Here is a 144,179-nt window from a genome sequence, read left to right as displayed (position 1 = left end):
AATACTGTATCAACTGAAATGCCAAGCACAAAAACTTGATCCAAAAGTAATCACATGTATCCATAGTAGTCAAAATATCCATACCTGAAATAGCACCCACAACAAGTGCCAAACCCATCCAACTATCCATACCTCCAAAGGTATACCAAGTGAATCTCACATCATCAACATATCCAATTTGTAACCTACAATCACAAGCCTCAAGAACAATACCTACCACATTTATACCAAGAAGTTTCTATTGCAAAAGATAATGTCAAATCTATAACCAATCCACTCACAACATCTCAAAGAAGTGAATCCATGTAGTGTTAAGGACATCCATGGAACATAAAATTGATAGCCTACAAGAACAACTCTCATAACAAGTCTCCAATGCTCTCCCAAGTTCTCCACAACCAATAGAGGAAAGAGACAAAGGAATAACCATGTCATCACTCACATGACATACATGAACATAAACCAGTCATCACAATCCCTAACCGATCTCAAATCCAATATAAGAAAAACTGAACATCTAGGAAGATAACCAAGACCAAAGAAAAACCATGCAAATCATAACCTGTATCATGTCCTTCTACACACACCTCTAGATGTAAACTGTGAAACTATAATCTCCTCCATAAAAACCCCAACAAGAAGCCTCAACAACACCTAAACCATACCATATAACTAATCATGGATGCAAGCCTCTCACAAGAAGATCAAACTCATAAACCATTCCTAATCCAAGGAATATGCCCAATATAAAACCATCTCCAAAACTCAACCAACATAACAACATATGCAAATGGAGATAACCAATGCTAAACCATCTCTCAAATGAACCCTCCAAAACTAACTCATATACCATAGCTCAAGATCCATATCCATGAAAGATATGCATAAACATAATGCACCTGAGAAAAATCAATGGGCTATACCTTTCATGTAGCAAATCGCTAAGTAGACCAAGAGTGGGAAATTAGAATGTTCATCAAGATATCCAAGTCTCCAACCAAGACTCATCTAAGAAAAATCTCCTCTCAAGTCCATATCACGTGACTGAAACCATCAACTATCCCAACAAATACTTCTCTAATCCAAGAGAAATCAACATCACCATTGTCTCTAAGTATCCATGAGCACCTATAACCAATCAATCCATGCCAACTCCAAATGCAACATAACAATATCATGAAGTATCCAATTTATGATCAATGTACTCAATACCAAGAAACTAAACCAAGATCAATGTCAAAGTTCCAACCATGGCCTCAGGAACATAAATGTGACAACATGATCTAACCATCTCAACTAAAGAGATAACATGTCACAATTGTAAACACATATCAAGAGTATACCATGACACAAAAATGAAACCGTCCTAACACCAAGGATAACATGTCAAATGAAGGTATAAACCACATCTTTATCAAGAACCTCATTAGTCCTCAAGATGCAACCATCTCCACACACCATGAAGAAAACCATCTTCACATACCATGAAGATAACCAAGAACGAGGCCATGAGTTCTCAAGATCTAACTATCTTCACACACCATGAACATAACAAGTGCACCATGCAAATGTCAAAGACACTTCTACATCAACAAGATCTAAGAGAAACCTCTAGCATCTGCAAACACTCAATATGTATATCAATTCCAAAAAAATCTCACTCAACTGTGGTACCAAGTCACCTATGGCATCATAAAATCCATCTCCTACATGAAGATCCTCCAGATCTACACTCACACAACCAAAGTGTCAATACCAAGTGAAACCAAGAAGATACAAACCAAACCAAAAACTAATCCTGTACTATCACCTCATCATTTTCACAAGCTCCCATTAAATCATGTATCCAAGCTATCCATGACATCATGATGAAAAACCTTCCTCTAACCATGAGATTCAACCAAGGCATCACACCATCAAAGAAATCAAAGTGCACATCACGAGATCCTCAAAAGAAACCAAATAACCATGATCCTCAACCAAGATATACCACCATAACCAAATCAAAAATCCAAGCTAATGAACATCAAGGATGTATTTGTATATCCAATCATGTCATGCCAAAACCCATGACACCGTGATTACATCCATGAACTAAGCATTTGACTCTCAATGTGTCCAACGAGTCGACATAATATAGTCAACCACAATCCTCCACCATGACTATACTCAGTAACAACATCTCATCCCTTCTACATGAATAAAAAATTAGCAAATCATGTGACTTAGGGCATAGACAACCAAAATCCAAGCCACCAATCTAAATATGCATCAATAATGAAAGATCAATGGGCAAAGACAACCCATAACCAAGCTATAAATGCAACTTGCAAGTATAAATTGCTTACAACACTGCACAATTTGTAGATCTAACAAGTCATCATACATATCCAAACCAAACACTGATAACCATATCATGAGACCAATTTGAAATATGAACTGAGTATACAATGACATCAAATCTTAAATCTCCAAACATATAATATCATAAACTCATAATGCTATCATACTCAATATATATCATAAGCTATTCAGATCAATATATCACCAAATAAACTATGAAAAACCTACACCAAATCTAAACCAATGTATAGAGCTCTCTAAGAGCTTTCCGTTGACTACTCAAAGTCCAAAATTTGACTTTGTATGCCCAAGTTATGCCCTAATTTGTGCTCAAAATAAATAACATCTGGCTTTCAGGATCTTAAACCTAACAAAATTTCAAAATCATAGAATCAAACCTGCACCAAGGTGTAGTTCTCTGAATTAGCTTTCCAATGTCTATACAAATTCTAAAATCTGATATCTTTAGAGAAAGTTATGGCCATTTTATTAAGACTATCTTTTACCATTTTCACTGCAATTTTTTTGTTTTTTGTGACAAAAATTTTGATGGGATTAAATTTGATGGCCATCATGGGCTAAAACAAAAAAAAAACTCTTTCATTTCCTCTGAACACGACCAAACTAGGGCATATTATATGTGAAAATTTATGAAAATAGTGACCCGGATCCAATGGTGAGGTATGTTTTTACCAGGAGGTCATTTCTACAAGCTCCCCCCAAAAACCCTCATTTAAATGAAACATCTGAAAAACTCTTTTGTCCAACGATTTCACATGCCCAATATATACCAATATCTCATCATAATAGAAAACCCAAAACCCTCAGATTTGCAATAAACAACTCATATATCTTTCCCTTTCTTTTATCCTCTCATGCATTCCCATGGATTCAATCTAGGGTTACAATAATAAAACCATAGCTCTGATACCTCTTGTAAGAAAATTTGCAAGAAAGAATATAACCATTTCCACATAACCCATAATAGATCTGAAATAAATATACAATTGAAATCCACATGCAAGAGAATAGACAATGTACACACAAAAATGTGACATAGGATATACCCTGGGAAACCCTCATTGAGGGAAAAACCCAGCCTCCAAAAGCATCCATCACCATGTATTATTCAACAAAAATACCATTGCAATACAACCATGGAAGCCTTTAAAGCCATAGCCACAATTGAGCAATCTATGTGAACAAGCATGAATTCACACATCTTATGCCATGCTTCCAACCTTCGCAAATACTCCCTTGGCTAAACCGTCAAGCCTTGTCCTGCTTGACTCTTGCCTTTTTCCTTCTATCTTCTCACTCTACAACAACTACCCTTATGGCTTCTTATATAGTAGCAAGTCCCACAAAACCACCAAGTGGTATTACATAAACCATGTGCTAAAAAACTATGTGCTACATAACCCCTTGACCCCACATTTAATATTGGAAATTTAATTATTTTCCCTAATATTAAATAATTACATGAAATATTATCACAATGTTATAATATGACTCATCAAGTATATCTCATGGAAATCTTTCCATGTTGCGCATCCATCTAGGTGCTCTTAGATACAACATTACATAATAAAATAAAACAATTCAATATAACAATATTATGCAATGTGTGCAACACCCATTATCTCAACACTTCAATGCTAACATCAATTGTAAAACCAATTGTATTGGCTCCCTCTATCATATCTCTTCTTGTGATTCAAATTCTTCTTCTGTCATGTACAAATATTGAATGGTAATTGCATATATTCTCTCTCACTCATTCTGATATAGGATAGTAACTATACATATTCTCCCTCTTTGATAAGAATACCAAAGGCATTATCCATTCACATACACAACATCCTTTGTATGTCACTGTCTGACTAATATTTCAAAATCACTTTCTCCTTCATGTTTACCTTGACTCTATGCAATCTCATCTACTCATACCCAGTCCATCATTTTACAATCTTTAGGAAGCTCCTAAAGTGTGACCTCCTACATCAATGTGTAGGATATTCATATCATAGCATTTGATGCAATTATTCATCTTTTCTTTGCTTTCTTTAGATAGGGAAATGACCCCTAACTTACCTCTTAGACACTCAAAATCATCCTTAGGTAATGCATAAATGAATATGTCAGCTATTTTCTCCTTTGTGTTCACATACTCCAATCTCACTTCTTTGTCTTGTACCAACTCTTCCAAGTAACAATACTGGATAGCAATGTGTTTGGTCTTTGTGTACATCACAAGATTCTTTGATATATTTATAGCACTTGCGTTAACACAATATATCACAATAGGTTCAATAATATCTTCCTTCACACCTTTCAATAATTATTCAATCCACATAATGTTAGAACAATTAATTATTACAACAATATACTTAGCCTTTGTTGTGGATTGAGAAATACATATATCACAAGAAAAAAGAAAGATTTTATATAATCAATAAATTAGAGATTAATGGTGGTGTATTTATAGATGATCCCATTGAAATCAAAGATATAATTATGGCCTTCTATTATGAGCTTCTAAACCTCAAGTGGGCCCAAACATTTTGAATCAGAACAAGCTTCTTCATAATAATCCAAAAGTCATAAATGAAAATCAAATTAATTTTCTTAACGAAATATTATCTATGTCTGAAGTTAAGTTGACTTTGAGTCAATTACATCTAAACAAGGATCCAATCTAGATGACTTCCTAACTACCTTATTAAGAAAAAAATCAAAGATTGTTGAGGTTGAACTTGTTGATACCATGGAAGTTATCAATAGGTTAGGGAGGCCATAAAAGTTGTCAGTAGGTTAGGGAGGTTTCTTTTAGAAGTAAATGTACCATCCTAAAAAGTAAGCATCCTTATTAGGTGCTCATTTTTAGCCCCATTTTACTATGTATGGGTTCACACAATTATTTCATGGTCTTCTAGCACTTATGTATCCTTCAAATTAACATTATTTGTTTAAAACTGCAGTTTAGCTCTACCTTCTATGCATATTTCTCATTATTCATCCAATTAAATGATTCATTATCCACCTAGGACCTATGTATTCTTTTTCATTATTTAGATTGGTCATAAACTCCTAGAAAGTTGTAAGTTTTACCACCACTTCTTGTCACACTCCTTGAAATCCAACAAATTTTGAGGCAAATTCAACTAGACTAGGTCGACCATGATGACCTTTTCTTGGGCTAGGTCGACCATGACAACCTTTTACAAGGACAAGGTTTTCCAGTTCAACTTTGTCTGACGTTTTTTAGCTCAAACTTGGCCTGGAATGCAATGGTGAGATTTTCTTTCAAGGTGCAAAATTAGAGTTGGTCTTGACAAATTTTGAACCCCAAAATGTGTATAAATGGCATATAATCATCTCATTTTTCATATATACATATACATATACATATATGTATACATATACATATACATATACATATACATATACATATACATACATACATACATATATATTATATACCCATCATATGTATATACATACATGGATACATACATTTTGTACATATGTGTGTGTATGTATTGTTGATATACAATTATTTTTGAAGTGAAGAACCTATAATGGAACAATCATTATTTTGTCAATGATATCAAACCTGCTACCTGCTGGTGAGACAATTGCTTTTTGGTATGAAAGCTATCATTTAGTTGATTGATGAAGAGGATTTGAAAAGAGGAGATAACAATAGCACCTAGAGAAAGGTTGAGTTATTTGGTATGTAAAAGAAGCACTAAGATCAAGTAAGACATTGATACTATAGTGTATTGTTTATCTATATAAAGTTTGAAATGAAAGATTACTCAAGTTAAGATTGGAAGAAGATCAAGTAAGAAAAGTGTATGCCAAGCTTTGATGAGTAGTTAGTGTAGACACCTAAAAATCCTTTAGAAAATAATATTTTCATTTTTTGAAAAAAAGTTCTTGATGACATCATCATTAATTAATTAATTAATTTTTATGTCATTAAATCCCTTTTATCTTAATTAAAAATATTTAATTAAGGAATCCCTCCCAAAAATGTTTAAATCTTATTTAAACATTATTTTCTTATTTATTAATTATTTAATTAATAAATTGACCAAAAAACCCAAAATAAATAAAAAAATTATTTTTTGCCCAAAACTTGGCCAATTCCCTTAAGATCACTAACCTCTTCCAAAATCTTCTAATCCTTCTTTAATTTTGATTAAAGGCTAATCCCATCATTTTCTACCCCTAATCCCAACTCAAAATATTTAATTAAGATTAAATATTAATCCTCATGTTTATTAAAAAAGTTTTAATAAATATCTCCTCAACCCAAACCTTTGAAATAAATAAAACTTTATTTATTTCCTAAAAATTTAATTTATCCTCATCCTAAGAAGTTCTAGACTCTTCTAGAAAGTCTTCATCCTCATCCTAGGAAGTTCTAGACTATTCTAGAAAGTCTTTATCCTCATCCAAAGTCTACTCTTCTAGAAGATGTCTTTAAACCTAATCCTAATCCCCTCCTCACCTTGTCATATTCTTTAAAACATGGGTTAAGACTTACTAACCCAAGCCAAAGTTAACAAATATCTCCTCCTTCACCCACCCTCATTAAATGCCATCCATTTGCCTATCCCTAAGCTAATCCTAAACCATCCTAATCCATCCTCTAATCATTTTCACAATCCTAAGCAAGCTTAAAACCCTCCTAATCAAGCCCAAGTCGAAATTTCTCTCATCTCCCTCAAAATATCTCAACCATAAAATTTTATGAAGCCCACTAGGCCATAAATGACTCTTCCAAGCCCTTTTATTGCTCTTACAAGCCATTATGAGGGTCTTTATGAAGATTTTATCCCATTGAGCCTCCTTTGTTGACTCATCCTTCCCCTTTCCTCCATCCTCTCACCCTGTGACATGTGTCACTCCCTAATTGGCTATAAGGAAGCACAATCCATGTGCTCTTCTCTCATGCAATCTGAGCCCTCCATGAGCTTTTTCCCATCCTTGCATCTTAGCCCTCAATCCCTCAAGCCTCTTGCCTATGAATTGGATCCTTCCCCTTTGCAAAATAGCACAATCCATGAAGCAAAGTCATAATGCCATTTTAAGAAGCCATTTTACATCAAAACCATACACTCACACCCAAATTCCAACTCCATTTGAAGCCCTTTTTGAAGCATAAGCTTGAGCATACATCCTATCTATTTAGACAAAGCCACTCAACAAGAGAGCTTCTTATTGAGAGAGCCCATTAATGGCTCATATTTTTAATTGAGAGCTCATCTTAGTCTATCTTGAAGTTTATGAATTTTGTTTAGTTTGTAGAAGCTTTATTTAAATTTGGTTTCTATTAGCATACTAACATTGCTCATATACAATTAGTGCAAGCTGAGAAAAGATCAATAGAAGTCAAGTGAAAAACAAGAGGTGTCGAGCAATGTATATGCTGAGTAAAGTTTAGTTGGTGTCGAGCATCAATAAACTTTAGTTTTTGTTGAGTGAACTAGTATAGATGTCGAGTGACAACAAACAATGTTAAATCAAAGATTTGACGAATCTAAGCTGACTATTTTATTTTCTTGAACTATGTGAAGTGTGTGGAAGATAACTATGATGAGTTAGTGCAACAAAATCCAAAGAAAACCATATTGAGGTGAATACAAGGAAGATTATAGAGGAAGTTTCTAGTAGAACAAAATGGAAAAGTGGGTAGATTCATTGAATCCTACCTAATCCTAGCTAACCCTAAAATGGATGATTATGGTTAAGCAACAAAATATCTAAATTCTCTATTTATAGAGATATTTGGTCAAAAGAAAAGTTTGTCACGTGTGAGAACCTAAGGAAGACAAGGAGTCTAGGGTATTGCTTCATTTAGTGGCCGAATAGAGGTGGCTATAGTTGGCATCCAAAGCATGAATGTAGTGCCTTGCCTGAAGATCCTTGGAACAAGGATGAATAAAAGCAAAGATAATTTTTTTCTAAACAAGTATGGATGCACACAACAATAAAAATATAAGTATCACAAAGATCACAATAGAAGACTGAAAAAAATCCAACACCAATGATCTCCAAGTTCCATTGCTGACCAAAATGACAAATCTACAAAGGTTAAAGAATGCATTCAAATTCGAAACACACCAGACTTGAAAGGTCAAACACTAGGGTTCAAGAACTCTATACGGGGTATCAAAATCAACTCTCAAATTTTTTTGATCAAATGAAAAAGTTCTTGTTGGTTTCTCGAGCAGGTTTTCTCAAGGACCCATGTGATTTCTTAATTAAGCTAGGCAATACTTCTCATAATAGCCAGATGATACTTTCAGATAGCCATGTGATGAATCACTAGTATTGTATGATATTTCTCACAAGTCATGCGAAACTTTCAGAAGTCATATGATAGAGTTGTCTATAGTTGTACAATACTCTTCTAGTATCGTACAGTGGAATTTCTTAAGGCATGCTTAAAGTATCGTACAATAGATCTCTTTAAGGTGTGTGATACTTCAAAAATATTGCCTAATGCTGAAGCATTTCCACCCATGGATGCAAGCAAACATTCTAACAAACAATCAAAGGGAAAGAGTAAAGTTAAAACCTCCACACCGGGGAGTACCAGATCCATAAGTTGAGGCTTGGATAGTTAAACACAAGAATAGCATGAAAGAAACACAACTAACAATCTAAACCAAAGTAGTAAATGAAAAACTTGTGGAAAGCAACATCACAATGTACAACACAACTAAATATCATGCACAATTCCTCCCAACTATAATAGCATCATAAGACCTCAAAGACCCTAGCCATTCCCCACATGTAACATCCCAAACTACCAACTAGATAATCAGAGTTATCTTATGAGGTCATCACTACTACAACATAACATCATCATAAGAACAAGAAGATCTAACATGCTAATCCAATAAAGCAATAGTTACTCCAACTAAATGAATCACACCATCTAACCATATGCTAAACATCATAATAAAGGAATGTGTCAAATGAAACTAACATCATCTAAACAGGATATCCAAGCATTCCAATTAAAGTATAAACCACAAGGAAACATACTCTAGAAACTCAAAACACCAAGTGAAATGTCAAGCACCGATCACACTGGAATAATAGACCATCTCTATACATCAGTCCTTAGTAGTGGTGTAGGTAGTTATGCCTCCTAACCATGTGGAATCTATAGGTCCACTCTCACCATATTGATGGAGATAATGATCCAACCACAAACACACATAAAGCAAACTTCCATGGCTAACAATCACACCAGACAGTGAAGAGGACAACAATCGAGATCATGAGACAATGCAAGTGGAATAGGTCCTGGTCAGACACTCTATGGGTCAACTATGTATGGACTCTAGTGGAGTGTAAGTTGCTTGGCATCAGAAAGCCCAAGCTAAAATTGGTGTAGAACAAATCCCTTAGGAAACCATCACACTAGTGTGGAACAAATCCCTTAGGAAACCATCACGCCATGCTTTTGGAGACAATGTACATGCATTCACTTATCTGAGTTAAGTTTTACCACCCATTTATTAATTTAGTTATCACTTGTTAGAACTTCCTTATGTTACCTTGTCAAAAAATAATTGGAGTAATGAGAGAAGCCACGCCACATGTCTACCGTACATACCCATGCTCATATCACAATGAGTGCCCAAAGGCAATACAAGTTCCCAACCAAATCCCAAATGAAACAATCCCTCAACTAGCTTATATTTAGGAGTTTAGGTCTTGTAAGATCCCATCAAACACACACATACATGCTCATGTGTGGGCATTACCAACTACATGAAATAATCAAAGACTAAATAAAGGTTAGATGAGAATAAAACACACAAGTAAATAAATCACTCAACCAAATACAAGATTAGGAGTACATACGTGACACACATCTCAATATAATAGTGGTCAGATTGGCATCTTATGGATAATCTACAACCATAACCAACTCGATGCCAAGAAATCTGGATGACATGCAAATTGGGGCAAAAATCTCAAAAACCAATGTTGACAAAAGTCAACAAAAATAAACCCCATTCACCCCAAGGATGAATAAGCCACAAAAATATAATAACAATTGGGTTCAAACATCATACAAAAAAATGACTAGCATAACGGTGTGAAACCCCAAACCCTCATCTTGAAAATCAAGGAAATATTCATACTCGACCAACCGTGTAGAACTAGCAATTAGAAATGGAGGGGAACACTAGTTCTCAACCTCCTAACATACAACTACTAGAAATAGAAGCAAAAAAAAAGATGAAACATAAAAATGGGAGAGCCCTACCTAACAACCAAAAGGGAAAAAATAAGAATCTGAATAATAAAATAAATATCCCACATAAGCTGTCAAAAATTATGACAATCTAAGTTCTCCCCGACTTGGATCCAACAAAATCGATCTCGCGATGATCCCACTGTCGTAGCTCCTATAAAAAATAGAAACGCAATCTTGCTAAAAAGGATTTGGAAATTTGCTCTCAAATTCTATTTTTCCAAAATTGAGAAGTGCAGAATAAAATTCTTTTTTGGATACTTATTCACTCTTCGGGTGAATAATCAATTAGGGCAAATAACCAAGTCACATACTTAAACCCTAGTTCAACCCAAACAAAAAAAGGTTATTCCAAGTAATTGGAATTCAACTACGACAAAGCTGTCAAGAATTACAATTAATTAAAATAAAGCCCAAAAATCCCTTAAACCAAAATCACAAAATTTCCTTAATAACTTTCATGACAAATGTGAACCTCTAAATGCACAAACACGCCCACAGGTCTAATCAAATAATGAAATGAGTCTCAAAATTATTAAATCACTGGAGGGTTTATTTTAAATAATTAAATAGGATACGTCGATCATACACTACTACATTTGGGCCTTGAATTTTGATGGAAGGCCATCACAATTACGATGGTAACGCGTTGCTCAATTGACATCAGTCAAGATTGGCTCCTGTCAGACAAGTGTTAGACTTTTTCTATTGCAAGTTGTGATGGAAAGGATTACTATTGCAATTGTAATGACCACATGTATCATAAATTGGGCTACCATTCTAAAAAACCATTCATTTTCACTGTAATAATTGCAACAAAAATCTGTTGATGACACTATTGCAATTGTGACATCTATGTGAAAGAAATGCTATGGGCCCCACAATAAGCCATCAGAATTGTCCATCACAATTAGGATAAGCATGTGGCAAGAATGCTACAAGATTGATGACCAGTTGTTGCAATTGTGACAAAGTGCTAAATTAAAAAAAAAATTGGAGGCAAACATTGAATAGCTACAATGTAGTCATAGGTTAATATTGAGCTTCACTTGGTTTTGAGAATAGTTTAATATTCTCTACTAATCAGGGCCCTAACCATGTGAAGGTGGAATCTCATTTAGAACCCATGCCACCCCACCACCCCCCCTGCCCCTAGCCCCCAACCCCCCCCCCCCCCCAAAAAAAATTCTAAATTCCTTGTTAACATCTAAAATATTAAAAAAATGATCAATGTTTAAAGTACAAAAAAAGGGTCCAGACCTACAAAAGTGACATCATTTTCCTATCTTCTAGTGCATGTCATTTTTTTGTTGCATCCAAAATAAGATTCTGCCACTCTGAATCAAGAATGCATGTGCAACTATGTTATGTATGCATGGACAATAGAAGGAGCTGAAAAAACCTAGCACATTTATATTTATTTAATAGGTCTATGCAAACCTCTAACAAAAATGCAAACTTGTTGGCTTTTTTTCAGCTCCACATGATATCATATGTATATGAATTAAGATTGCATATTGAACTATGACATCCTTCTACATTGCGTAAAACCAATAGATTCACACAGTTAGTTGTCATACAATCATAGGTTAATGTTGAACTTCACTTGGTTTCAATAATAGTTTAATATTCTCTACTAAGAAGGGCCAACCATATGAAGGTGGAAGCTCATTTGAGCTCCCCCCCACCCCCCAACATCTAAATTCCCCATTAACATCTAAAATATTTAAGAAAGGATCAATCTTTAAAGTACAAAAAATGGTTCCAGGCCTGCAAAAGTATCTTTAAAGTGCATACCATTTTTTCATCACATCCAAAATAAGATTCTACCACTCTAAATCGAGAATGCACGTGAAACTGCATTAAAATGAATGGACAGAAAGCAAAGCTAATAAAACACAACAAAATTACATTTATTTAATAGGTCTATTAAGTATTTAAAATTATAGACCATCATCACGAACAATGTTTGTGATGGTCTATAACTTAAAATACCTAATTCAAGACCTCTAATAAAAATACAAACCTTTTGTGTTTTTTAGCTTTGCTTGATGTTGTATGCAAATGAATTGACATTGCTTATTGAACTATGGAATCTTTTTGCATTGCCTGAACCAAGAAATTCACACAATTAGTTTTCATACAATTATAGGCTATTATTGAGCTTCATTTGGTTTAGAGAATAGTTTAATATTCTCTACTAATCAGGGCCAACCACGTGAAGGTGGAAACTCGTTTATGCCCTACCTAACATCTAAATTCCCCATTAACATCTAAAATCTTTAAGAAATGATCAATATTTAAAGTATCTGGAATGTCCTTATCACCTCTTACTACTCTCAGGGGAAGTCCATCTTCATTGCTCATGAGAAATTCATCATACGAGTACATCCAAAAATGTCCTCATTGCCCTCGCATAAAATGAATCCAATATTAGAAAATGCCCCCTAAGAAATAATAGTTCAAGCGAAATAAACACATGAAAAATTAGAAAGAAAAAGAGGAACCTACTTACAAATAGGCATTGCCATCGCATCTATGGCCATGCTACTTGTTGAATGAGTTTTATTATTTTTCTATTGTGCCAATATCTCTCTGTTTATATAAATACATACATATACACATGTATTAATATATACATATAAATATGTATATATGTATTTATATATACATATCTATATATATACATATGTACATATATTCATATACATGTACATATGTATATATATGTACATACATACATACATACATACATACATATATATACAAAGATCACAAAGGCACGACAACGAAATACAATGATCACAAGGGCACATACATGTATGTATGTATGCATATACATACATATTTACAAATATTTTTTAAGGTGCTAAGTGTCTTACCTCAAGATCCTCCATAAAAATAATGCAGACTAGGAAAAATGGGCAAAGTTCACAAGAAATTTTACAAAAACATATTGTAGCAGATATTTTTAGAAAGAAATAAGACATAACCCAGTTAAATGGGTCTAGTTGCTAATTAGCTGGGTTTATATATACATATATTTAACTGGGTTATGGCTTTTGCAAGGGAATGAGCCTCGTGATTATGGCATTTACACAAAAGCAAAACTTGCTTCTTCAACTCCTTACACTCAACTGTTCACTAAAGTTATTCTTCCAATAGTGAGAATAGCTGCTACAAATTCCTGGGAGCCAAGGGACCCTGAAACTATGCTACATTTTCCAGAGACATGGGAGAAGTTACTACCAGCTTCAATACTTCATAACATTCTGGATCATATAGTGATGTCCAAATTAACAACAATAGTAGATACTTGGGATGCAGAGATCACAAGGGCACAACAAAAAATTCCTATAGAACTATCATCATATTAGGTATGATAAAACAAACGAGATGTAGATATTAGAAGGGCATGACAATGAGATGTAGAGATCACAAGGGCACGACAATGAAATCCTAGATCGTCACATGATACATACATGCATACATAATACATACATACATATGCATATACATACATACATGCATGCATGCATGTATACATGGATACATGTATACATGCATGCATGCATACATGCATACATGCATACATATACAGACATACATACATACATATACATGCATACATACATATATATACATACATACATACATACATACATACATACATACATACATGTATGTCTATATGTATACATAGATTTTTTTAAGGTGTAGGATAAATGTTGATTGTTCCTTTTATTGTACCTAATCTAATGACAATTCTACAGGAATTTGTAATCAACCCAAGTAATCAACAACTAGATCCATTTAACTAGGTTATGGCTTGTATATATACATATATTTAACTAGGTTATGGCTTCTGCAAGGGAATGGGCCTCATGATTATTGCATTTATGTACACAAAAGCAAAACTTGCTTCTTCAACTCCTTACATTCAACTCTTAATTGAAGTTGTTTTTCTAGTAGTGAGAATAGTTGCTACAAATTCCTAGGAGCCTACGGACCCTAAACCTATGTTATGTTTTCTGGAGACATGGGAGAAGTTACTACCGACTTTAGTACTTCATTACATTTTGGATCATATAGTGATGCCCAAATTAACAATGACAGTAGACACTTGGGATCCTCGTAGGGAGAGCATGCCAATACATGCATGGTTACATCCTTGGCTTCCATTGTTGGGCCAGTGTATGGAGCCTTTATATCCAACCATTTGTTATAAATCTGGGAATGCACTTCATGACTGACATTCAAGTGATGCATCTACATATGCAATTTTATCACCTTGAAAAACTGTATTTGATCCTTCTAGCTGGGAACAATTGATTGTTCATTTTATTGTACCCAATCTAATGACAGTTCTACAAAAATTTGTAATCAACCCAACTAATCAACAACTAGACCAAATTAACAACAATAGTAGATACTTGGGATCCTCGCAGGGAGGGTGTGCTAATATGGGCATGGTTACATCCTTGGCTTCCATTGTTGGGCTAACATATGGAGCCTTTATATCCAACCATTCGTTATAAATTGGGGAATGCACTTCATGCCTGGCATTCAAGTGTTGCATCTGCATATGCAATATTATCACCTTGGAAAGCTATATTTGATCATGTTAGCTAGGAACAACAAATTGTTCATTTTATTGTCCTTAATCTGATGATAGTTCTACAAGAATTTGTAATCAACCCAGCTAATCAACAACTAGACCAATTTAACTAGGTTATGGCTCAAGCATGTGCTATTCCCATTTATCATATGGTTGCAATGTTGGAAGCAACATTTTTTATTTGTGCATGATATGGAGGAAGAGTAGTGATGTTGGCAAACATTAAAATTTAATAATACGAAGTCACCTTGAGGAACTTGTGTATGCTTTTGGCAAACATGTCATCAAAAATGTTCATCATGGCCTTTTTTGCTTCTACATTTTTTTGCATGGAGCCTTCACACACCTAGTGCTCACAAATGTCTACTTAAGAATATATGTGAACCTACAATGCATTGCTATATGGTGAAATATGTAGAAAATCATATAATCCTTCATCACACAAGGTCTTTCGCTTGGTGTGCTCATTCATTAAGTCAAGCACCCAATTTTGCATTTCAAATAATGATTTATCTATTTTGGACTTGAGAATTGGTACAACAGCCTAGAAAGAGTACCTAAGAATAGATGGATCTCATATTCATTCATTAATAAAATATAGAATTCATTCATTATCACATGAAGTAAAAAACAATTATGAGCATCCATAAAATAATCTCAAAATGTCCAAAGCTAACATCTAACATTAGTTCATCCTTTAACATTCATTAACAGTAGAACACAAAGACATAACATTCAATAACATGTGAAATAAGGTATTTAAACATGCCTCAACCAATTATGATTTAATTTTGTATCACCTACTTGATTAGTTTGGAATTTTGTTCTAACCAAAAACCATAAAATGTAAGAACAACTATGCCAAAAAGAGCATAAAAATATTATTGTCATGCACCAATCATGTTTTATAGCTCCTTTGGCACAATCGTTCTTACAATTTTTTGGCTCAATCTTCAACTTGTCAGTATGTGTTTTGAAAAATTATTGTTGGACTATGAGTAAGGAAAAAGAGAAATATCAAACTTGAAAAAGATGTACATAAATGTAATTAATTTTTAAACTTCAATTTTATAAACTTATGTAGAGAACCATAGAATTATAAGAAACTATTGTGGTTTGTACTATTTGAAAATTATAGTTACAAGTAATAAAGCTATATACCTTCAATTCAGAGAGCACAAATAGTGGAAATGAAGTATTGTAGAAGGTGCAAGCTCAACTGCCTCCCCCATGTGGATGACACTGTTAAGTACATAATAGTTACATCCATACACACATACACACACACATACATCCATGCATGCATGCATACATGGTTAAGTGTTACCTAACTATGTCCAAGGCATCTTCACACTGGAGGCATCCTCCACTTACCAGTTTGTCTACATACCCATATCCACAAGATCAAGACCCTTGAACTACTCACTCTAATGAATATGTAGTTTTGGTTTCTAATTTTTTGGATATAGTTGTATTCCTATAATCATTGGTGAGATTTACTCACCTAATACAACTCTTTGCCATCATAGACCCACTTTGGAAAATTACGCCATTTTCTATAATTATAATACTGTAATACCCTGGTGCAACCTTTGTGTTGTAGTTTATAGTTAATGTAAGGTTAACCTATATACGTCCCAACTCACTCCTTATATAGTTATGTTTAAAAGCTTGTGACAATAATCAATGGGTCTAAATAGATCAGTCAAGTTAATGATGAAACACAAAGTTTAGCCTTCTATTTTCAAAAGCCAAGTACACTAGGTACATGTAATGTCTTAAAATATAAGCCTTGTGAGTTAAAATATAATGTCTTAAAATGGTTAAGTGCTACCTAACTATGTTCAAGGCATCTAAACACTAGAGGCATACTTTGCCTACTAGGCTACCTACATACGCATATCCACAAGATCAAGACCCTTAAACTACTCACTCTAATGAATATGCAGTTTTGATTTCTAATTGTTTTGATGTAGCTATATTCCTATAACCACTGGTGAGCTTTACTCACCTAGTACAACTCTTCACCATCATACAACCACTTGGGTGAATCAGGTAGTTTTCTATAATTACAATACTGTAATACCCTGGTGCAACCTTTTGTAGTTTACAGTTAATGTAAGGTTAACCTATATACATCCTAACTCACTCCTTATACAGTTATGTTTACAAGCTTATGACAATACCCGTGGCCATGCTACCTACTGAGTGAATTTTATTATTTTTCTATTATGCCAAGATCTCTCTATTTATATACATATATACATACATACATACATAAATAGAGATCACAAGGGCATGACAACAAAATGTAGTGATCACAAGGGCATGACAATGAAATCCTAAATCTCCACTGATCTCCACAATCCACAAGATCTCTCTATATATACATAATACATATACATACATACATATATAAATACATACATATATACATACATACATACACATACACACATATACACACACACACACAAATACATACATACATACATACATACATACATTTGCATATGCAATTTGATCACTTTGGAAAATTGTATTTGATCTTGCTAGCTAGGAACAACTGATTATTTGTTTTATTGTACCTAATCTAATGACAATTCTATAAGAATTTGTAATCAACCCAACTAATCAACAACTAGACCAATTTAACTAGGTTATAGATTGTTTCTTTCTACAAATATCTACTATGATATATTTTTCTAAAATTTCTTGCCCATTTTTCCTCGTCTACATTATTTTTGTTTAGGATCATGAGCTAAGTCAGTTATCATGGGTTGAGTGAGTTTTATTGTTTTATTATTTGGATTTTGGAATATGGGCTTTGTTTTACCATTGGCTTTGTTCAAGTCTTGATTTTAATGAAGTAACAAAGTGGTTTTTAGGGTGGAAAGGACTATATAATGAAGAGGAAACTTGAAAACTTTAATGCTAAAATGTTGAACTAAAAGCTATCAAGGATCAAACACCCATGTTAGAGTTACAACACAATGTGAAGTTGATTTTAGATATATATAAAAAATACGACATAAATCATTCCCCATTTGTTTTGATTATGGAGAGTTGTGTGTGAAAGAGGGTGGAGAGCTCTGAACAAGGGTGGAGAGGTTAGAACATTGGTGGAGATTGCACTGCCATGCCCTTGTGATCATTACATTTCATTGCCATGCCCTTATGACCTTTGCATTTTATTGTCATGCCCTTGATGGAGATCATTGGAGATCTAGGATTTCGTTACCATGTCCTTGCGGTCTCTGCATTTGGTTGACATACCCTTGTGATCTCTGTGCCCTTTGCAACACTACAACATTTGGGGTAAAATTGTGACAATAATGTAATTTGTGATGTTTAGGCCCAAATGTAGTAGTGCTTTCTCTGTGATTTTCTTCAAGGGGAGAAAAGGTACCTATGTAAATGTTCTTTTCTTTTCCTTCTAAACATGTATCTCTTTATATTTCCCTCAACAAGTGATTAGAGAAGCTTCTCTTTATGTATATACACACACATGTGTGTATGTATATATATACACATATATATACATATACACATATAAATACATATACACATATATATATGTATACATATGTATATATATGTATATACATACATGCAAACATACATATACAAAGATTACAAGGGCATGAGAATGAGATGCATAGATACATTTATACATACATACATACATACATGAAAATAACAATGCACTTTCTAAGAGTTTACAATTGTTCAACAAAATTAATGTTTTACAATAAAATGCATCTAAAGAACTATTAGCTCAGAAGAAAAAACATGGTGTTGAAACAATACAAAAAGTGCTTGACATGAGAGGTCCGCAAGTGAGGGTGTTGACCAATCTTGAAAACTTGAATGCTGAAATGAAAGCTATCAATGATCAAACACCTATGCCAGAGTTACAACACACTGTGAAGTTGATTTTAGATAAGGTAGAGGTAGATATTTAGAATTTTGATAGTTAAAATTTAAGGCATGAGAGTGAAGGAGAAGGAGTGGCTTTAGAAAGATATTGCATAACAAAAATAATAGCTAAACAACATAGAGGATATTATGAGAGCCACTAGACAAAATCTAGGAAACTGTTGTGGTAGGTACTATGACATTGGAATCACTTGTAAGTGTCTTTGAGAATTTACAATCCAAATATCAAATGCTTATAAGAGTGTTTCAAGTATAGGCATAGTCTCCTTGTGATAATCCCAAGTATCGAATGCTTATAAGAGTATGTCAAGGTTGGGAACCACTTCAACATCCTTTGCATGGTTTAGAGGTAATGTCATTGTGGAAAAGGCTTCTACAAGGGAATGAGCCTTGTGATTATGGCATTTACACAGGAGCAGAACTTGCTTCTTCAACTCATTACCTCAACTCTTCACTAAAGTTATTCTTCAATTCCTTGCATATGCAATTTTATCACCTTGGAAAATTGTATTTGATCCTGCTAGCTAAGGAACAACTAATTATTCATTTTATTGTACCTAATCTGATGACAGTTCTATAAGAATTTGTAATCAACCTAGCTAATCAACAACTAGATCCATTTAACTAGTTATGGCTAGTTACTTTCTAAAAATATATGTTATGATATGTTTTTGTACAATTTCTTGCAAACTCTGCCCATTTTTCCTAACCTACATTATTTTTGTGGAGGATCTTGAGGTAATTCACTTAGCTCACGTTGAGTGAGTTTTATTTTATTATTATTTGGATTCTAGAGTATGTATGCAACTAGATCAATTTTTATGTTGTGTAGCTAAGATGTAATAAGCACCTCTAAAAAGATCTCTAAATATACATGTTTAAAAGGAGATATAAAGAGATACCAGTTTAGAAGGAAAAGAAACCAACATTTACATACCCTTGAAGAAAATTGCAGAGCTAGGGCATGGCAATGAAATCATAGAGCAAGGGCACAACACAAAAATGAAATCATAGAGCAAGGGCATGACAATGAAACACAAAGACCACAAGGGCATGACAAGCAAATTGCAGAGCAAAATCATAGAGCAAGGGCACAACAACGAAATGCAAAGATATATCATAGGAACAAAATGCACCAATCACATATGCATAATCATGAGGCTTATTCCCTTGTAGAAGCCATAACCCAGCTAAATATATGTATATATTAACCCAACTAACCAACAACTAGATCCATTTAACTAGTTATGGCTTGTCATGTGATAATCAATCTTGCTCGCAAAGTGCAAACTCTTTAGGGTCTTCACTAGATCATTCACTTGACCAAATAGGGCTTCTAACCACCCTATTGCCTTCAAGGATCCTAGCTAGTAGATCCTACTCATTCAACTAGTGCACATCAATTGTATAGTACAAGCTTACTCACAACTTCCATCAACACTTAGTTAGCCCCAATGCTGATTGGATCTCTCATATGATGAAATGAACGCCTAAGTATGCCTTAGGTTACCCTTCAATATTCCAAACCCAAAAGAAGGTCACAACCCTAATTGAGTTGCAATCTATAAGTTAAAAAGCACTCAAATGGTTGGGAAAATGCTACAAGGATTAGCCCTCCAAATGCATTAAAAACTTAATATCTTGAAAAACCTCTTAATAATGACCAAAACAAGCAATCAATCTAGATACCCTTTTTAGAGTTCTTGGAGATTGTAAAGGTCTAGGGCTTCCATAGTGTTTGTATAGTACGGGCACAAATTTAGTCTTGAATTAAGGGTTTTAAGGGTTTAAGTGTTTTTTGATGCAAAATCTTGATTTATGCACCTTGGGACTCTCACTAGAGTTTCTCCTCAAGATTGGGGCTAGTTAATAACACCTTCTAACTCTCCACATGCTTGGATTGAAGAATCATACCTTTTAATCCCCTCCATAGCTCCTTATCTGCTCTGTGATCCCTAACCAAGTTGGTTTTACTTGCCTAGGGCATCACCTTATAACCCATAGTTGTGCTTCCCATGGGATCTCCACTTTTTCACATAGAGTACATGGAGGCTATTTCCAATTATCAAGAGACCGTACAATGCCTATGGTGGGAAGTGGCCCTAGAACCCCATTTTGTATACACCCCTCTATTCAGATCAACAAACTAGTAAACACCAAGATCAGTATTTTAAGCACTCCAAACTCTTTAAACACTAAAAAAACTATATACAAAATTGAAAAAAAAATCTCCACCATCACTTCCAAGAAAATATTAAACCTAATCCACACACATGCCAAGAACAAAAAAAAACACTAAAGTGTTATATCAAATGCTATTGCACAACCCATACAAAAAATCCACTTTCTCCAACCCTTGGAATAGGTTGGATTTGGTCTTATATAGACTTTCCAAGAGCACTCCCAACTGAATTAGGTGGTTGAAGAGCTCTCACGAAGAAATTGTTCATTTTACAAGAAAATTGCAAAAGTTGTCAATGACAACTTTGCAAGAATGAGCACTTTTTGCAATTTGCATATCTACTTCTCAAACTTGCTCTATTTGTTACCAAACTATGCAAAAGGCTTTAGATGGATATTAGATACCTAATAATGTCCTAAAAACGCCTAATTGAAATATTTAGCCTTTAAACCCCAAAATACTCTATTAAGCCAAATGAGCAATTTTTGAGAAACTATGGCAACTTCACCATTTTGGGCTCTTCTAACCTACCCATCCACACCTTAGGACCAAGTTAGTCCCCATATTGATCTAGTGATCACTACAAGTAAAAAAATCTAAGAAGACCTAGGTTTACCATTAGCCCATATAGGTGCTCCTGCACCATACTCCCCCCCTAAAAAAAACTAAGTTATACCTAATGGCAGCATGTCCAGGGGAATGCCAACCTTCTTGAACTCCATCTCAGTAACCCAAGTATCCTCTAAAGTTGGTTTTCCCTTCCATTCGATAAGGTGCTCCATGTATACCTTGTGCCTTGTAGACTTCTTCACTCTTGAATCCAACACATGCTCTGCCTCCAACTTGCTAATACTAGGTGCTACAACAAGTTCAATGTCATCTTGAACATTTGGACTAGTCTGAGGTAATGTACCTTTGAATGCCACCAAGTCTTGGACATTGAAAATAGGGGATATGCCTAACTCTAATGGTAAATCTATCTTATAGGCATTTGGTCTATACTTTGCCAATATTTTTCAAGGCCATACCCTCTTCATCTGTAGCTTGGTTTAAAGCCTTGATTTATTCAAATGGACCATTACATAGTCACCAACAACAAAATGAACATTTATTCTCCTTTCATCTACTTTGGCCTTTAGTTTTAGAGTGTTACCTTGGATGGTCTTCTTAAATTTCTCTTGAATCCCCTTCATGGTTTGAAAAAAATCTTCAACTTGACCACTTTTCTCAACCATATCTCCAAGATATCTCAATTCACATACACCTCTTGGATGTATTCCATAAACTATCTCAAAAGGGCTCTTGCTAGTAGTCTTATTCTTGCTATCATTATAAGCATATTTTGCCTGTGAAATGATAACATCCCAAGTCTAACCATACTCTTTAGTTAGGCACCTAAGAAGGTTACCTAGGGTCTTATTCACCACTTCAGTTTGACCATTAGTTTGGGGATGGTAAGCTGAATGAAAAGATATGTTTGTACAAAGCTTTCTCCATAAGGTTTTCCAAAAATGGCTCATAAATTTGGCATCCCTATCTGACACAATGCTCAATAGAAGTCCATGAATTCTTATAACCTCCTTGAAAAATAGATAGGCAATATGAATTGCATAATTAGTTGTCCTACATTGAATGAAATAGTGTTGATGTAGCTAAGAGCTTGGTTATCTATAAACACAACAAACTCTTTGGGCAACAAATAGTGTCTCCACTTCCTAATACATTGAAGTAAGGCATGGAGCTCTAAGTGATAGGATGAATACTTATTCTTAGCCTCATTAATCTTCTTACTATATAAGGCTATTATCCTACCTTCTTGACTCAAACCCCCACCTACTGCTAAGCCACTTGCATCACATTCTAGGGTGAACAATTTCTCAAAACTAGGCAATTGTAGGATAGGTTGAGTAGCTACTTGTTTTTTCAACATTTCAAATGACTTCTTAACTTCTAAAGATCACTTAAACTTAGACTTGACTCAACCCTTTATAGTATCAAGAAAAGGTGCACAAATACCATTGAAATTCCTAATGAATTTCCTATAGAATTGAGACAATTCATGGAGACTTCTTACCTTAGTAGATGTGGTAGGTGTTGGCCAATCTAGTATAGAAAAAGCCTTCTCCTTATACACTACAAAGCCTAGTACACAAGTTCTTGTTTGAAGAAATCACACTTCTCAAGATTAATGGCTAGCTTCTCTTCATGAAGTCTTTTCAAAACTACCTCAACATTCTTGATATGCTCTTCTCTAGTCTTGGTAAAGATAAGTATATCATATATACAACTACAAATCTATTGTGAAGTCCTTGAGCACTTCATTCATGAGCCTCATGAATGTGCTAGGAGCATTGGAAAGAACAAATGGCATTATAGGCCATTCATAAAGACCATTAGTAGTCTTAAATGCCATTTTCCATTCATCTCCCCCCTTAATCTTGATTTGGTGATAACCACTCTTCAAATCTAACTCAGTGAAGTCTTTAGCTCCTCCAAGACAATTCATAAGGTCTTCAATCCTAAGTATGAGAAACCTATACTTGATTGTAATCCTATTGATGGCTCTTGAGTTTGTACATAATCTCTATTTTCCCCCTTTCTTAGATGTCAACACAACAAGGACTGCACATGGGCTTATGCTCTTTTGTGTAAGACCTTGATCCATAAACTCTTGTACTTGCCTTGCCACTGCTAAGTTTTGATTTGGAGTGAGCTTGTAGGATGCTTTATTTGGCAAGGCTGCCCTTGGAACATAGTCAATTTGATGACTTATAATCCTCCTAGGAGGTAGGGTAGTTGGAGTACCATCACTCACTATGTCCTTGTATCTTTCAAGAAAAGTTTGGACTTCAACTGGTAAGGGTTCCTTGGCTACATTTTCTTTTGCTTCAAACTTCATCACTACTACATAACTCTGACATTCATCATCTCTGAGGTCTTTAACAAACTCTTTTCCACTACAGAACAATACACTATGTACTTTGGGATGAGATTCCTCCCCTTCTAATAGAGACTAAACTTTAAAGGTCCTACCTTCCTTTTTAGAGGTTATGGCTTTAGCTCTTCCATCATACACAACCTCCATATCAAATTTCCAAGGCCTACCTAGCAAAAGATGGCAAGCATCCATAGGAAATACATCACACAACAATTTGTCCTTGTATCCTGCTATGGAAAAATCCACCCAAGCTTGCTCATTAACCAAGATGCTCTGCCCCTTGTTAAGCCAAGTAACCTTGTAAGGTTTGTCATGAGGTATCTTCTGCAATTTCAATTTAGTAACAACTTCCTCTGATATTACATTATTAGTGGACCCTAAATCCACCACCACTTTGCACACTTTTTCGAGGATTTTGTATTTTATCTTAAACAAGACCCTTCTATGTTTAGGTTCATCAGGGGCTAGTTGTTTGATCAACACTCTCTTAAACATGAGATTCTCACCTTTTTTAGATTCAGTGTGGTCCATATTAGATTCCTTGATGTAGTCCTCTTGCACACATGCCATCCTTTTGTCTTGGTTTGAGGAAGAAGGCTCCTTTAGGCATCTATAGTTGGATAGCCCAACTGACCATAGTTATAACATTTCATACTTGAAAAGTTTGAGTTCGATCTACCTAATCCTCTTTCCCTATTGTACCCCCCTTGATTACCTCTTCCTCTATTATACCCACCTCTTAAGGAGTTGTCACTAGTTTTCTCTGTGAGCTTGCTCTCAACTTGATTCTTCTGATCACTACCTCTACCCCAATGGCCTCCTCATTGTCATCTTTGATTTCTACCCTTTCCTCTACCCATGAAGTTGGAATCCCCTTTCTTTTGTTCTTTTCCTCTACCTTTAGAGCTAGCTCATGATGATGCAGAAAGGGATGAATAACTAGGGCCAAAGGCAGACCTAGCTATCCAAACCACCTTGCAAGAGTTAACACAATGGAAACACAACACATAAAACAACAATTTAAGGAGGAAGAAGAGAAAACACTTATTGATTCATCAAATAATTAGCATACATGCCCAACTTTAAGGCCTTCTAGGTTATGGCTAGATACAAATATATTCAAGATCAAAGATCCAACATCAAATTTGTCACTCTAGATACATTTGAAGAAAACTTTCCAAACTTTCGTGTTCTGCTCTAGAATCCCTCAAAAATACTCTAACTCTAAGCCTAAACACTCTATATATGTTTGTTAAAACAACTTAAAATCATTCTAGAATATTACATAAGAGGAAGGCCGACCCAACAATGGTCTAGATACATCCCAAGAAAAGATCTTAACATAAATGTCACAATCGAAATAAATCTCGCAAGTAAGCTCACACCAAAAATGTAGAAATCACATCCAAATGCTAACACTCGACATAAATAGGAAAACTCAACACATGAAGGGTCACTCAGCATACACTATGTAACTCGGCACATGAAGAGTCACTCGACATACACTGGGTAACTTGACACATGAAGGAACACTTGGTCAACACAAGATTTCTATAGTAACTTGGCATCCATTAGAGGTATAGTAGCTCAACATCCATTAGAGCTATAGTAACTTAGCATCCATTAGAGCTATAGTAACTTGACATCAACATGCAGAATGAACAAAAAAATAAGCAAGATAACAAGGCAACCGAGGGTATTCCTGCATCAGACAATCAGGGTTGAAAGAAATGATTCTCCCAAATCATTGAGATGTCACAATCTGAGTTGAATCCAATTCAGATTGAGAAATTCATGAAGCATCTTCAATAGGCCTATTCTTCCACTTCACCAAATTTCATAGTAATCTTTTCCTCTTGTGCTCTTGCCAACTCTTTGATCCAATATCTGTTCAACTTTTTTAATCTACTTCTTAGGATAATCTTTTGATACAACAACTTCATCATTTGACTCATGATACTTATAAAAATCAGCAATATTGAATATAGGAGATATATCCATGTCATAGAGGTAACTCAATTTCATAAGCATTACCACTGTCAAACTTCTTCAAGATCTTACAAGGTCCAAATTTCTTCATCTTCAGCTTACTGTATGTTCCAACATGAAATCTTACTTTCTTTAAATGAACCATCACCTCATCACCAACTTCAAAGTCATGATGTCTTCTAGACTTATCAACATTCTCCTTATACTTTTGATTACTTTGTTCCAACCACAACTTCACTTCCTTATGCAAGGACTCCATACAATCAAAAAATTCTTCTCCTGTAGTGCTTCTCTTTTCTTCACCAGCAACATCTCTCAAATCTGATATACTTCTAGTCTGCATTCTTGTAACAATCTCAAGAGGTGTTTTGTTATATGCAAACTCAGCTTGTGCCAACACTACTTCCCAATTACTTGGCTTATCTCTAGCTAAACATCTTAGCAAATTACCCAAGCTTCTATTCACAACCTCTATCTATCCATCTATCTGTGGATGGAATGTAGAACTAAACTTCAACTTAGTACCCATCTTCTTCCACAAAGTCTTCCAAAAATAATCAACAAACTTACTGTCTCTATTAGAAATAATACTTCTTGGTAATCCATGCAATCTCACAATCTCTTTAAAGAAAAGTTCAACAACATGCTTAACATCTAATGTCTTCTTACATGGTATGAAATGAGCTACTTTAGAAAATCTATCCACCACAACAAATATAGAATCATACCTCTTCACTATCTTAGGCAGTCCAAGAACAAAATCCATACTAATGTCACTCCAAGGTTTCTCAAGAATAGTAATAGGTGTATACAAACCAGTATTTTGACTTACACCTTTTACAACTTGACAAACTCTGCAACTCGTTACAAATTTTTGAATATCCTTATACATCTATGGCCAATAATACTTCTCTTTCAACAAACTCAATATCTTATCAATTCCAAAATGTCCAGCCAATCCACCACTATGTTTTTCCTTAATTAGATTCAACCTCATAGAGCATCTAGGAATACACAACTAAATACCTTTGAAAAACATACCTTCTTGAATAAAGTATTCATCATACTTACTGATGTGATCTATCAGATTTGGTGCTTTGCACTCTCTCCGTGCCTTAGAAAATTTAGGATCAACATCATACAACTCTTTCATTTAATCAAAATCAAGAATTTCAACCTTCGTCACAGTCAATAAAGAACATCTTCTACTCAATGCATCAACAACTCTATTAGTAACTCCACTCTTATGCTTAATAACAAATGTGAAACTTTGCAAGTACTCAACCCACTTCATATGTCTCTAATTCAATTTATGTTGACTTCCCAAGTATTATAAAGCTTTATGATCAATATACAACACAAACTCCTTAGGAATCAAATAATGTCTCCACTTCTTAAATGCTAAAACAATAGCATAAAACTCTTGATCATACAAAAAATATTTCCTTTTAGCATCATTCAACTTTTCACTAGAGAAAGTAACAGGTTTACCTTCTCGAATTAATACAGCTCCTATTGCACTACCACTTGCATCACATTCAACTTGAAATACCTTATTGAAATTAGGCAAAGCCAATATAGATAACTCAACAACCTTTTATTTCAAAGTCTCAAAACTCTTATTAGCTCCATGTGTCCACTTAAATTCCTTTTTATCTCCTCTCATCGTCTCAGTCATAGCATTATAAACAAAAATAAAATTTCTTGTGAAGTTTCTATAGAAACTAGCCAAACCATGAAATGATCTTACCTCACCCACATTCTAAGGTGTAGGCCATTCCAAAATTGCTTTTACCTTCTCAAGATCCATCTTCAAACCATCAGTTGAAATAACAAATCCCAAATAGACAATCTCTTCTTGCGTAAAAGAACACTTCTTCAAATTAACCATCAACTTCTCCTCTTTCAATCTCTACAATACTTGTCTAACATGCTCAAGATGTTCTTCCTTAGTCTTACTGAATATTAGAATGTTATCCAAATAAACAATCACAAACTTACCCAAAAATATTTTTAGAACTTCATTCATCAATCTCATGAAAGTGCTAGGTGCATTAGTCAAATCAAAAGGCATAACCAACCATTCATACAAACCATCTTTTGTCTTGAAAGTAGTCTTCCATTTACCACTCTTCAAATCAATCTTTGTAAAATAATTTGCTCCACTCAAACAATCCATTATGTCATCCATCCTCGGTATAGGAAACCTATATTTCATTGTGATCTTGTTAATAGCTTTGGAATCAATACACAATCTCCATTCTCCATTCTTTTTAGGTGCTAATTCAATAGGTACAACACATGGACTCAAGCTTTCTCTCATCAAACCTTTTTGCAACAACTCATGAACTTGTTTATTAAGTTCATCATTCTCTATAGGTGTCAATTTATATGGTGCTTTGTTTGGAAAACTAGCTCCAAAAATCAGATCCATACAATGATTTATACTTCTCATTGGCGATAAACCATCAGGAATATCCTCAACAACAATACCCTTATACTCATTCAACAATTCTATAATTTCTATTGGTGCTTGGCTATCAATTTTTGCTATCACTTGGTCATTACTAGCTTTTGTTGCTCGATCATTACTACCAACACTTGGTCCTCTAGGAACTATGGCAAAATAGACTTGATTCTTCTTCACTTCTTTTTCAAATTGTTTCCCATTAACCAAGCAAACTTTTATTGTAGTACAACTAACCTTATCTTGTCTGTCAATTGAAGACAACAATATTTGTTTCTTCCCATTCACCCAAAGGGTATATTGATTCAATCTTTCATCATGTACAACATATCTATCATATTTCCAAGGTCTACCCAACATAATATGACAACAATCCATAGGCATAATATCACACAAAACTTCATCAAAGTAATGGCCAATCTTGAACTTCACAAGGCATTGCTCACTTACCAATATCTTATGCTCATCTTTGATCTATGAAACATGATAGGGTTTAGGATGCTTTAGCCTCTGCAATTACAACTTTGTAACCAACTCTTTTGATACCAAATTTGTAGAACTTCCACTGTCAATGATCACTTTGCAACATTTTCTAGCCATCTTACATCTTGTTTTCAAAAAACTTCTCCTTAAAATAGGTTCCTCATCACTTCCCTTATTACACAAGGTTCTTCTCACCATCAAATTTTTTTCAGCCTCAGGTCCACTTGGTGAACCCTCATCATCTCCTTGAATCACAACATTTATGTTACCTTGACCACTTTTAAAGAATCTACATTCAAAATATCTATGTCCCTCTTTACCACATCTGAAACAATTACCATGAAAACCACCTGTAGAATAAGAATTACCTATTCCTTGGTAAGAATTAGTACCTCCTCGATAAGAATTACCACTTTTCCATTCGGTCTTGCCTTTGTCATCATTCTTCTGCTCAAGTTTTCCTTTATCCTATACAAAATTGTTAGATCTACCACCTTCACCATAAGATTTACCTCTACCTCTCTAGAATCTACCACCTCTACCTTTTTGTCTTTGTTCATGCTTCTTTGTCAAGATCTCCTTAGCCTTCAAGGCATAATGGTATGCTTCTTCCACACTTTCCAACTTCACAAAACATATTTCGTCTTGTATTCCAGATCTCAATCCATTTATGTACCTTGCAATTTTATCAACATCATCATCCACATGTTCAAATCTGATGTCCAATCTATATAATTCCTATGTATACTCTTTCCTAGTCATGTCCTTTTGTCTCAAATTTTGCATCTTTCTCAACAAGCTAACTTGGTAATTAGCAGGAAGGAATTTTTTCCTTACTTTGTTTACCATCTTTAGCCAAGTTTTGATCTTTTCCTTTCCTCCCCTTTGTCTATCAGTTTGTAAATGCTCCCACCATAGTGAGGCCTGACCCTTTAACCTTGTAACAACAATTTTCACCATCCTTTTATTAGGAGTGTTTTCATACTCAAAGAACTTCTCCATATCAGAGATCTAATCCAACACAACATTGGTATCCAATTTTCCATCACAAGGAACAACTTCTACAATAGGCTTTGAATTTTTCCTAGACAATACTCTCAACAACCTTGCTTCATCTTGGTCTTCTTCAAGTTTTGGATTAGGGTTTGGTGCTACTGCTTCATCATCACTTACATAATCTAGATGTACTCCTCTCCTTTGGGATGTTTCTATAGTATCTAATCTAGCTGTAATTTGTCTTAATGCATCAAATATTGCATTATCAATATTTCCCCTACCTCGAACCATCTTTACAAATCAGGGTCCTACAAGATTGTAACCCTCTACAAGTTATAGGTCAAATTCACATATATGTAACCCTACAACCCAATTCACTTAGGGTTCGACACGATCCAATCACCACAAGGATGAACCTCAAGGTTTGATACCACCTGACATAGAGAGGGATGAATAACTAGGGCCAAAGGCACACCCAACTATCCAAACCACCTTGCAAGAGCTAACACAACGAAAACATAACACACAGAACAAAAACCAAAGGAGGAAGAAGAGAAAACACTTATTAATTCATCAAATAATTAGCATACACACCTAGCTGTAAGGCCTTCTGGGTTATGACCCGATACAAAATAGATTTAATATCAAAGATGCAACATCAAATTTGCAGCTCCAGATACATATGTAGCAAATTGTCTAAACTTTCACATTCTACTCCAGAATCCCTCAAAACTACCCTACCTCTAAGCCTAAACACTCTATATATACTTGCCAAAATGGCTTACACATCAATCTAGAACATTACATAAGAGGAAGGCTGACCCAATAATGGTTTGGACACATCCCAAGAAAAGATCTTAACATAAATGCCACGATCGAAATAAATCCCGCAAGTTGGCTCGCACCAAAAATGCAGAAATCACATCCAAATGTTGACACTCAGCATAAACAAGAAAACTTGGCACATAAAGGGTCACTTGGCATACACTAGGTAACTTGGCACATGAACAATCACTTGTCATACATTGGGTAACTTGGCACATGAAGGAACACTTGGTCAACACAAGATTACTATAGTAACTTGGCATCCATTAGAGTGACATTAACTCGGCATCCATTAGAGCTATAGTAACTTGGCATCAACATGTAGAATGAAAAAAAAATAAGCAGGATAACAAGGCAACCCAGGGTACTCCTGCATCAAATGATACCTTTGGACAGTGGTAGGTGCCCACAAACTAAGCTTCTCCTATATATTCCACGTCAAATCACCTAGGTATCTAACCACTTCGATTGGCTCTTCTTCTTGCTTTTTGGATCTCAGACATAGCCTTTGAAATTCCTTAGTATACGAGGTTACATCTAAGTCTTTTTTCTTCAACCCTTTTTTTCATTATTAGAGTTGGATCTCAAAGTCTTCAGGTAGGAAGTTCTCCTTCACTTTAGTGACAATAACATTCCAATTAGCTATAGGAGTCTTACCCATGTTGACTCTCTCATCTTGTACATATTTCCACCATGTTAATGTTGATCCTATGAGCCTTGACTCAGCCACTTTAGCCTTTTGTGCCTCTAATACCCCCTCACACTCAATATTGTTCTCCATTCCATCTATCAAGTCCATGATTGCATCTATGTCCATCTTTCCATTGAAAAGTGGTAGACCTTCCAAAGCTTTTCCTCTTTGGGCTTTGACAGCCTTCAAGAAGGGTTCTTCATTCAAGATAGGGTTAGGTTTAGGGACTACATCTTCCTTTGCTACCTCCTTACCCTTTTCACTGTCTTCTTCTTCCTTCCCCTTTGTTCGGCTACTTCAAGGAGCCTATTCTTCTCCCTTTTCTCATCAACTTCCTTGGCTAGTTCTCCATTAGTCACCATGTTGGTTTCACCTATTGATTCTCCAGTAGCTGTAGACATCCACCACTTCTTCCCAAATCTTTAACTTGCTTTGATACCACTCTAATGTGACAATCAATCTTGCTTTCAAACCCAAAATTATTCAAGGTCCTCACTAGGTCATTCACTTGACCAAATAGGGCTTCTACCCACCCTATTTCCTCCAAGGATCCTAGCCAATAGATCCTACTCCTTCAACTAGTACACATCAATTGGATAGCACAAGCTTACTCACAACTTCCATCAACACTCAATTAGCCCCAATGCTGATTGGATCTCCTATATGTTGAAATGGACACCTAGGTATGCCTTAGGTCACCCTTAAAGATGCCAAACCCAAAATAAGGTCACAACCCTAATCGAGTTGCAATCCACAAGTTAAAAAGCACTCAAATGCTTGCAAAAAAGCTACAAGGATTAACCCTCCAAATGCATTAAAACCTTAATATCTTGAAAAAATTCTTAACAATGGCCAAAACAAGTAATAAATCTAGACACCCCTTTTAGAGTTTTTAGAGATTATGAAGGTCTAGGGCTTCCACACTATCCATATAATACAAGCACACATTTAGCCTTAAATTAAGGGTTTCAAGGGTTTAAGTGTTGTTTGATTCAAAAACTTGATTTATGCACCTTGGGACTCTCACCAGAGCTTCTCCTCAAGATTAGGGCTAGTTCATAACACCTCCTAACTCTCCACATTCTTGGATTAAAGAATCAAATGTTTCAATCCCCTCTATAGCTCCTTTTCTTCTCTGTGATCCCTAACCAAGTTGGTTTTACTTGCCTAGGGCATCCCCTTAAAACCCATAATTGTGCTTCCCATGGGCTCTCCACTATTGTAAATAGAGTACATGGAGTCTATTTCCAAGTGCCAAGAGACCATACAATGCCTACAGTGGGTAGTGGCCCTAGAACCTATTTTGTACACATTCCTCTATTTAGACTAGCAAATTGGTGAACACCAAGATAATTTATTTTGAGCACTCAAAACTCTTTAAAACAATAAAAAAACTATACATAGAATTGAAAAACAATATCCACTATCACTTTCAACACAAAAAAAACTAAACCTAATCCACACACATGCCAAGAACACAAAAAACACTAAAATGTTATATCAAATATTGTTGCATAGGCCGTACAATAACAAATCCACTTTCTCCAACTCTTGGAATAGGTTGAATTCAGTCTTATATAGGCTTTCCAAGAGAAATCTAGCTGAATTAGGTGGTTGAAGAGCTCTCACAAAGAAATTTCTCATTTTGCAAGAAAATTGTAGAAGTTGTCAATGACAACTTTGTAAGAAAGAGCAATTTTTGTAATTTTGCATATCTGCTTCTCAAACTTGCTCTATTTATTACCAAACTATGAAAAAGGCCTTAGATGGATAATAGACACCTAATAAGGTCCTCAAAATACCTAATTGGCCTATTTAGCCTTTAAAACTCAAAAATCCTCTATTAAGCCAATGAGTAATTTTTGAGCAACTATGACAACTTCACCATTTTGGGCTCTTCTAACCTACCCATCAACACCTTAGGACAAATTTAGTCCCCTTATTGATCTATTAATGTGTCTAGCACCACTACAAGCCAAAACATCTAAGAAGCCCTAGGTTTACCATTAGCCTACCTAGGTGCTCATGCACTAGCTTGTCTCTTCCTAAAAATATCTTCGATGATATGTTTTTGTAAATTTTCTTGCAAACTCAATCCATTTCTCATAGTTTGCATTATTTTTGTGCAAGATCTTGAGGTAAGTCACTTAGCACGGGTTGATTGAGTTTTACTATTTGGACTTTGGAATATGTATGTAGCTGGATCATATATGTAATAAGCACCTTGCAAAAGATTTCTCTGAATATATAAAAAGATATGTGTTTAGAAGGAAATATAAAGACATACATGTTTACAAGGAAAAGAAAAAAATATTTACATGTGTACCTCTTCTCGCCCGTGAAAAAAATTATAGAGCAAGGGCACATAGATCACAAGGGCACAACACGATAATAAAATTACAGAGCAAGGGCACCACATGACAATGAAATTGCAGAGAAAGGACACAACAAAAAAATGTAGAGATTACGACGACATGGTAAGAAAATGCACACTGATCACAAGGGCCATGACAACTTTCACAACTCTCTACCTCTTTCGCGCAGCTTTGCAATATCAAAACAAATGGAAAATGATTGTCATGTTTTTTTTGTTTAATGCTCGTGAGGGCATCACAATCATGATGTAGAAGTCCATATTGTGATGAAATCAAGGACAATTGCAAAAAAAAAAATGAAAATGACCACAAATTACACCACCATCACAAATTGTCATCACAATTTGACCCCAAATGTTGTAGTGATATAGGGGTGACATTAGTTAAATAAAAACAACTAAATATCTAACTCCATGTGCCACTACCAAGGACATAAATCCTACACACTAAACAAAACAATCAAGTGCAATTTCATATAATAATATAGCTGAAATGATAAATGCATAAAATGACCTAATTTAATAATTTATTTAATTATACTAAAATAATCCATTTACATCACTCACTTTTGCATATAGCATCACAAAGCAAGAATGAAGTAAATAACAATAGAATCAAATCCAACATATAAATGTAATAAGAGGATATGTCCAAATACTAGATAACCAGATATCATCATAAAATATACTGTCATCTCAAAAAGGCATCATCATGTGCATATGATTGTAAGGAAACTTAGGTGCGGAAATAGCTTCCTACACTAATCTCATAAGGAAAGTATGATGCAAATCCTATTAAAATCTTCTACACTTACAGATTCAATATCATGTAAACAACAATATTGCAGCCAACCATGCATACAGAAAATAGACAGAGAAAGGAACACATAACACAAGGATTTGCCGGTGGGGAAAAACATTTTGGTAAAACAACCCCACCCCTTCAGAACCTGCACAATGTATTATCTTCAACATGAGGTTACAATACACTTGCAATGCAAGTTCAACATCAACAACCGAAGACTCTAGTAGCTACTCGCAGTACCAACAATACACTTTTTTTGCATCACATCTCTTCGCAACCCTAAAAATGCTTATAACATGCACTTCACTTTAGGGCTTATAACAGTACTCAAATATCTTAGTTGCCATATGTCTTCACCTATCATTGAATCTTCCTAACATAGCTCTTACGTGTCATAGGAATCCGTCATAACCATTTTAGTCATGATCTCCTTACACACAATTCAAGATGTCGACACATCAACATTATTTTCTAGAAATACATTTTACAAAACAAATAATAAGAATAGGAATTATACAAGGTTGAGACACCTTATTCCTAACAATGATCAACTGAACAACATAGTAATCTAACATCTATGATATTGGAAATCAAAGTATAACATCAGACCAATGGGTTATCTCAAATGTAAAATAACATGAGTATCAAAGTATCTCGCAAACCAAAATAGATCAAGGTACACAATGCAAACACAAATGACACTACATCCTCCCCCACCAGGTATGGGCTTACTCCTAAAAGCTTGCAATCCAAGAATAGAAACCAAACATGCCAAGTGCACAAACACAATTCCAACCAATCAAAAAACTTCATCTAGCCACAACTCAACACCATAAGGCAAGATAACTACTCAAAATCCCATTCACCAAAGAATGCAACAATAAAATGTTCATAACCATAAGAGAGGAGGAATGCTGACACACACCATACTTTCAGATCAACAAGTAAAGCATATTCTCAAATCATAAGCTTCTCATTTATCATAGACAACATTAGATCACTCTTCTTACAAGCAGTTAAGAACAATTGAAACCAAAGAGTTCAACAACTATCAGTAAGAATAAATAACCATTTAACAATTATACACCTTTTATCAACTTTCTTTCTCTTTCATAGAAATATTACATTTAATCTACAATGAACCAACAACCTTTTCATTACACTTTATATCTATTAACACACACACACACACACACACATCAGTATGTTCTCTTCAATTTCATCCCTCATACATACTATCAATGGCCCAAGATGGACATGATAGAGTCACAACACACAACTGGGCAGTAGTAAAATACATTTAGAATAGTCATAAATAAATAAAAGGAAAGCCCAAATAGGGGAATTATCAATTCCAACAGTAGATCTCAAAAAGTGCACATTTCAACAATAAGTCAAATGTGACAAGTGTCAGAAAGAGAGTGATAAAGAAATTTTGATGTCTAGTCCAAGAGAGGAAAATACTGAAAACTAATGCTAGCCCAACAACATGAGGAAATTACCTCCAACCAAATAAAACAAGGCATCAACTAAATCAAATAAGATAGGATGACTAAGAATAGTCACCCACGAGGAATATATCACCATGCAATGCTAAGGAATACATAATCCTAGTAGTTAGACAACACATTCACACACATTAAGTAGTTTACCAGTAATAACCTCATGCACATGTAGACTACAATAGTTTCTTTAATTATTTTTCATGCGATGCAACATTTAGATATCTATCGATTTTAATACAATTTCCATAAGCTTAAGATGCAATCAGTTTGGGGACTTAAGTCATTAACCCAAAGGATCTTAATACAATACCTACTTGTTTGCAATGATTCACAATAGACATTCATTTCTTTCAATAAAAAGAAAAAAATTGATATCATCATGAAGTGACAATAGATTACAATTACATTTCATATCTTAACATTCAACAGGAGATCACAAGGAATACAACAAACCTTACTCCACAAGGATAACAAAAGAGATGCACAAAACCAACACATAGACACCAATCAATAACCCTGTCTAAGAGGATCACACATGCAACCAGCCATGCTAAGGCACATCAATTTTGTCTACATAACAAGGAAAGAAAGAATTCCTTCCCTTACCTTACTTGAGTCACATCTACTGGATAAGAAAGTTCATCCTAAGTAGGTACCCAACCAACAAGAAATTACGAGCTCTCAAAGAGACCCTCACATCACACAATCATAACCACAACATGGGCAACATATACCTAGAGATCACAATGTTTGAACATGGGCTTTGATACCAGATGTAGTACCCCACCTAGAGATCCTTGGAACAAGGATAAATAAAAGCCAAGATAAATATTTAAAAAAAAAAAAAGTATGGATGCACATGACAATCAACACACAAGGATCACAAAAAAATTACAACAAAAGACTAAACAACAATCCAACACCAACGATCTCCATGTGCTCATGTGTGGGCACAACCAACAAAATAATCAAAGACTAAACAAGGGTTGAATGAGGATAAATGTGATATCACCTATTTTGTATCCTAATCATTTAAATAAATTAAATAACACATAATAATAAATCTTACTATAGAAGAAATATATAAAAATAATAATAAAGAAAACAAAAAATAAAATAAAATAAAAGAATAACATATCACTAATAAATTATACAATAATGGCATATCATAAAGAAGAATTAATAAAGTAAATAATAGTATAATTATAAAGAGGGTGAACATATAAATAATAATATCATCATTAATAGAAATTATAATATATTAATATAATATTAATAAGAAGTATATTTAATACTTGATCAATATCTCATAATCTAAAATCAATAAACATAAAAGTGAATATTTATATATAAAATGATGGACTAAAGTGTAGTAATTACTTTCTAAATACAAATCTCACATTTACTAATATAATTATTAAGTTGAAATATAACAAAAAAATAAATATATTAATTAACATAAATTTTATACTTTTAACAAAAAGACATGTCTAAAAGTCACAATTTTTGGGCTGATATTTAGATGGAATCGCTGAACTAGAAAAAGATATTATTAGGTTTTGACTAGAAGAATAGGAAGAAAATAATGACTAAATCAGGGTCATTACAATAAAAGAAACAAGTAAATAAATCATTCAATTGAATATAAGATCGGGGGTATGGATGCGGCATGCATCCCAATGCAATATAAAAATATAATAGTGGTCGAATTGACATCTTACGGATAATCTGCACCACGACCAACACCATGCCAAGAAAACTCGAGAAAATTGAGAAACATGCAAATTGAGGCGAAAACCTTAAAAAACCAACATTGATAAAAGTCAACCAAAATAAAACCCATTCACCCCAAGGATGAATAAGCCACAAAAATCCAATAAAAATTGGGTTCGAACACCGTACGCAAAAATGACCAGCATAATGGTGCGAAACCCCAAACCCTCATCCCAAAAATCAAAGAAATATTCATACCTAACCAACTGGGCAGAACTAGCAATAAAAAATGTAGGGGAACACTAGTTCTCAACCTCGCAACAGACAACTACCAAAAATAGAAGCATAAACATAGTAGAAACATAAAAATGAGAGAGCCCTAACTGACAACCAAAGGGGCAAAAATGAGAATCTGCACGATAAAATAAATATCTTGTGGAAGCTATTGAAATTCATGATAATCCAAGGTCTCCCCGAGCTGGATCTAATGAGACTGATCTTGCCATGATCCCATGCCCATAGCTCCTACTTCAAACATAAACGTAATCATACTGAAGAGGATTTGGAAATTTGCTCTCAAAATCTATTTTCCCAAAAGCGAGAAGTGAGGAATAAAATTCCTTTTTGGATACTTATTCACTTTTCGAGTGAATAATTAATTAGGAAAAATAATCAGGTCACCTAGTTAAACCCTAATTCAACCCAAAGGAAAAAAAAGGCTATTCTAAGTAATTGGAATTCAACTACGATAAAGCTGTAAGAAATTAAAATTAATTAAAATAAAGCTCAAAAATCCCTTAAACCAAAATCACAGAATTTCCTTAATAACTTTTACAATAAATACGAACCTCTAAATGCACAGGCATGCTCACGGGCCTTATCGCATAATGAAAATGAGTCCAGATTTATAAAATCACCAAAGGGTTTAATTTAAAAAATTAAATAGGATATGTCGACCATACAGGGGCAACATTGGTTAAATATGAACAATTGAATCACTAACTCCATGTGCCACTGCCAAGGACATAAATCCTGCACACTAAACAACATGGTCAAGTGCAATTGCATATAATAATATAGTCGAAGTGATAAATGTATTAAATGACCTAAGTTAACCATTTATTTAATTATACTGAAATAATCCATTTACATCACTCACTTTTGCATATAACACCACAAAGAAAGAATGAAATAAATAACCAGAGCATCAAATCCAACATATAAATGTAATAAGAGGATATGTCCACATACCAGATAACTAGATATCATCATAAAATATACTGTCATCTCAAAAATACATCATAATGTAGATATGATCAACTGAACCACATAGTAATCTAACATCTATGATACTAAAAATCAAAGTATAACATCAGACCAACAAGTCATCTCAAATGTAAAATAACATGAGTATCAAATATTTCGCAAACCAAAGTAGATCAAGGTACAAAATGTAAACACGAGAGGAACTACAAAGAAGCCTTAAGAGTATGAATGCTTGAAGGGTGAACAAGCTATCAGAGATGAAGAGTATGAATGCCAAGCAAAATGGAAAGATCTATAATTTGCAATTGAGTTGTAAGTTTTTATCAGATCAAGTCCTATTGTTATTTTCTAATATTTGTACTAGTTTGGATAAAATATTTTGGATCAATGTTGATCTAATAGTCATTTGTAAATCCTTTAACTAAGTGACATTCTAATGGAATGGTCTAAAGTCATCTAACAAGGTTCACTCCTAATAGGGTGATTGAAATCCTTTAACTGGGTCACATTTAACAGTGTGTATTGTAACTTTTAATAAGGTTGGCCTTTCACAGGACATCACTTCAGAAGAGTGAGAATTAGTAGCATGTTACTAGTGGTTTTTCCCAAATTGGGTTTCCACATAAAATCCTTGTGTTAGATTGTGTGAATATTCTTATGGTGATTCATGTTTACATTTCTACAAGGTTATTTTGACCTAGGACAGTAACCTACAAAGTTTAAGTATTGTATGATCTAACAGATGCATGCATGTTGAAGTTTTATGAATATGGGTCTACTAAGCATTGTAAAGTTTTATTTGTACATCTAGACCTTGGATAACTAATTCACCGCACCTCTTAGTTATTCTAAAGAATTTCAACAATTGGTATTAGAGCCATAGTGCTTGAGAGGATTAGTTTGAAAGTACTGCAAGTAAAAGATTAGAGATGTCTAAAAAAGAGGTACCCAAGCTTAATAAGGAAAAATTTCCTGCATGAAAAAGTCTGATGAAGCTTTACCTAGGAGGCCTTGGAGACCATGCACAATCTACCATCACCACTAAGCATGTTGATCCCAGTGGATCTCTCACTGCCAATGATTTGAAAAAGAAGAAAGAACACAATCAGACAATGTTGGAGATTTCCTCTACCCTAAGTTACTTTGAGTTTGATGACATCAAGGATTGTGACAATGCAAAGAAAATGTGGGATGCTTTACACACAATTTATGGAGGAGATAAAAATGTTTTGAAATCCAAATCTAAAAGTCTAAGAGGGAAGTTTGATGACATGAGAATGCAAGAAGGTGAGAACATTATCCAATATTGGTCTAGAATAAAAGATGTTGTTAATGCTATTAGAGGAGCTAATGGTATCATTGATGATGATACTATAATGAGAAAAGTACTCTCTAAGAGGGGTGGGGGTGAATCAAAACTTCAAAACTTTAACCATAAACATTCACCACACATCCATCTCATAATTTAGCTTGTAAATTGAAATAGCTTACTACACATGTTCATCCATAGCATGAAACAAATAACACATAACACAATAAGTTTGTTACCCAGAAACCCTCCAATGAGAAGGTAAAATTGAAGTGGGGATGACACCCACAAATCTTCACTACCGTAGTTGTAAAGTGTATCCAATTAAGGTTACAATTGTTTGATCATAAGCTATGATCTACCCTATGAGAGGTATACCTTGTTAAAGGCTTACAAAGAATGTTAAATCTTACCCTATTAAAGGATTTCAACACCTTGCTAAAAGTGTGCCTTGTTAGAGGACTTAAATTTGCAATAAAAAAAGTACTCGATTAAGATATTTACACGATCTTGTTGAAACTACTCTGTTAAGAGATTTCCTCTGCATCACTTGTTAAAATGATTCGGCACCATGATCTTTTGGTTAGCACTTTGCTGCTAGATATCAGATCTTCTCTTTTTGAGTATATCCTTGATCCTCCTCATTAGATTTGTCTCCCCTATCCTTTACTACTATGCTCTATTCTCTCTAATTGATTCTGCAATTCATATCACTTCCATAAACTCCATAGTAACCATAAATACTCTCTCTCTGCACTTAGAATTCGTTCTTTTCCTCTCATACACACATGCAAGCTCTTTAGGGTTTTCCCTCCATAAGAGGACTTGGGTGAGCTAGGGTTAGGTAGGGATCAACAATTGTGATTCATCCATTTTTTCACTTAATACATCCTTTTTTCTGATTGGTTGCATGTACTGGATAGGGATTCTCAATATACCTTCATATATATATATATATCCTTAAGTCAACCCAAAAATGGTTTACATAGGAGTTTGTGTCATTACAAACAATTATGCCAAAAATTATTTACTCGACACTTGAAAGCTCTAATGCTCGACATTCACTAAATCCTTAATGTTGTTACTCGGCTCCTGAATGACTCAACATCCATTGTTTTACTTCGCATTTGAATCAATCATCATATATGACTTGCTTGATATTTGAGTGACTCGGCACATATCATTTGCTCAACACATACTAGTGCTCGACATACACTATGTATATGGCTCGACATATACTACTTACTTGGCATATAATAAGTTCTGTTAAGAAATGATTGTTTTGTCACTACCTCGTCAAAACTAAAATGAGATCAACAATATCCCCTTTTGACATGAGTGGCAAAAACACTTTGTCATGTATATACAACCTAACTTATGTGCATAACTCAAATAATCTGTATACATTACTTGGCTCTCATACAAAATTACAAAATTTGTAAAATTGATGACATAATTGTCATACCTTATTGCACCAAAATTTCATAACTCCCCTTGAGTTGATATTTCCTTTCTGTAGCTAAATTTTGTACTCATGTTGAGTAAGTGTGTGATCTTTTGTTATTCCCTATTTTTGCATGAGTGCTCCCCCTGACTCAAAACTATACTATGCATTTGTCAATTTGCTTTCTCATTTTGTTCTCATTCCCCTTTCTTCAAAAAATTTATAATCCCCCTTTTTTGACACTTATGTAATTTGGGTGGTACACTGATAGTGTGTTTGTCCAAAAAAGTTTTGTCGACCTCCATGATTATTTTCAATGCTGCATCACATTAATTGCATGTTACCTCTAGAGAGTGGTATTGAACATCTAGCTGGGCAACAAGGTCAACTAGGCCATCATGTGTTGATTATCTTTCTTCAACAATGTTTCAACGAAGGCTAGTTCCTTATGCAAAACTTCCATTTATGGGGTCAACATGGATTGGATACTAATCAAGGTAGCCCCTATGTTTGCATCTTGTATTTGTAGCATGATTAGCTTACCTTGAGTAGATAGTAGTCTCTAAAAATGAGTCTATCTTTGACCACGAGATAGTTTCAATGTTGTACCTATGAACTATAAATCTCCTTGCAACTGGTCAATAGCCCTCTCTACTTCTTTTGTGAATAAATTCACATCACAAAGCTTTGCGTATAGAGAAAAGATATTCTCCAACACCTTTTTCACATCCTCCATTTTGATTGGTAAGTCAACCTATCTTAGTGCAATAGCACTAGAAATATTTTCAAGAAATTTAGAGTGAATCTTGTTTTCAGACCATTCCAGAAGTTTAACATTGTAATCTAGGTCTTCATCCCTGATATTGTCAACTATGTTGACTAGTTTATCAATGATTGGTTTCTCCTCACTCAACTCTGGTAGACTGAATGCATCAAGAAATATATCTTTGATATCATGAAGTACTTGCTTTTGCTTATGCTCTCGTCTAAGCAACTCTTATTGTTTCTTCCTTTCAAGAACTTCCTGTAGAATACTCATTTGTTCTATGGTGATTTTCGCAAGATCAAACTTTGGTAGTTCAATCACCTCATTTAAGTTTACATCTCCATAAAATGTACCTTCATCATACTTAGATGTACCAGGACTAAGCCTTGATATTTGTAGAGGTGTAGGTTTTGTACTCGACCGTTGAAGAGTTTGACTAGTATGAGGTGATACGAAAACTGCTAGGGTAACCAAGGTCTATATAGCAATTTGTTCCCCTGTCTTAGTAGTCAAAATTGATTGTTCAATCCTATCCTTCTCCTTCACTTCGTTGTCTTCTTGACCTATGTGGATTTCTGTCCCATCCTTCTCAATAGTTAATATTGCTTGTATTGAAGGATTTGGCACTAATATTGTGATATCTAGTGTCACTTCATCCTTCACATGATATACCACAACGGACAATGCAATTTGTGTATCAATTGTGACACTTTCTTGTTCTTTGTCTTCTGTAGATTGAGGGGGCACTTTGGATGTTTCTTGTTATTTCTCCCTTGCAGATGCCGATTCTTCCTTCTCCATCTCATCTACTCTCACCAATATAGGATGACTGCATAATTTAGCTACAATGGTGCAGTCATTCAAAAGATTCTTCATGTCTACATTTGTCAAGGGATTTGATGTTCTGAGCAGAGTTGTTAGGAACATGTTTAATTTTCATTGAGTCCTAGCGACTCACTTGGTCTACATGTGAGGGACTAACACTTGACACTTGTACCTCTAGTACATTCTGATCATCCTATTGCTCATCATCAGCTATGGCCTCTGCTGCTACTGCTATTTTAGTTCCTCCCACATGACCATCCTTGACTTGAACTTCTTGTCCTTTTTCATCTTTCTTATCTCCAACTTCCCCAGGAACTTGATCACTTGACTTTTTAATTGTCAACCTACAGATGACTTTCCATATCTGGGTGCTCTATTTGACAACCTCTTCACTTTTATTTTGCAAAATGTTAAAAGCTCTATATTTAGGGGCAAGTCTCCCCTTGAATTTAATCATAGCTTTTGTCATCATTGCCTTATCCAAAGCAGGCATAACTCTAGCAAGTGTAGTCTCCCTAATCTATCTTTCTGTTGTTCGACTATACTGTCACTTCTGCTCAACTCGGTCATAAAGAATTTTTGGTAGTGAGTTGACAATCTCTATAGGTGTGGTCTTAAGTGTAGCCATCATTTCATATATTGCTTCTTCCACCTTATTCTAATCAATCTTTCCTAACTTATCAAATACAACATGTGCAAAACTAGACAAATCTGCATTATTCTTAACATTTCACACAGTTGTCTATATTTGATGAGGGATTGTGGCTTACCACCTTAAATTGACTGATGCCATCTGATGTTGTGCTCTCCTCATCTGACTCAGCTATTGGAGTGTATTTTCTCCTTGCATATGTCTATTTTGTAGGCTGGCTCGGCTCTATTGAGGCAATAGTCCTCTTTCCTTTTGGTTTATCTGCCTCCTTTACTTGCTTTGTGGCTTCCCTTGTGCTAGACATGGTAGCAGGTACTGCTGGCTTCTATTGTGAAAGTTTCACAAGCTTCTTCTTGGGTTTCTCCACTTTGGGTTCCTTTTCTTTCCTCTTCATCTTTTCAGATGGCTTAGATGCTTTCTCGACTTCTTCTTCCTTGACACGTTCTACATTCTCTTCTTGATCTTCTCCTTGGCATAGAGTGAGTGTCAATGGGGCTTCAACTTGATGTTCTTCTTCATCATTTTCATCATCATCTTCTTCTTCCTCTCCCCCTATTAGTGTTTCAAATCTACCAGGTTGCACAAACCCAATACCAGGATACAAAAGATACAACATGTTGGATACAATTGATAAATTGTGTATTGTCTTTGATATTACACAAATGTCATACCATTATCAGTTAGTGTATGTCTAGCTCACTCAAATAGTGAAGATAGTTTTTTGTGTCTACCAAGCATTCTTATGTTTGCCTAGTTCAGAAGACAGTGTCCACCAAGTTCACTTGTGCATCGAAGGAAAGTCTGCAAAAGATGAGTGTAATTGAACTCACTCAATTAATGAAGAAAATATTGGATGGAACCAGTGTTAACTAAGCTCACTCGGTTATCAAAGGAATTTTCCAATTCGCAGTGTTAACCGAGCTTCACTTGGTCAAAATAGGGAAATCATTTCTGAGTTAGTGTCTACTGAGCTGGGTTGGCTAACGAAGGATTTTCTTATTTTGGCATATTAAGATTAAAGTATTTATCTATTGATTCTAGCCAACTGAGATGATGAATTTTAATTATTCTAAGTTGTTTCTAGCCAACTTGACAATATAAATGATATAAGTAGAAGGTCAAGTTGTGGGATAGAGTGTGCGAAAAAGGAATGAATGTGAATCAATTAAAGATTTGATAAATGCTTAGAAGAAGCGAATCTAGATATAAGAAGAATGTGTTTGAGGAGCTGAAAAGATACATTCGATCAGGAAAGATCATGTACAAGCCAGAATAGAGATATGTAATCAGCAATTCAGTTGCATCTAAATCAGGTCATTTCATAATTACTCTCTAACCATTGTAGCAGTGATCTAAATCTCTTCACAAAGTTGGCTTAATAGCTATTTATAAATCCTTTAACAAGGTGGCAATTCTATTGAATTGTCTAAAGACCTGTAACAAGGCCACTCTTAATAGGGTGATTAAATCCTCTAACAAGTTCACACCTAACAGTGTGTTTTGTAACCTTTAACAGGGTTGGCTCCTAACATGGCTCACTTCAGAAGAGTGAAAATCAGTAACTAGTTGCAATTGGTGGTTTTTCCCAAATTGGGTTTCCACGTTAAATCTTGGAGTCAAATATGTTCTTGCTATTTCTTTTATGCTTACAATTAAGTTAAGGTAATGATAATCACTAATAACATCTTAAGATCTGTAAAAGCTAATTCATTACTGAGTATATTCAGTATTTACTTAATTACACCATTTTATGTGTGTTTGTTGAGCATTAGCAATATTAAGCTTTTAGAGTTTATTTTGTACTGACATCTAAGGGATTTAAGATTTATTTTTGTAGTAACTGATTCACCCCTTCCCTCTCAGTTACTCCTCTTATATTTCCAACACAGCAAGGTCTAAGGATTAGCTAATTCCCATATTCAACCAAATTCAGCACAAAGACTATCTACACTTTAGGTTCTGCAGGGCCAAGGCAGGAGTACTTATAGGTTCTATTATGTGACTAGTTCCCAAAACCATAAATCTAAATCTATATTTAGCAGATGAAAACCCCTAAATCTTTTATGCTTATGCAAACAACATGGACATGAAATAGCTAATAAGATGACTCATGAACTTGATAAACTAAGTGAGGGAAAATCCTTTCAGCTCTTCAACATAAAAGGGAAAAGATATTGATTATAAGATTGATTTTAGCATAACCAAGACATGAACAACAAAACATATAGATCCTATAGCTGATCAATGTCTTATCTATTGTGCAATTCCACAAATTACTAACATGCATTTTTGGATATCAATGATACATCTCATGTATCAAGACTCTAGATCTATCCTATCACTTTGTGAATCATACATCTGCATCAAGATTGAACCTCATACTCAACCTATCCTTTCATGAAATCTGCAACCCCATTATGGTAAATCAAGCATTTACATGACTCTTGAATCATAAACAAAACATACCAAAACATACAACCTAAAATAAATTGCAATTGGATATGTGCTTTTTGTTCACAAATCACAAAAGAGTACAAACATCATAAACAAGAGACAAGAATTAGACTGAAGATAGACTTATTGCTGCATTTTATTCAATTCCTTGAAATAAATACATAAAAAGATGTACAAAAATGATTTATAAAACAACTGAATAGACTACGACTATATCTGTAATATCATTAAATGTTGTTCATACAAGAGAAATATTGGGCATGAATGGGGTGATCATAGCTAGAGCTCTGCTCAATAGTCTGGAAACAACCAACCATCAACAACCCTAGAGAAAGAGGAGAAGAAATTATAAAGAATGGAAGAAATCTTGGATTTGCTATGCTGATGCCATTTGTCCACCTCCATCTACTGATGAAAAACTTCTCTCTACTGTTTTCCTGTAACTAAAAATCAAATCCTATCATTCTGTTTAAAAAATATATTCAAGAATGTTATCAAAATGATCGAATCATATAACTTGATTTGCAAGGGGAAACAAAACAGCTGGTAAAAATCATGCCATATGGTTTTGAAGGCAAAATAATACTTTTAGGAGCATTTCCCCCAAATCTAGAGCCAACAAAATTCTCTATTTTCTTCTCAACTGATTCTAATGCTTAATGATGAAAAACACCTATTTTGCTGAGAATACCCCATAATTTACAACATTGAAGACCTGCACAAATTGTGACTTAGATTCGAAAAGTTCGTTTTCTCCCCTTTCTAATGGTATATTGCACTCCATATTTTAAATAAAAATGGTCCCTCTGGTGTGCATTTGAAAATTCCACGCCTGTGGCGATGAAAAAGACTTTTTAAATGTTGAAAATTTAAGAAATTTGATATAGTCAAAACTATACAACCTTTCAAATTCATTTTAAATTTTCAACTTCTTAAGAATGAGTGCTCAAAGATATTTCATTTTATCTTTTTAGACTTTTTCATTTCTACTTATTCCTCCAGTCCCTAGATGCCACATGTCAAATTCTCATTTGCCATCTCACACCTGGGCAAGACCCACATCTCCTTGGTGTAATTTCAAGAATATTTGAAATCTTTGACCTCCACTCTTTCCAACCAACATTTCCAGCGAGTAAGGAGGGAATGTTGGGGCCTCAGGCGCTCTTCTTCCACCAAGGCAACTACGACAAACACCTTAGACACCTTGTCAAACTCTCCTTCCTTCCCGACGCCATTCGCTAGATTGTTTCTGCCATTGAAGCTCATGCTCTCATTGCAACAAATAAAATCAAACATATGTATCACAACACCTGCAACTAAACATTAGTATGACCAAGCCGGCAAAATTTGCAGGTATGAGCTGAAATAGATTGACATTTAAGGCGGTGAAGGTCTCCTTCATGTATTTGACAAGTCATTTGCAAGTCGTGAACAGAGATATTCTGCAGTTTGGAAGGTTGTCTGCAGGTCATGAACAACTCATGGACAACTCGTGGATAGTGGGTGTCTACAGCTCGTGGATAGAGGGCGTTTGCAGCTCGTGAACAAAGGAGGTATTCAGCTGGACATGCGAGTTCATTCAATTTTGGAGGGACAAATGGTAATTTACCCACAAACACTTTGAGCTTCTCACAACCTAGTGGACCACCCACAGGAGGAAACTACACCTATGTGAATGCCAAGCAATATAAAAGAATAATTAGGCGGAGAAAGATATGAAAGTTTAAAAATGCAAAAAGAGGGAAGTTAGCAGCTTTACTTCCGAAGTCGATTCCACATACCTCAGACAACGCAAGGGAGGGAGAAATTGTTACTGTAGTTTTTTATTTTTCCTATTTTGCTAGGTTTTTCCTACACTTTTAATAATCTCGCTTAGGTTAATAAAGCATGTCTTATTAGGTGAATGGTTGCGAGGTGTCACCTTCCTACATGTGAGCATCCATTAGCTATCTTGGGAAGATATTTTGCTATCTTTAGTCTAATAGATGGTTGCTCCTCATTGGTTGGTGTTGCCACCTCCTCCCTCTTCCTAGCCTATATAAGCATGCTACCTGGCTTGTATTTGCATCTCTTATTTTTGCATCCTCTTAATGCTATTTTGCTTCCAGCATTTGCATTACTCTCTTGGAGACTAACTCTATGATGCTATTTTGATTTTGTATCATTTGCATTCATAGTTTAGATATTTACTCTTTGCACTAGTTTTCTGGGTTATTAATCTTTTCAGATTCTAACATGGTATCAGAGCTTTTCTATGTGCAAGAGTAGATTTTAGTTTCCTTATTTGAGAGATTCGGGGGGGGGGGAGGGGGGGGGGGCAAATAAACTTTATTGTAGTTTTTTGAAAAACGAAGTATGCTCTTCTCTTGCATCTTTGGATTCCTGAGAATCAGAAAAGTTTTGACAAAAACGGTTTTTCTCTGGGGTTTCAATCTCAAATCTGACAACCAACTTGCATATTTGGAGTTTTCAATCAGTTTTGCAGGTTCTAGCATACCATTGATGGACTTAGGAAGCTGATCCAACATTTGCATTTCGTATTCTGGTTGCTGGGGTCATTTTTTAATTTTTGGAGCTGTTTTTTACTGTTAAAGGCATCCAATTTACACTACAACAACATCTTCTGTACATCAAAAAGAAAAACTCTTTCTGGATTTTGTTCGCAGCCCCGAAAAACCATCTGGGTATCTTTTAGATTTTGCATGCAAGCTTTATATTTTGCAAAATCGAGCATGCAAAGCTACAACCATACCCCTCTCCATTGGCACTCGCAGATTTGAATGCAGTTTTCAAATGTCTCGTTCTTGCTCATACGGACTCCGATTTTGATGATTCTTGTTATGAACTTGGCTATTTTTTTGTGCTCTATCCACTAGTGGAGTTGTTTTTTGATTTTCATGCATGAATTCTTCAGAAATTGCAGATTCTCAGCCGTGACTGTGCACAGTTCTCGTTTTGGAAATTTCGGAGGATCATAAATTTCTCATATGACCTCGTATCGAGGCGATTCTTTTTTTGAAAGTGCATGATTTTTCGATTAAATTGCAGTGGTGCTATTTGTTTCCTTGATTATTGTGCCCAAGTTTCACTTCTAGCATATGCTCTTCATGAGGGTTTGTAATGCATTAAAATCAAGACCACTAAGTATTTTTTTCTAATGGTAGTTGTAAACGCACTAGAATAAAGTGCCAAATCATATTTCTTTGGAGGGGGGTTCTTTGATTAAGTAAAAAGGGGGTGGGGGGGGGGGGGGGAATTGTCGTGGCTGGGTTGTCTTCTTTCTAGCATTTCTTCTCTGCATTTCTTCATCATGGATCAAACAAATATGCCCATCCTAACTCCATACAATTATTTTGAGTGGAAATCACGCATGACAATTCACTTAAGGAAAGCTAGATTAAATAGGATAACTATGGGACTTGAAACTGAACCTGCTAAAGATGAAGATAAGCCTAAGTAGTTTAACAAATGTGATGAGGCATTTGGAACATTGTGTTTGTCTGTTTCTCTTTACTTGCTATTTCACATTGAGTCTTTGGATACACCAAATGAAGTATGGACAAAGCTAGAAACACTATTTGGCACACAAGATTCAATGAGGGGTCATATGTTGGAAAATGAATTAATAAGTTTGAGTCCAGGCAATTTCAACACAATCCAAGATTTCTTCACCAAATTGAAATCACTAAGGTTGCAGTTAAAACAATGTGGAATTGAAAAGAAAGATGAACAACTAATTCTTAGTATTCTCTCCAAGCTAAGTTCAGAATATTCTATGTTTGTCTCTACCTTCTATGCTACTAAGGGTGCACTTGGTACTCAATTCACCATGCCATCTTTAGATGATTTTGCTGTCAATCTCACTCGAGAACAGAACAAGCTAATCCAGATGGGCATTCTTAAGTGCTCTAAGTCACATGCCTTGGCTGCCAACCAAGACACAAAAGAACAACAAGGACAAAGTAGTAACAACATTAGTAAGGACAAGAAACAAAAGAATAACGAGGAGAAGAAAGATCAGATGCCAGTTTCTTCAAAAACAACTATTGATACACCATCTTCCAAGGGCGATAAGCCTAAGAAAGAAAAGGTCAAATGTGCTTATTGTAAAAGACTTGGTCATGATGAACATAAATGTTTGCAGAAACAACTTGATCACTTGACATACATTCTTGAGAAGAATAATATCAATGTTCCTGAGTCTATCAAACAAAGTTCTAATGAAGGGTCTAACAAGGAAAAAGAAAACAACAAGGGGAAAGGAAAGGGCAAGGCCCTTTTTGCAGTTGCTTCCTCACCATCCACTTGGGTTCTTGATTCGGGTGCTTCACACCAAATGGCTTCATCTAAGGAAGAACTTGCATCCTTGGAGCCGTGTACTATGCCTTCTATTTTGATGGGTGATAACACTCTTGTTGAGGTGTGTGGGAGAGGGTCTGTTAATGTGGGGGATGGTACATTCCATGATGTTCCTTATGTACCCTCATTGTCAACTAATCTCCAATTGGTACACCAGATCACTCACATAGGTTTAGGCAAGTGGGTTGAGTTCACTCTTAGTTCAGTGGAGATATGTGAATTGCACAATGATTCTACAGTTACAGTTGGGAGAGCAGATCATCAGTCACGACTCTATATGTTTTCTCACTTTGTTCCTGATCCTCCTTTGACTGTTTCACTCACTCACTTTAATGATATGAGCAGATTATGGCATGAGCGGTTTGGCCATCTTAACTTCCACTACTTGCATCAGCTTAACCAGCAGAGCATGGTCACAGGGTTGCCTTCTACTTTGACATTGGAGTCACTTGGAATACATGATAGATCTTCTGATGGGTCAGATTCACTTGAGCAGTCTTCTACCTCCACTTTTGATGCAGAGAATGATTTAGAGGACTCACCTCCTTCCTCTCCTAGTCATCATTTACAGGTTGATGATTCTCCTCTAGATTCTCCATCTTCTGGTCCACTTTGGGTTAGATAGACCTTGCAGTTTGCAGGTGATTGGGTTGGGGATCCATCAGACACCAAGCAGACTCGTTCACAATTCAAGGATGCTCTACATATCTTCATTGCTACTGCCTCAAATCCACAATCCTTTCATGAGGTTTCTGGTATTTCTGAGTGGGATATAGCTATGCAGGAAGAGTATAGTTCCTTGATAAGGAACCACACTTGGGATGTTGTCCGTTTTCCTAAGGGAAGAAAACTTGTTCGATGTAAGTGGATCTACCAAACAAAATTTGCAAGCTTTGCTGGGGGTGTGGGATGCTTCATCTTTTGGGGGGGCCTCTTCCTTTCACTTGGAGTCCTAATTTTCTTTGGGGAGTCTCTTTTCTCTCTCTTTTGGGGGAATTTTATGTACATGGGTACCTCATCAGGCTTGACTTGCTGGGACCCATTTCTACATCCACCTAAGCTTCGCTTATGGGGGGGTGTTAGTGTAGTTTTTTATTTTTCCTATTTTGCTAGATTTTTCCTACACTTTTAATAATCTCGCTTAGGTTAATAAAGCATGTCTTATTAGGTGAATGGTTGTGAGGTGTCACCTTCCTACATGTGAGCATCCATTAGCTATCTTGGGAAGATACTTTGCTATCTTTAGTCTGATAGATGGTTGCTCCTCATTGGTTGGTGTTGCCACCTCCTCCCTCTTCCTAGCCTATATAAGCATGCTACCTGGCTTGTATTTGCATCTCTTGTTTTTGCATCCTCTTAATGCTATTTTGCTTCCAGCATTTGCATTACTCTCTTGGAGACTAACTCTATGATGCTATTTTGATTTTGTATCATTTGCATTCATAGTTTAAATATTTACTCTTTGCACTAGTTTTCTGGGTTATTAATCTTTTCAGATTGTAACAGAAATAAATTTGAGGCTGACTGAAATCTCTAAAACAATTAAGCGGTTTGATAATATCAGAGATATTAATGGTAAAGGGAAGAAAGATAATTCTCAGGTGATAGACATAGTGGAAGATGGGCTACCAAATAATTACAACCCCACAAGGACACCTATGACGTGGTATCCAGACATCTTTGTGAACGATTTGGTAGCTATGAAGGAAAGGGTGTGGGCACTTGAAGAGAGGAGCCAAATAGAAAGTATCACAATGAAAAGAGTTACTGAGGATAACTAGAAATTGGCAGCGGAGGTCAAGTCACTTAGAGAACAAATTCAAAAATTGCAATTTAATATGGAAAAAGGAGAGTATGAATTAATATTGTTAAAGAAAGAAGTAGGAGAAAAGAGGATAGCAACAAGTACTACGGGAGGAGGAGAGGCTACAAAAGGAGACAAAAATCCGCAAATGAAAAATATACAAGATGCCATGGCCAATATGGAAATAAAAGAGAATCAACTCAAAGAACAAATCGAAGAAGTTAGATCATGGGCTAACATAGTAAAGGGACTAGCAAACACTCCTATTGACAACATAGAAAAACAAGTTCGGAGACAGATTAGAGAGGAAAAAGAAAGAAATGAGAAAGCAGCAAATATCATCATCAAAGGGTTATGAGACTATGGAGAACAGGAGAAAACAATGAATTTAGTTAAAGAATTCTTTAAAGACCAATTAGACTGGCATGGAACAACCATACAAGCACAAAGAATCAAAAAATGGACTAGAGGAGGCAAAGACAGACATGTTAGAGTGACAATGAGGAATACAAGAGATAAAAACAACATTTTTAGCAAGAGGAAGTTTCTTAGAGGCACACACATATATCTCGATGATGACCTCACCGTAACTCAGCAAGAAGAAAGGAGGAAGGAATGGGAAAAAGTGAAAACAACAAGAGAAAACGGCAAGTGGGCGTTTCTACAAAATGGCAAAGCCCAAATCAGTGACAAAATCACACATAATAAATAGGAACTTGGGCCCACCCAGGAACATTTAACTATAGTTAGCTGGAACTATAGAGGTTATCCTTGGAGAAGAGGACCCGGGTTAGGGCCGATAGCTAAAGATAATGACATCATTATGCTTATCGAGACTCATGAGCATGATGGATGTAGGGTTCCGAATTTTGAAGGGTATAAGAAGGTATCACTGTGGAACGAGAAGATAGATAATGGTAAGGGGCATGGAGGCATCACCGTTCTAATAAAAGAAACTTGGAGCAGATTTGTAAACTTAGAGAAAGAAGATGTAAACAAGCAGTATATTTGGATAAAAATAACAGAGAATCAAATTTCCACAAGGGTGGTTGTTTGTTACTTTGCCCCAAAAGACTAAAAAATGTATAAAAAGCATAGATTGGATCAAGAAGACCCATTCGCTGCACTCAAAAAAGACATAGCAGCCTTTAGCTCTTTAGGGGAAATAATGATAATAGGGGATTTCAATGCTAGAACAACAAACAACCAAACTCTCAATCTTAAGGAGAGTTACAATGAAAGTAGAGACCCAGTTTGGCTTGAAGAAGAAGGGACACAAAAATGGGAAAGATCTTCACAAGATAGCATGGGAAAGATTAATCATTTTGGTGCTGAATTACTAGGCTTATGCTGCCTATATAACATGGTCATATGTAATGGTTGGAAAAGTGGCCTAAATCAGGTGGAATCACATGCAAAAGATACAATGGACAAAGTGTTGTTGATTATGTAATATGCTCGCAAGAATATGTCGCAAAGATAATTAACTTTAAAGATCAACATATTGTCCCAAAAACTTGACAAAAGAGGAAGATGATTCTGATTGGCAAAGTTTTAATGACACAAGAAAACCATGCCACTTTCCAAAACTCTCTTTTGTGGCTGTCTAGGGTTCCGAGAAACCATCCCGAGTCTGATAAACAACATCTCATGGACAAGGATAATCTTGTTCTTACTATCATTAAAGCACTGAAGGAGTGTAAAAGATCTAGGACCACAAGAGAAGCCAAGAACACTTTTTCAGCCAATCCATGATTTGATGAAGAATGCAAAACAACAAAAAGAAATTGGAAAAAGAACATAAATAGAGAAAGTAGAAAGGAGTATGATCAGCTGATTAAAAAGAAGAAAGAAGATTATGTAAACAAGAGAAGAATCGAGTTGATTGATCTTGGTAAAAACAGCCCCAGAAAGTTTTGGAGAGAGCTACAACAGAGAAAAACTCAGATAGAGAACAACATAACAGGAACCAAATGGCTGGAATATGCCAAGACTCTCTAAGAGTGTGATCTAGGAGAACGTAGAACCATGGAAACAGAGACTACAGGGGAGTTATTCAGCGAAAAAGATATTATTCAAGGCATAAGGAGGTTACCTGCTGGTAAAGCGCAAGATATAGATGGGCTTCAAACTAAATATTTAAAATGGGGTGCTGAAACCCTCACACCATACATCACTAAAATTTTCAACAGTGTCAATAGAGAAGGTTTCCCTATAAAATGGACAACAAGTGTGGTGATCCCACTCCACAAAAGTGGAGATATAAACAATCCTTCTAATTATCGAACCATCATGATCAATCCACTATTTGGCAAGTTATTTGGCAGCTTGGTAGAACAAAAAATCAGCAACTGGGCTGAAACAGAAGGCAAACGTGCAAAAGGGCAAGCAGGCTTTAGACCAAAACACTCTACTATAGATAATGACATCACTCTTAGACACTTGATTGAGAAAGTTTGGGACACTCCAGGGAACGAGGCTTTTTGTTGTTTCGTGGACTTTAAAAAAGCATTTGACACAGTGCGACGTAATAAATTATGGGATCGAATGGAAGAGTTGGAAGTTCCTAAAGAACTTAGGTCAGCGGTTTACAGATTATATGAGCAAGTCAAAGCTAAAATCAGAACGATAGAAGGGCTATCAGAAGATTTTGACAGCAACATCGTGGTTAAGCAAGGGTGTCCGCTTTCTCCAACATTATTTGGGCTCTATATTGACAAGTTAGAAGAGTGGATAAACAAGACCAATGGTGAGGGGGTGCAGCTGGCCCACTTTGTGATAAGATTGCTCTTATATGCAGATGATCTCATAATTCTTGCTAAAACAGCTAAAGGTTTGAAAGAGCACTTGACAGCACTAGAAATTTTTTGTCATGAAGTAGGAATGCAAGTTAACACTAGCAAAACCAAAATTATGATCTTCTCACTGAAGAAGAATAGGGGCATACAAGACGAGTTTCTGTTTGAAAATAGCCCACTTGAGATTGTGGAAGAGTACAAATACTTAGGCATCGATTTTCATAACAAACTCAACTGGGATACTTGCAGATCAAAAAGGATCCAAGGGGGCTGGAAGGCGTTATACTTGTTACAAAACAAGTGCAAGAACGTAGAATTATGGGATTGGATGACCATGAAAACTCTTTTTGGTTTGCTGGTCACTCCGGTTATTCTATACAGATGTGAAGTGTGGGGAGGTAGTATGTCCGAACAGAAATGGCGGCAAGTAGAAAGAATTCAAAAACACTTCATCACATGCAATCTTAAAGTCAAGACCACGGTTCCGTATGAGATCCTTTTGGCGGAGGTGGGTTCCTTTCCATTAGAAGCCATTGCTTTGGTCCGGATGATAAGCTATTTAAAGAAAATCCAAGGCCTGGAAACACATCGTTGGCCCAAGTTGATCATAGAGGAAAAACTTGTAAGGCGAAAAAGCACATGGATGAAGCAAAATGACAAATGGATGCGAAAATGGGATATCAACATCCAAACTTGCCCGGATAACATTATAGAAATAAAGAATTTTGTCAATGAAAAATTCTGCAATATACTGTTGACAAGACACATAGGGCGAAAAAAATCTTATTACATTAAAGAATTTAATCCCACTTCTAGTCACGATGAAAAGGCCTATATAAGAGCACCTATTAACTGGAAAGCAAAAATGTTGATGGCACAACTTAGAACTAGTTCACATTAGCTGCGATGTGAAACTGGTCGGTGGCAAGTTCCAAAGGAAGAGTGGGCAGACAGAACATATTTATTTTGTAATATGGGAACAGTCGAGACAGAGCAACACTTTGTCAAGGAGTGCCTGGCTTACAATGACATCGGATCTAATTATACAAAAATACTACAGAACAAAGATTTCAACTATTTATTCGAGGAAGATCAAGTGAAGAGAGCAGCGGATTTGATTACCAAACTTCAGAGAAGGAGAGACAAGTTAACCAAAACTCTACAACTGACTAGTTCTGCTCTTGACTCAGGAGGGTGATTGCATGGGTCCCATAGACTACTTTAGTCTCGTGGACGTTATTAAAATCTATCATATCATATCATATCTTATGAACTCATGATCTTATGAATTCGATCATGGTTTCAACCGTAAGCTTCATTTTCCCTCCTCCCAATCGCACACTGATCGTAGCATCTCAACTCTCCATATTAGCCTTCCTGACTATGCAATTTTTCGTAGGATCGCAACTCCACACACCAAGCCCTTACGAACTTACGACTGGCCTCCATCATGTGCCATGTGTCAGCTTTGTTCCTTTATGATTTGGGTCGAAATTACCCTTGTCGCCTCCAGTTTGCCGGATGGGCCCCTCCACGCGTGACCAAACATTGTGTCTGAAAGCATTGTGTCTTTTAAGAAACTTACCTTTGACGTGCTCGTGCATAAAAACACCACAAGAGAGATCTACATGAGCCATGTGGGGTAAATCCACCTTATTTCTTAGCCCTATACGTTCTAGCTTCCAACCCCACCAATGCATATCATTAGCACACCCACATTGTTCAGGGTGAGAAGAAATACAAGCCATCAGTTTGCATGGATTCCCTTTGTCCTTCACCCCTCTCTATATCAGCAGCTTTGGATTTCTTCTGCAGTCATCTCACGTCTAACCAGACTTTGAACTACCTTCTCCCATATAGCCTTCTTGAGTGTAATCGACAATCCCAAGTTGGATGTTCCCCTTACACGCTCGAGCTTATCCTCAAACAAGTGTTGACTTACATGGCTCTTTGTGTTTGATTTGTACTTCTCCAAAAAGGAAGGAAAATGTTAAGATGCCATATCAATTTTAGAGAGGTCAATGGCCCGTAAGCATGAGGAAGCCAATTTACCATGTTTCCATAGTGGCCTAGCTGAAGTCTGCGCATATTCATGTCAAAAGTTTGAGACTCAAGCCTATATCGTAACTAATACGTGATTCTCATATGCAGGGGAATGCACAAAGTTGAAATTAGTGCAATAATTACTGCATAGAGCTCCACGTAAGATGTTCATTTTCGTCCTTTGTTGTATAGATCTTATGCAAATAGTGGTTTCGATATATTTCCAACCATATCAGAGGTGATCTTATACAATAAGTGTAGAATGCCATTTTATACAACTCGGGCACCGATTTCATGGTAAAGATCACCACTCAGGTGTGGACTCTACACAAATGCTAGCATTTCCAAATTTGAAAATGGCTCCCACTGTCTGTAAACACAACATCATCATGAGTTCAACAATGAACAGGTACACATCCCATTTAATGTATTAACTTCTACCTACACATACGACTTCTGGGAAGATAGATTTAAAAATGAATTCATCTTTATAAATACCAAATAGTAAAAGATTGTTGTAATCACTATTGCAGGCAATTTTGGCAAAGCTAGTACTGTTGCAGGTCTAAGCAACTGATACACCCATCTCAAAATATAAAACCCCCAACTTTAATCAGACATGCACTTCACTTGCCCTTTGTGTTAAATCATACTTCAATGAAATGTCTCTTTCTATCGTCAGCACATCTTCTCTTGAAAGCAAATCACTTTGGCATATTTAACTCCTTTTATCATTTCACAAATTATCTAATCCTACACATTTGTTGGGTCTCAAATGATGATATGCATATGGTGAAACATTGTAACAATTAGAATCATCATAAAACCCCACAAACATCTCAAATACTCATAGCATCCTAGCAATCTGATGAAATCAATTGGGCCCCAAAGTGGGTCCAGCTAAAAAACATTTCGAACTGAAACACCTAATTTCTTAAATTGGTCCACTGAACTCATCATACTGATTTGATTCAAAATCCATCACTGCCTGAAGACTTTAAAGCTCATCTTAATACTTTCAGCAAACTATGATCTTCTGCCCAGAAAGCCTCTGAGCCAGCTTTAAAAAATGACTAAAACTAACTATCTGACCCTGAAAATAAGCACATTGATTTTCCATTCCACATTCTCTTACCCTGTCAGATTTTGTGTCATGATGACATCTAGGTCAAAAGATACCGACCATCAAAATTGCCTTCATGAAATTACCTGCAAACAAATATGTCAAAAAACAATTTTAAACTAGCTTCTACATTATTTTCTCCGAGTTCATTATCTAATTGTTCTAGTCACTTTACATTCCCTAACCTTAGCCTTAAATGTTCCTAGCATGTTTCATAACTTTCATTACCATGACTCTCGTGAAGTGCCATAGTTGTCTTTCTTTACCCTGCAATCTCTGCTTACTATACGTTGCCACACATCTCTACTCACTATCCTTGAGCATAATCAATAATAGTTAAAGCACTAACAAAAGGCACTTCTATCCTTACAAAACAATGGAACGTGAAATTATTAGTTAATCTTTTATGCCCATGTCTTTACACCACACTTTCTCATATACTTATGACTAAATGACTGTTCACCTTTTTTGTTTGGTAGTATTCATTCATAACATTGATTGTCCTCTTATAAACATTCTTCACATTTGTGACTTCCCATGTCATTTATGCCCATTCATGCCCTCTATCCTTGCTCCTTTTCCTTTAGACTGTGCATTCCTTGTGGACTATCCTTTAATGTGGCCTTTTCAAAATTGTTGGAAAATTATCTCTTTTAATTGCTCTTTGCTTTTGTACTGCATACTATGTTGGTGTCTTTGTGGTGCATTGTTAACCTTAATCTACATGCTTGAACTATCATCTGTCCTTTATCCATAACGTCATTTATCTAAGTCTTCTAACATGCTCTTTATGGTTTCATGATACCTGTGACTTTCATACCTTATTGATTGTCTTTGGGATTGATATACATTTCACGACTGTCTTTGTGTTTCACACTCTTCTCTGTTAATGCCTTTTGAGAGACAATTTCCTAAATTGTCCTCACCTCCATCTTCTATCCCTCATTATCTCCATCTTTTTCCATAAACTTTGTCCCATGTCTTACTGTTATTATAAATTTGGATTGCAAAATCATGATCAAACTGTCATATGTCTTTAGGTTGTATTATGCTTGTCCACATATAGTATCTTGACACTTCTCTAGGCATACGAAACTGTCACACTCTCTTAGGTCTGCCTTCCATGAGCATGTGAGGAATTTGTTGACTTCTCACTATCATATACTTGTGGCTTCTAGCATTGTGGCTTCTTTAGGCCATCATCAACACCTCACATTTGCAATCATTGTACACAATCATCTTCTTGTAGAACTACCACATGTCACTAAACTGTGTTGTGTGCATCATGTTCTTTTGATATTTTATATAACTATATATTCTTTTGAAAGGACTTGGCCCTCTCTTGTTGGGCCACTACCTAACATCCCCTGCCAACCCCTCATAGGATTGTCATTTAATGACTTTCATTAATGTCATAAACCCTCAGGTTTATACCTTATGCCCACTTATATCTGCTATGTTGATGGTTGTAACATCACTCCCATAACCACAAAAAATGTCATGTGATAAGGACCTCCAACTCTCAGTCAACTATTCTAAATGACTATACCTTGAGTTTTTCATGAATTTTCATACCCTATAATTTGTCTCATAATCATCCATTATTTGTTAACTAATCCTTCATTTTGTCCTTATCATAATGGACTCCTTGGTTACTGTCACACTTTCTCATATCGTTTCAATGTTGCTTCCTTAATCTTTTTTCATAAACTGTCATGATAAGGTTTGGCTTGTTTGTTAATACAAACGTCATAAGTCCACATGTCACATTTCCTCCTTTTGCACTTAAATAATAATCCGTTAGGATTGCAACAAGAATTGACAAATTGAAAATTTCATAATCTCTAATGCTTCATCTTGGAAGGTAGGCAATACAAACATTTGATTCAACAAACCACATAAAACAGGTAGCACCCTTTTAATGCCACTCATACAGAAAGAAAATTGAACACCTGGAATTGAAGATTGCTTTCTATGGCCTAGCAAGAAATTGATTTAAGAATATAGTGCCTTCATTGTATAGGCACTAGGCATTGACAACCTGAAAAAAATACAGTAACACCTGAAGATAAATATCCAAACTAATCACTGCCCAGGTTGTTGTCAGTGATCACTTTGGATATTTATCGTCACGTATTTTTTTTAAACAAATCATGTTGGTCGAACTTTCGACCAAAGCATCTACCTAGATATTGTTGTGGGTTTGGCATCCTAGTCGATTGAGGGAGCCATTTCGATCACGCTTGGTCAAAAGTTCGACAAACCTTCTTGCAATCAAGGGAGGTCATTTTTGACCAAAGTTTGGTCGAAAGTTTGACTAAGGCTAATCAAGATTGGTCGAACTTTTGACCAAAGCATCGACTAGGATGTTGTCATGGGTTTGGCATCTTGGTTGATCGAGGGAGCCATTTCAATCAATTTGGGTCAAAATTTTGATGGACCTTCTTGTAAACAAGGGAGACTATTTTCTACCAAATTTTGCGTCGATATTTCGACATTAACTTGGATTGATCGAAGTTTCGACGAGGAAAATGATGACAAACCAATTTGTAGATCATTCGACCAACATGAGTAGAAAATTCAACCAATTTTCATCGAAAAATGAGGCCAATTCTACTAGTTCTCCTATCCCTCCCAATCAGGGGTAGTGAGTTGTGCTTCCACCTCCTAAGGTATTTGATTAACAAAAGGTGCATGTGTTGAACTCATCCTTGAGTCTTATAAAAGAAGACTTCCTAACCTTCATTTCTCATGTGCAATTGAAGATTAAAGTTATAATGTTGAATTTTCTCTAGAGATATTGTGCATCATTTTTATTGAGATCATTTCTTTTGCTTAGTTCATATAGATTACTTGCATTATTATTTTCAATCATCTAGATTTATACATTCTACTACATACAAAAGACCCAAAAAAATAGTTTAGATTTGGATTCATACTAAATCCTTCATTTCAATAGTGACTAGTCACTGAAAAAGATTCAAAATCTGAGAGCTACATGCTCATTTTGACGAGAAGGCGACAGGTCACTTTCTCATGATTTCTTTTTGCATATTATTTAATAGCCGATTTTACTAACCATGGATTTAAAGACTTATTAAGGCGTTGTGTTTACAGATACATGAACAATTTCCACACACACAATATGTTCTCTGACTTGGATGAGAACTTCAACACCCTTGTCAATTATTTTGTCAAGGATATGCATTTTGTTGGTACCACTTCACAATTTTTCCAGCAAGAGAACAACAAGGGCTCAAGTGAAGGTGATGATGACAACTCCAAGACTATATAAGTTTCTGGATGATGATTATTTGAGAGAGCTCTCTAAACCTCTATCATCCAAATACAAGGGAAATAAGGCTCAATCCTTTGGCCTTATTATTTTCTATTTTGATAAGTTTGGTCTTATTGTCTTGCATAGCTCTGAAAACTTTATACTCTATGTTAATCATGCCTTTTGATGATATTTAGTATTACAACAAACTATGAGACTCTTTGGTTATACTATAATTTAAGGGTGAACAAAATGTTACATATGTTGTTTATGATTAGTAAGGTAGGCTTTTTTTACATTGAAAAAGGGGATAGATTGATGTGCTAATTTTTATTTTTTATTATTTGTTTGATGACAGAAGCTCTCCCTCTTAATTTTAACATTGGGTCAACCCCTGTGTTTTGTTGCTTTTATATAAATAATAATATATTGAATTATAAAAAAATTAAGCCTAACAATCTTCAAACATTTATATATAATATATTTTCACTTACTCAAAAATTTCATACTTCTTTCACAAAGGATGATAATGAAACACACTTTATAGAGGGTATTTATGTAACATTTTTTTCCTCTTTCAAAAACTATTCCTTAAACACTCATTGCATGCTTTCATACTTCTCAAACAATTTTAGGTTCTCACTAATGGATTTTTTAGTGTTCTTTTTGGTATTCTTAAGATTTAGTTTCATTTCTTAGATTGTTTCTTCCACTTCCATTATTTTGGCATCTTATGATTATTTTTATTTCTCATATTATTTCTTCCAATTTCACCATGTTAATATTGTGATCTTGAGAGGACTCATGCCACATACATTATTTCAAGCATATATAACAATGTGCTCTACTTATTATTATTAGTCCATAATTAGATATTTACATTAATTAAACAAGCAATTTATTATTTAAGTCATAGTTGTGCATTGTTAGTAATTACTATGACATTTGTTGATATGCATGAGAATAATAGTTGTTATTGTGGTTGTTACCCTTGATATATATATATATATATATATATATATATATATATATATATATATATATATAATTGATTGACAATCCACATAAACTAAATGTATTGCATTAAAGCCTGTATCTTCTACATTTGAGCTTATAAATATAACTTACCAAATAGTTGGGATTCTTTGCATAAAAAGTTCCGACCTTGTAAAGTAAAACTCATTCTTCAAGATTTTAGAGGATGCTCCTATATCACAAATTTCCTTAGAATGTCTTTATAACATCTAGATTCCTAGGTAAAGAGACAATGGGAATTTCATCGAGGGAAACCTTTCAATATTTTCACATTCGAATGAAATGGGCAACAGATCATTATCATTGCTTGCAAAAGTGAAGTGAGACGCTATAAGAATCATCTTTCAAGGGACAAATTTCAATTTCAATTCTGAAAGCAAGTACAATGAAGTAAGCATAAAGGTGATACTCCATCTTCATAATGAAATTTCCAACTTGTCTCGTGATTGAAAATTAAATAGCATTGTGCAGTAAGAACAAACAATATGCTGGGTATTGTCGACTCATCACAATACAAAGATAGGACGACAATCATAGGCAACTTGAAATTTTCATGGCGTCGAATAGCAACTAACAAAATTCTGGGCAATGTCAATTCTCTGATGCAATTTTGACTTTACCTGCAAAGTACCAGCGGAAGACAATAATTATAAGAAAGCATCGGCATTAGGTATCTACCAAGATAAAAACTATGTATTCTTGTGATCAATGATAGCCATATTAATGCACAATTTTTTTCTGTTGCTGGTGACAGCGGAATTGCAGTCAAGAAAACTATTTGATTGGAGAAACACACTGAAACCAATGAGCTCATGAAGTGGATACTTGTGTTGGACACTGAACATAAAATCACTGATGAAACTATCCAACAACATAGTGAAAAGTTGTGATCAACTCACATGTACAGAACATCATAGATCTAAGATAAGGGCTTAAAAAAGTAAAGCACAACTATCATTCCATGTGATCATTGTTTTATCACATACCTTTTTTTTCCGTTCAGGAGTACGATCCACTTTATCTACTGGAATATCTGAGCAATTTTGTGATTTCTCTACTGCTGAAGATGACCTTTTGTATATACCATCAATAGAGTCCGGATTGCTTCTACAAGAGGTCACGTCCCTGTTATGACTGTTATTAGTAGTATCAATTGATAAATGACCACCTACTTTAGGATGATATTCATCTAAATCATGCAGCTGTGCATAGCAATTAGCTGCCTTAATCATCTCAGCATTCACATTCATAAGATCCTCTATAACCTGCAAATAATGCATTCAAATAGCACAATAATTGTTCACGATTCTGTCAATAATTCTGAGAAAACTGATTACACAGACAAGAAACTAATCAATGTATCAAAAAGAACTGCATTCTGAATCAGACACTACCAAGTCATTTAAAATAGGATCATTAAATTGATATTCACAGAACCCTAAACCGGATGATCTGGTTTGGAATGCATAAGAACGAAAAAATCAGGAATGTAGGTCCCAAAATGCAATGAGGAAAACGGGAGTCCTGATACTAGAATTGTGCATGACCAGATTAAGGAAGAACTTTCCAAAAGAATTAAAAATACAGGAGGGAATCTTTGAGCTCAACACACACACCTTGCTATGACGTTCCAAATTCATTGTAAGAATTTGATTATCTTCATTTATCATCTTCAGTGATTTGAGTGCCTGATCTTTCTCCTTTGCATTATTCTCGCACTCATCCATCAACTGTGAAATTGCTGCAGCCTGAAAATCATCTATGATCAAATACTCTCAATAGTAGTTCTCTTCCACACACGAAAGAAGAAACTTTTGGGTTTGCATCATCAGTTAAAAGCTCTTCTTTATTCATTGTAGTCCTTAAGAAACATGGTATGAACGTGCAGATACATATTTATGCGTAGCAGGGGCTCTACAAGTGAAGAAAACATAAAAATGGTACTAAGCTATGCCAAATTTCACGGAACATCAATGGACATGTCCAAACCTGGCATTCAAGAATCTGTAAATTCTTTTTACGCTCCTCTGCTAGCCTCTGCTTCTCTCTATGTAATGCATTGTTTTCTGCCAATGCAGTTTGAAGCCGTTGCACAAGTTTCCTACAGTCCAAATCGATCTCCTAAATAAAATTAACCAAATATATAATGAATAAAAATTATGTCCAGATTTAACAACTAGCTAACAAAAATAAAACAGGAAGCCTTTTCAAACCCATACATCTTAATTATCAATGTAAATAACTAATTACAAAAAATAGATACCGTTGCAACCAAAAGACACTGGTTAATCTTCAGTATCCAAATTTCTTAAGCCGCAAAACAAGCATATACTCAGATCAAGGATTAAACCACGGGATTTTCTAAACCTAATTAGGAGACTTTTGATTTATTCAAACACATGGGTGTGCTACAAGTTGTTTTTATGTTGGGCTTGAATTTTCTTTATATTCATTAATTTTTCTACATTTTATAGTATGCAGATCTTTTTCCCAGTTAAAGAAAAAGCTCTATAATTTAGTTTGGTGGGTTATTCTGGAGAGAGATTTGGCTCAGATATTGAGTATAGTGCACTGATGTGTACAAATGTATAATGCAGAGGTACATCAAGTGGCTGATAACCCAACTTTCAATTATCTGCTGATGACTATTTACATAATATATATTATTGATTTATTAAACATCTTAAAATGAATATTAATCTTCTAACCCATTTCTTCATTATTTACTGAACTTACACCCAATGTGTCTTTTAATTTCCAGCCTTATTTCTGTACAGCAGAGAGCTGATTTTGCAACATATGTCCATGAAAGACATGATATTTCCAGTCTATGTTATGCACATGCAACCTTTTTGGAGAAGATCTGTATAGCTTCTTTCATACAAATGTCTATTCTTCACTGTTCAGAACTTATTCTCTAATAGGCAAATGATACACTATTGTGTGCCTAATGTAATGAAGAATTCACTCATTTCTCATATTGATGGTGTTCAGCTTATCACATCTTTTATTTTAGTTTTTACTAGCATAGGTATAGATTCTTTTATGTTCATATCTTTTAATATTTTTCAATGCATAACTGCTTCACATGTGACATTGTCATGTCCCTGCAATAATATGCCTTTCACATTACATCTAGGCTACCGATTTGTATGGAAAGGTGGAGGCTTCTTTTGGAACCCTGGTGGATGCTGGCTGGAAGCCAGCTGCAGGCTCCCAGATGCAGCCAGCATCCGCAGGGCTTCTGGATGCATCTAGGATCATCCGCAGGCCCAGCAGCCAGAAAAGTGAACAAAAAACATTTTAAAACACTTAAGTTGCTAATTAAACATGTGTTGTAATTGCATTTTTAGGTTTTTTTAGCCATGAAACCCTAAAACGACCCTAAAGGTGACTATTAAAGCATTCACAACTCATTTTAGCACTTTGTTTGCACCTACAACCACTTCTCATTTGGTCTCTAGTTTTCATTGTCATTGTGAAGCCAAGTTCAGCATTTTCAAAGAGGATCGATTGAAGAGGGAGAGATAGCTTTCTCAAAGGAGTTTAAATCATTCAAGGTAAGTGATCAATCCCATTCTTGAGTATTTTGATGAATTTTTTAGAGTTTTTGATGATTTTTTTCAAGTTCTTGAAGAATTTTTCAAGTTTTTTTTTTTGAAAGATATGTAGAAGCAACTTTGGGTATCTATTTTAGTAGTTTTTTCTCACTTCTTTCCACATGTATGCATGATATTCATAGTTGTTAGGACCTAATTAAAATTTATTTATTTTCTTATAGAATAAGTTGCAAAAAACTAGGCAAGAATGGATACAGGTGGTAGTGCTAGTCAAAGTTCAATGGGGGGCCAAGGAGGGGAAGGGACTGATAATTTCAAAATTGATATAGGTTCTCCTTTGTGGAGATATACAACACGGATGTCATAGGTTTCAGAAGGTGGCTCATACTATTGGAAGTGCAATTATTGTCAAAGTAACAAAGGAAAACCTTTCAATAGCTCATATTCCCAAGTGAAGCTTCATTTTATGGGCCCTATTGGCAAAGGATTTGGAATGTGCAAAGGCAAAAATGGTACTGGGATGACTAGTGCAGAAATACCTTCATTTGTAAGAGAACAAGAAGCTATTGATGCATTCATGAACAGATAAAAAAAAGCTACTATCAAGGTCCTTCCTCAAAGAGCAAGCTGCATGCAGCCACTGAACCAATTGCATCCTCCTAGCACCCATTCTTGGAAGTACTTGTGCCAAGAGAGGATGAGGAAGAAGTCGGAATTTCAACCCGCAAAAGAGGCCCATTGCACACCGCATTTAAATTGGAGGCAAGAGACCGCACTGATGAGGCTATTGCACGTTGCCTCTGTGCGAATGGGCTTCCTTTCAACTTGGTGAGATCACCCTATTGGAAGGAAATGGTGGCAGCAATCAAAGAATCACCAGCTGACTACACAAGCCTGAGGTATGAAAAGGTGCGTACAACTCTATTGCAACAAGAGAAGACACATATAGAGAAAGACCTTCAACCAATCAAAAAATCTTTGGGTCTAACTATTGTGTCAGATGGTTGGAAGGATACAAGAAACCGGCCATTGATTAATGTGATTGTAGTTTCCCCCAAAGGGGCAATGTTTTTGAAGGCTATTGATTGTGAGGGGCAAGTGAAGGATTCCAAATTCACTTCTAGAATTCTCATCGAGGCCATCGAGATGGTGGGTAGTGAGAATGCGGTACAGGTGGTCATAGACAATGCCAAAAATTGCAAGGGTGCAGGTGCTTTAGTTGAGAGTCGGTATGAGCATATTTTTTGGACCCCATGCACTGTTCACTCCCTTGATCATGCAGAGGATTGGCATTGAAGTAGAGTGGGTAAAGAAAATATATGAAGAGGGGGAGGACATACACGTGTTTGTGACCAACCACCACATGTCACAATCCATTTTTAGAACATACACCAAATTTGGAGTTGCTGAAGGTAAATTGATTTTTTTTAAATTACTAAGTTTCATGGATTTGTAATTTAGTTAAAAATTAAAATTTATAATTATATTGTCAATTGACATATTGTTAACTTGCTTAGGTTGCTGAGACCCGTTTTGCATCTCATACAATTGTTATGAGACAACTCCTCAAGGTAAAAGCTGCATTAAGCCAAATGGTCATCGGTAATCAATGGGGAGTATGGAAGATCTCAAATTCAAAAAGAGCACAAAGGATTAAGGATTTGATCTTGAGTGAGAGTTGGTGGGCTCGTGTGGCATATGTATTGGATTTCACTGAGCCCATCATGACTATGCTCTGTTTTGCTGATATAGATACACCTTGCTTGGGGGATGTGTATAATGGCATGGACACCATGGTTGAGAAAGTAAAACATTCTATACAAGCACATGAGAGTGACCCCACAATGCGAAGCCTTATGCAAACAAGTGCAAGCAATTATCCACCATCGTTGGAATAAGATGACTACCCCATTGCACCTCCTTGCATATACCTTATCTCCTAGGTATTATAATGAGGAGGTAGTTGGTATGCCAGGTAGAGTTGCTCCATTTGCGGATGAGGAGGTTGCTGAAGGGTGCCACAAAGCTCTTACAAGACTCTTCCCACTAGAAGAAATGCATGAAAAAGTGAGGGAAGAATTTGAATTGATAGCAATATCACAAAGAATTTGAATTGTTTGCTTCGGGGGTAAGGCATTCTCCATTTGCACTAAAGGACCAAAATAGAACGGGAGCTATCACATGGTGGTACATTTATGGTCAACCTTTCAAGCATCTTCAACCTCTTGCAATCAAGGTCCTATCACAAGTAAGTTTTTTATTTTCTTTTGTAAATTTGTTTTAATCTTTTATGTTTACACTTGCATTCTAGAATTTACTATTTAGTGTTTCACACATTCTTTAAAATTAATTTTCTTTTCATTTGTATGTTTTGTGACAACTATCTAGGTTGCTAGTTCTTCTGTTGCTGAAAGGAATTGAAGTACATACTCCTTTATCCATTCAGTGAAGCACAACCAATTGGGCTAGAAGAAAGCTGAGGACTTGGTCTTTGTCCACAACAAGTTGCATCTTTTGTCACGTAAGAATGATCATTACAAGGAAGGGGCAACAAAGCTTTGGGATGTAGCCCCTAAGCGTGTAGATTTGGATGCAACACTTTGTGATCTTATTACAGTCGGAGACGGTGATGATGATAGTGTAGCACATGTTGCATCTAGCATAAATGGAACCATGTTTGGTTCAAATGATCTTTCAGCAGTTGGAAATGATGATGAGAATGTGGATTTTCTTGTGAATCCCTATGATTCAGAGTCAGACTCTGATTGATTGAATCTTCAATCATTAACTATGTTTTTATTTTGTTGGAATCTTGAACATGACCCACTTGAACTTATTGTCTAAGACAATGCTAATGTTGGACATTGATATTCATATATCATATGAATTTTGAAATATCTTGAATTTTGATAAAGGGTTAAGTATCATAGATTCATAGTCATACCATCAAATGATTTGTTTTTGTATATTTCTTGCATTTCTTTGCGCGCGCACGCACACACACACACACATATACATATACATTTCCTCTCACATCCGCATCTGCATCCAAAATAAATAAATCCCCGCATCCCGTATCCGCTTCGAAATCCGCATCTGAATTGTTAACTTAGCATTACATCTGTTTTATCATTGATAACATTTAAAGATAATTGCTGAGGAAACGATCACAATTATTAAGGATAATAGCCTCTGTCATTACTCACCACTTGATTGAGGGAAGGATGAACAGTTTGTTAGAGAATGATTATCTCAGACCTAAACACTAAATTGTGTCACCAAGAACCACTTGTTGGGTATCGGCACAAAAGACATGCCTTGCTATTTCTCCCAGGGGATATATTTGTATGAAGACCATCATTGGCAAAGGGGTGTCAAAGCAAGAGAAATAAGAATAAATAGAAAATAGCAGATATAAGGATCACAGAACTACAACAGACTCAAACACACAACAAGGATGCTACTCAAGGAAATCACAATCTTAAACAATACTATATGCAGTCAAGGGGTCTTGCAGAAGTATGGACCTCTTACAGAACTGTCATCAATTTATATTCATTAACAAACTAACCTCCTTGTCCTTAGGATATAGTTATAATATGAACCCAGGCAGATTTTCACCTATTTTAAAACTTTTTTTAGCACTTTTTTTGGTTTATCCAATCATGTTTTTGAGTCTACTCATGTAATCTAAAATATTATAAAATAGATTAGTATTAAATAAATAAGGATGTCTCAAGCAAATGGTATACTGGCTCAATATTTTAGCGAATTTGCAGTTTAAAGGGTTTAAATTTAGGCATGGGTGTGGGTGTGTATGATAAAATCAATGAGCAATAGGTTTATATGCCATAAATTCTGATTTACTACCCAAAGCATTATTTTGTCAAAATCTTATGGTACCTTAAATAATGTAAATGTGAAACATTACTTTATCTGACAAGCCAAATAGAACGTGACATGTTTTCGTTATCCTCCATAGTTATCATTTGCTAACTGCACTTAGTTCTTCAGGGGCTTGCAGCTGTTACAGTTTCCCAGATATTTTTTGTGCATCTTTGTACATCCTTTGTTTGTCATATTTGTACTAGCAAAATTGATCAGTGTGCACAGAGTTTGTAAAATACACAATATATTTCCAAGTTTCCAATTTTTTCCTTGTCTTTCTTCATTTTAAAAGATCCCTTTTCAAGCTTCTAAAGGCTTTGTGCATTCTTATTAAATAATCAATATTGTGTTCATTAGTGGTGTTGTGAAGCAAACTCGGAAACCTCAATTCAGTGTATTTTGCAAACTCTATTGATCATCCTTAGGCTGACACTTCTTTAGCCGAATCCCTGGCTTTGAAGTTCTAACAGATGTCTTCTTAAAATACACATTCTAAGGGTTGCTAATGCGCGTGCGCGTGTGTGTGCGCGCGCTTTTGTATGGACATATGAAAGCAAACCCAAATCTTGAGCCCTAATCCAAATCCAAACTGAGACCAGCAACTCAAAGTTGAAGTGTTTAGCTGTCTGAAATCAATCTTGCAAACTAAAGGGCTTTAGGTGTACGGCTAGGGTTGTGAGGGGCTAGTAAGGAGGTCATCCTAGTAGGACATGTTATCACTTTAAATTACACCCTTGTCAAATTCAACAGTAACTTAACATTCCAAGATAACAATGGAAACACTCCTAAGCTGTGGGTGACCTATAAATGGAGTGAATCTCTGGATAAGACCAGCCCCTAACTTGTTCACAATTTACACTGCTTAATTTTCCAAGAAAAGAGAAGAGAGAAGACTTATCTAAGATGCTAAAAACTGAGAAATACATAAAAAACATAAAGCCTGAGCTTAAATTAGCCTTAACAAAGATGAACAAATTATGGATGATACTTGATCTCAAATGCGAAGAAAAGAAAATCACAACCTATTATGGACCCCAATGCATAAATATTTCATTAATTGGCCTGAGTGATGCAAACACTAATAAGGAAAGATGATTTTCACAAAATAGCACTTGAAACACCTTTATAACACAACTAACAACCTGCACAAAAAGCCACTTGCCGAAAGATGAGGATATGTGAGAAAAAAGCTATGAAACAAAATGTCCTTAAAAAAAACACTTTATATTTCTTGCTTTATCAATCATGTGACACACTGAACTGCAATAACAGGTAGGACGAAGAACTCTGCAAATGAGATAAGACTTGCAAAATATATTCAATCTTCCACTAAAAAAAACTGAGTTAGAGACCAATAATGCCAAAAAAAGACCAAGGATAAAAATAAATAACACTTAGTCTCCCCATGTTACTAGTCAGAACTAAATAAAATATGAGTTCAAAAACTCACTAAGTACTCCTCAAACAACCCTTGGGTCAGATGCCAGACAATAGCCCCCCAAAAAAGGACCTAGAAACCTCCAAAATAATGTCAAATCAATGCCTCAAGCCCACTAAGTCATAATAAGACCTACGACTCATCATAAACTGTCCCGAAAAGGCTCAAATTGACTATAAAGACCTCTCAACTGATAGACAAAAGTCAAATTCGAGAATCAGCCTTTCACCTCTTACAAGAATCCAAAATGGGTTCTCTGCACTTTTATAAAACAATGAGATTTCCTTCATCTATGCAAATTTGAAGCTTTGTTCATAATGTTTCCTTTTCCAATTATTTTAAAAAACTCTCAAGGCATTTGTTTACACTTTTATGCATAGATTTGGAATTTATTCCATATTTAAGCTGCCATGGAAAGCTTAAAAGCCTTGTTGTGTCTTTTCTGGAAATGCTGGAGTTTTAAAAAGATTTTTATTATTTTTTCCATTCGATGCAGTCCGCATATCATTTCTGAGCATATCCTCCATATTTGTCTAAAAAATATTTCTCAAAGTTTTACTCAATTCAGCTTTGCTTGAGGGTTTCAAAAGTTAAAATAAGAAAACTTCTGTTATTCCTCTCTTGAAACTTCTATTCCAGCTGGGCATTTACTTATGCTCTCCTTTTGCTGACTGTCTTGAAATTCAGCACTAATTGAGATTTTAGAACATATTATACAACACTTTCTTTCAGTTGTAAATTTAGTTCCATTGTTGTAGTATGTTTAAAATCGTGAATATACTTCTTTGCTTCAAAAATGATTATAAGAATCATTTGTAACATTCAGATTTAGGTACCTTTAACGCTGAAGCTTTTCTTGTCATGTATTTTTCTTGGTAAATACTGCTCTTCTGACATAACCTGCTTAAAGGTTTCTTCATCTTGTCTCATGAAAGTTTTCCTTTGCTTCTGCATTCTGATTTTTCAGCGATGAACATGGTTGTCATTCTGAAACTATCTACCGTCCCTTGCTTAGTGACTTGGCTGTTGTTTATAATGCATATGAAGCAAAACAAACATGTGGTTCTTCCTTGGACACAATGCATAGCGGAAATGATAGATGAATCTTATCAAATCTGATCTTTATGTTTTCTTGAGATGCTTGCATACCTGTGACTTTGAAAGATGCCCTGCTCTTCATTATTTTCTTTGTTTATTACTATGGATGTACTTCGTTTCCAAGCTGATTTCAAACAAGAATGGACTTGCAACTGTTTGGCAAAAAGATATTGCAGCTAACCGTAAGGTTTTAAACTGATGTAAATTTGTCCCTTAAACAATTAGAAAATACTTTGCCCTTTTCCCTTACTGAATAACTTGTTGTAGCATTCTTTGTTTTAAGAATAAAAAGTTTCATAAATGAATACATCCATTTGATATCCTTATTGTACTTTTGATCAGCTCCAATGATCCAATCTCTTATAAGCATGCCGGGCTCAATAACCCTTGTGGGAGCCTACGATTATATCTGCACACTTATTACGAGATTGGATGTTGCACAAGAAACAAACATGTTAGAAAAAATAAATCAGGATCTTAGGATTTTTTGGTTGTAAATGCATGTGGGGCAGGAGTACGAGTTTGCTGGCCATTGCTTAGATCATTTTGATCTAACTCATCTTTGTGTTTGCAGGATTTGGAGCGGGAGCATGAAAAAGTAGGACAGCGAAAACGAGCGCATGGACATCCAGCAACAAGCCAGTCATTCCAGGCAATGGCTAGCACCTATGAACCCTTTTGCTTTTCTGTTCTTTCTTTCTGCATTTGTATTTATATGTAAAAATTAGTATCTGATTTATTTTTCTTTATTGGTCAGTTTCACGGCCTGTGTGGAACACTATGGACATTTAATAAATAAAGTTATATTTTCGGAAAAGCTTGTAATTCTTGTTTTACATATTCTCTTTGGTAATGCTTTTCGTCATAAAACATAAACTATAGGCATGGAATACCAAGTGTTTGATAATAAATCATTTCAGCAGTCAACCTTTCTATTTGAGTTGATAGGTCAAAAAGATAACAGAACTCTTACGACCCAAGACAAGAAGGCACTCACTAAATCAAGTCACCCTTACAACTTTGCCTAATTCCACAAGATAGCCACTGTTTGTAGGGAGATAAGATATTTTTCAGAGAAAATAGATACAAGCCACCAAACAAGGGGATTGTGGTCTACATCCCTCTTGGCTTGGTTTAGAAATGGCTTTAGGTGGACCCATCACTCTCTACCCCAATATATTTTTTAATATAGTTGACTAGATGTTTAGATGTATGGATTTACATGTATTGCTATGTTTCCTTCATGTTGCTTAGCAAAATCCGAACCCAAGGATCAAAATATTGAGGGAAGCTTTATTTGGTGTGCCGAACTCTAGCCCTAATTTGTTTCAATTGTGATTTTAGGAAAAATTCTAGGGTAAATCAGGAAGGGAATATCCTAGACATGCATGTCAACTTTACGTACAACTTCAATGGATGACAAAGCCTTTGTACATTTAACAACCCCTTTTCCTAAGCCTTAGCTAACAACTAACATATCATCAAAATATAGGCACTACTTAACACTCATGAGAAGATAGTTATAATAGTTATTTTACATATTCACGGTTACAATCAGTTTAACTGAAATATCATAACTAACAATTGAAGGCATAATCAAATAAAACTAAATTGAGGATTTTAAGTTTGCAATACCCTAAATTTTGAAACTGGAATTCGCGTAGGGTAACATCTGCAAACCTTGGGTTAGTCCACATAGACTGTTTAAGGCACAAAAATTATACCACTATATCGTAATAACCAATACCATTTAGGAAAACAAAACCATTGTAACCTCCCTTTTTCCCATTTCTAATGATGACAATTAAAAGTAAATAAACAATGCGTTTATATTCTTTTTCATATGAATGAAGGATAGTTATAACAACCATCAAGTAAGCCTATCTCATTGAGCAATTACATTTCATGATCAATTTGTAAAATCAATTGATTTCACTGATTTGCAAATACATTTAAAAGGAAACTGATTTCTAAGCATCAAAGGGAATAACTAATAACACAATATTAACCATCTAACATTTCTTCAACTTGAGATTAGAAATATCATAAAAGTAAAATACTTGTTACCAGAAGATATTTGAATGCAGATTGTTTCTCTGTCTTGTGCAAGTCTTGGCATCTGGTGGAGAGGAGAAGCATTATCAAGGGCTTAACCTCCCAACTGCAGACCCTTAAATATCCCCACACACTCTCAACCAAGAAAGGCCCTCCCTACCCAAGAATAGACATGGGACACCCCATTCAGCACTGAGCATCTTGGTATTAGAGTATCAACCCACCGCTTGACTAGATAACATGACCTATACAATGAACTTCCATGAGCTAACTTAGTTACTGATTTTGAGAATTATTAGTGATTATAATTTCTTTTCATTGCAGGATTATTCCCACTTTCTCCCTTCATCTTGACCATGTCAGTCCTCAAGGATAAATTCTAGGGAGTTTTTTTCTAATGATATATGGTTCATAGAGAATTATACATTGCCATCTTTCATGCTAGTTCTGGGTTATGGCATCATAAATGATTTAGCCTTCATTCCGATTGTTCCTTTATCATATGGAGCAGCACCCCATCTCAAAGATATATTGATCATATCTCTGTATGGGATTAGTACTCTTTGATAAAAAATGTATGTGCTTCAAATTTAAAAGCTGTCACAGGTAAAACCTTTCGGCAATCAAATAATTCCTTGTAACAAGTTTGTAGTAGAAGAAGAATACTTCAAATGACACATCCCGAAACTAGATTTTCAAGGGAAAACAATTACAAAGGTCTTCTCTAAGAGGCTAGGCCACAAGTTCAAAAGCATGACTTAATCACAACAAACAGTATATAACTGTAATACATGACCTTATTCTATAGGCTCAATTTGGGAAATATGAATGGTGTTGGCGTCAGGTAGATGCCACCCACTTACGCTATCAAGCTTTCAGTTCCATCTAGAAAAATGAATATTGGAATATCTCACAAGCTTGGCAAAATCAGAGGCACTCTCCGATCATATTCACACCCTTACTTGAAACGAGCAAAGAAAAAATATAACATGAACAAGAAAGAATTTTTGTGGACGAAAAACTGTGGAAGAACCGCCCAAAAGGGTGAGAGGCAAAGTAAATATAATGTATCCATAAAGAAGCGAGCAAGATAAGAAATAGACATCCACATGCATGCTCAGTTAAAAGAAAAAACAAGAAGGTGGTGGTGGATAAGTTATAAAGATCAAAGACCCAACGAAACATGTGGCATACATTAAATATTATAAAGGTCACCAAAACGACACAAGGGTCAAATAACTATTTAGCAAGGTGGCTACTCAAGGCAAATAAATAAGACTTTGGCCAAGGATGAAAGAAATAAAATTAATAATATTTGTCTTAATATATAACATCATGGTATCTACAAATACCTATGTATGTATGCATGTATACGTGTGCATGCATAAACCCCAACCATATATTTCTTACGTATATGCCAAATATCAAGTATGCATATACATCCTTATAGATATATAAAGTTGGTTTATGTATATACACATATACATGTACAGATATTTAGGTATCATGGTGTCGATTTGTTAGAGCATGCTTTAAACACCAGGAGGCTCCAATTAAATAACACAATTATAAATGTGCTAACTTGTTCATAGTTCAATTTATGCTTGGTGATTTCTTTATTATTAAGTGATATATATAATTTAACTGGTTAGCTCATGGTCGTCAAATGTACACTCTTTCTTGTTTAGCCATTTTCCCTTAGCCATAGTGGTTCACAACTCATACCTATTTGCTCAATAACAGTGGTGCCCCATCGTGCCCATTTCCTCTTTGGCAATGCTTCCCTCCTTCAATGTACTCTTGCAAAAATGAAATTCTCCACAAGAATACCATATCTCTCAATATAATTTTTGTTTTTCTAAGATTGTTTTTGCAAATGTAGTAACATTGCCAATGTTATTTATGCTTTCCAAATGCAAATTTGGATCTCATATAAATATGAGAAGAGGAGACATGTCTCTTCAAGAGACATGTTCCTATAGTTAATCATCTTTAGTTTACTATATGTATAACTCACCTTTAAGCATATATTAACCATATATATAATATATTATTATATAATGTATAATATTTATAATATATATTATATATATATTATTCTTATCAATAATATAAGACATAAAACAATGTTCACATAAATCATGAATACAAATACTCAATGTAATGAGTATATTACTTCGACTGATGCTATACTTCAACACTCCTCTTAGCAAGGGAGAAGTGACAAAAAGATTTTATGAGATATCAGTATCAAGGATATCTATACACAACATATTATCTAACTTTAACACTCTGAAATAGTGACTTGTCAAATAACTACAATCACAATGTTATGAACACTATCATAACGTATATTATGATCTCTAATTGTCCGAAACAATATCTAGAGTAATCATAATGCTTTCCTTATGAATGACTTCTGGCATATCCAGAACAAAAACTGTCATAATAACAGGCCTATCATTTGCAAGATCGTCATCTTACAAAGATTACCTTTTGTCTGTTCGTTATCATGGTGTCCAGCAAAATCCGGCCCAAATAACCATGATAATAGGTCTACCATTTGTAAGATCATCATCTTATAATGGTTACCTTCTATTTATATATGTCAATGAAAGGTCATCACCTTTCATTACATATCATATGTGAAATAGTAACCACCATGAACCCAGTCAAAGGGTGGTATAAAGTGTTTTCACCTCATTCTTCTCTCTCATAGAGGAGAGCGCATTGTAAATAATTTCTCATAGAACTCCTCAAAGAGAAGATATCATCCACAAAGGATTGTATTTCAAAACTTCTCCCTCTGAACATCGATCCTGGGAAGTCAGGTCCTCTAGTTAATTCCTTAGAAACTCTCTTTACCCAAGGATGCCTGTTGAACTAATCAATCTCCTACGATATATGTAGGAGTAGGCCCATAAACATCATACAGTCACCCATATGTATTTCTAGACTCCCTCTGAGTATCAATCTTCTAAGCTCTTGCATTGCCTTCGAAGAAGTGTCATACTCCCTCTTAATGTAGAAGAATCTCATAATCTTAATCATCAAAGATGTTTTCATCAAGAACCTCACTTTATCCATCTTAATCATCAAAGATATTTTCTTCAAGAGCCTCACTTTATCCATCTTAATCATTAGGGTCTTTGGAACTAATATCATTATATTTAGTCTGCACAATATTTGGTAGCATATCTGAAGTACCAACCTTCTTTTCAAGTACTTATCTACCCATGAGGATCATGGAATATCTCCTTTTCTAAGGATGGTTCAAGTGGAAATGAAACATTGCCTATTATTCTCCACAATGTAAAATTCTCACTCTTATATCATTGAACACTTTTACATCACATCAAATTTGATGACTTCTTTCTAAGTTCCAACTTGATCTTTTGATCCATTGAAACTCCAAACATTCCTTAAGCTTAATAGTAGAAGCTAACACAAGCTCGTCCACAATATGGCAATATCTTGATTAAGTATGATTGTGCCACTTGAATGACTCTACAACTCATACGTCAAGTTTCATTTATCAAAGAGAGACTCATAGATAGTTTAAAGTCACAACTTTCTTATGATGCACACAAGGGGTAGGACCATTCACATAGTTGCATGAATTACAGTCCTCTTCATCTGAAGATTCCATCACAACATTGGTTTACTCCCTTTGAATCAATATGATCGATATCACTTTCTGAACATAAACCTTCTAAGCTTCTAAAATAACTTCCCTTTAACAAAAAAATTTCTCAGAATCTATATTAATCCTCCTTTTCCTGCAAGAACATTCTTGGAGGAAAAGATCAAGGCAAACACTTGTATAGAAAAACAAGTAAACAAGATATTACAAAGATTAGATACACAAGGATAAGAAATTCTCATTTGTACATCAATAATTCTTTTATTTCATATTTCATTCTATTAGACATTAATCTAAGAATGATCCCAATTATTTCAATATAATATCTAATTTGAGTATATACATTAAGCATATATACATGTATTCCATTTTCTATAGATATACTTTAATCGATATTTTCAACATATTATTATTTTCCTATGGAATATAATATTTCCTAGCTGTAACTTAGGATGTATGTATTGTCCATATCAGAGTAACGAGAATCGCCATAAAATCGCCTAAATCGGCGATTCGGCGATTAGATTCAGCAATGGCGATTTTTTTGGAGTCGGAAATCGCCATTGCCAATTTCTTCAAGTGAATCGCCTGAATCGCCGATTCAGGCGATTCAGGCAAAAAATCGCATGAATCGCCTGGAAAAATCGGCAAGAATCGCCCGCGGCCAATAAAGTATAGAGTTGTAAAATTTTAAAAAATTGCTTGGTTTTTTTACTTTGTTTTTGACCATTTCTCTTTGTTATAACCCTAAAGGGCCTTCTATTTATTTAACATGAGTAGAAGAGAGGAAAAGTGAGAGAGAAGAAGAGAAAAGAAAAGCCATAGGTTTCTAACCGGCAAGAAGAAAGAGCACAAAAGAGATCAGCAATCCATTTGGGGAGGCCATCAATTGCATTGGGAGCATTAGGGAGCCAATCTCAACACTCCTCAACTCATTTGCAAGAGGTAAGTGCTCTTTTTTTTTTTTGCATGTTAGTGTATTATGCATTTTTTGTTAAATTTTTATAGTTTTCAAGATTTTTAGTTTAGATCTTGAATGTTCTTTATTTTTACTAAGTTGCAAACTAGGGTTTGTTGTTTTGTAACTTTTATTAGCTTCAAACTTTGATATTTTACATATAAATTTTTATTGCAGCAGCCTTTGCTTTCATTTTTTGCAAATTCGCAATGGGTAGAAAAGATGAATGTTGGAAATATAACGAAGAGTTTCCTGGAAGAACCAAATATCAAACAAAATGTATTTTTTGTAAAGAAAAAATAACTTCTGGGGGTATTTATAGATTGAAATACCACATTGCTGCTATACCTGGACACGATGTTACAATTTGCACTCACCAAACTCCTGAGGCAAAACGCACTTGCTTAATGGCATTAGAAAAAATTGAAAAAGACAAAGCCAATAGAAAAATGCAACTTGAAGGGTTAAGGGGTATTGGCTCCCATGTTCCCGCATCCGCATCTGCAACCGCATCCACATCTGCATCTGCATCAGCTTCTGCATCTGTAGGTTGTGTTGGAGAGGGTTCTTCTAGGCCTCCTTTTTATCCTAGTTCTTCTGCTCGTGCTAGTGCTAGTCGGTCACATACTGAGACAGAGTCCCACACCAACCTATTGCAGCCTAGAGTGCGGAAAAACAGAATGGATAGTTACTTTGTGCCCCGCACTACTCCTGGTTCCCAACCCACGCTTGAGGGCATGGGTTTGAACAAGGAAATTCATGATGCTGCCAGAAAGGAGATATGCAAATTTTGGTACTTTTGCAACATTCCATTTATTGCAGCCAGGTAATTGATTCTTTTTTCGTTGTTTTCTTTAAAGTTAAAATTAAAAGTAAAAGTAAAACTTTAATTATATTTACTTGTTTTATAGTTTGAGTCTTTGACATCTAAATTTTTATTTGTGACAGGGCTCCTTATTGGCAGAACATGATAGACGTGGTTGCTATTTGTGGTCCGGGGTTTAAAGCCCCAACTGAGGCTGAGTTGAGCGGATACCTCTTGGATGAGATGGTAGAGGACATGAGGGCTGAGCTCGAGGAGAACCGAAAGGAGTGGATTGCAAAGGGTTGCACCATCATGACTGATGGTTGGACAGATAGGAGGAATAGAACACTCCTCAATTTTCTTGTATCCTGTGGAGGTAATTGATCATTCTACTTTCCTACATACATAATTGTAAATTTTGATTTGTTGAATGCTAATTTGTTGATGATCCATTTAATTTTAATATTCTAATTCGTTGTTTTGTTACTTGTAGGATATACCATGTTCATCAAATCCATTGATGCTTCCGCACATGTAAAAAATGCCACATACTTATGTGAGGCTATTGAGGAAGTCATAGCAGAGGTGGGAGAACAAAATGTGATCCAGGTGGTGACGGATAATGCAGCAAGTTATGTTGCTGCAGGTAAACTTTTAACTTTTCAAGTTTTGAAAATAAATTTATTTGAATTTTGAAATTTGAATTTCTAATTGACTTAAAATTGTTGTAGGTAAACTTTTGATGAAGAGGCACCCCACCATATTTTGGTCCCCTTGTGCGGCACATTGCATTGACCTCATGTTGGAGGAAATTGGCAAACTTGAGTTTGTCAAGTCATGTGTGGAAAGGGCAAAAAACATATGCAAATTCATTTATAATCATTCATTTGTCCTTAGCACAATGAGGAAGTACACAGAAGGCAAAGAGTTAGCTCGCCCAGGTATCACGAGGTTTGCCTCGAATTTCATCACCTTGCAGTCCTTGTTGACATCAAGGGATGAATTGAGGAGCATGTTTGTTGGGCGGGAGTGGATTTCCTCTTCCTATGCTACAACCACTGTAGGGATAGATGTGGCGGATTGCATATTTGATGAGGATGGTTTTTGGAAACCCGCTAGAGAAATCCTGCAGGTAAATTTATTGCAATTTAACATTTAGTATTTTACTTTTACTTTAAGTTATATTATTTTATATTTAAGTTTTGACTCAAGTTTTTTGTTTTACTTTATATGTAGGTCACCGAGCCCCTTGTAGCTTTGCTACGAACTGCTGATGGGGAGAAGCCCTCTATGGGCTACATTTATGAGGGCATGGATAGGGCCAAGGAGGCCATCAGAGCCCAATATGCAAGAGTGCAGGAGAGGTATGGCCCTATTTGGGACATCATCGATAGGAGATGGCAGAATCAGCTCCATCGACCCATCCATGCAGCAGCTTACTTTCTGAATCCGGCATATCGTTTCCGTCCTGAGTTCAAGGCGGATGCGGAGGTTCTCACTGGCTTATACACAGTGATTCAGAGGTTGAGTAGCGATGAAGATAGCGCTGCTGCGATTGTTGAGCTAGACCAGTTCAACAATAAAGAGGGGCCACTTTTCTCTAGCAGGATGGCCATAAATGCTCAGACAACACTACAGCCAGGTAAAAATTAAATAATATATTCAATGTTCATGAATCTAGATTCTAATCTTAAAGTTGATTATGTAATTTTAGAGTTAACTTGTAATTTGTAAATGAGACTAATTGTTTCTATTTTCAATTTTTCCCTTATTGCAGATAGATGGTGGCAAATGTTTGGGGCCACAACCCCAAAACTTCAAAAAATTGCCATTTGTATTCTGAGTCAGCCAAGCAGCGCTTCTGGATGTGAGCGCAGTTGGTCCATGTTCGAGCACATCCATTCGAAGAGGAGAAACAGGTTGACAGTGCAGAAGTTGAATGATATTGTCTTTGTTCATTACAACCTCCGTCTTAGGATCAGACAGATTTTGGGCACTGACTCCTCTCCGATCATTCTAGAGGAGATTGATCCAGAATCAGAGTGGCTCACAGAGGTTGTGGATCCAGTCTTCACTGAGGAAGACCGTGTGTGGGTTGACCAGGTGGATATAGAGGCTGAGGCAGCTAGAGCACGTTCTTCAGGCATTGGTAGACGCACACGTGCACGCACAGGCACAGGCCCTAGCGACGTTCATGAGCCCATCTTACATGCGGGAGATATGGCTCGGTAGTCCTCTAGGACCTACATTAGACGCCTTGCTACTAGGCAGACTGGATACTCAGAGGCTGAGGCTGAGGCTGCAGCCAAGCTTCAGGATGATGTTGAGGATGATGATGATGACTATGAGTCTGAGGCTTGAGCTGGAGCCTTGTTTTTATATTTTGTTTACAGATATTGATACTGAATCATTGATAGACATATGTTTCAAACTTTCATGGATCTTCATCTTAGATTCTTACATACATTTATGATTTGATGTCTTATGGATCATCTTACATACATTCTATGATTTAAATCATTGTGATCATTTGATTTCTATTTACTTCAGCTAGCCTACAATTTACATTTTAGATAACATAGTTACATATGTGATGGATTTTATGTTTCATGTTTATGTATGTTAAGTTTTAACTTCTATTTGATGATGTTATAGTGTGTTTAAGTTATATTCAATAAAGGGTGCATGAAATAAGTTTTAAATTGTTAAAATCTTTAAATTTAAAGGGTTTTTTCAAATTTGCCGATTCATTGCCGATTCACGATTCGATTCGGCCTTGCCGATTCCGATCCGATTCCGATTCTTGTTACTTTGGTCCATATACCCTTATAAATTTCATGATTGATGTCATTATTCATAATGACTAGTTTTATTTATATACGTTTTATATAAAGAATTGATTATTACAAATATTCTCATTTTATTTCAATAAATAAAATTAGTTATATTTGTATTCAACTTGATAATAAAATATCACTAAATGAATATCGAAGATAAACATAATATAACATTATCTTAAAATAATACCAAACAATAATCCATAACTTTGAATAATATACACATTCTAATCTATATTATTCTTATATCACTACTATATACATATTTAATAATGTTAAGTAATATAATACTTACCTCTACCTTCCATAATGGTTTTCAAAGAAGATGAACAAGAGCTTCCTCATTCTCTAAAACTTTGCACTAGAATCTAGGCCTTAGATCATTCCATCAACTTAGGGCTATTAGAATGCATTGGGAAACCACATTATTATCCTTCATGTTTCAATGCCCTCATGAGTCATAATTTAATGTTGGATTCCAAATGTTAATTGTATCATCTCTCATGCCATAGCACATAGATGCCCATCGCCTTGATCTTCCAAACTTGTTTTAGGAGGATAATTTCACAATGAAATCCTTGATATCTTCACGATGAGTACCACAGATGCTGAACTCCAAGTCATTGCTCCAAAAATGCCACTGGTTCATGCAATATTTGTACTCAAGGTGCTAATCTAGTACAGATATCAAATTATATATTTGTAGAGTTAATCGATATCCTTGTAAGGGTGCTCATTCATCAAAAGTCATTAGTGTTTTTAATATTTGTTTAGATTTCATACACCCTGGACGTCATCCATCTATTAAGAGTCACAACTTTTCCATGGTCAGAGTAGCAATGTGTATTTGTCCATGTAGGCCACATGAGAGTGCACCCCTCCTTGGTGGACTCGATGCTCTGATGTATCTCCCACTCACGTGGGACTCAATGTCTCTTATCCATGTCATGTCTATGTCTCAAGTTGGGTGCAACAATATAAGCAAATATTCCTGGCTGTCTTAGATGATGTGACCCATTACAAATCAATTAACTAGACATTGTTTGCTGCTCACCTATGCACAAACATTAGTCGCAAGTCCCGATTGGCATCGTCTCCTTTGATACACGTTTTCAAAAAAATGGTCTAATTAAGCTGTCACAAGTCCCTGGTGAGAGAACTCTCCCTTGATGTTTGAACGGATTCTTGTCTTCTTTGTTCGCTTAATATCATTTCTCACTCTCTTCTACGTCTTATTCAACCAAGAGAGCCAACTGTTGACTTACTGTAGGACTACAAGATTATGTATCTCTGTTGTCAAGTATAGTATGAATGACTAATCTGCAATATTGTTCATGCAATCATGTAATCCCTAGAAGTTGTGGTATCGTTCTTTCATGCCTTCTTTGCCTTTAATGTATTTGACAAGCCCATTGACATCTTGGATTCGATACTTGATGTGTTTAAAGATGGGGAAAAATTAGGTCTGATACACGGATGATAAGTTGAGTAAATGTGACAATCAACGTTTGTTACTATATAGTGTATAGAATGATCCACGTAGGTGTCATTCCCCACGTCATCCTTGGTGGCTTTCTCTTCTTTGATATCTGCATAATATTATTAGTTTTGTAAGGTCTGATGATGTGACTCTATTATCTTCCCGTGATCCATCAAGTTGTGTTGGGTATGTTTATTTTCAATGCCACTTTCTTCCAGTCTATATATTTTTGTCATGTCTCTTGTTTTATTACATTTGTAGCTTGCTCTGATACCATGTTATTTTTCTAAGATCGTTTCTGCAAATGTAGTAACATTGCCAATGTTATATGCTTTCCAAATGCAGATTTGGATCTTATCAAAATATGAGAAGATGAGACATGTCTCTTGAAGAGACATGTTCCTATAGTTAATCATCTTTAGTTAAATATGTATAACTCACCTTTAAGCATATATTAACCATATATGTAATATATTATTCTTATCAATAATATAAGACATAAAACAATGTTCATATAAATCATGAATACAAATACTCAATGTAATGAGTATATCACTTCAACTGATGCTATACTTCAACGATAATCACAATTACTATAACAAGCTATTATTCATATCCATCACAACGGCTAACCACCAATTCACTTCCCATGAATTCATGATGAATAACCAACTTTCCGAGTCTTCAATGTAACATTATAATAACATCATAACAATTAACTAACATGCCATCTTCATATGAATTTATAATGATTTACCATCTTACCATTTCACATGATCATAACTGACTTCACATTAAACCTCAACGGTTATATGAACATTTTTATATTGAGCCAAAAATTGGGATGTAAAAGTACACAACTACTTGCGAATACAATATATCACTTTGTATCCAATATGCTGAATGCATATCTTAAAGTAGTTTCCAGCCATGCTATGTATCCATCCTATCTATTTTATATAATCAGTCAACTTAAAAGTTATTATTCTCAAATAGGATAATAAATTCAGAAAGCTCTAATATATTTGACTCTTTCAATGCATTGTCTTTTGTCCATTCATTAACTTGGATAACATGCCTACAACAAGGATGATACTGGGTGCAATAGTTGTGATAGAAATCAAACATGCAAGTTTCTTGTAGCTTGCATTGTTTATCAATGATTGTTTGTGATTCCTCTTCCTTCAGGATAGGGAGAAGAAAGGGCCTAAGCTTGGTGACATCAGGGAGATGGTGGCAGGGGGGTTACTATAATGCTATATATTATACATATAGCACTTGAAACACTAGTTGTGAAAAGATGTATAAGACTTTAAAGAAGTAAAATAGAAAAATTGCAAATGCCAAATGCTATATACTTGAAAATTGAATATCAAGTTACTAATTGGAGATTAGAATAGTAAATAAAACTTCAATTTTACAAATGTAATTGTCGAATTGGCAAATGGAAGATTTCTATTATATCAAAAATATCATAAAGATGCCTAAATTGAGTAGCATGATATCAAAAATAGTACAGAATGTCAAAATGTAGTGAACGGAGACCTCTAATCATCCCTCAAGGAAAACTCATCACTGGAAATACTAAACTCCTCATGGTCAAGAACCTAACCAGCCTTGTATCTAAAGGCAGTGCACTCTCATCCCATCAATTTTTGATGGCCCCTTTGGCTCTACATCCCCTTGTGTTGTTGGGCTCTCCTTGAACACATGTATCTTGTGGTCAATGATATGCAAAGGACTTTGCACAACTAGTAGCTTTTCATCTCTCTCAAACATAAGTTTGTTCCTCTTAACAAGGTGGGTGAAGCTAAAAGAAGACTAGTTCCTCTTTGCAACTAAAAATCTAGAAACTCGAGATAGAAAACAAATGGCTAGTGTGATGGTTTTTGAGTTATGTCCATGATAGTCCCACCACAAAATCACGTCCTCTTGTGACATAGTCTCATAATTACCTTTGCCACATCCAAATAACCCTAAGAGTGGTGAATATTGTCCACTCTAGAGAAAATATTGTGAATAGTTTCAGCATTACGCATCTTACCAATGCACCTAAAAAACCTTGCCTCACCTCATTAGCTTGAATCAGTGAAGTACTAGGCCTAGGTATGTACCAATTCTGATTCAATGCATAAGAAGTCATGTTCAAGCAAGCATTCAACTTATCCCATCTAAGCTAAATCATTAGCTAAATGTGCTCGTTTTAGAATGCTAAAGTGCTCTTGCACAACGCCCTCATTTGATGAAGCATAAAATTTATGCACTCATTGCATTCGCATCCCCATATTTGATGACCTAAAAGCCAGAGCAATGATAGGAAGAATCATGTCTCATGAAGAGACATGTCTCTACGGTTAAACAACACTAGTTAACATATTAATATAATAGTGATATAAATAACCATATATGCAACTCATCTTAAGCATATATGTAATATTAATATGTTAACCATATATGTAATATATTATATATATAAGATATTTATCTTAAAGATGATTTACCATCAATAAGGTATCTCATATCAAAATCAATCCGACAGAAGCTACAACCTTAACACTCCCTCTTAGCTACGGAGGATTTATAGAACACATTATGTTCTCAAGAATATGAAGCTCGATATCATCTCAATATGATATTCAATTCACTATGAGGCTAAATTTCTCACCTTTCATAACACACAATTGAAGCAAATTCCATAACTTTAATATAAGCTTGAACACCACCTTAAGTGTGGTCTATAATAGTAATTATGTCATGGTATCTAATAAGATCCAGCCCAAAGAACCATAACAAGTTCGTTATCATGGTGTCTGGAAAAATCCGGCCCAAAGAACCATGATAACAGGTCTAGCATTTATAAAATTGCCGCCTTACAATAGCTGAAAATGGTGATATCGATAAACCAACACTAACTCAAGCGCTGATTGAAAGTGTACCAGTTTGGCTCTAAGTCTTGTTTGTCTAATTTATGAGAAAAATCACTACCATTGGGGCACAAAGACTTCCAAAAGTAGATGATTGCTATTCTATAACTTATTTTTGGTTTTAATCCATTTGATAAGAAAAACCTCTCCTATTGCAGCACAAAGACTTCCAGAAGTAGGGAAATTCTAACTATTTTTCGTGAATTTGAGATGGTAACTCACTATGCTCTATTACTAAACACACAATAATAGCATAAATCAAATACAATAGGCACAAATTATAGTCCAAGCTTCTAATTTTCTCTATCACAATTGCTTCCAGTCAAAGAATCCAATTGCTTCTTTTATTCACTTTTCTCCCAAATTGGTACTACATAATCAAATTTATGCTTACACAAGGGCAAAGCTTTTTTCCATACAACAAAAGATAATTTTTACAATGAGAGGGCACTCCTTTATATAGGCAAAGGAGTTGAGAAAAATGAGAAAAAAGTGGGAGCAACTCAATGTGATGTCCCCTTCTAGTTGACATTATGTCAATTAAGTAGATTGGCCTATAATAGACCCTCGTAGGTTGGTGAGGTTGGATAGAGGGTCATCTAGGGGGGAGCTTCTTCTTCCATGGTCAGAGCTATGCAGGATTGGTGTTCGTTTGAAGTCTTTTGGACCTCACATGCAGAACTTACTATTTATAGTAAGACAATGGGTGACTGAGATGGACCCCTACTATTTTTAGAATTAAGGATTGGTCATATGCGGAATCCTCATTCTAGTTTACAGTTCAGACAGTGTGCAAAACAGATGAGTAATAAGGGAGATATTAATATTTGTTTGGCTAAATAAATATTAATAGTTTGAGCTTATATTATTAAGTTATAAGATGATTTTTATTTTATAACTTAAATCACTTAAGTGAAGGGTCAAGTTATCATAGATGGGGCCAAGTGAACAATTAATTTAAAAGAATTATTGGTGCGCCAACTATTGAGTTTTAAGTGAAAAATTAAAAAGGGGTGGGAATAGATCTTTATCCCACATTGGCCAAGAAAGTGTGTGAGCTCTCATAAGAAAGAATAAAGGAGACTTAAGAGCTCATTCTCTGGAGGAAGAAATTATTTCTGATCATTGTGATTTTGCCTCTGAGAAGGGGTTTTCAGCTGTGCCATTGAAGAACGTAGTTCTTCTATGTGTTCATCATTTGAGCCAGTGAAATACCTAGTGAATTTGATAATTCAGAGAGAATCTCATACAGAGGTTCTGATTGTGCCCCAACAGTACGTATTTCAGTATTCATCTATTTACAGAACAAAGAAGAGAAAAGTTGCAGCTGTGAACAGTGTAGGTGAACAGTGTGCGTGAACAGTAAAATTTGCAGCTTCATCAATAATTTTCAGCTACCTCAAATTGCGTCCTTTGCCAGTGCATACCAGCTTATAGCAGCAGTCTACGAATCAGAAAACAGGTTCTAATTTGTTGTGACACTTGCTTTTCATTAGTATTTTCATCAAAAAAATGAGTATTCATTGTACTTGACCTTTAATAGTGAATTCAATTCAAGTTGCAGCAGTTGTTTCATTGTTTCCGAATCCCAGAATTATATTGCATTTGTTTCTTTGTTCAAAAACCATTGAAAATTCCAAAAAAAAGGGTGATTAACGATTTCAATAGTTAGAGACCAATTGGGGTTTCTACACTCAACCAACTTTGACTTTTTCTAACTAAACGAGAGGAATTATTGGATTACATGTCATAAGGACATGTAAATCGAATTACATGTAATTACACAATTCCATGCAATACATCCTCCCCAATCTACAAACATGAAAAACACTTCAGAAAATGTTGAGGTTGTTGATTCTGAATGAATCAATCTTGTAGATTGTCGGCAAAGGCCTTGTACTTGATGATGCAAACACGGATGATCACAAGATCGGGAGTCATTTATTTTGTGCCAATGCATTCACCTTGATAATCATGGTGTTGCATCTTTTGATAGCCTTTGACTCTCTTTGATGACTTGCCTGTTGTCATTTGAAAACTTGATGTGATCAAGGTTTTTCTCGTTTGAGTTGTCATAAATTCTCCTTTGTAGATTGACACATTTTGGACCACCTTGACGGTGTCCGGATGTAAACTCAAAACTTTCCATCAGCACTTTTAGCTTTTTTTTAAAATCTAAGTGCTTGGCGCATTCCCATACGAATTCAGGTTCTCAGACAACCATTGGGAAAATGGAGATCAAATGAATTGGTGCTTTCTGAAGATCAAAGCATATCTTCTTGATGGGATGTCTCTATTCTTTGAAGAAGTTTTGACAAATCTTGAAAAGTGCACCGCAACATGAAAATGAAAGCATCATCCAATGGGATTGGATCCATGAAAATTTTGGGATTTGAGTTACAATGACTAATCTATGAGGAATGAGTGTTTGAAGTATGGATTAGATACTTATGGAACACATATGATGGCTGGAAATGTACTGGAAAGCATATGTATTTGGGTGAAAAAGGTCAAAATCGGACTCTCAAGGGTGGATTACATGTGGACAAAGATGGACTTTTGTGGGTATGGCCAAGAATGCAAGTTGGTATGCATATGGATGTGTACAAATGGCGAGTTTGGTGTTTAAAAAGTGACCTTTTACCAAAATCAGATTCTTTGGAGGTAGTTACATGTAAATCATGTAAAGTGATTTACATGTAATCATGACTTGATGTAATCATGTAGTTAAGTTCAAGGGATGAAATTACATGTAAACGGGTTTGAAAAATAAGTTTACATGTAAATGCATATGGAGGATGGAATTACATGTAATTGAGGATGAAGAATGAGATTACATGTAATTAAATATGAAGGAAATGGATGCAATATGCTTTGACATGAATTGGTGGGATACAGAAAGATGTGATGCGTTTTCATGGAAAGGTGGAAAGTGAAATGGATGCAATGTGCACTTGCATTCTTGGGAAAAATTCTTCAACTTTCTTCCAAAACAAGCAACCAAACAAGCAAGCAAAACAAAAACATACCCCTTGCTTTGACTCAAATTTGACAAACTTCTTCTCCATGCAATTTCGACTTTGGAGTTGGGAGGTTTTTTTAGCATTTGCAATGAGAAGATTTTCATCTTATTTAAAGAGGATTTGCAAAATACATGGCATATATTTGGACAAATGTACAAGGATGAACCAAAATATGCATGGAAATAGTGAAGAATGGAGGACTTCAACTTGGTGATCAAAGAGCCAAATATGGAAGATTGATAGGCTTGAAGAATCTTTCTCCTACAAATTCAAATCTTCAACCAACTATATTGACTTTCTCAACACTTGCAAGTGATGGATATTGATGAGCATTGAATGGACGTTTTGACATGGATATGCCAAAAGTGTGGTCTCAATATGCAAGAATATGAATTGTTTTTGCTCTTAGAATGCAAAAACATGATCACCAATAGCAATGATATGGATTAAATCCCCAAATGATCCTTTCTTGAGCAAAAATTTGATTTAAAAACTCCTAATCTAGACATTTTTTGCTAAAACGTGGCTTCAAAACATCATGAAATGCAACGTTTTTTGCAAGAGATTCAATGTCTAGGGCATTAGAATGCATGGGAATGCAAAAATGCCTCTAATCGTATGGATTTCATGCCATGAAATTAGCAAATCTGGATATTACTTGGCAAAAGGTGTTTATGGAGGGAAAAAACATGGACGTTCTTGCTCTTGGAAGCAAAAATGTGGTCTCAAGATGCAAATGCATGTATTAGGAGTCCAAACACATTCTCTAGGAGAGTTTGCATGTTTTAAAATGCATCTATGTTGGTCTTTTATGCAAAACACACTCTCAGAGTGCCTTTGCATATTTTAAATAACATGTAAGAGACAAAATGCACTCTCCGAGCCTCATTACATATTTGAAAACTTGCTTATGGAGTCAAGATGCAAAATGCACTCTTGGAGTTCCTTTACATGTTTTAAAATTTGTCAAAATGATGCAAGTAGTGCAAAAACACACTCTCCAAGACTCTTTACATATTTTAAAACTTGCATGTAAATGCCAATCCTTCATAAATGCACTCTTGGGAAGGCATTACATATTTTTAAAATATGTAAAATGTAACATGTTTTTGACAATTTTGACTTTGGAAAGCCAAAATGTGGACTCAACATGGAATTACTTGGAAAGTGAATTACATGTAAAAGAGGTTTTTATGCAAAATGGACTCTAGGAAGTGCATTCCATGCCTTTTTAGTGCAAAACACACTCTTGGAGGTCCATTACATATTTACATGTAAATGGGTTGAAAGTTGCCTTTACATAACTTAAATGATCAATTAAGCACATGTTTAGTTTTTTTTTGAGAAAATGTCACTTAATTGAGTCAAAATAACATTTACACTATATAGTTTGATTACTATGTGCAAATATCATTCAAATTATAGGTCATTCCCTTAAAAAAATTTCCTTGACATTTTCCTTTTTTTCTGTAGTGATATTCAAATTGTTATCTATGGCGGTCAAACCATCAACATAGAACACCATCACATCATGTTTTTCAAATTTAAATGCAAATTGATTCCTCGTTTACTCTATTTGAAACACAAAAATTACAAAGATTGAATGATCTCCTTATTCTCTTAGAAGAGAAAATGTCATCTCTATAAACAACATAATGGTTTCGCATCCATAAAATTTCTAACCAAATTTACAACACAATCTAGATCCCAAGACCGAGCAATCTATTTTGTGAGTTTATTGACCACTAAAAAAAGTTCTGCATTTAGGATATGCATATCCTCAAATTTTTTTTTTTTATAAATGACATGTTAGTGTTTACTATTTTGGAATGTGAAATGTGAGACTACTTGAATGTCCTATTTAATGTTGATAATTAGTAACTTTCATAATTTTGGTCAGATTTACCTTAGATTTGAAATAGAGAAACATGAGTGTTCTAAGAGATGAAACCCTTGGTAACTTTTGTAATATCCTCCCCTGATTTGAACTTTGACTTGCAGAAATTTAACTTAAGAAATATTGTCAAACACTTTGTATGCAAACTCATAAAGCTGATTTCCTCAATAAATTGCTTTCCAATGAGTAGATTTACGAACAACTATGAAGTGACATTAAAATGCATAATACAAATCATAACATTTTCACAAACACTTGGCACACATTCAATAGTATATGAAAAATCTGGAAACTCTTTCAATCTGCTAATAAAGGGTGATTTTTAAATGTAGATGTGCACTTATAGCTGTCTTAAAGGCTGCAACAACTATTCAGACTTGTATTCAACAATTATTATGCAAAATATCAAAATTTGATAGAAGAAACGTGGAATTAGTTGCCGTAGTATTTTGCAGATGTAGTCGGCCAGCCCTCCAAACTTCTAATCAGCCGGAAAAACAAGTAAACTTGATACCAACACTGTTCACGCCGTACTGTAGCAAAATACTGTTCATGCCGACTGTAGCAAAATATTGTTCATGCGGCACTATAGCAATAACTAACTTCAGATCTGCACCTCAAACCCTTGTAAATTTCTTTATGCAAACGCCCCAAATGAAACCCAGTGTTTTCCTGAAGTGAAAACACCCTTGATCCTCCTGACTGTGTCTTCCAACAGCGAAGAGAATGCTAGCAAAGAGGGATTCCGTCCTCCAAGCCCGATAATCAGATATCCAGCAACATAACGTTAATCTTCATCCAAGCATACAAAAAAAAAGCTCTTCCATTTCTTTTATAGTGTTCTCACAAGAGCTCAATCCTTCGTTTTCTCAATGTGGGATAAAACATAACTCCCTTTATGTACCTTATGTCTCCAATGTGTTATAAAAATAAAGGAAACTCTTTTAATTTAAATATTTTCCACAAACTATAGTCTATGCATTAATAAAGTTAAATATTTAAATTTAACTTTATAAAATGGCTTTATCAATGCATAACAAATCTTATCATATCAATGCATAACAAATCTTATCAATGATAAATAAGTCTTCCTGTCGATTTTAAACAATTACCATCGACATACCACTGTGACTGAATGTCCGGCCATGTCCAAGATGACTTACTATAAATAGTAAGTATGCCCAAAGTTGCCTCAGAACCCCTCAGAAAGACCTGCAACTGAAACTGTCTAGGCCAAATGGCCTCTAAGCCCCTTTAATGTCCTAGTTAGCCTACGGGACTATGGGGAAATAGGCTAACGACAACATCATGCTATGAATGCTAGAAAGGGGACATTATAGTCCGCCCTTCCCAAAATTGCTTGTCCTCAAGCAATTTCAGCTCTGGATGCTACAATATCTGCTCATTTTCCCAAGTAGCATCCTCGACAGGTAGGTTCCTCCACTTCACTAGATACTCCCTGATAGTCCTCCTGCGAAGCACCCTCTCCCTGGAGTCAAGTATGGCCTCGGGAACCAAGATAAGCTTTCCCTCATCATCAAGAGGTGGCAATACTACTGAAGGCACCACATTGTGACCCAATGCCTTCTTAAGGCGTGACACATGGAACACATTATGCACTTTACTGTCTGCAGGCAACTCCAACTCATAAGCTACTTCGCCCACTCTCTTGATTACTTTGAACGGTCCATAGTAGCGTGGTTTCAATTTCTCTGCTCCACTCTTCTTGAGAGAGGACTGTCTATACGGTTGTAACATGAGGTACACCATATCTCCCACCTCAAAAGACCTCTCAACCCTGTGCTGATCAGCATATTGCTTCTGCTGATTTTGTGCCTTTTGCAAATTTTCCTTTAAGGATCGCATAATGTCCTGACACTCCTGCAAAGTATCCTTGGCCTTAGGCACCCTGCTGTCCCCAAATAACAAATCCAAAAAATTAGGAGCATCATACCCGTACAGTGCCATAAAAGGGGACATTTGAATAGACATATGCAAAGAAGTATTATAGCAGTACTCCCCTAGATGTAGCCACTTCACCCAAGCCTTCTGCTCTCCTACAATGTAGTTTCGAAGGTACCCTTCAACCCATTTGTTTACAGTCTCTGTCTGCCCATCAGTTTGGGGGTGGTAGCTGGTACTCGGAGTGAGCTCTGTTCCACATAACCTGAACAACTCCTACCAAAAGTGGCTCATAAATCTGCTGTCTCTGTCACTGACTATGCTCCGTGGTATCCCATGTAGTCTGAATACCTCTCGAACAAATAGTTCTATTGTTTGTGCTGCTGAATATGTAGACGAAATTGCAAAGAAATGTGCAAATTTCGTCAATCTGTCTACCACAACAAAGATACAATCCCGACCCTGTGCCTTGGGGAGGCCTGTGATAAAATCCATGGAAATGCTATCCCACTTCTTTTCTGGTATGGGTAGGGGCTATAGTAAACCACCCGGAAAAGAATGTTCCTGTTTGTTCTGCTGACACACAGGGCATTCCCTAACAAACTGAAGCACCTCTGATTTGAGTCCTTTCCAAGTGAAACGCTCTCTCACCTGCCGATATGTCTTAAAGAATCCGGGATGTCCTGCCATTGGTGAATCATGAAATGCCCTCAAAATCTTCTGCTTCATAGCAGACTCGGGTACTAAATAAATCCTTTCCTTGTAGATGATCAAATCATTTACGACAATGTATCGACTATCTTGAATAGCTCCCTCAATAATGCTAGATGCCCAACTATCCTTAGCATATTCTGCCAAGATCATCTCTCTCCAATCATCCATGACTATCCCAACAGCAAACAAATGAGGCCTTCTAGATAAAGCATCTGCAACAATATTTTTCTTCCCTTTGACATAGGCTATGTCGAAATCATAGGCCTGTAATTTACTCACCCATTTCTGTTGCCTGTCATTAAGGTCCTTCTGTCCAAGGAAATGTTTCAAGCTATTATGATCTGTTTTTACTGTGAATCGGCTTCCTACTAAGTACTACCTGAACTTAGCTAGCGCGTGCATGATTGCTAGCATCTCTTTGTCGTAGATGTTGTAGGTTCTCTCCACACCTCGTAATTTTCTACTCTCATATGCGATGGGATGTTTGTCTTGCATGAGAACAACTCCTATGCCCTCTCCCGAGGCATCACACTGCAGCTCAAAAGGCTTGGTGAAATCTGGAATGGCTAAAACAGGACATGTACTCATCAGCTCCTTAAACCTGTCAAAACAATCCTGAGCCCTCTCTGACCACTTGAAACTATCTTTCCGTGTCAAATCCTTTCACAAATCTGCGGTAGAACCCACAAAGCCCGAGAAATCCCTTGAGTTGTGAAGTGTTCCTCGGTGGTGGCCAATCCAGAATGGCCCTGATCTTGTCTGGGTCAACCCGAACACTTCCTGCACTAATAATATGCCCTAGATAGAGCAACTCTGTCATCCCAAACTCACATTTACTCATCTTGGCATATAATGACTCCCTCTCTAGAATACTGAGCACTATATCAATATGCTTCAAATGTTCCTCCCAAGTACAGCTGTATATCAGTATATCATCAAAAAATATCAACACAAACTTCCTCAACTGATCTCTGAACACTCTATTCATACAGGACTGGAAAGTGGCAGGGGCATTTGTCAACCCAAAAGGCATGACTAAGAACTCAAAATGTCCATAGTGGCATCTAAAAGCTGTCTTCTCCACATCCACCTCTTTAACCTGTATCTGATGGTAGCCGGATCTCAAATCAATCTTGGAGAAGTAGCATGCACCATGCAATTCATCAATAACCTCATCGATGCGCGGGATAGGGTATTGGTTCTTGATTGTCTTCTTGTTTAGCTCCCTATAATCAATGCACATCCTCATTGTACCATCCTTCTTCTTCACCAATACTACTGAAGAAGCGAAAGGACTTTTGCTTGGCCGTATGTGCCCCATGTCAATAAACTCCTTAATTGCCTTTTCTATTTCATCCTTATATCTCTTCGGATGGCGGTAAGGTGTGATGATAACTGGCTTAGCCCCTTCCTCTAATTCAATAACATGCTCGATTCCCCTATCCGGGGGTCTCCCTGGAGGTATCTCATCAAACACCTTAATATGTTTGGTTATTATTTTTTGTACATTAGGTGGATACTCTAGTTTATGCTGCTCTGTCATCTCAGGCATTACTCTAAACTCTGCTGCCCACTACACCTGATCATGTCTAAAGAAACTCTGCATCCGCTTGAGTGACACCACTCGAAGTCTCCCATCTGACAAACCTCTGAGCACTATCTTCTTACCATTTGCCTCAAACCTCATTTCCATTTTCTCAAGGTTAAATGTAAACTCTACCAGAGACTTCATCCAGTTCATCCCAAGCACCATATCCTGATCACCAATGTTGACCACAAAGAAATCTCCTGTCATGTCATAATCTCCCAAACGAAGCTGCAAGTTGGAGATTTTCTTGGTACATTCAATTTTGAAGCCATCGGCAACCATCACCTTAAATCCCCTATGCTCCTTTGTATGTAGCCCTCCGCGTGTCACAAACTTCTCATCAATGAAGTTATGTGTCGCCCCTGTATCAATGAGTGCCACAACTCTCTGTCCATCCAAGGTTCCCCTAACTCTGAAAGTGACGGCCTCCTGTATACTTGACAATTGAGCTATCGTACTATCACCACGTGCTTCCTCTTGTGAAGAACTATCATCATCTCCATCTGATTCGGATGACTGCTCTGAATCTCCATCTACTGACTCTTCGGCTGAAAAGTACTCCATCTGCTTAGCTTTTGCTTTCAATGGACACTTATGTGACAAATCCCAAGGCTCCCTACAATGAAAACAAAGCTTCTTCTTCCTGAGATCATTAAGTGTCTCATTGTCTAACCTCTTACTTTCCTCCTTAGTTGGCTGAACCTCTTTATAAAAAGGTTTCCTGTCCTTATCTTTCCTTGAAGGGAAACTCTTTGCCTGGAATTTATTTTTTGAAGATGAAGAGGAATCCATGTCACGAGCTTTCTTAATGGCTTCCTGCAAAGTGGGAGGGTTGAGAGCTTTAATCCACCCTCTCAACGGATCAGCTAACCCATCCATAAATAGAACTAGTATCCTCCGTTCAGATACATCTGTTACTAACACTGCAAGTTTCTGAAACTCTGAAATGTATGTTTCCAATGATCCCCACTGTTTAAGCTAAGCTAACTCCTTGAAATGGAGTTCTGGATCCTTCCTATCAAAATGTTCAATCAGCCTCTCTGTAAACTCCACATATGAGGTAATGTGTGCATGTCCCATAGTGACCATACCATGATGCCACCACTCGTGTGCTAACCCATCCAGATGAATTGCTGCATACTAAATAACTTCTTCCTCGGGCATAGGGTTCAATTGAAAGTATGTGTCAAGCTTTTGAACCCAAGCTCTTGCTGTAGACTTTCCTGAGCCATCATAATATGGTAACTCAAGTCTCCCTACTTTCTTCCGTAGCTCATAGCTCTGGTTACTGTCATGTCCACGTGGCATATGTTTCATCCGCACATCCATATACTCCCTAAAGGTAATTGCAGCAGTAAAATCTGGCCCTCCGGCTTCCCAATCTCTCCTCAACTGGTCCTGTATATCAGTAATCTGGGGCTCTGGTACGAGTTGCTCTGGAGCTCTAGGAGGAAATGTAGGAATCATGGGCCTTGAACTCATTGTCCTAGCTCGCTGGGGTGCATGATCAAAATTGTTCCCAACTTGTTCATCTCCATTATGTGTCCCATCCTGATCATTTCCAATCTGATTGTTACCATTCTGATTATTTCCTCCACCCATGTTAGCATTCAACCCCATTTGACGAGCCATCATCTGCATCATAAGATCCAATCTCTGATTTTGTTCCTGTGCCCTTTGTTCTGCTACTCGCTGACCCTGTACCAAGGTCTCTAATAACTGTAAGAATCTTTCCTCTCCAGGCTCTAGACTGGCATTCCCGCCTCCACCTAATCTTGTATTCCTGTCATCTCGGTCACCCATATTGCTGTCTTGATCAAAGAATACCTCCGCTGTGTCTGTATGACTGGATTCTATACCCCCCTGTACGGATGAACTAGACTGTTTGCTTTGCAGGTCTGAACTCCTACTTTGTCTTGCTCTGGTATTGCGGAAATTATAAGGCCCCTGTCGCATGCTCAAACATAAATGCTCTGATTTTAGTGTTTTGACATTTCATCAAACACTTTCCCCTCTATCCACCAGTTCCAAATTTCCTATAAGACCTCCACAAGATGGCAAGACTTATAGCTCTGATACCACTGTAATATCCTCCCCTGATTTGAACTTTGATTTGCAGAAATTTAACTTAAGGAATATTGTCAAACACTTTGTATGCAAACTCATAAAGCTGATTTCCTCAATAAATTGCTTTCCAATGAGTAGATTTACGAACAACTATGAAGTGACATTAAAATGCATAATACACATCATAACATTTTCACAAACACTTGGCACACATTCAATAGTATATGAAAAATCTGGAAACTCTTTCAATCTGCTAATAAAGGGTGATTTTTAAATGTAGATGTGCACTTACAGCTGCCTTAAAGGCTGCAACAACTATTCAGACTTGTATTTAACAATTATTATGCAAAATATCAAAATTTGATAGAAGAAACCTGGAATTAGTTGCCGTAGTATTTTGTAGATGTAGTCGGCCAGCCCTCCAAACTTCTAATCAGCCGGAAAAACAAGTAAACTTGATACCAACACTGTTCACGCCGTACTGTAGCAAAATACTGTTCATGCCGACTGTAGCAAAATACTGTTCATGCGGCACTATAGCAATAACTAACTTCAGATTTGCACCTCAAACCCTTGTAAATTTCTTTATGCAAATGCCCCAAATGAAACCCAGTGTGTTTCCTGAAGTGAAAACACCCTTGATCCTCCTGACTGTGTCTTCCAACAGCGAAGAGAATGCTAGCAAAGAGGGATTCCCTCCTCCAAGCCCGATAATCAGATATCCAGCAACTTAACATTAATCTTCATCCAAGCATACAAAAAAAAAGCTCTTCCATTTCTTTTATAGTGTTCTCACAAGAGCTCAATCCTTCGTTTTCTCAATGTGGGATAAAACATAACTCCCTTTATGTACCTTATGTCTCCAATGTGTTATAAAAAATAAAGGGAACTCTTTTAATTTAAATATTTCCCACAAACTATAGTCTATGCATTAATAAAGTTAAATATTTAAATTTAACTTTATAAAATGGCTTTATCAATGCATAACAAATCTTATCAATGATAAATAAGTCTTCCTGTCGATTTTAAACAATTACCATCGACATACCACTGTGACTGAATGTCCGGCCATGTCCAAGATGACTTACTATAAATAGTAAGTATGCCCAAAGTTGCCTCAGAACCCCTCAAAAAGACCAGCAACTGAAACTGTCTAGGCCAAATGGCCTCTAAGCCCCTTTAATGTCCTAGTTAGCCTACGGGACTGTGGGGAAATAGGCTAAAGACAACATCCTGCTATGAATGCTAGAAAGGGGACATTACAACCTTCACACAGGGAATTAGAGATGCAGTTGTGAGTAGTAATGAAAATTGAAGGGTCTTTTATAGATTTGGAGGGCCCTAGATGGGGTCCACCAGAAATTAGGGGTCGAATGGAACAAATAAAAAAATATAAAGTTCATCCTTTCTTGAAATTCATTTAGCTTGTCATTCCTCACCTAGTAATGCACATGCGTCCTTGGAATGGTTGAGAGATGCCTAGGGATCCCCACATTCCAATGACCATTTGGTGGTACATAGGTAGTGGTTGGGGGATGCCCCATTTCTATACCCCTATCCCAAGGACATTCTTGTCCCGATAATGTGGGGATCCAAGGGTCGGGACACATCCATCATAACAATATTTAGAAATGAGGCACTTGTATTGCCAAATTTGTATTCCTAGCCATAATGCAGCAATTATGGGTCATCTCTTTCAAAGTTTTTCTTGACATTTTCCTTTTTTCTTCAGTGATATTCAAATTGTTACCTATTGTGGTCAAACAATTAACATAGAACACCATGATAACCATATCATAATTTTTCACATTTACATGCAAATTGACACCTAGTTTATTCTATTTGAAACACAACATAGAGATTGAATGATCTCTGAAACACAACATAGAGATTGAATGATCTGCATATACTCTTAGAAGAAACAAAGCCATCTCTATATACAACATAATGGTTTGGTGTCGATCGGATTTCTAACCAAATTTACAATGGAGTCTAGATCCCAAGGGTTAGGACATGCATATCCTCAATATATCTTTTAGTAAATGACAAGTTCGTATTTACTATTTTGGAATGTGAAATGTGAGATTACAAGAAACCTCCTATGTAATGTTGGTAGTTGGTAACTTTAGTATTTTTTATCAAATTTATGTTAGATTTGAAATAGAGATTTCCAGTTGCGTGTTCTACGCAATGAAAACCTTGGCAACCTTCAAACAAGGAATCACACCCAATCTACTACATTGATAAGTTATTCAACTAACCAATGAAAGGAATGTTGTGAGGTTTTCACACTATCACCTCATTGCAAATGAGGACCCCCTCGTTTTTCTTGGTAAATGTAGTGGTCTTAGGTAGTCTTAGTTGGGGACAATTTTTGAGTCTCGAAATTTTAGAGATGAGTTTCAGCAACTTTGGCTCGATCGATAGTCAAGTTTATGAAGGGTGTGAGTGACAGTTGGACTAAGTTAGTCAAGGACATGGAGTTGAAATCAAGTTATTTGTGATGCAATAAGTTAGAATCTTTTGAAAATCCTTATTTCAGTTTCAATTCCATCTTATAAAGTCAGGAAAGCTTGTGGGAGGTAACACTAGTGGAAGCATGTTGAATCCTGAAATTTGGCTGAGATTGAATTTTTTAGAAACTCCCAAATTTTAAAATCTCTATTATAACTCCTATGAACCTGAAACCACTCTCAAACATCCTAGTAGTATTTATATAAAATATAACTTGAAGAATAATAAAGGATCTTATACTTAAATGCTATATTTATTATAAATCACTTCACCCTCTGAGCTGAAGAAACTATAAGTGATAATTTGGGAGTTAACTTCCGAAATTGAAAAATCCTAAGAGTAGGTTGGAATCCAACCATATCTCAAGATTCGCAATCTCGACAACCCTCAAAATTCCAACCTATTCTACATGATTTCCAAGCAACTACAAGGTGAGATTCAAGTGGAAACTGATGAAAGGGGGAATAAGGGAGAAGATTAATCAAGAAAAGTAGTCCCCTGACTACCTCTTAGGATTCCAAGTCTTAACACTAGGTCTATATCCAACCATGTCTCAAGATTCTTTGTCCCGAGAGACCCCAAATTTCCACCCCAATAGGTCGGAACTAGACCTCCATTCAGAATTCCAAATACTAACATTCCCCAAATCTCCACCCTCGTCTAGGAAAATTATAAATGACTAGAGAGAAAGATTTTAATGCAAAATTGATGAAGAGGATAATGGGGTGAAGTAATAAGACAAATCAAGGTAAAAATAATGATTTTGGGATCCATATAAAAAATCCAATAAAAATCTGATCAAAATGAGAAGACTGTCAAAATGAAAGGAGAATGTTAGAAGATGGAATGAAATTGATATGGAATAGGGGTTTGTGAGATCACGTGGATGAAAAGATAATCCCAAGAGTAATCTTAAGAGGAGGTCGGAATCTTACCACCTCTCACAATTCATAATTTCAAGAGGCCTTGAGTTCCTGCCCTATTTTTCTTGTAGAATCTTGACAACTCTAAAGTCCCACCCAAGTATGAAGGCTATTTAGTGAAAGAATTTCAACTCCAAGCTGGTCAAAATGATGAAAAATGAAGGCTACATGCAAGGTTGATGAGTTTTGAGGAAAGAAGATCAAAATGTTGACGAAGAAATGGATTGAAGTCAAATTGAAAGGGCTTCATTCAGCTACAAATAAAAATCGCTACCAAAAAATTATGATTAAAAAGATTGGGTGCAATTTGAAAGTCATGTTAAAATCAGAGATAATCCTGACGTGGAGTCAGAGTCAGACCCCTTTGTCAAGATTCAAAATACCGGCATGGGGTAAATTTCTGCCCAAGAAAAGATAGTGGGTTTGAGGTCAAACAATGAGCGCTTGAAATCAGATTTTGCATGGTCAAAAAAGAAATCGAGACTACTGAGGAAATTATTCACGTCGACTTTATGTTGAAGGATAAAATGGTGATTTAAAAAGTGAATTTTACTAATTAAGCAAGTTGGCCTCTTTAAGGGCATTAGAATTTCTAAATTTAATTTGATTGGCCAAACAAGGAAAAGTCAAGGCAACCAAAAGGCATCCCTTTTCATCCTAAAGCACCTATAAAAGGAGGAAGTTGATTTTATTTTACATCATGTCAATCCTCTTCTCCACGAGCAGGTCAAATTCACCATAAGAGGACAGCGAATTCATGATTGGAAAGTTAATTTTGAAGAGGGCTTTAAAAGGGATAAATCAATTATTTTGCAAGTGAAATTAATTTGAAAATTACAAGATCTGGGCTAGATAATGAAAAGAAATCAGAATTGCAACTCGCCACAAGATAAATCTAGGCTAAAAAACATGAAAATCAGAATTCAAATGAGCTATAAAAGGGAAATCTGGAAAGAAATAGGAAAAATCAGACAATAGAAAGTTGAAAATTTTCAATCAAATTCCTTTAATAGAGGAATGCAATTCATGTAAACTTTCAGATTTCCTAAAACCATTTATACTCATCGTTTTGTGAGTTTAATGAGAAATTCCTTTGTTTTTCAAGGTAATTGCTGAAGGAGAGGCTTGGAAAGCGAAAGATTGCAGTGAGGATATGTTCAAAACTTCAAATGAAGAGCTTCAAAATCAGATTATGAAAGTACAAATTCAAGGCAAGCACGTTAGTTCAAGAATGAAAGCTATAATGAAGAATCCCAATCCAAGATCAAGATCAAAGTGGAATTCGACGAATAAGTTATGAAGGAAAAGAGTTAAATCTACAAGTGAAAGAAATCATCACCAACTTGAATTCCCTTGGGAAATCCAAGTTTACTTTGAAGGATCCAAGATCATGAAATTTCATCGCTTCAAGCAAGTTCAAATCATGGCAATTAGAAAATTTTCAAGAACAAGGATGGAGGAAGTTTGAGAAGATGAAGCAATTTGAGAATATGCCATCACAACATAAGGCTTGATAATGTTGAGTATCAAGAGATATTTTCTCATCACCAAAGAATTGATAAAGTTGACAAGATGAGAATGATGATGTGGCACCCACTCCATTTTCAGCCAATTGAAAATTTCCAATTACACGTGTTCAAGCATATTCAATCATATTATGCCGAGTCTACATATGGCAAGCATCTAGTGCCTCTACCTTATCGATTTTCTCATTGGCTCTCAAAAGCATATAATTTTCTTATTGGCCCATGGGGTGGTGCCTTCATATAATTGGATGATAGTAGTGGTAACCCTAATTAGGGTTTTTAATGGACGAATCTTGGCCACTCATTGTATTGGGGGCTACCATAAAAGGCCAAGGCTTTCTCATTTATAACTCATGAGCTTTGGACTAGAGTAACATGACACTTTTTGAAAGTGTTGCCATAATGCTATAAAGTAATTGTTGATTCATTGTTGGTCCTTATGGTAGATTACTTTGTTGCTTTGGAGTATTGTAGGGTTTCTTCAATTCCTCATGTAGATTAGATTTCATGTTGAGTAGAAGTAGGATGGAAGATATTGTTAAATGGTGATTAATGGTAAAGCTAGTGTCCATACCTTTTGCAACTTGTTTATTGTAAGTAACAGTGTAAGGTTGGTTTAGGAATTGCAAGCGTTTAACTTTTATTGGAGATGTTCATTTAGATTGTGCCTTCATAGGGTATTTGAATGAATATCAGCAATGTTAAAACCATTCTCGCATTTGTAAAAGATAGCACCCTCCTATGCTAAGTTGACACAGAAAAGAAAGAATTGGTTAGAGGCTCACCCCATCATCAACACCGTCTTGCATTCTTAGAGTTAGATAAGATTCCTTAACCGTCACCAACTTAAATTTCATTTGGAAATTGAAGTTCGCTTTTAAAGTTCTACCTACATTAAGACTTCATCACTTAATGGATTAAGGTCAAGGAATCAAAAGAGGCATAAAGTTTGCAAGTACAAAATTATGGCAATGAGAAAATTCCAAGAACAAGGATGGAGAAAATTTGAGAAAATAAGGCTTTGGAAATATGTCATCACAGTTGAAGGCTCGATAATGCTTAGTATCAAGAAATATTTTCTCGTCACCAAAGAATTGATCAAGTTTATGGGATAATGGTATCAAAGTAATTGTTGATTCATTGTTGGTCTTCGTGATGGATTACTTGTGTTGCTTTGGAGTATTCAATGGTTCTTGTAGTATTCAATGGTTCCTACATTTCATCATTTAGAATTTCATTTCATGTTAAATACAGGTAGAAATAGATGGATGGAAGATGTTGGATGGTGATTAATGGTGGAGCTAGTGTCCATACCTTTTGGTCCTTGTTGATTGTAAGTAACAATGCAAGGTTAGTCTGGGCCTAAATTGCAAGTGTTTAACTTCTATTGGAAATGTTCATTTAGATTGCCTCTTTATAGGGTATACTGACAATGTGAAAATCATTGTTGCATTGTTAGAAGATAGCACTCTCCTATGTCTAGTTGACACAATGAAGCAAGGACTAGTTAGAGGCTCACCCTATCATCAACATTGTCTTACATTCTTAAAGTTAGACTAGATTCTCTAAACCCCTATCATTGCAATTTTTTTGGTTGGAAGTGATTGAAAGAAGGTAAAGTAGTTGATGTTCATTGAATGAGCAGCAAAGACCCTTTGTGATAGCCAGCATATCACACAGTAAAACTTAGTGAAAGTCCACGATTAAGAAGAAACCTTGAGGCTGTCTCATTTGATCACATAATCTATATATATTTTTTAGCATATGAGCACCCTCATTCAAGAGAGAGTTGGAGATTTGGTGTTTCTTTCTAAAATACTAAGTATTTGATTCTGCATATTGTAGTGGAATCAAACTCGCGTCAATAGTACCAGCATTGAGTTTCATATGAGTACCAACAAGACTCCAATTAGAAATAAGGTAGTCATACAATAGACCCAAGCTCCTTTCTCTCAACAAGATTATCTAGATGAACCCCATGCATCCTAGTTGAAAGGTTTACACACTTACATGGCCTTGATTGTAAAAACACCCACAAATTATTTTTGAACTATATACAATACCCACCTCAAGTTTCATGAAAAATGAATATATGACATTTTACCCTATGTCTTATTTGCAAGCATCTTCAAGGTAGGTGTATAATAGACCCAAGCTCCTTTCTCTCAACAAGATTTTCTAAATAAACCGACTAAATCCTAGTTGTAAGGTTTATGCATTTACATGGCCTTGATTGTGAAAAACACCCACAAATCATTTTTGGACTATATATAATGCCCACCTCAAGTTTCACGAAAAACAAAGAGATGACATTTTTCCTAATGTCTTTATTTGCAAGCATCTTTTGTTTAGCCCTTCACCTTTGAGAACCAACTTTCAAATGATATGATCTATAAGAAGCTTCCAAGCTCACTAGAAGCCATTGAAGGTGCCAGGTTCTCATTGACAATGACAACTACTAGCATTTCTAACACAACTTGACATCACTGATTTTCTCTTTACTTGAAGCTTTCTCGGCCATGGATATTACATTGTGGGATTTTAATCTTATCACAAATAGTCAAATGAACAATATTAATCAATCCTATCTTAAAAGTGTTGACTCGGTCCCACTATTAACATACACAAAGGAATGTCAAGAGTGACTTAATATCTTATATACGCTATAGGTCAGGTAACTTCCTATCTATAGAAAACCTATTTCTAATATATATAATCATCTACTTCAATGTACCTTTAACAAAAACTAAGTTGTGGTGCCCTTGACCAAGAGGCTCTCAATGCTATGGATGTCATCATGTCACTTGGGTAAATTATCCAACCACAAATGACAACAGTGGGGTACAAGGCAACAAAAAACCTGCTTTTGCATGTCGACAATAGAAGCACCTCAACACTTCTACCAAAAGGGTTTCCCCTATCCAATTGAACATTGGCCCTAAACACTATTATTAAGGGGTGATATGGGATCCTATAACACTTAAGAATAAACCAAACTAGCATATAAACCATAGATTGAAAATACGCTAGGTATTCAAGCAACTTGTAGGTGCTCAAAATAATAAATCACGGCCAAGACGATTGCCTACACAAAGATTTCCCAAGTTTTGACAATCTTTACCAAGTTTAACTGTTCTTTGCTGAGTTGAAGATTTTAGGTTCTTTAAATTACCAAGCTTACATTTCAGAGTTAGAATTGGATCTGTCAAGTTTTGCCAAATCACAAACTTACTAGTATGATGCAAAAGTAGGAACTTATTAAAACCATTACAATTTTGGATCACATTCCTATAAATTTAAAATTGGCATGTTGTTAGACAGATTCGAAGATCTGTACATTTGCAATCATGAGAAACTACTGAATAAAATGATGAAAGTGAATACAATCTGTAATTAAACTCTAAGAAATTCTTCAATAAGAATACAGAAAATATCTTTTGAATAAAACATGTAGTTTCCTGGAAAACATGAGGATAATTTAGCACGGAAAAGAGGCATCCCAATTGTCTCTCTTCATGACAGTTCCACTTCAAATTTAAAACAAAATATATCTTATCTTCAAAATCCTTGAAAATCGAAAAAAGATACCATGGTCAACTTTTTGATATAAGATGTAAGAACCACATAAACAAGATGAAATTGTTTTCAAGTTTCTCAAGCCGAAACTTCATTCAAGCTCCTACGATTAACTTCAAAATTAAAGTAACAGAATAACCCTTGAAATATTTTGCAGTGATACCATTTTGATTATACAAAAAAACACATCAAACCTAATCTACCCTTGACATGGATAATAGTTCCTGGCTATAATAAAGACGGTGAAATCATAACAGTTCAGCCCCATAATCCTTGGAAATACATGTGTACATAAATACAAACTATATCTACCAAATAAGATAAAGATTATCATGTACCAAAGTTAGAAAAGTTGTACACATACAAGAATGGTGAGAACAGTGAAAACAAGTTCTTAGATTATTTGAAATTTAAATACCTTGTTTCTGCTTCATTTTGAATCATTTTTTGCTGCTGCACAACCAAACATGTTCGTAACTCCAAATTTTCTTTTAAGGCTGAGTCTTTGAGCTGCCAAATCATAATGTTATATAGTGTCCTCAAAGAAAGACTTATGACAGAAGAATGGAGGCAAAGTAATAGAGCTATCTGCATTCACAAATAGCTAGTGCACAAACTGTGTTAATCTTCTTGTTCACCATTGTTAACATACATGAATCTCTATAATACTTTTCTTGCCAACTCGTACCAAAATTGATATCCATTTCCCAGCTCCACGAACTTATTAAAGGAAATGGCATATCAGAGAAGTAAAATCATCCAAGAAAGAACCCAGATGAAACAAATTCATGAAATGAAGTCTAATCAAAATGAAAGCTGGATACCACAAAGATACATGCTTAGTCTAAAGTAGGTCAAAAATAGCTTGGGACCCAAAATTAGATAATGAATGTGGTATGAAAACCTGGATTTGATAAAAATATTAAAAACAGCCAAAATCGGTGATTCCTAATGAACAAGACCACACCAGTTGCAACTGGGATTCAACTAGACTTCACTAAATATAAGCAGTCAGAGAAAAGCAAAGATAAACCAGAGAGACAGAAAATAGATAATGGATAGTGAAAATTTTGGAAACAAAGAAAGAAAACAAACCGATCCATCTAATAGGATCAAAATTAAAAGAAACAGAGCAAGCTAAATAATAAGACAAACCTTGAGTATGATTTGCATTTGGATATGTTGTAGATATAGCACTAACAAAATGTCAAAATAGAAAGATGAGGACTATTTCAAATAATTTATCTATATAACTTTGGAATAGAATGAAATTCAACTTAGAAGCCCATCAAAGGTCATGTAACAGTTTTATGCCTACCATATAATAAGGTTTGAGTTCCAGATTATAAATTTCTGACTAGTATTGATTGAAAATGGTTCTTGGTAGATAAAAAAGAAAGAGAATTAGTGAAATCATAAATTTTCAATAGTATGAACTATGATCATATGATGTACAGGAAACTCACTTCCTTCAACTTTAGATGATGAGGTGGTGCCCATTTTTAAATGGTCAATAATTTTGAGCCCGTTTCCAATGTAACAAATTGGTATTATGCAGGCTTTCTGTACACAATGATTAATATTTGACAAATTTATCCTCCTAGTAACTTAATATAATTAGAATCTCAGGATGGTACATATAATTAGAATCTCAGGATGGTACATTATCATAATAATCCAGGACAGAAAGAATGGAATTTAAACATACAATTGAAAATCTGAAAATCATTGCCTTCAGACAACACATGTTTGGTGTACAAATGTTATAAAGAATTATTCATTTTGATTTTCTATCAATAAAGAGGTTTTCAGTGTTCACAATGCTTTTGGATAATTGTTTTTGTTATTTTAAATCCAAAGGTATTGTAAAAATGTCTTCCTGCAGAGAAATTAGATCTGAAACAGAGTAATTTGTAGGAATAGTATTTACCTGGCTCTGAAATATCTTATTCAGTTCTACACATTTTTTTCTTTCTAGAGACAGTTGAGAAAACAATGTTTTATTATCCTTTTCAAATCTTTCACATGCTTCAGCTCCTACATACTGCACACAGGTTAAACTACAGTCAATGTCAGATAAAAGAGGAAACTTGGGTTTCTGAGTTTCCTTGTAAGTCATGAACTGCTAACAAGAGTTATTTAAATGGAATGAAAAAACATATTTTGATGCTATATTATACTATTGGTGCCAAGGTATATTCTTTGACTAACCAATAAGCTTAGGCATGCGTTCCCATACTGCTCCTTGGCCTGCAACCAAAAGATGCAACTTCTCAAACTTCTTTATGCCCAATTGAATGCTTGCATGCAAAGTGACAAAACTGAAGAATCAAAGTTAACATTGCAAACAAAACAAACAAGAGATTATTCAACAGCAATTGAATTCTTCAAGGAATAGGATCAACCCTCAACATACAGAAAGGTAAAGCTTAGATGTTGAAAGACCAATAGTAAATTAGGGTACAATGGCCAAGATGTCAACTACATTAAGATATTGACATAGAGGTACAGTAGCAAAATGCTAACCTGAATGAATTGTTGAAGAAACTTTACGACAGAAGAAACAAGTTGACCATGTAGATCATCAACACGCCTGAAAAGTGAAACCCCAGAAAGAGCAGACAACATTACAAACCCAAACACATAGGAGAAAGTCATTTTCAAGCAACACAACAATATTTATCCCATAAAAGATACCCATTAGACAATTCATCAATTTAGAGCATTTGATAAATCACCAATTAAGGAAATGTTACAGCATTCACTTTTTAGTACAATCAAAATATCAGATGCATAAAAAATCATTTAATGTTTAATTTAGGGAAAAAAAAAACATAAGGCATTCATACTAGATATTTCAACAAAGATTGTAAGAAGGCAACCTTAGATATATAGACTAAATGCGCAGTCTCCACTTTCAACTAGAATATATATAACTACAAGGGACAAATTAAGTTCTGGAAACTTCTACCAAACTTGCAGCATGGCCATGGCAGTTCCTATTAACTAATACAATCAAACAGATTACTTTCTTTTAAAAATATCTAAAAAACAGACCTGTGTCTAGCCCAAAAAATAAACTGAACCAAAAAATTTCGTTTAATGGATCTTACAAAGAGCCTTGGTAAGTCAAACAAGTCAAACTGACAGCTCAAAACACATAAACAGAACAACAAAAGATAGTAAAAATCATAAAATATAAATACATAGATGTGCAGCTATCACTGTTCAGCTTTAGACTTTGAATAAGATACTGATAAACACATTTGTGAAACAGGTAAAAACAAATACAATTATGGATTAACATGTGAGAGAAGTACACATGTGACATCTTGCTGCAATCTTTGATTTAGCTGACATTGCGAAGGAAGCATCAAGTTCTGGAGAAATTTGCCATCCAGCAATAGAGATGTTTGAGTATTGTTATGACCATGCATTCAATGTCATGTTCCTCCCCATCGCTTGAACTCTAGGACAACACTTACGCCTATTTCCCCACCCCGATAGGCCTAAGTTACTGGCAAGGGGTGTATTGAGGTGCGGAATATTAATATTTAGTAAAAATTGTGCCTAATGTTTGGACGGTTACTTTTCCACTAATGTACTTCCTGTTTGGTGACCGTTTGGGAGTAAGACTCTTGCCACCTTGTCTCCACGATGGCATCCACATTGATTTCCTTGTACACAGTTGAAGGTAACACTTAGGTCACTATGTGCACGGAGAGTTCCTAGCAATGCTCATTCTTGGCTGTCGGCATGAGGAAGGAGGCTATAGTGCTTGCGCGGAGAGATTTTTGGCATTCACAGCGAAATTTGAGATGGGTATGCAAGGTATGAGCTCTGTTGTCCTGCATTTTGTGACCACAAAATGTTGGTAATAGCATGAAACTTTTGCAAGCTAGTTTTGTGTCTCTCTAAGTTAAATTTGATATTCAATTACTTAATGTTGATCGATCAATCGACTCCAATTCATATATCAAATTGTTTTATTGAAGGCTTTCGTCAAGTCTTTTTTGTTTTTCTTTTTGTCGAGCTTATGTTGGATTTTTTAGGCTTTCATCATTCTTTTCTTTGCTTTTGACTGTGCGTTTGTTGGTTTTTAGTCCTTCGATTTTTCTCAAGTCGTGGCTTTCTATTTCCCCTTTGATTTGCTCTAACCTAGAGCGTAATCGAAGTTGTCAGTCAATAGATATGGCCGTTTTAGGGCCTCAAAAGTGGACTTTTTTTTATGCAACAACACAAATTAAAAATATCATGTTATATTTTTAATTTGACATTCACTTTTTAAAAAATATAACTTAAATTCACTTTATGTTATGTTTTTAAGTTACTTTATCATTAAATTTTTCACTTAAAGTAACTATAGTGCACTTTATGTCATAATTTTAAGTTGAGTTACTTTTTTTGTTTTTTCACTTAAAGTTACTATATTAACTATATAGTTCAATTTAATTTTTGATATTTAAATCAAATGCTCATTAAAATGTTACTTTTTAAATGATATTTATATGTTATATTTTTAATATGATATGTAAATATGGTTTATGCCTCATTAAAGTAACATTTTAATGACATTAAATTGATATATGTTTATTTAACCACTTTAAGTTATCAAAAGTGGACATTTTACATGTCACTGCATATAAAGTTCAACTTAAAAGCATTAGGTCATCAAAAGTAGACCTTTTTGGTGTCATTACACCAAAAATGTGAGCTTTCACGTGTAATGTGTCATTGCATCAAAAACATGAGCTTTCACTTAAAATATGCAATCCATCCCAAAAGGTGTGATTTTAGCCAAATGCATATTTTAAAATGTGTCATGCCTCCCAAAAGGTGTGATTTTAACCAAATGCATATTTTAAAATGTGTCATGCCTCCCAAAAGGTGCGATTTGCCTTATGGGGAGTTTTTAAAACATGCAATCTATCCTAAAAGGTCCGATTTGCATCTTGTGCATATTTTAAAACATGCATTGCCTCCTAAAGATCCGATTCACACTAAAGCTCATGTATTTGATCCCAAGAAACCCAATTTTGAAAGAACACATGCAAAGAGCCTTCAAGAACCCAATTTTGAAGATTATGAGAGATTTACTTGATGGTTTTTCATGAGATCTTCTCTAATAGGATCATTTTTGCTTAGCCATGAATTTTCCAACATTAAAAATAGATTCATCTTGCTGAAAAACGTTTTTCTATCCAAGGACACATTTTTGGTGAAAACTCCAAATAAATCTGTTTTTGGCCCATGGTTTTGCTAAAGGAGGAATCAATTTAGCATATTTTGATGTTTGCATTGCATCTTGGTACATGTTTTGGTGTTTAACAACCAAATTTTTTTGATCTCATGCCTTGAAGAATCACGATTTTAATTAAAAATGTCCCATATGCATGCAACTCAAAAATGTTGGATTTTGGAGCAAGAATAGGGCACGTTTTTCCATCTTCCACTTAAAACGCCTCATTTGCTGCCTTCTCCCATTCAAATTTGCAAGGTTTGAAAGATTCAAAGTGTTTTTGAAGAAATTTTCAATATTTGAACATTTTCCTCCACCATTTTTGGCACTTAATCTTCATGTAAGTGGAAAATTTCTTTGTTGCTATTTAATTTGTGATTATCTTGCTGATTTTATGCACATTATTGCTTGATGATTGCCACTTGTTGAAATCAATACCATGAAAAGTGCATTTTTCCTTTAAAAATGAAGAAATTGTTCATTTTCATGTTTTTGGTTTTACCCCAAACTCTAAATTCGAGATTGTGTGTTGAAGTGCTTTGCATATTGACATGTTTGAGTCACTTTCCAAAGGTATGTCTTGCTTTTGAGTTTTTGTGTTTTATGTGCTTACTTTCCGGTTTTCTCCACTTTGGAGAAGTTACAAGTTGAAAGAACTTGTTCTTGTTTCACTTCATGTGAAATCATCATCATGTTTCACTTCCATCTTCAATGTCATAACACCTTGCATCTCATCCGGCAAATGTGATTACATGTTTTTCATCTCATTCACCATCTGCACATGCATGTAATCCCATTTTCGCTTCCATTTTCACTCATCTCACTTTCCACATTCACTCTCACGACATGATTACACGAAAAGCCTTACGTGTAATTGCAACTCAAAACCCCACTTTTGACTTAAAGTCACTTTTTGAAAAGGTCAAAAATGTCATGTGCATGTTTTCCCATGTACTTTGACCTAACTTTTCCTCAAAAGTGTCTATAAAGTTCACTTTGCCTCAAGGCACATTGCATTCATTCCTTCCTCACGCCTTCATGAGCAAATAAATGTTTTTCTATTTTTCGCATCTTTCCATGCTTCGCATCTCATCCGTTATCCGCACTTGCATGTAAAGCTCATCCTCCATCCGCATTCGCATCTCATCTCATCTTTCATTCCTTGTTACATGTTGCACTTACATGTAGTCATTTTTCATGCAATAATGTCTTGAAAACCCTAAGTCATGTTTGGAAATCAACAATCTTCATTTGCATGCATTCCCATGCACCAAGCACTTTACTTCAAAAAAGAAGAAGTTAAAGGTGCTGATGGAAAGCTGTTTCAAGTTTACATCCGAACACCGTTGAGAAGGTTTTCAAAGTGTCAAAGTCTCTAGTTTGTGTTGATCTACAAAAGGAGAATTCACGCCAATTTGAACGAGAAAAAGCTTGATCACATCAAGTTTTCAAATGACGATGGACAATTCATCAAAGAGAGTCAGAGGTTATCAAAAGACGCAAGACCATGGTTATCAAGGTGAATGCAGTGGCACAAAATATAGAAACTTCTGATCTCGTGATCATCTGGGATAGCATCGCCAAATACAAGGTCTTTCAAGACAATCCCTAGGATTATTTCAATTCTCTTCTGGCTTTCTTCTTCTTCTTGTTTCATGTTTGTAATTGAAGAGGATGTATTACATGAAAATGTGTAATTACATGTAATGCGAGTTGCACATGCAGTTGCATGTAACCCAATAATTTCTCTCTTAGTTAGACTGGGTCAAAGTTGGTTGAGTTGCTCCCACTTTTTTCTCCATCATTTTCTCAACTCCTATGCCTGTATAAAAGAGTGCCCCCCGCATTGTAAAAATCATCTTTTGTTGTATACAAGAAAGCTCTTCCACACTTTGATTGTGTAGTAAAAATTTGGTAAAAAAGTGAATAAAAGAAGCAATTGAATTAGAAGCTTTGACTGGAAGCAATTGTGATAGAGCAAATTAGAAGCTTTGACTATAATTTGTGTCTATTGTCTTTGATTCATATTACTATTGTGTGTTCAATAATAGAGCTTAGTGATTTAAGAAGCAATCGAGTTGAAGCTTGACTAGGAGTGGTTGTGGCAATACATAGACTAAGAGCTTTGACTATAGCTTGTATTACCATCTCAAATTTACGAAAAATAATTACAATTCCCTACTTCTGGAAGTTTTGTGCCCCAATTGTAGAGGTTCTTCATATATAATAGGTTAAAACAAGACTTAGAGCCAAACCGGTACGCTTTTAGCTAGCCTTTGAGTTGGTGTTGGTTTATCAATATCACCGTTTACAACTTTAGATAGAAATGTAGTTTGAGGTTTCATCTTGCCCATTACTACCTTCGCAGATAAGTGGATTCTTTCTTGAAAGCTAAGAGGATAGAATATTGGTAACACCCCTTACAAAATCTCTCAACTTCTTGCTTACCTTGATTGATCCAAGGAACAGTGAGAAGAGGGAGCCTTCCCTTTAAGATAGGAGAGACTCTGTCTCACACCCTATGGTTGGTCATCCTATTTTGCGACTAGATTTTACCCAAAACTGTTGGTTGCAAAATATCCACCCAACAAGCTCCTAGGAAGGATGACACTCCTCTCTTTCATGAATGGGACACAACCCCCGTTCATGCATCTGGTTTTTCTTTCCTTAATCGATAATTGCTATTCACGGAAGGATTTATATGCAGGTGGAAGGAAGGAATAAATCATTGCTCATCGAATTTGGTCCATTGTTAATCTCCTACGAAGGCCCAGGTGATAAACGACATAGCAATCTCTTCATCAACAAATCCCAAGGGACATGGCTATTGGTTTGAATGCTACAAGCAAATCAATCTACAATCGTGGCTAACGGAATTTCCTTGGCGGGTGTCCAAGACCTGTAGACATTAGTGGCTCTTGATTCCCATTACATGTATGCATGGATGGATGTTTTTGCGTGGGACTTCATCCAACACCTTGTCACTAGTATTTGTATGCTTTCATTTCTCTAGAATCTTAGTAGAGATATCATGCAATCTAATTACTTCCTTTATGCTTTGAACCTTGGAATAATAAGAGACTCTCATATCAATTAAGAGACTGATTACTGGCATTCCTACTATTATGTTCTTGTAATAACGGTTGATTTGTGTTTAAAGTTGTTTGGGCAATATTGGAACTTCATATCTTGTTTTTGTTGTTGTACTTAGAGTTGGTATTTATGAATTATCTCTATTCAATAGACTATCCCCATTAGATAAAATAATAAAATCAGGCAGGGGTCATTACAGTGGTATTAGAGCAGCGATCCTGCTACCTTGTGGATTTTTTTTGAATGTGCCAGTACAACAGAGAACCACATAGAATTTGAAAACCACCACCAGTTCCTAAAGGCAAAACAATTTCAAAGGTCATTGGGGTACATTTTGTTGGTTCCCAAAACCACAGATTGGAATCCTACGAGCCTTGCCTGCTCGATGCTTGGATATCCAACCGGTTATGGCCAACTTGATGGGATTGATCGATGCAATCCAAATCCCCTGTGCTTCTGGCTCTGCAAAACCAAGGTAGGTGTACCTGATCCTGGACAAAACACTTAGATCCAAGACACTTATAGCAGATTGATTAGAATGTGAATGTATTGGAAGTTTTCAAAATGGCAAGAATTGTCGAAAACTTCAAACTCGCAATTGAATTAAGAATAAAAGTAAATGATTGTATGAATGTGATCATGTTTTAAATAAAGAATAATTATAGATTAATGCAACATATGAATATATTAAATCCTCAAAGGAAAGAAATGAAACAGTTGCCTACATATGGATTATGAATCATGAAAAATATAAAGACTAGTGCTGAAGGGCGATAGAGTCAGTATTATAAGTTTAAAACGTACGATTTTATAAAATTCTACGCACATCAATTATAAACAATTTAGTAATCAAGATGTGATAGATCAAATATGTAGACACAAATTTAAAACAATCTGGAATGTATTTTAACTCTTGTAGTTCGGAGACAAACCAAACATAGATATAGAAACAATTAAATATTTCTCAATATCTATGATGTTCGATTTTAAAATGCTATAACTGATCTTGTCCACTTATCTATCATATAAATTATATATAAAAGTAAAAATAATAATTATAAAGGATGAAACTATATAATATTTTAACTCTAAAGCTTCAAGCAAATAAAATAAATATTTCTTATTGATCATGCCGGAATAAAATTGTAGTGGAGACACTCCTTACGGATGATCTATCCAAGTCTGACTCCAGAATCACATAAGAATTTATTCAATAATCCACAATCCACGAGTTTGGTTCAAAAATTTATTCCTTTACAAATGAAGGAACATAATATATCAAAGTGCATAAGATATGTAAAAATTTAATGTGAATATGAATTCTCCCAATTGCTTTTTACATATTGAATTTATAATAGACGAAGAGGTGTCTTTTGTCTTTCCAGGCATCGCCTCCTTTCATAACAAATAGCTAACCATAATAAACACAAAACTTTAGTATAATCTCTAACTAAGCGATTAATGTTTCATGTTCATTAAATGATGACCAAACTTAATTTTAATAGTTTAGCCGATGGTGGAACAAATTAAATTCTTGTGCTCCATATCTGTGAGGGCTCTTCATCCTTTGTCTACCATTGTAGCGTTTGATAAGGTGCGTATAATTTACTCTCCACACCCCGAGACACCATCCCCTCCAGTGGTTCATCCTGTGTGTATCTTCATTCAGATGCAGGCACCTCCATATCAAATACTTCTCAAAGACTTTACATGAGCATCCACCTCCTACACAAATACAAAATGTTATTAAATATTGCTAAATGATTTGATATCTTAACGTTGATCTCACTACTTCCATGGTAATTGTTTTTAATGTTACTGTTATCAATTAGGATTGCGCCTATAGCAAGATGCAAAATCTAGCCATCCTGTTGAAACATGGAAACTCTCTCGGATGGTGGGTTGTCCTAAAATGCCGAAAGCTAGGCCGGTTCCTAAATAGTGATCACCTAAAGCCTAAATTACATGTGGGATAATGGATGAGAAGTGAATGACAAATAATGAATACTAACCTAAACAAGGTGATACACCGATGATTTTGAATGTAACTTTAATCTAATCAACATGAATTATGCAAGATACAATTAATTCACAATACTCAGACAAACACGCAACTACAAAAATGATTCTATGCAAGGACCCATAATCTTTTGCTTCGAAAGGAAAACCTAGGTTTTACCAATTTTCTGCAAAAAGAATAATAGACAGAAACAAAGACTTGTAATCACACATATCAACATTCAAACCTGCAATAAGGAATGTAACTTAAATGAAGGAAGAACACAACATAAAAGTACAGAGTCCATAATATTGCATGAGAATCAATGAGAAGGAACCTCTGAATCTATTTAAGCAATGCTGAAAAACCTCTACTACAAATTGCTCTTACAATCAACTCAAAATTTGCAATGCGCAAAAATCTAAATCTGAAAGAAGATCCTCTCACAATGAGATGAATGTACAATAAATAGAGCTCATAACCCTAATTTGGATTCGAAGATCATGCATAGAAAAAATAAGTCAAAGTTGATCCAAATAATGAAGAAGCCCCTGAAAACTGCTCTCAACCACCTGTCCAACTGATAGATAACTAAAAAATTGCCTCTAACTCCTCAAAATCATGCATAAAACCCTAACTCAGATTTCAAAATCAACCCAAAAATATAGCATGTAAAACCCCTCAAAAATATGCAAAGTATGCATAAAATAGGCTCCCATAACGAATTGCATGCAAAATTGGCCTTAACTGCTCCATAAATCGCCAAAAATAGCACTAAAGTGCTCCATCACTATATGGAAAACTCAAATTGCCCTTAGCCGCAAAAAATAGATCCATGTTTGACTCCATGGTCTAGAGTTCGACTTGTGAGTTCGAAAATAGCCACTGAACTTCATACCCTTGTATTTAGGCATTAAAAAAAATTGAAACTCACCTTAACTCCCTTTTTTAAATTATTATTATTGCATTTGTAAAAGCCGGTTTCTCACTAACTGAATTTAGTCTTGATCACATGACAGTTTTTCAATCTATTGTTTAAATTGAATTAAATCTATATTACAAATGCTAGTCTACCAGAATTACAAATTTAAAAATATTTACAACTAATTCAGCTGAAAGTAATTATTTAACTACCTCTTGATTTTAACCGAAAATAAATGGTAAATGCACTTGAAAAGAGATTCAAGATGAAATATACATGATCAATTAACTATCTCAATGTATTAACTAATCTTTAAAGTATATGACTTTCAATCTTGAAAAGAAATACTAAACTTACAGGTTTAAAAGAACATACAGATTATTTTGTGAAGCTTCCTTAATTGGTTGTCCAAGCTCTGGCTTTGGTGAGAGGAGAAGCATTGACATAGGCTTAACCTCCTAGTTGCGGACCATTACTAATCCCCACAGGTTCTAATTTAATAGAACAAACCTCCTTACCCTAAGGTTGGGCTTGGGATGTTCATTGATCTAGCCATCAGAGTGTCCAGGTGGGTTGAGGTCCCAATAGTTATTCGACAAAATAATTGAAGCGTCTGGACAACAACAAGATCAATTGTTTCGGCAAATCTGCCTAATTCCACCTTGGCCAAGGATTTCAAATGTGGGTTTACAACCCGATCTCCACCACTCATTTTGACAATTTATTTCAGAAGTGGAACTTGCATGAGCTAATGTGTTAATTGATTTATTATTTATTGTTTTTCTGATATCATCCCTTTATCTTTTTACAGGTTCATCTACACCTCCCTCACCATAATCAGACCATCAAGTTGGTGAATCCTTGGTGCCTTCAAATTAACTTTACTAATATGCTTCACACCTTCTTCACCATATTTTGGCTTTTAACCTGGTGAATTCCTTGGTGCTCTGGTTAATTATCTCATCTCAGTTATCAAACCTTTTTATCAATTTGCATAATTAAATGTTATCAAAGAGAATAGATTTTTAAGAAAAATTCAAAAAGTTGCATAATCGGATATTATAACAATATCAGACTTGAAACCAAAACATTGCTATGGCAGTTGACTAATCTCTAGCAGGTTATATTGATTTTAGATGGCTTCATTCATGGTATTATGTTACTATAAAGAAAAGATAGACTAAAAAAGAAAATCGCTTGGCTCTAATTATAGATTGATATCACAAAGGAAACTAAATAATTGCAAGGAGGAATGTTAAATCATATACGTGTGACTTTGCTACAGGGACGATTGCATATTAAAATACCAAACATGGAAAGAGTGGAAAAACGTTTCTATGAAATGCATTGGATATTCTTACGTGACTCTACCCTGTGACTATGTAGCTCGGTTATTGAGTTCGTTCTCCAACCCGCGGCAAGGCACTCACCCGTATGCACAATATTCACTTGTTGCCTCTGTAAATTATTGAATGCTAGTTGAAAGGTTTGAATGTAAAAATGGCTTGAAAAGACGAGCAAAGATGGACGTCGAAGCTAGGAAGGAATGCCGAGTTACGTTTGATGATTTCATATTAAGATACGAGCCAGACCTTTCGGGTTCCATCAGTTACAAGATCATATTCGAATTCTTTATCAAATCAGCTAAAAAGAAAGAAATAGAAAGGAGGGAAAATTGAAAAGAAAAAGAAGATGAAGAGTTTTTAAATAATTAATATTATTTATATCTGTTTTATGATTTATCTTCTTGATTAAGTTTATAGGTACAAAATGATAAGGTGACATTGTTGGATTAATATTTTTAATGTAATGGTGCCACTTTATTATTATTTACCTATGATCATAATTGAGAGAATAAAATAATATTTAAATGATATTATTATTTGATAATTTCTTAAAAGTAAGAACTTATGTTTATTTTGTATTGTTTTAATATATATTGTTTTTACTTACAGCTCATGCGGTTCCACCATGAAATATGTTGCCAAGTCCTAATAACCTTGCCAGGGTGGTTTTTAGGTCAAACCTGTCACTTCTGATGATTGAACCTTATGACCATTCCCTTCCAATGACCTCATTTCAAAATGCTTCCCCTCTCTCTCCAGTCTTCATCCTGTAATCATTTAAAACATCATTCTCGCCAAAACATCAATTCAAGATTTATAAATTGTTGATTAAAATCATCATAATAACTGACTTGTTCATCATATATGTATAATGGCTATAATTAACTGACTCTATTTCAGATGATCATAAATATTAATACAACGGCTATAATTAACTACAATTTCACATGAACATGAAGGAATAAGTAACGGCTATAACTAATATGTTATAACAACGGCTATAATGAACTAATTCAAATTCACATGAACATGAAGAAATAAATTGGGTTCAACGGCTATAATCAGTTTAAAATTTTAGGGCAAAAATTGGGATGTAACAACATTAACAAATTGATTTATAAATATCAACTTATTAACGTTAATTACATGATTGATGCAAATAATAATAATAATTTTATTTTTGTTTAAAGTATAGACTATTATTAACTAATTGATAAATCAATTAATATAATAATAATTCCTATTTCTATTTTTAGAACAAAAATAAAACTAAAAACTATTTACTAACATAAAACTTTCAACAAGTAAAGTTTTAATATGTTAATAAATATTATATCCTCTTCTAAGGGCAGACCCGAAAATACATTAAATGAGGCTTAATTCGACCAAAGGCAAAAAGGCAAAAAACTTGTTTGGTTTTATTCATTTGGTGATTCAAACATATGAGGAGAAAGAAGGGTTTTAAACCCTAGCTGCCATGAGAAAGGAATGACTGTATTTTTCTTGCTTCATTTATTGGAACGCCATGATCCTATTGTTAAAGTTTTTGTTGGATGGATGTAAGCTTCTTCCTTGCGGATTTCTATTGTTTTCTTCTTGTTGTGATGGACATCTAGCATTCATTCACGGGTTCAAACGTTTTTTAATGGCTCTATTGTTGATTTCTTGTTTGGACGCCATTAAATCCTTCTTGCTTTGGCTGTGGATTTATTGAGGTTTGGATGTCGTGACTCCATTTCTGATATTCACAAGTTTTACTTGCAAAAAAAACTTGGCATGAACTCCATTCTTGATATAGTTTCGTGGGTTTTCTTGCTGATTTATGGGTCTACCTATTGTTGACGGACGTGAGCCTCCTTTATGGCCGGATGTCGTGATTCTGTCTCCTTCTCATGATTCTAGACTTACAGGTTTATGGCTTGCTTTCTCCTTTTGATGGCATGGGTTCCATATTGCATAAAATTCTGCAATTTTCTTGGTGCTGAAGTTACAATCTGGGTTCTATAATGTTGTAACTGTGACTTCATTTCATGGTTCTGTTGTCGAGGATTGTTGCCTTGCTGTTAAAGTCATTTTCTAGGTGATTTTCCTTCTCATGGCACAAATTTTGGAGGTATTATACTTGCCATAGCTGCATTTCGTATTTTCCTTGAGGATTTAGCCATTACTGATGATATCTTTTCATGATTAGAGCTAGGGTTTTAACAAATTTTCGAGATGGCTCTTCTTTATCTTCTATATACGATGGTTTGGAGATTAAAAAATGTTTTCTTATTCTGGCTGCCTTCCTTTATTTCATTCACAAGCTATGATGGAAATTATTTGCTATAGATGAATGTTCACTTATGTAAATGGTTGCTGTAAGACCTTCATTTTCATGGTATTCCTTGCTGTAAATTATGAAGTCTTACTCGGTTTGCTGTGAGATGTTTTTACTTCATTTACTTGTTTAAAACACATGCTTATTCTGCATTTGAAAAAAGAGATCTGAAAGTTCTTGTGCTATATGTTTTTCTGCTGTAAAATATATATCTGCAATTTAAGGGTTTTTTTTTGTAAAAATTTTCACAGCATGGCCTTTGGGAAAATAAATAAATGTTGAAACCTCTTTATATGTGTTCCCAGTATGACCAATCTGCCCTGATGCAGCTGATTGCACCCTAGATTCTCCATTTCTTTTGTTGCTAATGACATGATTTTTTGGTATTTTCCTCCATTTCGTGATTACTGTTGTCATGAAATTCATGAGGGTTGTATTCTGTCTTCAATAAACATGATAGCAACATCCCTGTCTTTGAGTAATTGCAAGTAATTTGATTTTATCTTTTATCAGATCTGTCATTAGCATATGGGATGGTACTATAGTAAGAATCCTCTCTTCTCCTTTGAAGTGCCTTTGATATATTTTGCTTTCGAATATTTTATTGAAAATATTCTTGTTGTTATCATGAAATCTGCAATTTATTTCCCTGTATTGTATCTCATTCACATGTATGCTCATATATTGAATATCTAATTTTAAAAGATCGCAATCATCTTTCTATTTATGCTATATAGCTTGCTACCTATTTTGTTAGTTCTGAATGTTATCTTCTCTGCTGTACATGCTTGAAAACTTTACCCCTGGTTGTATACTTGTAAAGATCCAATTTCTTCAGCTCGTAGACTAAGAATTGCATATACCCTCCATGATTCGACTGAAAAGTTGCATACCTGCAACATATGGATGTCCCTTTGACAATGTCCTCGTGTCTTCAACCTTCTGCTATGGTTCAACTAGAAGGTCCCATACTTGTAATTTATGTATGCCCCCTCAACAGTCTCCCCATGTCATTAGTACTCACCTCTACATGATTAGACCAGAAGGTTTCATGCTTGTAATTTATGCGAGCCCCTTTGATAGCCTCCTCAATCCTTCAGTCTTGGCCTCTACATGATTCAGTCAAAAGGCTTCATGCATGTAATTTATGCAAGATCCTTCAACAACCTCAACTTCATACCTGTATCTGCACATGAAACAAACTTGTTAGCATAAAACTTGTTTTACTTTTAGATATCTCTCTTGCCTTCACATCTTTTAATGTAGTTATCTGAATAACCATGTTGTAGGAACACTAAGTAGTGTATAGATAATTGGAAAGATTTCCATTGCTCAGTTCGTATGAACTGACCCTCCTCTTCTTTCATTTTTGCAAGTCTATTCCCAGATGGAGATGCAAGCTCAAACCTTCAACATTCAGAAAAACGATCCTTCCATCTAGGCAATAGAGGTCTTTCCCTTTATCTTATCAGTACTTTTCTGTTTATATACTGTGTTTATTCAGATATTATGTTAGGAGCTAAGAATGCTTATGTGGTATCTGAATGCATTGTATTAAGTACTATTTAAAATTTGAACACTTCGTACCTTATCAAAACAATTTTGAATATTTCAATAGAATGTACTATTTTGGTACTTGTATCTCGAATAAAAATGATCAATTTTTCTTGTTTACTGATTTTTGTACTTTACTTTCTACATCCATTTCATTTTATAATATGTATGCTTAGCAACTTAAAACATCTAGCTCAGTATAAAGGCAAGCATAACATAGCAATTTAAGAGGTATGTTAAATTGGATCTCTCGTTTTAGGACAACCCACCACCCAAGAGAGTTTCCATGTTTCAACAGGATGGCTAGATTATGCATCTTGCTATAGGTGCAATCCTGATTGACAATAGTTACAACTGCTCATGTTTGAAGACTCTTCACTTTGTGCAGATGGAGTCATCGCAAATTAAAGACATCTTCCATAGTTCCACACATTTCTTTCAGGAAATCTCTTAATTGAAAAGCCTGGCAGGCTTATGATGACTAGTTGTATTTCACAAGAAAGAAAGCGTGATGCACATTTCTATTTATTTATTTTGTAAACTCAAAATGATACCCACAGATATAAATGTATGCTACTGGTGCGTTGTGACTGCTATGTAATTCCCACACACCATACAGTTCAAGGTTTGAGTATTTTATGTAAGAAAAGAGTATTGGGAGTGCCTCTATGTAATCATGTGTTCATCTAATTACCACATCATTGCTGGTCGATTCTTCATGTTCTCACAACAGCTGTCTCTAAATAGTTGATCTCTGACTTGGACCATGTTGATCATTCCAAGGTTTGTGTCACCAGCCGTCTTCAATATATATATTGTTGCCTCTCCAAAATATAGAGCTGTATCATCCATGGCCTCCTTCTATCTCACTGCATAACTATGTCTTGAATAGCAGGGAGATATACAGCCCATCTTATAGCGATCTGATATTTCTTCCCAAAACTATGCACACGACAAGGCATGAACTAATGTTACTAGACCCTTGAATAACAAGTTGCTCTGAGATTCAACATGACTGCCTAAACTTTTATGTCTTCCTTTTAAGATTCATTTATATGTAACCGATACTTTACCCTGTTCTTCAGTTATTTCTTGCCTCGGCATGAATCTTCATTTGTTGTGTGATTTCTTCAGCCTCTACACATATGTGTATTGGCTTCATCTGATTTTTGTATCAAGTATTGGCTGTTCAATATACCTATTGTACAAATGCTTCCAAATTTGCAATATCTGATGTACCTCAGCATAATGGAATCATCGTACAGATATATATCAAATGAAATATACATATTCTTACTGTGAATAAGAATAGATGAAGTAAATGTGGTATATAATGTCTTCAATTGTAGCTATTTTGAATCTGATATATGAGACTCTGATTGGTATACTGGTTGACCTGTACAACTGTAATTTAATGCTGTTCCATACTTGACTTCTCAAAACAATATCATTCCCTTTTGACTGTTCATGATAATGCCGATCATTAGCATCCAGCTTCGCTTTGTACTAAATTAATACAACAATGGATATCGATGACCTCCTTATACATGACATGTGCTTTAATAGAACTTGATAATATGCCGACATGTTTTCTCTCCATTCACTAATCCTTTTTTATTCTGACATTAATGCTGATAGTAACAGTAACTTTTCCTCTTTAGCATTTCATAACATGACCATAGATGATGATGCTACCTTCATGCTATTTACTTAATCACAATATCACTCATGAATGTTTTCTCTGATTTGAAATATGACTATGCAATTCAATAATGTGCTTTCATCTCCTTCATCTTTTTCATGGAGGCCCTAACGAAGGATAAGTTTTTTTTTTTTTGGGGTCCATCACATTCCATGGCTGAAAGAGTACCAATTGCTCCCAATACAGCAGAGGAGGCAGACAGAGAAGCAAGGGAGACACTAAGGACTTTAAGGGAAGGACAAAATCAACTAGATATTGTCCTACAACAACTCACACAAGCCATACAACAAATGACTATAGGACCTAGAAGACCTCAAAGTCACCATAGTATGGATGGAAGTGTAGTTGGGTCACTACGTGGCAGAGAGACATTCACCCGAACCACAAATTGGCCTTTAATGCTGGTTTTTGCAGAACAACAAGATGAATTTTGTAACATCCCGATTTCTTGGGTCTAAATTAACATTCAACATACTCAAAGAATACAGTTGTATTTCGTTTCTTAGGAAGACAGTTATATCATTCATGTTCATGTGAATAAGATTGACTGTTAAAAATCTGTTAGACAAAATTCCTTAACTATAAACTTGAACTACCTTCAAATGAAATTACTATAGAAATTGAAAACCACATACCTCGGAAAACTGAGATTGAAGTCAACTAAGGATGCTTCTGCAACCACCCGGGTTAGTCCACAAATACACTATAACAATTTCATATGATGACTATCATCTACAAACCGCTATCTTAAAATCAAAAGATAATTACAATTAAATACCACTATACTTTAAATTACGGCATTATATACCACTATATCAATTAGGGCATCATTTACCATCAATTCATTTAGGGCTTCCGATACCACTATATCACTTAGGGCTTCTGCAACCATGGATTCTATTTAGAGCTTCCGCGACCATAGATTCAAATTAGGGCTTTCGCAACCACGAATTCAATTTAGGGCTTCCGCAACCACAGATTCAGTTTAGGGCTTCTGCGATGACAGATTCAATTTAGGGCTTCCGCGACAACGGATTCACATAGGGTTTTAGGGTCCTTTCCTTCCGATTGCTTAACTGTGACAGTAACTCAAGGTTAGAAATATACTTATATTTGATATGAAAAACAATCCACGATTCTATAATGGTAACAATAAATTAACTGAATTTAATCTTACCTCCACATAACTAAAAATGATAATACCGTTTTCGATTAACAATTGAATGCATAGCTTATATCTATCTGACGCAAATCCGACATCTTGAGTGAGGTGAAACACTGTTAGAGGCTTAACCACCCAACCTCGGACCACAACATATCCCCACATGATCTTTAACGAGAAAGGCCCTCCCTACCTGGAATTGACAGGGAAAATCTTACCATCCACTGGGCTTCCTAATAATTAACTTCACCATATGACTTGGCAACAGGAGATTACAATAATAGGAATGTGCAGGAGCTATTAATTAATTCATATTAAATGGTAAATATTGAAATGTCATAACTGATACTGATTCATACTATTAAGGATTTCCTTTCTCTTACCTCATCACCCATCTTCTTAGCTTCACAGCCGGGTGAGTCTCAGGTATTCGGGAATCTTAGAGCAGATGGCTCCTTCATTTATTCAAGAAGTTTACATACAACCATCATTTCATATTCTATGATTATGTTCTTAAGAGATCTCAAAATATCAACATTCTTAACCACATTCTTCATGCTTGAGCTAATGCATTGTTTTTTTTTAATATTTATTTGATTTTGATATCATTCTTGTTTTTACAAGTTCATCTACACCTCATCACCATAATCAGGCCATCAAGCTGGTGATTCCTTGGTGCCTTCAATTTAGCTTTACTAAGATACTCCACACCTTCTTCACCCTATTCTCGCTTTTAGCCTGGTGAATCCCTTGGTGTTCTGGTTAATTATCTCATCTCAGTTATTAAACTTATATTTAAATTGCAGGATAAATAATTTTAGAGAAGATAGATTTTAAAGATGAAATTCAGAAAGATGCATATTATAACAGTAACAGACTTATGTTTATTCATTGCAATAGCAATCGACTGATCTCCAGCTAATGATAAAGATTTGAAAAAGGATATAGACGGTTCCTATAATGAAAAGGCAAACCGAGTATAAAAATCACTTGACCCTATCTCAAATCGATGTCTCAAAAAGAACTAATTATTTGCCAAGAATAGTGAGAAATCTTATATGACTGTTACAGGGACAAATGCACATACCAATCATGAAAGAATCAAAGACGTTTCAATGAAATGCATTATAAAGTTCTTACATGACCCTACCCTGTGAATATGTAACTTGCGTTTGAAGGTATCCTTCAGCCTGCGGCAAGACACTCAACCGTATGCACAGTATCACTTGCAGTTGCTTCTTCAAATTAATTTCCATGCTAACTGAAAAGGCTTGGATATTTAATGGCTTGGAAACTGAGAGCAAAATTGAAAGCCAAATCTAGGAAATAAGAATGCCGAGTTCTGTTGAAGATTGTCGATTAGCAAACAAAAGATGGATGTCGAGAATGTTTAAAAGTTTGCATAAATAATTTTGAGCCGACCTTATGGCTACCCAACAATTACAAAGATCCCTCAAATCTTTAATCAATCGACTAAAGGAGAAGAAAGAAAGAAAGAAAATAAAAGGTTTTTTATTTTTTAAGTTATTTTAATTATTTAAAACTAATAAGCATCACTTAATTAATAAATAATAAGAGCCCGACTCTATGGCTTCCATCCGATTTAATAAACCTTATGAATTTCCAACCATAAATTCGACTTCGATCCCCAAGTAATAAATAGATTAAAAACATAAAAAAGAAGAGGAAACGATTAAAAAGGAAGAAGATTATAAAATAGCTCCAAATGCCAAATATTAAATTGGTTCCAAACCAAGTGCTAATTGGCTTAAAGCAAGGAATAATAAAATAGAGTTATAATCCAAACGTTATTAAATTATGAACATTATTATAATCTTATAAGTTCATATAAACATCATTTTGTTAAATTATAATGGTGTTGAATCATTTATATATTATATGCATGCTTATAAATATTAATTAAAATAATATGATGAAAGATATATTATAAATTTTTAAGATACATTTTATATTTTAACTCAATTATTTTAACTTAAATTATTTATTTAAATGACTCATGCAGTTCCACAAATGTATCCTATTTCAAATCGCTAGGTCCTCTACCTGTCTGCCCAGTGATGGTGATGCCCTGCCTAATTCTTTTCTGACAATGCTTCCAACCCTTCGACGTGCTTCCCGCAAGGAATTTTTCCGTAATTAAATTATTAAATCATAAATAATCACAACATTTAACCTTTCATCTTAATTCCATGAATTTGCGATTAATGATCAACTAACATGTCATCTGCACTTGAAATCATAACGACTAACTATCTTACCATTTCGCTAGATTATATCAAATTAAACTGCCAACTGACATCATGTGAACCTCAACGGCTATATTTCAAGCTAGGTCAAAAATTGGGATGTAACAAATTTGTTAATGTAGGAGACATACTTGAAGATGTCATAGTTATTCATGGACTTGTTTCCAAACAATGGCAAGGCAGGCTTCGTTCAATATATGAATCAGTGAAGAGAGATGATGAAAGTTAGACAAAATAGGAGGCCAAGGACTCCTAATAGAGATTTAAAACATGCTATGAACAAGCTCTCCTTACCAGTATTTGATGGTAGCAGGAAAACTACATCTAGAGCTTGGATACAAGAATTGGATACTTTTCTCATGCTTAAACCCATGTTTGAAGTTGATGCAATCAAGTTTGCTACCATGCATTTAGAAGGATCAGCTTATGATTGGTGGCACCATGGATTGGTAACCCAAGATCATGGTATGATCTGTTCTGATGAGGAGTTTAGCAATAAGCTGATTAGCAGATTTGACAGGAAGGACATTGAGGTTTACTACGGGGAACTAACTCAGCTTAAGCACAATGGATCTTTGGACACTTACATTGATGAATTTTAAAGGATATCCGTCATGGTCCTAGACATGACTAAAAATAGAAAGGTAATGTTATTTGTGGAGGGATTGAGTGAAAGATTCAAACAATTCGTCAAGGTGTTGAAATCAGGTACCTTACAGGATGCAATCAAAATGGCACTTGATTTGGATAGCTCATCTTCAGCGGTTCAATCGTCCAAAAAGCCTTTTAAAGGATCCAAAACCAATCTGAAATAGTCAAATCAAAATAAGGGTGATCCTCCTAAAACTGATTTTAAGTCAAGAAACAAGCTAAGAAGGAGCAATTTATGTTTTACGTGCAAAGAACCTTGGCCACCAGATCATAGATGTAGGGGAAAAGGCAAGGTTCACTATATCAAGGTGGTTTCAGATGAAGAAAATGATGGTGACAAATTTGATGATAGCGAGGAGGAGGATGTTCATGAGCAACACCAACTAGCAAAGGTAGATAAGCAGGTTCCGGATCAGCCACCTACAGTTGCTACCCTCTCTGGAGATCTTATTAGTAGTCTTATTCATCTTAAGGGAGTAGTCAAAGGGAAGCAAATGGTTTTCTTGGTGGATACAGGGGCTACATTTAACTTCATCAGCACTTCTATAGCAGCCGAGAGAAAGTTACAATTGATTATAGTTCCACACTTTGATGTCAAGGTTGCTAGGGGTGGTCTTCTTAAGTGCTCGGGAATCGTTTCACAACTTGAAGTCAAGTTAGGGAATTATAAACTCATATCAAATTTTTATGTGATTGAGTTAGGTGGAATGGATGCCATTTTGGGTCTGCAGTGGCTTCAAACTCTTGGTAGATACACCATCGATCATGATTAAAGGCAAATTGAGTTTACAGAAGGTAAACAACAAGTCATCCTCAGATCTATGACTGATAGGGGTCCCAGGATCGTTTCAGCCCATAAAATGGAATCCATTCTAAGACATGGGGATACTATGTGGGCAGCACGTTGTTTGATTTCCACCAAAACTGATTTGGACTTGAGACAACAACATCACATTGATATTAAAGTTGTGTTAGAAAACACAATAGAGTTTTTGGTAACAATCCCCCTAGTATACCCCCTAACCGTGGGTTTGAGCATGTAATAGACTTGGAGGAAGGCGCAAAGCTGGTAATTATAATACCATATCGTCATCCAAGGCACTATAAGGAGAGATAGAGTGGACTATTCAGGAGTTTCTTGACATGGGACACATAAGACTGAGCTCCAGCCCATTTACTTCATCCGTAGTCTTAGTCAAAAAGGATGGGACTCTATGTATGTGCATAGATTACAGGGCACAATGCCCTATATCGATGAGCTTTTGGATGAGCTACATGGGATTGTCTACTTCTCAAGAATTGACCTTCGTTTAGGCTACCATCAAATTAATGTTCGTGAGGAGGATATGCATAAGATGACATTGAGGTGCCATTATGGCCACTATGAGTTTTTGGTGATGCCCTTTGGGCTCACAAATGCCCCTGCTACGCTCGAGTCATGTATGAATCACATATTTAATAAGAAGTTGTGTAAGGTCGTTCTAGTGTTCTTTGATGATAATCTAATTTTTAGCAAGACATGGGAGGAACACTTGCATCATTTGAAGGAGGTCCTAGGAATTATGGAGCAACATTCACTGTTTGCTCAAGAATCCAAATGTGAGTTTGAATTGACAGAGATTTTGCATTTAGGGCACGTGATCAATGCTAATGGAGTTAAGGTGCATCAGGAAAAAATTCAAGCTATTCTAGATTGGCCACCACCAAAGAACGTGTCAGATTTGAGAGGCTTCCTTGGGCTATGTTCTTACTACAGGAGGTTTAAGAAGGGATTCTCACAGCTTACAACACCAATTACTGATCTTACAAAGGCAAGGGCTTTCAGATGGTCTACAGATTTAGAAGTAATATACGATAAAGTCAAGAGGGTGATGAGCACTTAGCACTACCTAATTTCACTAGACCATTCATCGTGGAGTGTGATGCTTCGGGTAGGTCCTCATGCAGGATAGGCACCCTATTGCATATGAAAGCAAGAAATTGAAAAATCACGAGAAACTGTATTCCACTGGTGAGAAGGAGATGTTAGCTATCATATATGCTCTAGCCAAATCCAGACAGTACTTGGTGGGTGGATATTTTGTGGTAAGGACGGATCATTATAGTTTACATTTTTTATTGGGTCAAAGGGAGCTGATTGAAAGGCAACAAAAATGGATCAGCAAGATCCAAGCTTATGACTTTGACATTGAGTACATCAAAGGAAAGAAAAACATAGTTGCTGATGTATTATCCAGAAGGCCGGCCAATGCCACTTCTTTTTCTATATCGGAGGTTTCAACTGATTGGAAATCTCAACTACTAGTTGAATACTCCAAAAGTAACTTCGCTTGCGAGGTTATTGAAGGGCAGATTCAGGATGGCAGGTATAGGGTAATGTGTGATATTACTTATTACTAAAATAGGATTTAGTTGGCTCTTGAATCCAAATTGAAGGAGCAGATTATGTAGGTATTTCATGACAGCCCTACAGCAGGCTACCCTAGATACTTTAAGACCTACTGCAGATATGTAAGAGGTTCACTTGGAAGGGCCTTAAAGACAATGTTCTTCGTCATGTTAAGGAATGTGTACCCCTGCCAACAGAACAAATCTGAACATGTACACCCTACTGGTCTATTACAGCCCGTTAGAGTTTTAGGTGACTCTACAACACCCCCAGGATCAAATGAAAGACCAAGATAACTTCCATAAGAGATTGGCAAGACAATTCCATGAAGATGCAAGAATGCTATTATTGATAATGGACTTGATTAACATCCAATGGATGATTTAAAATGAACTTAATGGGCCTCCTTATAAAGGAGAGGCGATAAGAGACGATGATAAGGAGAAGATAAGCAATCACCCGCACAAGGTGGAATCACATGTCCACCAAAGCTGGATCATCCTCCATTATGCAATGAAGTATATGCGATGATGAGGATGATAATGTGATATGTGCACTAAAGGTAGAATGAGATAACAACTATAACCACCTAGAGTGGAATTCTCCTACACCATGCGTTTAATTGAGGTGCAAACTCCTAAGTGTCTCAATCACAAACTACTATGAAATGCATTATCCTAAGTAAGCTTAAGTGTAATTAGTGAATATTTAATTACACAAACACCCCCCCCCCTTAAGTACAACTTAAGGGAATGAACTTAAACTCACAATGCAAGATGGGTCTCGGCTACAAGGCTATTTTAGGTACCCATGTACATATGCAAAACAATACATGAAATGTAATCTCTCATAAAGTGGAGAAAGAGAGAAAACCTCATGGGAAAAGTCCTCCAAAAAGATAGATGAAAACAAGATGCATGGATGGATGGAGTACTCAAGACCCCCCAAAATTTGCATACATTATGTATATACAAAGAATGATCCCCCCATAGGAAGGAAATAAGGAGACATGATATCCCCCCCATAATGAAGAAGCTCCAATGCATATGAAGAGTACCTGCAAGCAAAATATAATCCAATGCCTACAAGAAACATGTCTCTCCTTAGGAAGAGACAAATACATCAGAAGATGAAGAAGCAACTCCATGTAAAAAGTGAGGAAGGAAGAAGAAGGTCTCCCTGTATGCATCTCTGAAGATTGAAATGTTGTCTCCAAGCTCAAAGATTCTGTCACACCATCAAGCTGACCTATGAGATGTGAAAAACTAAGAGAACATGATGAGTTAGGAAATCCAATCTCCAAAGAAGGTGAAGAAGTATCTCGAAGAGAAACCTCCTCAGATGTATTAACCAAATCTGCATTATGAGACTCATCTGAAAGAGCATCTATGAATTCATCCCACGCTGCAAGATCTGAAGCATAAAGATCATCTTGCTGAATAGTATAACTCACGTCTGACGAAGCAGGAAGTGGAGTAGGAAGTTCAACACTTGTCTCAAGAACAAAATGATTCAAGTGTCCAATATTCTCCTCACATGAATTATTCACCCTTGATAAAGGGTTAGGTACATCATAAATATCATCATCATTATCAACAAAGTGTGCAAAAGAATACAAGTGTGATGTATGATCAACAACTCCCGTAGCTATGACATATCTAGTCTCCATGTCCCTAATATAGACATAATCAGCAGTGAACTCAACAATTTTACCTTGTGCCCCATGAGTAATTTGGTAAATGGAAAGGATATTAGTGGTCAAGGATGGTATAGAAAGAACATCATTAAATGTACCCTATCCCATAGGAATAGAACCTTTCCCACAAACCTTCATGTATGTATTATTACCCATCAATATAGGTGGAGAATTACAAGGCTCAATAAAAGAAAACATATCCATAGAAGATGCCATATGATGTGATGCACCTGAATCAATAAGCCATTTACCTTGCTCAAGATGTGTGTGAGCAATGAGTGTGTGTCCTTTGCCTCTAGATGATGATGTAGATGTAGCAGCTGCCTGATATTGAGAAGAAGGAGAAGACACTGATGAGGGAAACTGGATATTGTTCTTTTGAAGAATGTGAGTAAGCTCATCAATCTTCTTATGGAAACATTTATGCTCATCATGTCCTAACTTTTTTGCAATAAGCACATTTATCTCTCTTCCTTCTAGATGATTCCTCGCTTGAAGAGGACTTGGATTCAATATTATGTTGTGAAGGAGAGTCATCACCTTTTTCATGTTGCTTAGGATCCTTGTGTTGTTTGTTTCCCTTTCCTTTGGAAGCCTTTGGAGAGGAGTCATTTGCAACCAATGCTTGATGCTTTGAAGGCTTCAATTGACCCATGTTTGCTAACTTTGTTTGTTCCCTTGTGAGTTGAGCTGCAAATTCATCAAGAGAAGGCATTTTGTATGCACTACCAAGAGCATCCATAATAGCATAGAATGTGGAAACAAAGATTGAATATTCAGGACCTAGCTTGGAAAGAATAGATAATATTGATTGCTCATCATCTTTAGTAATGCCACAATTAGAAGGCTCCAATCTAATGGAATTGAACTTAGATAAAAAGTCTTGAATATTGTCAAAATCACATGGACTTAGACCTGTAAGCTCATTCTCCAATTTGAATTTTATTATTCTATTAGGTTTACCAAAGATTCCTTCCAATGTAGTCCAGGCATCATGAGGATGTGTGTAGGATGCAATATGATATAACAAATCATTGGAGATGGTAGATCTAAGAGAGCCAAGTGCTTTATCCCTTCCATCAAACCATTTTATTCTTTTTGCAACACCTGTAGCTGGTTCTAGATCCTATCCAAGAATAATTCTAAGAAATCCAATACTCATCAACTGATTAGAAACTACTTGTTTCCATTCATGATAGTTATATGGAGTGAGTAATGGAACTCTCGAAAAATCCATAATGAAATCAAATGATGACTGAAATCAATTGATAACTCCTTCAAATTACTAACTCAATTAAGAAAATTGAAATCCAAGTATTCACCAAGTGCAAATATAACCAAAAGGCCTATTTTTGAGAGTGATATGCCCACTCCAAATCACTGAAATTTTATTACAGATCTAGAAAGTAGAGGAAAAATCATGCATTTGCAAAAAAAATTACACTTGAAAATGTTACCGAATGTACCCAAATAGAGCCTTGAAAGTTGTGAAAAATAGGATTTGTGATTTTCAGAAAAATTTAGAGATAGAGATCCAAAATCACATGCACCACTATGTAGATTGTGAAATTCTACACCAAAACAAAAAAAATTGCTCGGAAAAAGGAGTCTATCTGAGGGAGATATCACTGTTTGAAAATCGCCTCTGAAATTATTATTTTTTAATCATCGCTGCCGCACCTCAAAAATCAAATGGCTCTATCCGATTTGGATGAAACAAAATTCGATTTAGGGGTTTTTGGACCTCCTCTATATGATGCAAACCTCTGATTTGCACCAGCAAGCTCCAATTTTCACCTGCAATAGAAGGTCACAAAATAGGACTTTTGAAATCTCCTCCAAATTTGATGTCCAAATTGCCAAATGCTGCACCAACAATGAGTCAAGCCAAGATTGCACTTCTTGAGAAGAAGTCTTCACACCATGAGAGCTCTGATACCATGTTAGAGATTTAGGTGACTCTACAACACCCCCAGGATCAAATGAAAGACCAAGATAACTTCCACAAGAGGTTGGCAAGACAATTGCATGAAGATGCAAGAATGTTATTATTGATAATGGACTTGATTGGCATCCAATGGATTGATTTAAAATGTACATAATGGGCCTCCTTATATAGGAGAGGCGATAAGAGACGATGATAAGGAGAAGATAAGCTATCACCCATACAAGGTGGAATCACATGTCCACCAAAGGTGGATCATCCTCCATTATGCAATGAAGTATGTGCGATAATGAGGATGATAATGTGATATGTGCACTAAAGGAGGAGTGAGATAACAACTATGACCACCTAGAGTGGAATTCTCCTACACCATGTGTTTAATTAAGGTGCAAACTCCTAAGTGTCTCGATCACAAACTACTATGAAATGCATTATCCTAAGTAAGCTTAAGTAAGTCTAATTAGTGAATATTTAATTACACCAACACAGCCCTTACCTATTTCGGAGCACAAGTGAGAAAGTATATCCATGGACTTTATCATAGGCCTACCAAAGGTGCAAGGTAAAGACAATATCTTTGTGGTGGTTGATAAGTTGACCAAATATGTGCATTTATTTGCAGTTACAACTGATTGGACAGCTTCACAGGTAGCAACATTATTCTTTAGAGAGGTTTTTAAGTTGCATGGCCTTCCCAAAATCATAATTAGTGATAGGGACATCAAGTTCTTAGCACCTTTTGGCAAGAGCTATCCAGATTGGCAGGAACCCAATTGACACCTAGCACTAGTTACCACACCCAGACAGATGGCCAAACAGAGATAGTGAATAAGTGGATAGAAGGGTACCTTCCCGATTATGTTTTTGGGCAGTAGTGGGCTTGGGTCAGATGGTTGTACTTGGGTGAGTAGTGCTACAATTCAACCCATCATATGACCATTGGTATGTCCCCTTTCAGAGCACTCTATGGATTTGAGCCGTACTCTTTTGTGGATGTCGCTTTATCGAATAGTCGGGCACCCTTGGCCAAAGATTGGCTACAGGAACAACAAGACATCTATCCTCACTTAAAGAAAATATGCAGCATGCTCAAAATCAACAAAAAATCTATGCAGACCGACATCGAATAGAGAGGATATTTGAGGTCGAGGAGATGGTGTTTCTATGACTCTAGCCTTACAGGCAGAGTTCACTGAAAAGGAATGGGACCAAGAAGCTCAAGCCTAAGTTCTATGGAACTTACAAAGTGACAAGGAAGATTGGGGAGACAACTTACGAATTGGAACTGCCCCCAAATGGCAAGATTCACAATGTTTTACATGTTTCTTGCCTAAAAAGAGCATTGGGGCAGCATGTCACTGCATCACTAGGACTACCACCGCTTACTGAAGAGGGTAAATTGGAGTTAGTTCTTGCAGAAGTGCTTAACACCCATGAACGATAGTTAAGGAACAAAACTATTAGAGAGCATTTGGTTAGATGGACCAACTTACCGATTGACGATGCTACATCGAAAGGTGATCAGATTCTCCAGCACTCCGCACTTCGATCGCTTGGAGACAAGCGATCCTGGGAATGGAGGCTTGTCATGTCCCTCCCCGTCGCTTGAGCTCTAGGACAACACTTATGCCTATTTCTCCACGCCAATAGGCCTAAGTTACTAGAAAGGGGTATATTAATGTGTGGAAATATTAATATTTAGTAAAAATTGTGCCTAATGTTTGCACGGTTAGTTTTCCACCAACATGCTTCCTGTTTGGTCACTATTCAAGAGTAAGACTCTTACCACCTTGTTTGCACGATGGTATCCACATTGATTTCCTTGTACGCAATTGAAGGTACTGCTTAGGTCACCACGTGCATGGTATTTCTTGGCAATGCTCATTCTTGGTTGCCAACATGAGGAAGGAGGCTATAGTGCCTCCGCGGAGAGATTTTTTTGGCATTCACGGTGAAGTCTGAGATGGGTATGCAAGGTACAAGCTCCTAGGAAGGGCAACACTCCTCTCTTTCATGAATTGGATGTAGCCCATGTTCATGCATCTAGTTTTTCTTTCCTTAATCGATAATTGCTATTCACGGAAGGATGAAATCATTGCTCATCGAATTTGGTCCATTGTTAATCTCCTGCAAAGGCCCAGGTGATAAATGACACAACAATCTCTTCAACAGTAAATCCTAAGGGACGTGGCTATTGGTTTGAATGCTGCAGGCAAATTGATCTACAATCGTGGCTAACGAAATCTCCTCGGCGGTGTCCAAGACCTGTAGAGATTAGTGGCTCTTTATTCCCATTATATGTATGCACGAATCAATGTTTTTGTGTGGGACTTCATCCAGCACCTTGCCGCTGGTATCTGTATGCTTTCATTTCTCTAGAATCTTAGCAGAGATATTATGCAATCTAATTACTTCCTTTATGCTTTGAACCTTGGAATAGTAAGAGATACTCAGATCAATTAAGAGACTGATTACTGGCATTCCTACTGTTATGTTCTTGTAACAACGGTTGATTTGCATTTAAAGTTGTTTGGCAATATTGGAACTTCATATTTTGTTTTGGTTGTTGCACTTAGAGTTGGTATTTATGAAGTATCTCTGTTCAATAGATATCCCCATCAGATTAAGTAATTAAATCAGGCAGAGGTCAGTACATTCAAGTTCTAGAGAAATTGACCATCCACTAATATAGAGATGTCTGAGTATTCTAAGACCATACATTCAAGCGAAACATGATGTGGAGAATATTCTATGCTTGAGTATTGATGCAAGCATATGTTAAACTGTTACAATTTGGCATATATTAATTCATGCACACGTATAACAAGTTCACATTGATACCATATTGCTTTTTTGCATTTACATCTTGGAAATTCCCCATTTGAAAATAGAATAAGATTATCTAGCCATTTTTGGTTACCCATTTCTACTTATGGTTTCAATTGGAGTGTTTTTGTTTTAGTTACTTTCCAGGGCATAGGGTTTATTTATACATTGGAACAAAATATATAGCATGTCATTGAACTTCTTTGGTTATTTATAACCGTTAAAATAGTTTCTCTTTAAATCATCACAATAACATTTTTGTATCTACAAGTCTCTATTGCTTCACACCTTCAGTAAACATCAACATTGGTTCCTTGTGGCCATTAAGGGGCACAACCAAGAGAGACAAAAGAACATGCAAACATTGCAAATATGGAACTCAGCAATGAGGCAACTCTACAAGAGGGCATTTTCATCATTAACAAAGTGGAAAAAGGATAAAAATAATCCTAAGCAACTAAATTTTAGATTGTCTACAATGAAATGATTTTAATGACATCTACAAGACTAAATGATCTCCATGATCACTAATTGCACCAGTTGCATCAACCACTCAAAGATTCATAGGACAAGTTCCATCCTTTAGAGGGTTGTTCATTCTCTAGCTGAGTTGAGTTGACAACTCCCCCAATCCTTATAATCTATTTTCCTCAAATAACTCTATCATGGAACCAATTCTTGGTGATTATTCGTATTTGACTCAAATTCCCATGTACATTTAAAAATAAAATATACATTCCTCTCTACCACCCTCCCACTCCAATATGTCTATCACGCACTGAAACCTATGAAGGCTAATTCTTATTGAATCAAAGAGGATGTTTTTCATCCATATTATTTCAATACTTACAAATTATTTTTCAGTATGTTCTCAAGCCAGTATTATGTGTATTATAATGCTGTCATTTCCAAGGTCTTTTCTAAGGTTTGGATATTTGTTTAAGCTAATGTCCTAACTTCTTGTCAATTGGTTATTTTGTCAAATTATATCCTTGATTGCAAAATTGTGTATGATCATACACTTGCAGATTCTTTCTATTTGTGTGTAGTTAGCACTTTTATGGCGCACTGGGAAGTTATTTCCTACCTACTGGTGCAATGAGGTCAAAGATATTTGCAGTGATTACTTTCTATCTTGAGTGCCTGAATCAATGCACCATGGGGTGTTGGTTTGTTTTAGTGGAGGATGACAACTAGTTTTGAGACATTGGTTTTGACTCTTGATTTTTAATACCACTTGGTGATTTCTAATTTTTAAACCTGAGGAGGATTGTGATAAACATATAGGGATTGTGGTCTTATTGCAAATTCAAGGTTATGCTGTCAGATTGTTACAAAACTTGAAGTACTCCATTTGTTAAAATTAAATACATTTTAGTGCTGTATTTGGTTTTGTGAAGTATTTTAGCAAAAGGCTTTCTCCACAAAAAATTGGTATCATCCTAGGCGTTCTTGATTTTATCTTTCTCTATATTTCACTTCATGATTTATCAAATGTAATTCAATCTATTTTTTATCACTATTTATTTATGTTCACATTGCCCCTACTATCAACACTTAGGGAAAGATACACTTTCAAGAAAATTATGAGACATCTTTCAAAGGTGTCACAAACTTGTTGAAGGTCCCCATTGGTGAGTGCATTAGCATGGATGCACAAGTGAAGAGTTGTTTGGAGAGAAGTTGTGGAAAGTATGAGGAATTTGGAGAAGCATAGAAGGAAAAATACTTATTCAGAGGGTGAGTTAGTCATGACAGATTTGAGAAATAAGATATTCCCTAATGGAATATACGATAAGTAGAAGCCAAAGAAGATTGGACCCTGCAACTTGTTGCACAATAATATTAAGGATGCTGATGAGATTATGCTACTAAAAGGTTTGAATATTTCACCTGTTTTCAACGTAGTTGATCTGTATAAGGATCAGATGTAGAAAAGATCTTACCATCACCGCAAGAACCAGATTAGAGGCAGCATGTGCTTGAGAAGCCAAAAGATAAGATTAAACAACTTAAATCTTATCATAGGGAAAAAAAGATTAAGCAAATTCTGAATGAAAGCATATCGCTAGGAAAAAGGAATAAAAGGAGTATCTATCTGGTGGAAAAGAAGGGGACCAAAGGATAATACATGGATCTTAGAAGATGAATTGGGCAAGTTGGGTTGGCCAAACCACCCTCCCAAAAGTTACCTAAATTGTCAAATATAGAAGCATCTTAGAGTGCAGGCAACCTCACATCTCCAAACATACTTTTTTTTTTTTTTGAAGCATTTTAGAGTTCTACATCCCTCCTAGTCTTGTTGCAAAAAGACATTTGTACCACCAAACATGTTCTGGCTGGCACAACCTATGTAATCTTCATCACCAGTTACCACCGTTGGACATCTTGCTCCCAGATTTGGATAAAGTAAAACATGTTTCCAAGCGATATCTTGATGATATGTTCTATTGCAGAAGGTTGTAGTACTCTGTTATGCCTAAAGGAGCCAATTTTGAGCTTCTGTGCCAAAATTGAATAATGTGCTTATTATCGTATTTCACGTTAGTCCCAGGAAGAGATTTAACAGAAGGGTCACAACATTTGGTTGGCAATATCATTTCAATTGAAGAATCAATGTAAGTAAGACAACAGGTCGGTATTTCCATGTTTAGGTTGCACTATTTGACTTTTCTTTTGTTAGATACTCTTATCTATGACTGCATCAAACAAAGCCACAAAATCCAACCTAACAGACTGAGTGTGAGATAAGCTCAAAGATACAGTAGAAAGCAATGAATTATCATTTCAGTCAAAACATGGTGTGATATAAATAATCTTACATCACTCCAAATATTCTCTCTCTCTCTCTAACAGTTACTCTTTGGAATCAGAACCTGAAATCGGTCTCAAATTTTTGATGTCATATTTGAAATAAGACTCCTCCAGGCATATTGTAACATGCTGATTTCATTTTCAAGTTGTTTTAATACATTTCCCGTACCGGTGAATTCAAATATCTATGAGGGACATACAACTTGACACGAAAAAACTAAGATCCAATTCTCTGCAGGAGTAGCTACAGTACCATGCAACTTGTATTCTATAGGGTCAAAATTAAAAATTAAAATTAAAATTAAAGAAAACCATAGCACTACGGCAGTGTATTCATCCTGATGACCAATTGAATGACTGGAAAGGAGTATTCACTCTATTGCAGTTTACAAAAGTGATTCAACTGGAGTAGGGATAGTGTACATTCAATTTTAACAGCAAAAAAACAGTTTCCTGATTCCTAACAAGAATGAGTATTAACTGAATAGGTGTTCAGTAATAAACAAATTCTATCTATGAAAGTGGGTTTTCACAATTAAAACAATACAACAGCATTATACTTATCCCAGATGACCGGAATCAACAAATGAAAATGTTCAAGCTTAGGTTGAATGAAGTTCTTTTAAAAAAACACGATGTGAGCAGTGGATGTAACGCTGGGATTTCCCCATCCAATAGATTTTTTTCAAAACTATTTACAAGTTAAAAGAAGAATTATGAAGATAGTGGGGAAAAAAGTTACTTCTTCCAAATGGAGAGGGCATGGCAATCCTTGTGATCGATGAGATTAACGAAAGCATTTAAAGAGAATACATGTCGAACTGCCTTAAAGAGCTGAGGTACCGACTGCTCCTCCCGCAGCTCATCCATTAGCGAAAGAGCTACTTCATAATCTTGCCCCGCCTCCTCTGTTGAACCCATCTATCCTTTATTTTTGTTGGTGTACAGAATATACTCTCGATATGTTTCTTCTGTGTTGGGCATTCGCTCAAAGCAAATTTTGGAATGAAGTTCAACTTATTGACCCATCATCACATGTAACGATAGTATTTGAATTGGATTCTACTTGGATTGGGACTCGTCCAAATTTCTGCCAAATCGATGCCATGATCTCCAGGTGTCAATCCCAATTTGCCATTTTATTGAACAAATTCACAGTTTTGGAGAATCCCGTTACCAGATAAGCAGCACCGCGCTTTGCTATTTACAGTAGGGTGTTTCAAGGGAGGTTCAAATATGAAATGAAATAAATTCAAAATATCATGCAACAAATTTATACGTTTGTTTGCACATTTTAGTGTGGGAATAAATAAATTCAAAATGTGATGTAACAGTTTTATCCTTTCGTTTTCATATTTTAATAGGAAGTTTTCATTAACTTTTGTGTTTATGTTCACAATTTTATCCTTTCGTTTTCATATTTTAATAGGAAGTTTGCATTAACTTTAGTGTTTATGTTGTTGTTATTGTTATTATTCTTAAAATGTTCTAAGAATTTATCTATGGATTGTGGAAATTTGCTCTCTATTATTGTTATTATTATTATTTTATTAATAATGATAATATTTTCAATGCAATAATATATCATGGAGATTTCTGATTTTAGAATTAGAGAGTTTATTGATTAAAACAAGTGTAAGTTGTGTTGGGTGTAAGTTTTAGGTTCCAACTTCATAAAGTCAACTCTCTTCTTGAATGCTAGTTATGTCAAATTGAATACAAGACCTCAAATCATAGTTTAAGTTAATCAATATGAATCAATTTATGAAGACTAATGAGATCTTCATTTGGCTCCATTAGATCACAAAAGGCTTTCTTAATGTGCTACTTCTAGATAGAATTGCAAGTGATGAACATACAACTTGTCACAAACCATACCTAGTATGCAGTATATTGGCATTCAAGTTGATACTCTTGTTGGAAATATAAGAGGAGTAATTGAGAGGGGAGGGGTGAATTAGTCACTATTAAAATAAATCTCAGATCTCTTAGATGTCAATACAAAATTGCAATCTATAAACCAAATACTATTGATGCTCGGTAAACACATACAAAATGTTGTCACTCCGTAAATGCAGAATGTGTTAACTTATCAAATCTTAAGATATTGTCAGTGATTGATTAATCATAATTGCAAGCATGAAAACAATAGTAAGAACACATATGACACCAAGATTTAACGTGGAAACCCAATTTGGGAAAAACCACCAATTGTAACTAGTTACTATTTTTCACTCTTTTAAAGTGAGCCCTGTTAGGAGCCAACCTTGTTAAAGGTTTACAAAACACACTGTTAGGTGTGACCTTGTTAAAGGATTTAATCACCTTGTTAGGAGTGTCCTTGTTAGAGGTCTTGAAAATAATTCAATGGAATTGCCACATTGTTAGAGGATTTACAAATGACTGTTAAACCAACTCTGTTAAGATATTTTAGATCACTGCTACAATGGTTAGAGAGTAACAATGAAATGACCTGATTGAGATGCAATTGAATTGCTAATTACAGATCTTTGTTCTTGTTTATA

General features: G+C 35.5%; 2 protein-coding genes and 1 long non-coding RNA gene across 8 annotated transcripts; 2 read left to right on the top strand and 1 right to left on the bottom strand.

Moving 5' to 3' along the window:
• The first annotated feature begins 57,176 nt into the window (after positions 1 to 57,176).
• LOC149561882 (uncharacterized) lies at positions 57,177 to 125,511 on the top strand. Of its 5 annotated transcripts, XR_016363876.1 has the most exons (7): positions 57,177 to 58,287; positions 62,119 to 62,267; positions 73,872 to 73,949; positions 111,007 to 111,266; positions 111,364 to 111,560; positions 124,025 to 124,098; positions 124,591 to 125,511. It is a non-coding gene; the product is annotated as an uncharacterized LOC149561882 (long non-coding RNA). The 5 variants fall into 5 exon arrangements; XR_016363875.1 differs by having other exon boundaries at positions 57,186 to 58,287; positions 111,007 to 111,560; XR_016363872.1 differs by having other exon boundaries at positions 57,192 to 58,287; positions 111,007 to 111,560; positions 124,036 to 124,098.
• On the bottom strand, positions 63,592 to 142,894 carry LOC149561881 (uncharacterized). 2 transcript variants are annotated; one of them, XM_089825410.1, is made up of 9 exons: positions 142,397 to 142,894; positions 110,256 to 110,322; positions 109,941 to 109,979; positions 109,660 to 109,773; positions 108,148 to 108,239; positions 65,303 to 65,414; positions 64,930 to 65,061; positions 64,300 to 64,578; positions 63,592 to 63,933 (listed from the first exon to the last, which is right to left on the bottom strand). In XM_089825410.1, exons 1-9 carry the CDS (start codon positions 142,573 to 142,575, stop codon positions 63,865 to 63,867), a joined length of 1,083 nt encoding a protein of 360 aa, XP_089681536.1. In that variant the 5' UTR covers positions 142,576 to 142,894; the 3' UTR covers positions 63,592 to 63,864. The 2 variants fall into 2 exon arrangements, with proteins under 2 accessions (XP_089681536.1, XP_089681537.1); XM_089825411.1 differs by lacking the exon at positions 142,397 to 142,894 and adding an exon at positions 119,358 to 120,685.
• Positions 79,500 to 83,243, top strand: LOC149561883 (uncharacterized). Its single transcript, XM_089825409.1, has 7 exons — positions 79,500 to 79,940; positions 80,131 to 80,779; positions 80,902 to 81,134; positions 81,252 to 81,404; positions 81,490 to 81,890; positions 81,995 to 82,400; positions 82,536 to 83,243. Exons 2-7 carry the CDS (start codon positions 80,163 to 80,165, stop codon positions 82,988 to 82,990), a joined length of 2,265 nt encoding a protein of 754 aa, XP_089681535.1. The 5' UTR covers positions 79,500 to 79,940; positions 80,131 to 80,162; the 3' UTR covers positions 82,991 to 83,243.
• Positions 142,895 to 144,179: the final 1,285 nt, after the last annotated feature.

Source organism: Cupressus sempervirens, chromosome 4, assembly GCF_028749045.1.
Source record: "Cupressus sempervirens isolate cs-2001-9-10 chromosome 4, ASM2874904v1, whole genome shotgun sequence".
Classification (NCBI taxonomy): Eukaryota; Viridiplantae; Streptophyta; class Pinopsida; order Cupressales; family Cupressaceae; genus Cupressus; species Cupressus sempervirens.
This window is presented reverse-complemented; position numbering and strand designations above follow the sequence as displayed.

Excerpts from the sequence above, each read along its gene's own strand:
- LOC149561883 (XM_089825409.1), top strand. The coding sequence starts at position 80,163 with ATGGGTAGAAAAGATGAATGTTGGAAATATAACGAAGAGTTTCCTGGA. Across the intron at positions 80,780-80,901 it reads ATTCCATTTATTGCAGCCAG|GGCTCCTTATTGGCAGAACA; the intron begins GTAATTGATTCT and ends TATTTGTGACAG. Across the intron at positions 81,891-81,994 it reads CCGCTAGAGAAATCCTGCAG|GTCACCGAGCCCCTTGTAGC; the intron begins GTAAATTTATTG and ends CTTTATATGTAG.
- LOC149561881 (XM_089825410.1), bottom strand. The coding sequence starts at position 142,575 with ATGGGTTCAACAGAGGAGGCGGGGCAAGATTATGAAGTAGCTCTTTCG. Across the intron at positions 109,774-109,940 it reads ACGCATGCCTAAGCTTATTG|TATGTAGGAGCTGAAGCATG; the intron begins GTTAGTCAAAGA and ends ACCTGTGTGCAG. Across the intron at positions 63,934-64,299 it reads CTCCTGAACGGAAAAAAAAG|GTAAAGTCAAAATTGCATCA; the intron begins GTATGTGATAAA and ends GGTACTTTGCAG.